The sequence below is a fragment of the Dendrobates tinctorius genome, unplaced genomic scaffold (assembly GCF_039654945.1).
Source record: "Dendrobates tinctorius isolate UK_male_01 unplaced genomic scaffold, ASM3965494v1 ptg000145l, whole genome shotgun sequence".
NCBI classification, from domain to species: Eukaryota; Metazoa; Chordata; class Amphibia; order Anura; family Dendrobatidae; genus Dendrobates; species Dendrobates tinctorius.
In genome coordinates this window covers 12,865,709-12,982,552 of record NW_027361812.1, presented here as the reverse complement: position 1 = coordinate 12,982,552, position 116,844 = coordinate 12,865,709, and the positions used below count along the sequence as shown (strand labels likewise).

The 116,844-nt window shown below is 45.9% G+C and overlaps 1 protein-coding gene across 1 annotated transcript; it reads right to left on the bottom strand.

Annotated features, from left to right (window-relative positions):
• Positions 1-5,988: 5,988 nt before the first annotated feature.
• Positions 5,989-100,766, bottom strand: AMHR2 (anti-Mullerian hormone receptor type 2). Its single transcript, XM_073546205.1, has 12 exons — positions 100,603-100,766; positions 100,352-100,528; positions 74,516-74,653; positions 62,952-63,038; positions 53,149-53,220; positions 52,912-53,033; positions 52,013-52,249; positions 51,284-51,398; positions 29,926-30,083; positions 16,819-16,966; positions 7,882-8,015; positions 5,989-6,502 (listed from the first exon to the last, which is right to left on the bottom strand). Exons 1-12 carry the CDS (start codon positions 100,661-100,663, stop codon positions 6,362-6,364), a joined length of 1,590 nt encoding a protein of 529 aa, XP_073402306.1. The 5' UTR covers positions 100,664-100,766; the 3' UTR covers positions 5,989-6,361.
• Between the last annotated feature and the right edge of the window lie 16,078 nt (positions 100,767-116,844).

Below are 116,844 nucleotides of genomic sequence, written 5' to 3'. Positions count from 1 at the left end.
GGAGCGGAGCGTGCAGCTCCATGTATTGCTGTGCGGCTGCACGCTCCACTCCGGAGTGCCGGCCCCAGAGCTTGGTTTTAACCTGCGAGACTCGGCCGTATCTCGCTGTGTGTGATCCCGGCCTTAGTCTTGCATTAGATGTGGAAAATGCATTGGTAAAAAATGCACATGCGTTTTTAATGTGTCTTTGCAGCGGAAATGCATTAAAAAACGCATGTAATCCACACATAACTGTATCAATAATGTTTTATTGAGGCCAAATACCAGGAAGTGTTAAAAATAAAACTACTTTATTTAACACATGATTCACCAACAGGAGACAAAAACTGCTGTGTCAAAAAAATAAGCGATTAAAACGCATGTAATAAAACACAATGAAAAAACACAAGTAACTTAATAGATGCAAAAATGCTGCAGAAAATTTTCAACATCCAAAACTCACCACATACTCATCGTGGGAAAGGCTAAGTTCCCACGATGGGCATTTGGTCTGTTTTTTATGTGTATTTTCACTGCCCCAAAAATGCAACATGTTACAATTGCAGCAAGTATACAGGGTTTTATAGAAATCTCATGCCATTGTGATTTTTTTTATGCAACATGAACTAGCCTGAAATCCAAAACATGTAAATTTCTCTTGCGGTAAATAATTATGTTTTTTTTGTGAATTTTCCCCATAGACACCTGAATGAGAAATTCTCATGTAAAAACATACAGTATATACAATTTTAGTGCTTTTCCACAGCGGAAGTGCAATAAAAACAGATGTAATCCACACATGACTGCATCAATAAAGATTTATCAAAGCTAAGTAACAGGAAGTTTCCAAAACAAAGTTGTTGTATTTAAAACATAATGTACCAAGAGAAGAAAATGCCAGCTGAAAAAAATTGCGATATAAATGCATGTAAAAAAAAAAAGCTAATTGGTACAGAAAATCTGCAGCATCAAAAGTGTGCTTATGGTGGTGAAAGTTTATAAGTGATTCGTGACGCCACCTGTGGTGTTCGGCAAGGAAGATGTTAAGCCGACGCTGCAGACAGATCCACTGGGACAGATGGTGTAGTGCAGCAATGATGTTATAGCCCTCCACAGGCAGGGCTGTAGTCCCAGGGCAGTGTAGGGGAAGTGACACTTAGATGGTGTAGTGTCGAGCGCAGGAGGGATGTAGCAGTGTCGGACAGGCTGGCGCAGGAATAAGTGGAGGACACCAGGGCATGTAGTTCCAAAACTTTACTCACAGTCTGTTGTGGTACAGGTGCCCGCATCCGTGCCGTGTCCTCTGGGTCAGGAGCTCAGCCAACCTCCAGGCAAGATGAAGTACTCCTTTCCAACACTCCGCCAACATATGTGCCTTTTCTGAACGTCTCCCTCTTAGCGCCTTTGAGTGAAGTACTCACAGTACTGAGTTACACTGGAGTTCCTCCTGTCAGATGTTCCTATGAACTCTACTTGTACGGCAGACAGCTGTAGCCTTCTTCGGGGACTCCTTGCTACTAAGTCCCGGCTCACTATCGTTGCTGTTGTGCCCCCAAGTCTGGTGTGGGAATAAAGTGGTCACTACTTCTATTCCTCCGGTGTCTGCTGCAGGACTATTAGTATCCATACAACCTCGGGGACCGGACTCCGGCCTTGCGCTTAGAACTTGGGAAGGGTTCTCCTCTAACCCTGGTCCTTGTTCTCTTATTCTCCTCACGTTCTGTACTAATCCTTTCCTTCTTATGGAGAGTCAGGCTTTCCTTCAATGCTCCTTTCTTGTGCCAGCGGACCCAGATCACTGAGGTCAGCTGCAGCACTTCCTTCCTCCATCCCACTCAGGGGATCTCCTTTCACAGACTGACCTCGTCAGACTCCTGTGACTGACTGAAAACCTATCCTCTTCCCGCTCTTTTATGTAAACTCAGCTCCACCCACCTCCCAGCACGTTTCGTATTCCAAGCAGGGAGCCACCAAGGGGTGCTATGCTACACTCCAAGCAAGGAGCCGCCGAAGGTGCTTTGCTACACTACTTTGTGGTGTGGGGTGCAGGTGTTGGAGCATGGTCAGGTGTCTCCACCTTACCTGGATGGTGGGGTACCACACCTCAGGAGGAGGTGCAGTACCTCTGTGGCGACTGAACCCTCAGGGGCGTCACATACCCCCCGTTAAACACAGCACGTCCGCGGGCTGCAAAGGAAGCAAAGATGGACAAACACAGGAACATACAAAATTTTGTATGCGATCTTGGCTCCGGTGCAGGCACGGTGCGGCTCCAGGTGGCGGTTGGAACTGCCCGGTTAAGTACTGGAGACGGCGGTGGAGCAGATGGTGGCTCTGGATCCGCGGGGATCTCCGGTGGGACCTGCGCAGCCGCCCTAGGTCCAGGCAGGGGCTCAGCTTTCTTCGCTTCAGGCCACAGGCCCTCAGATGACTCCTCTGGGCAGACAACGCTCAGCAGCGGTTGCAGCGCGGGGATGGTGTTGGGCGCTGCCGGTGGTATTGCAGCCTCCTCCGGCTCCAAGGGTGCTGTGTTATGGATGAGTCACCGAAGGAGGAAAAAACAAAAATAATAGCTAAGTCCAGAAAACCAGAGAAGTTGGAAGCTATCAGATTGCAGACCCCTGAACCTATCCACAACAACTAGCAGTAGCCGTGGGGGGTTCCTACGGTGCCCTAGACCCCTCGATCACAGCCGGAGAACTAAATTAGCCTAAAGACAGAAAGGGGAAATCTAAACTGCCCTAGAGCAGACCCCAAAGCAATAGGCAGCCCCCAACATATAATGACTGTGAAACAAGATGAAAAACACTAACACAGATAGAACGATAGGTTGAGCAAATGATGGGGCCCAAGCTAACTAAATAGGACAGGATAGAAAAGCTGCTGTCTGCAATCCGCAAAAACCCTATCCAAAAATGTACCAACAGACTGATAGGAGAAACAGGCCCTGAAGTCGCTAGGCTTCAAAAGACTATATCAGCACTCAGGTATATTCTGAAGACAGAGCGCCAGAGATCAACAGATCAGAGACAAAAATGGAATTCAGCTCACCCCCGGCAGGGGATGGCTGAACTCCAAAAAAACAAGGCAAACAAAACCAGAACTAAAGTGTACAAAAGGCAGAGCAAAACTTAGCTTTGAGAAGCAGAAATCAGACTGGTCTCCAAGAATCCAGCAGGAAAATCAACGGCAAGGCAGCAGGGCGTCGGCTGCCTTATATCCAGTCATCAGTTCCTGTGACCCAGTCATCATCTACCTGCTCAGCTGTTTGGTAATCAGCCTCACTACCTTCCTTCGCCAGAAGAGGGAGTTCATCAGACCTCACTGGTGAAGGTAAAAATGAACTCACAACAGTGCTGCCTGGGCTGGAGCTTGTGCAGCGGTGACGGGTACCGGTGGTGAAGGTACCGCAAGTGTAGGCCCTTCCTGGGTGCGCTGCAGGTTCAGAGTCCATAAGGCTTCTTGTCTCAGCTGCAGACGGCCGGTCAGCTGGGCTATCTCAACCTCCAGCTGCTGACGGTCCAGATGGGAAGCCAGATCGGAGCCTTCAGCCATTGCGCCGGGGAGGTTCAGCTTAACCTCCCTTCGCTCTTCTGGCCTCCTCTCTCCTTCCATCATGGCGTTCTCTCCCTTTTATTCCTGTCTGGCCTCTTTTCCCGCCACCGACTCCCGCTTCTCCTTCTGGGGGCGGCGTCTTCTTCCTACTCCTCCATACCAAGCCAGTATACGAACCCCTCGGGGGTGGGCCATGTTGCTGTCGCATAGATGTTCAGACAGGGGAGGCCCAGGACAGTTTGCGGTCTTTTCTTAGGACCACCCATGTTGTCACGCCCTTCTTCTCCGCGCTGGCGGCCATTTTTAGCATTCATTTTACAGTCTATCAAATTGGGTCTTTTGCACATTTCCACAAACTTCTAAGTCCAATAAATCGTAGGCACACAGAACCCGGTGGTACCGGGTCTCGTCATCCTGTTCGTGATGCCAAGTTGGAATGCCCTCACTCACCAGGGCTGTGGGGTACTCGGTACCGGGCCGGTTGATCTTCTCAACGGGGGCTGTCACGGCAGCAGTGACCCAGTCCGTGGCCCTGGGGCTCCATTACAAAAGGGGTTGTTTCAGTGTGCTTATGGTGGTGAAAGTTTAAAAGTGATTCGTGACGCCACCTGTGGTGTTCGGCAAGGAAGATGTTAACCCGACGCTGCAGACAGATCCTCTGGGACAGATGGTGTAGTGCAGCAATGGTGTTATAGCCCTCCACAGGCAGGGCTGTAGTTCCAGGGCAGTGTAGGGGAAGTGACACTTAGATGGTGTAGTGTCGAGCGCAGGAGGGATGTAGCAGTGTCGGACAGGCTGGCGCAGGAATAAGTGGAGGACACCAGGGCATGTAGTTCCAAAACTTTACTCACAGTCTGTTGTGGTACAGGTGCCCGCATCCGTGCCGTGTCCTCTGGGTCAGGAGCTCAGCCAACCTCCAGGCAAGATGAAGTACTCCTTTCCAACACTCCGCCAACATATGTGCCTTTTCTGAACGTCTCCCTCTTAGCGCCTTTGAGTGAAGTACTCACAGTACTGAGTTACACTGGAGTTCCTCCTGTCAGATGTTCCTATGAACTCTACTTGTACGGCAGACAGCTGTAGCCTTCTTCGGGGACTCCTTGCTACTAAGTCCCGGCTCACTATCGTTGCTGTTGTGCCCCCAAGTCTGGTGTGGGAATAAAGTGGTCACTACTTCTATTCCTCCGGTGTCTGCTGCAGGACTATTAGTATCCATACAACCTCGGGGACCGGACCCCGGCCTTGCGCTTAGAACTTGGGAAGGGTTCTCCTCTAACCCTGGTCCTTGTTCTCTTATTCTCCTCACGTTCCGTACTATTCCTTTCCTTCTTATGGAGAGTTAGGCTTTCCTTCAATGTTCCTTTCTTGTGCCAGCGGACCCAGATCACTGAGGTCGACTGCAGCACTTCCTTCCTCCATCCCACTCGGGATCTCCTTTCACAGACTGACCTCGTCAGACTCCTGTGACTGACTGAAAACCTATCCTCTTCCTCCTCTTTTATGTAAACTCAGCTCCACCCACTTCCCAGCACGTTTCGTGTTCCAAGCAGGGAGCCACCAAGGGGTGCTATGCTACACTACTTTGTGGTGTGGGGTGCAGGTGTTGGAGCGTGGTCAGGTGTCTCCACCTTACCTGGATGGTGGGGTACCACACCTCAGGAGGAGGTGCAGTACCTCTGTGGCGACTGAACCCTCAGGGGCGTCACAAACAATGGGGGTGACAACACAGCAGTCAACAGGAACAAACATATCTTTTTTGGGCTTCAATTACATATGCAAACCATATATAAGAATATTCTAAGTCACACAAGAAGGTGGATAAGTACTTATTCATTTACACATAGTAAAATAAGAGTGCAACATTTGAACAGGTAAACCAGGATTCAACAAAGGGAACAATTTACCGGTAGTTGTTTACTTTATCCTGAAATGCAAAGCTTAAGGCTATGCGCACACGTCCGGAATTCCTGTGGCAATTACGCAACTCCCTGCCGCGGGAAATACGCGAGAATTCCGCATGTGTAATTCCCGCAAAAAACTAGAGTTTTGCAAGCGTAATTAGCTTGCAGAATGCTAGCATTTTCCAAGCGATCTGTAGCATCGCTTACAAAAAAAGTGATTGACAGGTTGGTCACACTTGTCAAACATAGTGTTTGACAGGTGTGACCAACTTTTTACTATTGAGGCTGCCTATGCAGCATCAGTAGTAAACAGATATAATGTTAAAAATAATAAAAAAACATAAAAAATCATGATAATCTCAACTTTCGGCGTCCCAAGCAGCGTCCCCAGGCCTCAGCGATGCTCCCGGCAAGTCCCGTTCCCAGCGATGCCTTGCAACAATGACCTTTGATGAAGTAGCGGTCTCGCGAGACCGCTACGTCATCAAAGGTCATTGTCACAAGGTATCGCTGGAAATGGGACTTGCCGGGAGCATCGGTGAGGCCTGGGGACGCTGCGTGGGACGCCGAAAGGTGAGATTATCACGATTTTTTATTTTAATTCTTTTTTTAAGAGGGATATGGTACCCAGGGCCCGGAGGAGAATCTCCTCTCCTCCAGACCGTGGATACCATCCACACATTTTCTGCTTACTTTGCACATGGTGGGCACAGCCACATGTGGAAAGTAAGCGGAACGATGCATTCTTATTTGTGCGGAATTTCCACGATTCCGCACAAAGAATGAGCATGCTGCGTATTTTTCTGCGATGTGATTCTGCCGCGGAAAAATGCACAGCATGTGCGGAATGCCATTGAATTCAATGGGTTGCTTAAAATCTGCGGGAATTCCGGACGTGTGCACATAGCCTTAGACATTTCCTTGCTTTAAATGCCATTCCCTGGCAGCAAAGTGAAGGGTGCAAAGCGAAGATTACGTAGTCTCTGCTCTGCACATTGTGCGGTCAGACGAGCCTCGGAGTCGGGGTCCCAGCAATCTTCCAATGTTTCCCACAATGTCTTGAAGAGCTGTATAAAATGGACAATATGCTGTAATCAGATGTGGAGATCGATGTGACATGTATCTGTTACTGATTTTGCATAATTTACAATACATTATGATGACTATTATGTTATCTTCCTTACTGTTTCAAAAATATTTGACATGTTAGAGAACTATTAGAAATGTTGATGTTTGGGGTACTTGGTCTCTCTCCACTAAAACTAAGGAGCAAAAGCGCTGGAGCTCTCCTCAGAGACCCAAGTAAGACTCAATAGAAAGACTATGGACTTTTTCAGTCTCACTCTCAGCACATGGCTGAGTGATTTTGTCTTTTAGTTCTAGTGGTCTCTGGGGATCTCAGCACCTAGACTTTCATCAATGAAAACCTATACCTTATCTCTATGATATAAGGTTAAAAAAAGAAGGTCTCTTCTGTATTCCAATATCCATCAATACAATAAACAAGCAATGTTTCAACCCCATAATAGTTCTGTCAATCATATGCATAATCTTAAAGAGGTATTCCCATCTCCAAGATCCTCTCCCAATATGTAGAAGATGTAATAATGATAATATTAGCAAATACCTCAAATTAGAAATGTAGTACAGTTCTTTTGATTTGCTATGTCGATATCCCCATGGATAGGCATTGCAGGAGTTTAGATATCCATGGTTACGACCACTAATAACTAACTGTCACTATATCAGTGGTCGTAACCATGGATACCTAAGCTACTGCAATGCCCTGCACTGGGTTAATCAATATAGCGAATCAGAAGAACTATACATTTCTAATTAGAGGTATTTGTCAATATTATTACACCAACTACAAATTTGGAAAGGGTTTTGGAGATGGGAATACCTTTTTAATAAAGCCCGGTAATGGGGTAAAAATGTTACATGTTTATTGTATTAATGGAATCTGGAGCTAATTATTTTAGGGTGCCTTATATTGGATTGCTGTTACTTTGCTTTTTATATAGACTCATAGCTGGTGGATTCCTTGCCTTTTTGACATTGCAGTCCTCCTGAATGCTGTTATAGCAAGCAGAATATATAGTGACTAATTTGTGAGTGATGTGGTGCTTTTTTATTTATTTATTTCTTCTTTTCTTTACGACAGGTCAAAGGTCTTCTGAGAGTGCAGGTACACCTTACTTTTCACTACCTTATAATAACACATAGGATTGGCAAATACATAGTACATACTGTAGATAAAGCTGTAAAGTCACCTTATAAAAGGAACTTTTCAGTATAAACCGTATTTCTATTTTGCAGTTTTCTGGTCGCAGCAGTGTGCGATACAAGAGGTGTGTGTGTATATATATATACACACACACACATTTATTATATATATATAGAGCATGTGTGTATAGTAATTGTGTTTCTTCAGCAAAGATTTTACCTGTAGATTCTGTCTCCAGTTTCTCGGTATCGGCCGCTGCTTGTTCTCTACCACCAAAGACTGTAAATCATTTAGGTTAGGATTTGGACCCAATTCATCCGTATAGGCCACACGAAAGTCAGGACATTGGTGATCTGATGAAGGGAGTCAGTTAGCCACCATCGGATTAATGCAAAAAAAAAATCTATGTCCAGAACTCAAGATAGTTTGTAGAAAGTCCCTAGGAGCAGTCATATTTGTAGGTACTACCAAAAGGATTGTCCTGTACCTACCCCCACCCATCAGCTGTTTGCAGCTCCAGTGGTGGGATGTGAGCTGTGTACAGAAGCTAAACATCCCAGCTCAGAACAGGGTGTAGTGGCCGTTCTGGGATATTGCAGCTCCTATCACTTCAGTAGTATCTAATCTGCAGTGCCTTTAAATGGCTATTACACAGTGAATGGAACGGTCGGACACCCACCAATCTTAAACTGATGACCTATGTTAATCTCCCATGTTAGGATCTGCCACACATACAGTATGTATACAGTGAATGTTGTGTTATATACATATATCCCCTTGACGTTTATAGTACATTATAGAGAAACCTACACCACTAACCGTAAGTACAAGATACTAGTAACAAGCATTGTGGTCTATGGAAAAAAAATGACAACGTATAATACACAGGAGAAAGCCAAAAGAACTCTCTCTTGGTGTTAGTCGGGGATATGTGTGCATAGTTCCTTACGTATGTGTCATGCTTGCTCAGCACCTCACTTAAAATTTTGGAAAAATCCTGCTGAAATTATACTTGTTGGACACCTAGCAGGTTACCATACACCTGCACTACTGATTACAATACACTGTGTGCAGAATTATTAGGCAAATGAGTATTTTTGATCACATCATCCTTTTTACACATGTTGTTCTACTGCAAGCTGTATAGCCTTGAAAGCCAACTGCCAATTATGTAAATCAGGTGATTTGCATCTCTGTAATGAGGAGGAGTGTGGTCTAATGACATCAACACCGTATTTAAGGTGTGCTTAATTATTAGGCAACTTCCTTTCCTTTGGCAAAATGGGTCAGAAGAAAGATTTGACGGACTCTGTAAAGTCAAAAATTGTGAGATGTCTTGCAGAGGGATGCAGCAGTCTTGAAATTGCCAAGCTTTTGAAGCGTGATCACCGAACAATAAAACGTTTCATGGCAAATAGCCAACAGGGTCGCAAGAAGCATGTTGATAAAAAAAGGTGCAAAATAACTGCCCATGAATTGAGGAAAATCAAGCGTCAATCTGTCAAGATGCCATTTGCCACCAGTTTTGCCATATTTCAGAGCTGCAGTGTTACTGGAGTATCAAAAAGCACAAGGTGTGCCACACTCAGGGACATGGCCAAGGTAAGGAAGGCTGAAAAATGACCACCTTTGAACAAGAAACATAAGATAAAACGTCAAGACTGGGCCAAGAAATATCTTAAGACTGATTTTTCTAAGGTTTTATGGACTGATGAAATGAGATTGACTCTTGATGGTCCAATTGGATGGGCCCGAGGCTGGATCAGTAAAGGGCAGAGAGCTTCACTCCGACTCAGACACCAGCAAGGTGGAGGTGGGGTATTGGTATGGGCTGGTATCATCAAAGATGAACTTGTGGGACCTTTTTGGGTTGAGGATGGAGTGAAGCTCAACTTCCAGACCCACTGCCAGTTTCTGGAAGACACCTTCTTCAAGCAGTGGTACAGGAAGAAGTCGGTATCGTTCAAGAAAAACATGATTTTCATGCAGAACAATGCTTCATCACATGCATCCAAATACTCCACAGCGTGGCTGGCCAGTAAAGGTCTAAAAGAAGAAAAAATAATGACTTGGCCCCCTTGTTCCCCTGATCTGAACCCCATAGAGAACCTGTGGTCCCTCATAAAATGTGAGATCTACAGGGAGGGAAAACAGTACACCTCTCGGAACAGTGTCTGGGAGGCTGTGGTGGCTGCTGCACGCAATGTTGATCGTAAACAGATCAAGCAACTGATAGAATCTAAGGCTGGAAGGCTTTTGAGTGTCATCGTAAAGAAAGGTGGCTATATTGGTCACTGATTTTTTTTTTTTAATTTGAATGTCAGAAATGTTTATTTCTAAATTTTGTGTTATATTGGTTTACCTGGTGAAAATAAACAAGTGAGATGGGTATTTATTCGGTTTTTATTACGTTGCCTAATAATTCTGTACAGTAATAATTACCTAAAAAAAACAGATATCCTCCTAAGATAACCAAATCTAAAAAAAACCCACTCCAACTTCCAAAAATATTAAGCTTTGATATTTATGAATCTTTTGGGTTGATTGAGAACATAGTTGTTCAATAATAAAAAGAATCCTCTGTGAGAATCAAGTGGGAGTAGTGGATGAGGGCAGGTATATCTCGCCCAGATACCTTTCCAATGTGGCCTAGTCTGGTCAGTGTCTCACCTGGTTACTAATGAATAATGGGAGGCGGATATAAAAGGATGCCAGGTGGTTGTGTGAGTGTCTCAGCCTGGCGACACAGAGAGCCTGTGTGAGAGACACACGTGAGTGAAAGCAGTGCCCACTGTAACTGTGGTTTGGCTGGATGGGAGAAGCCCGCCAGTTGGTAGTTAGGTTGTACCTTGTTTAGTTAGTGCCAGACAGGCAAGGATTTGTTTTATGTTTTATTTCTTTTATGCATTGCTTTCACCTGACCCAGTGTCAGTTATACCCGGACCCCGGCTGTGCGCCTGAGTTTCATGCTAACCACACGTGACCTTTGACCCCAGCAAAGGCGATCCCGGAGTGTTTTATCACATTGTGGTGGAGAAAGCGGGCATCACGTTGGACGCATGGACATGGAGGATGTGGTGAAAGCGCTGGTACAGTCCACCGCCGTCCAGCAAGAAGTTAATCGGGTGATGATGGCCCAGCTGAAGGAGTTGGTGGACATGACAGCTACCGATCGTTCGCTTCTCCAGCAGGTGGCGCAGCGCCTGGCAAGCTTACCTGAGGTTAACCTGGAAGCCGAGTCGAGAGTGATTCACGTGAGTCGGTACTGGCAGAAGATGACGACCGAAGATGACGTCGAGGCATACCTGACCACGTTTGAACAGACGGCGGTGAGGGAAAAATGGCCGAAGGCACGATGGGCCGGCCTGATTGCCCCGTTTCTTTCCGGTGAGGCCCAAAAGGCTTATTATGACTTAGAACCTGAAGCCGTGCACGACTTTGACAAACTGAAAGCCGAGATCTTGGCCCGGCTGGGAGTGACGACAGCTGTCCGTGCACAGAGAGTGCATCAATGGACTTATCAGCCGGATAAACCACCGCGGTCACAGATGTTCGACCTGATCCACATGATGAAGAAGTGGCTACAACCCGAGGTGCTGTCAGCGCCAGAGATAGTCCAGAGAGTCGTCATGGACAAGTACCTGAGAGCTCTACCGCCAGCCCTGAGGAAGTGGGTAAGCCACGGAAATCCTACGATGGAAGATCAACTGGTGGATCTGGTTGAACTTTACTCCGTGGTGGAAGGACTCCGAGACGACGCTACCCCACCTCAGTCTTCATCATCTCCACGTGGAACCGGTAAGACTGTTCCAGGGAGTGGGGGAGAAGGAAAAATCCCTAAGACAGTGGGGGAGGAAAACGGGACTGCCCGCACTGTGAGGCCGAGAGTAACAAACTATGGTCTAAGCAAGAGGCCTGTTAAGTGTTTCCGCTGCCAAGAGATGGGCCACATTGCTGCGAACTGTCCGGTCACTACTGAACCCATGCAGTGCGACGTCACAGACTCTAAAAACCGCATGTCTATGGTTGCGCGGGTAGTGAGTGTGAATGCCGGTCAAAGGGATGTGGAAAAACACTTGTGTGATTTAACTGTTGATGGCAAAAATGTGGTGGCGTTGTTAGACTCGGGAAGTGTGGTGACTCTGGTGAAGGCCAGTCTGGTGTCAGCCCCGACTGGACCATCAGACAAATTTTCTGTAACGTGTGTGCATGGAGACACCTGTTCGTACCTCACCAAGTCATATGCATTACTACTTCCTATGGGTCTGTGCAGCATAAAGTGGGACTCGTCCCTGCGTTATTGCATGATGTTATCTTGGGCCGGGATTTTCCCCACTTCTGGCAGTTGTGGGAGAATCGGTTGATGCCCCAGGGTAGCAGGGTACGTGATTCTTCTCCCAGGGCGAGTGTGGGTCCCGAACCCCTGGAAGAGGTCCCCCAGGAAGACTTGGTAGAAGAGTCTGCTGGAAATGACCTGCAGTTCCCGTTTTCAGTCATGGCAGGTGATACGGAGGAGACCAGAGAAAAGGGGATGGCCGACAGCCATCCACCTCCCCGTTTGCCGGATTTGGAAGTCCGACCAGAAAGATGACTTCCAAAGCAAGCAAATAAAGGATCCTACCCTTTCTCAGGCTAGGACAAATGTAAAAGTGATAAATGGGGTACCCGTAGAATCTGGCTCTAGGCTGGCATATCCTTACATGGTCCTGGAGAATGATTTACTATATCAGATAGAGAAAAAGGGGGAAGACACCGTGCAACTATTAGTTGTGCCAAAACCCTACCGGCGGCAAGTGCTGGACCTGGCCCACGGACATATGATGGGAGGTCACCTGGAAGTCCAGAAAACCACCGAAAGGATATTACACTGTTTTGTTTGGCCCGGCATGCATCACGATATTCGTGTATATTGTGAGTCTTGTCCTGACTGCCAAGCCTCTGCACCTACCGTATTTTTCGCTTTATAAGACGCACTTTTGTTCCCCCAAATTTTGGGGGAAAGTAGGGGGTGCGTCTTATAAAGCGAATCTGTGTGCTGCTGTGCTATAGAGTGGGGGGGCGGCTCTGGCATGGAGTCAGGGGGCTGGGGTGGGCTGGATGGGGGCTGCAGAGACAGCGGGAGGTCCTGTGCTCCCACTCAATAGGCTCATGTAATATTCACTGCACCTGCTGTCCATCACCTTGGTGCTGCAACAGTGCCGAGTTGGTAGACAGAGGAGCGGTACATATTACATGTGCCTGCACTCACCCCCAGTCACTATAGACACTTACCTACTGATGATCACTCCTGCTCCCAGCTCCCCCATGGCTTTCCTGTGTCCAGTCTGCTGTCATCCTCCTCCTGCAGGGCGAGCGGCAGCAGCAGCTCATTCAGGCAGCTCATCGCTTCAGGACTTTGCATGATGTGACCATAGGACCTGCGGTCACATGACTCCCAGTGTGCACTGCGAGTCACATGACCGCAGCTAAGCAGCTCCTATTGGTCACATCATGGAAGGTCCTGTAGCTACAATGAGCTGCTTGAATGAGCAGCAGCTGCGTGCACCCTGCAGGAGGAGGATGACAGCAGACTCAGCACAGACACAGGTAAGCCAGGGGGAGCTGGGAGCAGGAGCAATCATCAGTAGGTGAGTTAACTGTTTATTATTTTAGCATGTGCTTGCCAGCAGGGGGGAAATATAGGGATGGGGGGGACAATGTGTGCCAGCAGGGGGAAATATATGAACGAGGGGCCATGTGTGCCAGCAGGGGGGAATATAGGGATGGGAGGGGGAAATATGTGCCAGCAAAGGGGAATATATGGAGGGGGGGACAATGTGTGCCAGCAAAGGGGAATATATGGAGAGGATTTCAATGTGTGCCACCAGGGGGGAATATATGGAGGGGGGGACAATGTGTGCCAGCAGGGGGGAATATATGGAGGGGGGGGACAATGTGTGCCAGCAGGGGGGAACATAGGGACTGGGGGCTGTGTGAATGCCAGCAGAGGGGGAATATAGCGACGGGGGGGACAATGTGTTCCAGCAGGGGGAATATAGGGACGGGGGGCCGTGTGCGTACCAGCAGGGGGGCATATAGTGACCGGGGGGCCATATCAAGGATAGGATGGGGGGCTATGTGCCAGCACAAGGGGGCCATGTGCCAGGATGGGGGTTATACAGATACCAGGATGAGGGACATATATATGATTTGTAAGACGGACACTGGCATAAGAAACACCTCCATTTAACATAAAAACATTTTTTTCTCTTTTTCTTCACCAAATTTGGGGGTGCGTCTTATAATGAGGTGCGTCTTATAAAGCGAAAAATACGGTAAGCCTCGGTTCTGTAGCCCTTTGGTCCCCCTGCCTATTATTGAAGTCCCGTTTGAGAGGATTGGGATGGATTTAGTTGGGCCCCTTCCACGGTCTGCACGTGGACACCAACATATCCTGGTCCTCTTGGATTATGCCACTCGTTACCCGGAGGCCATCCCTTTGCGTAACGCGGCCACCAAGACGATTGCCAAGGAACTGGTGCATGTGTTTAGTCGGGTCGGTATACCAAAACAGATGCTCACCGACCAGGGGACCCCCTTTATGTCAAGGGTAATGAAGGAGCTCTGCAGGTTGTTACAAATCGAACCGTTACGCACATCCGTATATCACCCTCAAACAGACGGGCTGGTCGAACGGTTCAATAAAACTCTGAAGCAAATGCTGAGAAAGGCGATAGACAAGGATGGGAAGAACTGGGACTATTTACTTCCGTATTTGCTTTTTGCTATCAGGGAAGTGCCCCAGTCTTCCACGGGATTCTAGCCTTTCGAGTTATTGTACGCCGGACGTCCTCGCGGATTGTTAGACGTCGCAAAAGAAACCTGGGTCAGGTCACTCCGTTTAAAACGGTGATAGATCACGTAACTCAAATTCAGGACCGTATTGCGGCTGGTATGCCTATCGTCAAAGAACACATGATGCAGGCTCAGGGAGCCCAGAAAAGGATCTATGACAGGGGCGCCAAGATCCGTACGTTTGCACCCGGAGATAGGGTGTTGATCCTGGTCCCCATGGTGGACAGTAAGTTCCTGGCAAAGTGGCAGGGCCCCTTTGAGATTAAGGAAAGAGTTGGGGAAGTAAACTACAAAGTATACCAGGCAGGCAAACGGAAACCTGAACAGATTTATCATGTAAATCTGATAAAACCCTGGAAAGATCGGTCTGCCTTGTCAGCTTAGCTGGCCCGTCCCGTCTGCTCGCATACCGTACCGGAGGTACGGGTTGCAGAGACTCTCTCGGAGCGGCAAAAGACTGAGGTCAGGCAATTTCTACTTCACAACCAAAAGTTTCTCTCAGAAAAACCCGGGCAGACTACGCTAAAGAAACATGACATCGTAACAGAACCTGGTGTCACAGTTCACGTGAAACCCTACAGAATTCCGGAAGCGCGCCGTGAAGCCGTTTCCCGAGAAGTGAAGGCAATGTTAGAGTTAGGAGACATTGAGGAATCGCAAGGTGCTTGGTCCAGCCCGATTGTGTTAATTGCTGAACGGGACGGCAGCATCCGGTTCTGCAATGACTTCAGGAAACTGAATGCAGTCTCAAAATTTGATGCCTACGCTATGCCCCGGGTGGACGAGTTGCCAGAGAAAAGACGGCATTTGCTACACCGGAAGGTTTATTTCAGTATGTGTATATGCCGTTTGGACTGCACGGAGCCCCGGCGACATTCCAGAGACTGATGGATCGAGTCCTGAGGCCACATAGGCAGTATGCTTCGGCCTATTTGGATGACATTGTCGTCTACAGCCTGGACTGGGAGACTCACCTCCGGAAAGTACAAGCTGTGATTGACAACCTGTGGGAGGCAGGTCTAACCGTGAACCCCAAGAAATGTCACATCGGGCTAGAAGAAGCCCAGTATTTGGGTTATGTAATTGGGAGGGGTATTGTTAAACCCCAGATCGATAAAATTCAAGCGGTTCAGGACTGGCCGCAACCAGTCAACAAGAAGCAGGTGCAAGCCTTTCTGGGGATCGCCGGCTATTATCGCCGGTTCATACCCAATTTTGCAGCCATTGCTACCCCCCTGACAGATCTTACCAAAGGGAAAGACTCCATCATGATTAAATGGAATTTAATTATTACCTGGTGGGCCGAAAGTTCAGGCTGATCACTGACCATGCCCCTCTCAAGTGGATGCACTTGCACAAGGAACGGAATAGCCGGGTGACCCGGTGGTTCCTTGCCCTGCAGACCTACACTTTTACGGTGGAGCACCGTCCAGGGGTACAGATGGGGAATGCAGATGCCCTGTCCCGAGTGCACTGTTATGCGGGTGTCATTGCTCGACCAGAGTGGTCTGAGCAGAGGGGGGGATATGTGAGAATCATGTGGGAGTAATGGATGAGGGCAGGTATATCTCGACCAGATACCTTTCCTATGTGGCCTAGTCTGGTCAGTGTCTCACCTGGTTACTAATGAATAATGGGAGGCGGATATAAAAGGATGCCAGGTGGTTGTGTGAGTGTCTCAGCCTGGGGACACAGAGAGCCTGTCTGTGTGAGAGACAGACGTGAGTGAAAGCAGTGCCCACTGTAACTGTGGTTTGGCTGGATGGGAGAAGCCCGCCAGTTGGTAGTTAGGTTGTACCTTGTTTAGTTAGTGCCAGACAGGCAAGGATTTATTTTATGTTTTATTTCTTTTATGCATTGCTTTCACCTTTAATAAACCTGACCCAGTGTCAGTTATACCCGGACCCCGGCTGTGCGCCTGAGTTTCATGCTAACTGCACGTGACCTTTGACCCCAGCAAAGGCGATCCCAGAGTGTTTTATCACACCTCTCAAATACAACTTGCCTAATAATTCTGCACGCAGTGTAGGGCAAATGCATGATTCCTACGAGTGTGCGCGCTCCCTGCCCAGTGTCCGACGGTCACTATGTGCAGATGTGAGAGGGACTGGACAATCCCTTTAATGTTGAAACACATTCAGCATTTGCTCCAGTTTTTCCAGCCAAATCCAGAAATGAATCCAATAGGAAAAGAAAGTATGTGTTCAATTTTTTTTATTTTTTATTTACAGAATGTTCAAAGATTAACCCTATGGCCACCGCAGAAAGAATACTTACCGTGTACAATTTTAGCTTTAGAGAGTTAAATAAAATTACTGTTACCTGCATACAAATCATGACAGCGGCTGAATATTTCCCACATCAGGAGGCCAAGCGAATATACATCAGCCTGAGTCAAAGCATTTTTCCAGGACTTAAGGTTCAGGGAGCCATCCAACATCTCTGGGGACATGTAGCGTAATGTTCCTGTCTGTCGATGAAAGAAAAACAGCAACACTGTACTGTTACCTAATTTACTAAAGATCACGATATTAACTGCATGTTACTGTTAATAAAATACTTTCACTAATATAGTGCTACTATGCTTAGATGAATGCTGACCAAACCTGCCGGTTTCAGTGGCACCGGACAACCATCAAAAGTGTTTGGGGGTGTCCAGACTTCCCACAATAGCAGATAATGGTGGGTCAAGTATGGGCTGTTGGAATTCTACATTTCCAATCTTTGTTCGGCCTGTGGAAGGGACTGGCAGTTGTTTATTTTCCTCCCTATTTAGAAGTATGTATGATCGGCCAGTCAAAAGGTGCTTATGTATAGAGGGAGGGAAATACCTGTTAGCTGAATTATGTCACCTCATATGTACAATGCACGGTACTCTTTGGTCACAGCAGTAGAGAGAGCTTTTGGAGGGTGCTCTCTTTATCAGCTGTGGTGACTCTCTTTGAAGTGTGTGTGAAGTCAGTGTTATGCCTAGAAACCTTGGATTGCTTACAGTGGACTTTGAGCCAGTAGACTTGAAGAATACCCATGTGTGGCACTGTCACTTTGTAAAGGAACTCTCAGCTCACTGATGTTACAATTAATTTCCTTTCATTGAATAAACAAATACAATAAATAAACATATACAATTAGGTTGAGTTCACACGTGGCGGGTTTTTTGCGTTTCCGTGGCGGTTTTAACCGCGCGATTTTGCCGCGAAAACGTGAAAAATAAGCATCCCATGCATTCCTATGGGATTCTGCAATGCTGTGCTAAGGCTGCGTTTTTTACCGTGGCGGAATCGCTTCGCGGTAAAAAACGCAGCATGCTCATTAATTTCGCGGAATCGCGGCGATCCCGCACCCATAGGAATGCATTGTTCTGCTTACTTTCCGCATGTGGATGTGCACACCATGCGAAAAGTAAGCAGAACATTTGCGGATGGTACCCACTGTCCGGAGGAGAGGAGACTGTCCTCCGGGCTTTGGGTACCATATCCCTGTAAAAAATAGAATTTAAAATAAAAATATTGTTATTCTCACCTTCCGACGTCTCGCGCAGCCTTCCCGCCTCTCTCCACACTCCCGGTCCCTGTAATCCTTTGCGACAATTACCGCGATGACGTCCGTTCTCGCGGGATCGCGAAGTCTCGCAGTCATTCGCGCGACGTCATCGCGAGTGACCGCGAGACGTCGCGATCCCGCGAGAACGGACGACAAGGGGGTAATTGTCGCAAAGGATTACTGGGACCGGGAGCGTGGAGAGAGGCGGGAAGGCTGAGCGGGACGTCGGAAGGTGAGAATAACAATATTTTTTTTTATTATTATTTTTTTTCCATTCTATCTTTTACTATTGATGCCGCATAGGTGGCCTCAATAGTAAAAAGTTGGTCACACTCGTCAAACACTATGTTTGATGAGTGTGACCAACCTGTCAATCAGTTCTCCAAGCGATGCTACAGATCGCTTGGAAAACGCTAGCAATTCTGCAAGCTAATTACGCTTGCAAAATGCTAGTTTTTCCGCGGGAGAATCGAGGGAATTTAAAATGCGATTTTCCCGTGGAATGGAATTCCGGAATTCTCGCGGTAATTTCCATGAGAGTTCCGCTACGTGTGAACCCAGCATTAAAAAATGGATATATAGTTACAAAGCTGGTCTCCAATAAAAAAAAAAGTTTTGATGTACGATACCGTTACTAGATCAGAAGACATTCTGATCTGATGACAGTAGTAAGTAGGAGGAAAGAACTGCACACCAAAGGGCACGTAGAGATGCTTTATTAGGATTAAATTATAATGTATCTCATATCCACTGACCACACCACCGTACGTACAGAAATAAGTGGTGAAATATTTCGGGTATGACACCCTTCGTCAGGCATGTAAGCAAGGGTCACTGCACATAAGTTAACGAGATTCAGGGTACAGAGTGGGCTTCCCCAAAATGCAAAACAAGGCACAATCTTATATCCTACTGGTGGTCTGTGTAACTTCTGTATCGAATATGGTGCAATTATTAAACAACAAGTATGTCAGTACCTGGATAAGAATGAAGTGATTAAACAGAGTCAGCATGGGTTTGTAACTAATAAGTCATGTCAGACTAACTTAATTTCCTTCTACGACAGAATCACTGACTGGGTGCATCAGGGAAATGCTGTAGATATAGTATATCTTGACTTCAGCAAAGCATTTGACAAAGTATCTCACACAATACTTATTGAAAAAATGACTAAGTATGGAATGGACAAGGCAACTGTTAGGTGGATTCATAACTGGCTTAGTGATCGGACCCAAAGAGTGGTCATAAATGGCCTCACATCCAGTTGGAAGAATGTTTCAAGTGGGGTATCACAGGGCTCTATCCTGGGCACTGTATTGTTCAACATTTTTATCAACGATTTAGATGAAGGAATTGAGGGTAAACTGATTAAATTTGCTGATGACACAAAGCTAGGAGGGATAGCTAATACTAGAGAAGAGAGAGAGAGGATTCAAAAAGATATAAATAAACTGGAGCAGTGGGCAGCGACTAACAGAATGGTTTTTAACAGGGAAAAATGCAAAGTACTACATCTGGACAATAAAAATGAAAAAAGCAAATGCAGAATGGGAGGAATAGGGCTAAGCAACAGCACATGTGAAAAAGACTTGGGTATACTAATAGATCACAGACTGAATATGGGTCAACAGTGTGATGCAGCAGCAAAAAAGGCAAATGCAATTCTAGGATGTATTAACAGAAGCATACAGTCTAGATCACGTGAAGCTATTATTGCCCTCTACTCCTCTTTGGTCAGACCTCATCTGGAATACCGTGTCCAGTTTTGGGCGCCACATTTTAAAAAAGACATTAACAAACTGGAGCAAGTTCAGGAAAGAACGACCAGAATGGTGACCGATCTGCAAACCCTGTCTTATGAGGAAAGGCTGCAGGATTTGGGAATGTTTAGCTTGCAAAAGAGAAGAATGAGAGGAGACTTAATAGCTGTCTACAAATATCTCAAGGGCTGTCACATTGTAGAAGGATCATCTTTATTCTCATTTGCACAAGGAAAGACTAGAAGCAATGGGATGAAACTGAATGGGAGGAGACAGATTAAATATTAGAAAAAACTTTTTGACAGAGTGATCAATGAGTGGAACAAGCTGCCACGAGAGGTGGTGAGTTCTCCTTCAATAGAAGTCTTCAGAGGCTGGACAGACATCTGTCTGGGATGATTTAGCGAATCCTGCTTTGAGCAGGAAGTTGGATCAGATGAACCAGGAGGTCCCTTCCAACTCTATGATTCAATTAGTAGATATGAGATACTCATACTAATTCCTATTCAAAGCATCTACACATGCCTTATGCTGTGCAGTTCCTTCTTCCTATCTGCTATAGTCATACAGGAGCTCTGTGGTTGGCTCCAAAGGAACTAGCACCCTTTAAAATGTACACAATTTCCTAATTGTGTGCCACCTACCCTACTGGTTATGTTCTGATCTGATGACTGTGTTCTGATCTGACAAATTAATTTTTACCTATCATCTTTCAATTGGAGACCAGCTTTGTAACTTTCATATCCATTTTATTTATTCATTAAAAGTAAATTAAAGGGGCGGTTTAAAGCCAAATTTGAATTTCATCCTACATGTTTATCAATTTAATCTAAATTCAATATTTTCTAATATCTTCAATAAAAAAAACTCATCAATTCCTCTATAATCTCTATTTCCGTTTTTTTTTTTTTTTAAAGTTCTGTTCAGGGGGATGTTTCATTTGAGAATCCTTGGTGCATACTGGGATACTCAATTGAGACATCATCAGGGGTGCAGGGCTGTGGTCACTGCCGCAACTGCTTTACCCACCCTGAAACTAAATGTCATCATTGACATCTGTTTCCAGCGGCGTATCTATGGGGGGACAGCCGGGGCACTTGCCCCGGGCGCAGCCAGCAGGGGGGCGCTGTCGGGCCGCCTAATGCAGCGGTCCGCAGTGTCTTCCCTGGCAGCTGCGTTCTGTCGCCCCCCCGGCCTGGGAGTCGGCGGTTCTCTGTGTCAGCTGTCAAGCTGACTGCCGGTGCAGAGAAGGAGCGCGTGCCGGCTCCCAGGGAGCAATTATACTGCCATCTATACAGACGCCAGTGCAATTGCAGCTCTGACCGCTGGGTCAGAGCGATGTTAGCAGCGTGATCAGGTCATGTGATCACGCTGCTGACGTCTCTCCCCGGCGCCCAGAGAGAACCCTGGTGGTAAGTGTGCTCCACTGTGGAGCTGAAGAACCACCGAAGATGGGAGATGGGGGGGATTTGTAGAGGGGATGGGGTTAATGTGTGGGGGGATTTGTAGAGGGCATGGGGGTTAATGTTTGGGGGCGTTAATGAGTGGGGATGGGAGTTAATGAGTGGGGATAAGGGTTAATGTGTGGGGGGATTAATGAATGGGGATGGGGGTTAATGTGTGGGGGCGTTAATGAGTGGGGATAAGGGTTAATGTGTGGGGGGGATTAATGAGTGGGGATGGGGGTTAATGTGTGGGGGCGTTAATGAGTGGGGATAAGGGTTAATGTGTGGGGGGATTAATGAGTGGGGATGGGGGTTAATGTGTGGGGGGGTTAATGAATGGGGATGGGGGTTAATGTGTGGGGGCGTTAATGAGTGGGGATAAGGGTTAATGTGTGGGGGGGTTAATGAATGGGGTTAATGTGTGGGGGGCTAATGAGTGGGGATGGGGGTTAATGTGTGTGGGGGTTAATGTGTGGGGATAAGGGTTAATGTGTGGGGGGTTAATGAATTGGGTTGGGGGTTAATGTGTGAAGGCGTTAATGTGTGGGGGGTTAATGAATGGAGATGGGGTTAATGTGTGGGCGTTAATGAGTGGCGATAAGGGTTAATGTGTTGGGGGTTAATGAATTGGGATGGGGTTAATGTGTGGAGGCGTTAATGAGTGGGGATAAGGGTTAATGTGTGGGGGGTTAATGTGTGGAGGCGTTAATGAGTGGGGATGGGGGTTAATGTGTGGGGGACGTTAATGAGTGGGGATAAGGGTTAATGTGTGTGGGGGGGTTAATGAATGGGGATGGGGGTTAATGTGTCGGGGGTTAATGAGTGGGGATGGGGGATTTAATGTGTGTGGGGGGATTTGGAGTGGGGATGGGGGGTTATTTAATGTGTGTGGGGGGATTTGGAGTGGGGATGGGGGGTTATTTAATGTGTGTGAGGGATTTGGTTTGTGGATGGGGGGTTATTTGCTGTGCGTGTAGGGGGATTTGGAGTGGGGATGGGGGGTTATTTAATGTGTGTGTGGGGATTTGAAGTGAGGATGGGGGATTTAATGTGTGTGTGGGGGATTTGGAGTGGGGATAGGGGATTTAATGTGTGTGTGAGGGATTTGGAGTGTGGATAGGGGATTTAATGTGTGTGGGGGGATTTTAATGTGTGTGGGGGATTGGGGATGGGGGGATTCGGAGTGGGGATTTAATGTGTGGGGAGATTTGAGGACACAAAGTGAAGAGTATGTATGAGGAAACAGTATGATGGGTGCAGACAGTATGGGGAGCGAACGGGTTAATGTAAGTGGACACAGTATGGGGAGTGAGGGTGATGGGATGTGTGCAGACACAGTATGGGGAGTCGGGGGTATGTGTGAGCAGACAGTATAGAGAGTGAGGGGGTAAATACACTGTGTTCCAAATTATTATGCAAATGATATTTTTCTATGATTTTCCTAAATAGTTGGTACAAATGACAGTCAGTCTAATAAAAGTCATCACCTGTTAGATTATACATTGAATTTTATTGAAGAAACCTCCCAATGATAACAGTATAATCTCCAAAATGAATGAAAACTCAAATTGCACTGTTCCAAATTATTAGGCACAGTAGAATTTCTAAACATTTGATATGTTTTAAAGAACTGAAAATGCTCATTTGTGGAATTTGCAGCATTAGGAGGTCACATTCACTGAACAAAAAAGCTATTTAACTCCAAAACATCCTAACAGGCCAAGTTATATGTTAACATAGGAACCCTGCTTTGATATCACCTTCACAATTCTTGCATCCATTGAACTTGGAAGTTTTTGGAGAGTTTCTGCTTGTATTTCTTTACATGGAGTCAGAATAGCCTCCCAGAGCTGCTGTTTTGATGTGAACTGCCTCCCACCCTCATAGATCTTTTGCTTGATGATACTCCAAAGGTTCTCTATAGGATTGAGGTCAGGGGAAGATGGTGGCCACACCATGAGTTTATCTCCTTTTATGCCCATAGCAGCCAATGACTCAGAGGTATTCTTTGCAGCATGAGATGGTGCACTGTCATGCATGAAAATGATTTTGCTCCTGAAGGCACATTTCTGCTTCTTATACCATGGAAGACAGCTGTCAGTCAGAAACTTGATATACTTTGCAGAGGTCATTTTCACACTTTCAGGAACCTTAAAGAGCCCTACCAGCTGTTTCCCCATGATTCCGGCCCAAAACATGATTCTTCCACCTCCTTGCTGATGTCGCAGCCTTGTTGGGACATGGTGGCCTTCCACCAACCATCCACTACTCCATCCATCTGGACCATCCAGGGTTGCTCAACACTCATCAGTAAACAAGACTGTATGAAAATTAGTCTTCATGTATGTCTGGGCCCACTGCAACCATTTCTGCTTGTGAACACTGTTTAGGGGTGGCTGAATAGTAGGTTTATGCACCACAGCAAGCCTTTGAAGGATCCTACACCTTGAGGTTCGAGGGACTCCAGAGGCACCAGCAGCTTTAAATATCTGTTTGCTGGTTTGTAATGGCTTTTTAGCAGCCGCTCTCTTAATCCGATCAACTTGCCTGGCAGAAACCTTCCTCATTCTGCCTTTATCAGCACAAACATGTCTGTGCTCAGAATCAACCACAAATCTCTTAACAGTACGATGATCACGTTTACATTTTTGGGAAATATCTAATGTTTTCATCTCTTGACCAAGGCATTGCACTATTTGATGCTTTTCAGCAGCAGAGAGATCCTTTTTCTTTCCTAAATTCCTTGAAACCTGTGCCTTGCTTAATAATGTGGAACATCATTCTTAAGTAGTTTTCCTTTAATTGGGCTCACCTGGTAGACTAATTATCACAGACGTTTGAGATTGATTTCAGTGATCCAAAGAGCCCTGATACACAATACCATCTATGCGTTTATTTGAAAAACTAAAAATTACATCTTTATGACACTTAAATCCAATTTGCATAATAATTTGGAACACAGTGTATATGAGGAGACAGTATGGTGAACAGGAGGGATGTTAGAGGAGACAGTATGAGGAGGGAGGGGAATAGTGTGAGGCGACAGTATATTGCAGATATTTGTATTTAGAGGCATTATAATGACACTTCTATCTTTAAGGGGATCGTGTGGAGATTTGCTGCAGAAGACCGGAGAAGATGGAAGTCTGCAGAGACGGCTGGTGATGAGAAAACTCATCATGGGGTCTGGACAAGAAGAAGAAAAGAAGAACGACTCCAGAGACGACATCATCTATAAGGTACCTGGATGTAAATGTTATTTGTGACACTGACTAATTCTCATGTTTTTATCTATGTTAGGAGCATTAAAGGGGGTGTCCAGGTCTGTGGTGCGTCTGCAGTCATTCTATGTGAATGCAGACTTCTGAATTCTCACAGTGCTCACTGAACGCTGTTAGGATTCTCTTGTGCCGGTAATTTACATACATACGGTCACATGCCGACTAGACATGTGTGGCGTCACTCAATGAAAATGAACAGAATGAAGCCGAGCACGTCTAGTCGGAGTGTGGCCAGAAGTATACAAATCACATACTTGTGCTGACATGATTGTACATCGGCAAGGGAGAATCCTAAAAGTGTGCAGTGCATCAGTTGTGAGAATTCAGAAGCTGCAATGTCAGGATTCAGCTCTGCAGGTTCCAGTACTCATCACATGGACACTTCACTCATATGCGATTTTCATAGTTATGGTCCTGTAACAACGAGCTTCTCTTCCTGCTTCTCTCAGTTTTTTACTGAACATTGAGAGCATTAGGGAGAGCAGCTCGTGGGTACATGGCTAAGTGTGCAAGTCGCATATGTACTTGGGGGGGGGGGGGGCCGAACCAAATTCTTGCTCCGGGTGCCAGAAAGCCTAGATACGCCTCTGTTTCATAGACTGAGCTCCTCCCTGCTCTACTGAGCATGTGTTGGTTGATAATTCTGATGCATACTCAGTACGAGCTCACTGCTCACTGTACTATATTCATTTGAATGCACAGTGACAGTGAATTACCTTGTTAAGTCTCATGAAAAGGGACAAACCAATAAGAGAGCGCATTGTCGGTGTGCATTGAAAAGGAAAGAATGGTCAAACAGGGAGAACAGAGAACAGACCAGCCCATGGAACACATGTCACCGCCCTGAAATAGAACATCATCAGTAATTTATCTTTTGAGGGATGGTCTCTGCCCTCCCTGTTTGCCACATTCTCTCCTATTCAATGTGCACTGACAGTGTGTTTTCTTGCCAACTTGTCACTTCTCATTAGAGCTGGAGAGGGAGCGCACTGTCACTGTATTGTGCGTTTCGAGCACGCGTCAGAATTATTCATGCTGAGTAGAGCAGGGACTAGCCCAGTCACGTCACTGATGACGCTTCTTTCAAGGTGGGTAAAGAAGATGCAGCAGTGACTGCAGCCCTGGCTCCCTGATAGCGTCCTGTTTGAGTAGCTAGCTACACTTTTAGGATGAAATTGAGGAAGGATAGGAAGTTATAGGAGCGTAGGGCACATACAGTTGTGTGAATATGTGTTTGCCCTCTTCCAGATCTCCTATTCTTTTGCATGTTTGTCACACTTAAATATTTCAGATCACCAAACAAATGTAAATATTACACAAAGATAACAAAAGTAAACACAAAATGCAGTTTTTAACACATTGACCGCACATCTTATTGCCCCCAATCCGCGACTATCTGATGAAGACATACTGAGACGCTAAGGGAAAGTCCCTAGGATGCTAATATTGTTCATATAATACCATATAATTTTGATTCATTGGAGTACGTATATATCAGTATGCAGCGCCGAATAATAAACTCAGCTACTGATATATAAGTGGGCAGCAGCCAGTATGTTAAATGAAGGTCTTCATTATTAAGGGAAAAAGAAATCCAAACCTTCAGGGCCCTGTGTGAAAATGTGGTTGCCCCCCTAAACCTAATAACAGGTTGGGCTACCCTTAGCAGCAACAACTGCAATCAAGCGTTTGAGATAACTGGCAATGAGTCATTTACAATGCTCTGGAGGAATTTTCATCTGCATACAAATGTTACACTACCCTAGCTCACAAAATTACCTATATCTCTATATAATAACCTGGATAGTTTGGTTACTGAATGATGAGATGCTGCTTTTTTATGTACAAGTGAATTATGCCAAGTACTGCCCATACAGTGGGGTTGGGGGCCCAGATCTGCACAAGGGTCCACCAGGGGGATTCCCTTCTTCCCCTATGGGCCAGTCCAAGCCTGGTCACAGACCATCACAATACCATGACCATATTTTACTGTTGGTATTAAAATTCCTTTTCTGAAATGCTGTGTTACTTCTACACCAGATATAAAAGGACATACACCTTCCAAAAAGTTCAACTTTTGTCTCATCAGTCAACAAGAGTATTCTCCCAAAAGTCTTGGGGATCATCAAGATGTTTTTTAGCAAAACTGATACGAGCCTTTATGTTCTTATTGCCCAGCAGTGGTTTTCGTTTTGGAACTCTGCCACGCAGGCAATTTTGCCCAGTCTCTTTCTTGTGGTGGAGTCTCCAGACTGATAGATCTCCATTACTTTGTTTCTCATTTGTTCCAGAATTTTTTTGGATCGCGGCATGATATCTAGCTTTTGAGTATCTTTTGGTCTCCTTTACTTAGTCAGGCAGATCTCATTTAAGTGATTTCTTGATTGAGAACAGGTGTGGCAGTAACCAGGCCTGGATGTGGCTAAGGAATTTGAACTCGTATTCCCAAAGACACAGTTAATTTATGTTTTAAGTTGGGAGGGGTGCAATCACTTTTTCACACAGGGTCCAGTAGGTTTGGATTTCTTTTTCTCTTAATAAAAACCTTAATTTAAAAAATGTATTTTGTGTATACTTGTGTTATTTTTATCTAATATTTAGATTTGTTTGGTGATCTGAAACATTTATGTGTTACAAACATGCAAAAGCATACGAAATCAGGAAGGGGCAAACACTTTTTCACACAACTGTATATAGGCTATAAAGTAATGTATGCAAATTTTCATGCAATTTAAAAGGGAAAATATTTTCGCACAACACATTCTATGTGTTCTTCACACAGATCAGTAACACATTTTCATTTACACAGACTTAATATTACTTTGTTACTCAGGTGCAAACAGAAAATTAATGAATAATTTGAGAGAAATGGTGGGAGAGATACAAAAGTATATTAGAATTATCTGTGGTTGTAGAAAAAGGGGAGGAGATGTTAAGATAAAAGAAAAAATATCTGCTACTCATTAACCATCACATGCACTTACAAAGCGTTCTTTATCAATCAGATCAAAAATACTTATTTTTAGAAATGTGCTTTCTGCTACAAATCCATGTCTACCCTTTCAATGCTGTTAATAACCTTTTAGTGACAACCAGTCCTTTAACCCCTTCATGACCAAGCCTATTTTGACCTTAATGCCCAGGCCATTTTTTGCAATTCTGACCAGTGTCCCTTTATGAGGTAATAACTCAGGAACGCTTCAACGGATCCTAGCGATTCTGAGATTGTTTTTTCGTGACATATTGGGATTTATGTTAGTGGTAAGTTTAGGTCGGTAATTTTTGCGTTTGTGAAAAAAAATGGAAGTTTGGCAAAAATTTTGAAAATGTCGCAATTTTCAAATTTTGAATTTTTATTCTGTTAAACTAGAGAGGTATGTGACACAAAATAGTTACTAAATAACATTTCCCACACGTCTACTTTACATCAGCACAATTTTGGAAACTTTTTTTTTTGTTAGGGAGCTATAATTTTTCATTGATGAAATATTACTATCGCTCTGATTGGCTGTTTCACTTTTAACAGCCAATCAGAGCGATCGTAGCCACGTGGGGGTGAAGCCACGCCCCCTGTGGTGAAGAACAAAGCCCCCTGTTTCTGTGGGTCAGGTGACCTTTCAGTGACCCCGGTCACCCGACCCGCAGGGGGGATTTAAAGTCATGACGCCACATAGGCGTCACTGGTCAGATTGGCACCAGTTTTCATGACGCCTATGTGGCGTCATTGGTTGGGAAGGGGTTAAGGCACACAAACAAATTTTAGAATTTTAAATTTTCCAGGTAGCCATATATGCCATTATTGGTTCATTGTCAAAACTACCGATAGAAATTCTGACAATTAGTAGTGTTAGGCGTCAGGTTCCGGTCACTGCACAGCAGGAATCCCGAGCCTTGCATTCGGCGGTCTCGCATTCCTCTCCGGCCGCACAGGAGGCTGCTCAGTAGACTCATCAATCCAGGCGCTCTGCTCAGACCAGCTCTGTAGGTTTAGTTGCTGCTGCCACCTCTGGTCCAACTATAGCAACGCAGGCTGGTCAGCAGCAAGCTACTCCAGGGACTAAGTCCTCCTTTCGGTCCACTGAGCATGGTGGGACGATCTCTCATTGGAGATCGGAGGTCACATGCTCAGGTCCTTCTCCAGCTCGGATTGGACCATCAGGAAGGTCCCGGAAGTACGCTGCTATAAAAGGGTCGCATGGCCGCTCGGATAGACACAAATAGTTTGGAGTGTATGATGATGGATGCATGTATCTGGTGACTGACTCATTATGAAACCCCTTCCCTTTTGATACGTATGTTGGTAGGGTTTAGAATCTGAGTCAGCGCCTGTCAGTGGCTAGTCTATAGGCCACAGTGCATACCAGCCATCTGCACACTAGCATTCGATGGTGTCGCCCACTGCAGGGCACTATCGAACCGCGGCAAGTGACAGCCACGCTGATGCAATGCCTTGCGCAACCTGTGCGCTTATCTGGCCAAACCCAGGGCGATTAGTGGCGTCTACCTGAGCAGCAATGTGCACACTTGCACACGTAGTTTATTTAACCCTTGCTGGCATCGCAGTCGCGGAGCCGAGCGCTAGCGGTCTAGAGGGACTTCAGTCCTGCTGTCTAAGGGCTGAGTTCTGTGACTATACGCTAGCGCTCACACTGCCGAGCTCTGTGAGAAATAACAGGCTACGGCATTTATTATTTGGCGGTTGTGCGGCTCTCGTCCGCCTCTGTACACATTGGGTGAGGTTAACCTCGTGTGTTCCGTTATTATACCGCCATATCGTGTCCGCCATTACCAAGCAGAAGTTAACACCTCTGCAAGGTGGACCCTGGACTGTGAACGCACCTAAATACCATCTTTATTATTTGGTGCGTTCCGCCAGCCCGTAACAAGTAGTTTACCAGGTTTTTAATAGATTGCAGTGAATGCATAGCTGGTATTTTATTTTTGGGGCAATATGAGAAAATGGAAATTCTGCATAATGTGCTACGCCATTAGAGGCATAAAGAGATATATTAAATGCAAAAATGAAAGCCACTTTGCCCTGAAATCCATGTACTTGTGGCCCTCAAGCCCTCTCCAATTTTTCCGAAATGGCTACATATCTACAAATCCCATTTATCTTTTAACATAGTCCATTCATATCCGAGATCGCCAATAATGCTTTACAGATTTTCAAAGCTGTGGGCAGGGGCGTAACTACAATAGATGCACGGATTGCTATTGAACCTGGGCCCTGGAGCCCAAAGGGCCCAAAAAGTCCCTTTGGCCTATATGAAAAGACCAATACCATTAAAAACTTGCAATAATTGGGGGTCCTGTCAGAACTTTTCGATTTGGGCCCATGAGCTTCAAGTTACACCCCTGGCTCTCTGCTACTACAGCTTGGTGTAACCCAACACATACCATGTTTAATATCGCAGGATCCCGTGGATTCTTTTTTGTTTGGCAATTCTCCAGAACCACAGATAAACCAAAGTCTGTTATCACACAAGAAGAATCTTCAGCCACCAAGATGTTGTCACTGCTCAAGTCTCGATGAGCGATTGCAGGTTTGCATATGTCTGTTAGTGGAAAGGAAAAAATGTGTAGACATATTCATCACCTCATTACAAAATGCAAACAGCATACAGTATATAACATCTAGCAAAGTAGATTAGATACCAGATATAACATTTGTAAGGGGCTATTGTCAAAAATTGAGTGTAACTTGTTTTTCAACTATATTTTTCAAGTTCTGAAAAGAAGACAATGAATAAGACATTTGTAAAAACAGTCATCAAAACACTTAAAGTCCATTTTTGTTGGTATGGCATCTCAAATACTGTATTAACTTGTGTAAGGTAGCGCTCACTGAGTGCATTGGGGAACACTCATTTGGCAGCGCTATAACATACAGGAAGACTCAATTTCCTTAAAAGTTCTCCTAGGTGTATTGCTCCATATCCCTAGCAACACAAACACAGAGTAGTCAGCCTTTAGGTCCGGCAACATAAAATAATAATGTCCATAAACAGAGCTTTGCTCCCCTCAGACCCCGATCACACACAGGGCCAGGGCAATGTCCGTTAAACATTCAGTTCCATAGGACAGTACAGTCTCTTACTGACCGGGGTCAGTGCCACTCACAGTTGTCCGACCGTCCACTCAGGAGGTATCTCACAGACCTCGTTCCTCTGGTTCAGGAAAGCCAGCACTGCTTCCCCAGTTCCCCAGGCTGTGCGATATCCAGCAAGCCGGGTTTGCCTGGAGCCACACACACACACACAGGAGGACTTGTACCTCTTTGGTCACAAACAACTCTGTAGTGTCCCACCTGGACACTTGGAGATCTTTGCACAATCAAGACTTCCAACACTCTCATGTGCTAAACACACCTTCATTATGTAGCTGTAACCCCACCCCCAGGTGAGGTATGGATCACATGGCTGGTCACCTGGTCATGACCTCACGGCAGGTCCTGAATATACCTGCAGCTTCTGAAGGAAAACAGGGGTACAGCCAGCACCCTCACCCAAAGGTGAGGTCATATGGGTAGCCTGACCCTCCCATCTCTCATAGCTACCCGCAACCCGGACCCAGGTGCACTAACCGTTATCTTAGTGCTCACGTGCACTAATAATAAAACACTCCGGGTTACATCTCAGAGAACATCCATCCCTGTGACATATATCGGCCATTCACAACCCTGCCAGTCACTGTTTCTGCATCACAACAGAGGGAACGCCTGTATGCATGACCTGGGGAGCCCATACAGCGCACCCTAGCTGTCACAGGGGTCACTGCATCACACTTGATAATTCGTATTTTACTTCTAAGGCTGGTTTCAAGTTAGCGTTTTTTAGCACATCGTGCGCGGCCATGCGTCCCATATTTAACATGGCGGGCGCATGATCTAGCGTTTGCATGTGCACGTATGCGTTTTCGTGTGCATACTTTTTTTGTAGTGTGCGACTAGGCGTGCCCAATGCAACCTGTTGCATTTTTGGGTCCATCCAACGGCGTAAAAAAACCGCATGCGCACGCTAGCGCACAGAATGCGCAAAAATAACACATTGCAGTCTATGGGAGTGCAGGCATTAAAAGTTCCTTTCATAGGAGAAGGTGTAGCAGGAGTAGACCCTCCAAGGAACAGAGCGACTGGAAGGATAAGAAACCGAGAAGCAAGGGCTTCATGTTCGGGGGTTCCTTGACGAGGAGCTGAAAATCCTCCAAGTGGTGGGCTGTTCCAGGTAGGAGGAAGGCTGTCCCACTTCCAACCTGCCTGGGAGGAAATCTTGGCCAATGCCTGGGTGCTCAGTATAATAAGATCAAGGCTGGGACTAGAGTTCATATTCACCCCTAGGCACAACTTCAGGATCTCGTCCCCCAGATCCTGGAAGGAACAAAAGTCCATGGACGCAGAGGTGTTACTCTTACTTCAAAAGAGGGTATTGGTGGAGGTGCCTGTTCAGCAGCAGGGGAGGGGGTTTTATTCTCCCCGTTTCTGATAAAGAAGCCTGACCAGTCATCAGGACAATTCAATCTAAAAGGTGTCAACAAGTTTCTGGTCTACAGACCATTCAAGGTGGAGTCAGTAAAGACAACAATAAAGATCTTGTTCCCGGGCTGTTACATGAGTGTCTTAGATTTGAAGGACGCATGTTACCATGTCCTCATTCTTCAGGAAGACCAGCAATACCTGAGGGTAGCGGTATATATAAACAGACAACTCAGGCATTTCCAGTACAGGGCTCTACCCCTTTGGTCTGTCCATGGCCCCGAGAATCGTCACCAAGATGGTTCGGGAGGTGAAGGCACATTTGCGGGAAAAGAACATGTTAGTAGTGCCATATTTGGACAATTTTTAGTGATCGGCAGAACAGAACACAAATGCAGTTCTCAACTAAATCATATCCGAGCCACTATGACCAAGCTCGGTTGGATGATAAATATTGAAAAGTCGAGGCTGCAGCCCCTGAAGGTTCAATCCTTCTTAGGGCTTATTTTCGACTCCAAGAAGCAGGTCTGTCTCCTACCAGAGGAAAAGAAATACAGGATTCTAACCCTAGTGTCAGCATTATTGACCAACCCGATCATGTTTCTGAGGAAAGCCATGTCCCTTCTAGGATCAATGACATCATGCATCCCAGCAGTACAGTGGGCCAAGTGTCATTCCAGGACCTTATAGCAGGATGTCCTAAAGGGAGAAAGGAGGCTTGCTGGATGTCTAGAGAGAAAGATTATGCTCTCCCAGGAAGCAGTAGACTCCATGCCCTGGTGGCGGGATCAAGGGAATCTATCACAGGGTATTCCATGGTCCCACCAAATATCAGATGTGATTGTGATAGGAGCAAGCGCGGAAGGATGGGACGCGCATCTCAGGGACCCCATAATCCAGGGAATCTGGTAAGAGGCTGAAGTAGGTGGTTCCTCAAACTACAAGGAACTGCTGGCAATAAGGAATGCAGTAAGAGTTCCTTCCCCATTTAGAAGAAAACCATATTCGAATAATGTCGGACAATCAAACATCAGTGGCCTATATCAATCACCAGGGGGGCACAAGATCCTGGCCCCTAATGCGGCTAGCTCGGAAAAGTCTTAGTTACTCACCGGTTATCGGTACTTTTTGGAGTCCATGACAGCACCACCTGAGAGAGGGGATCCGCCCTTCAGGAACAGGAAACCTACAGATACAAAAGGACGGCACCTCTCCCACGCATCAGTTGGATTACAGAGCACAAGAGGACCTCCGAGGTTAATGGCATGATTTATGTACAATACTATTACTACTTAACTATTTATCACCAGTGGATATATACAAGAGGAAAAAGTGCACACCCAAACTTAAAGGCCAGGGCGGGAATCTACAGGTGCTGTCATGGACTCCGAAAAATACCGTTAACCGGTGAGTAACTAAGACTTTATTTGGTCGTCCATGACAGCACCACCTGAGAGAATTACAGAGAGTAATAACTACTTTAGGGAGGGACTACAGCCTGCAGAACCCTGACACCAAAGGAGAGGTCTGAGGAAGCACCCAGGTCTAGCCTATAATGACTATAGAAGGTGCTCGGAGAGGACCAAGTAGCCGCCTTACATATCTCGTCAATGGAGACTTCTGATCTTTCGGCCCACGAGGTCGCCATGGCTCTGGTGGAATGCGCCCTCAGCTTCCCAGGTGCCGATCTGCCTTTTGAGGTGTATGCTAGTGAAATAGCCTCTCTAATCCACCTGGCTAGTTTGTTTTTTGATGCTCTAAGACCTTTCCTAGCGCCATGATGGGAGACAAATAGGGCATTATCCTTTTTCCAGGGATCGGTAACTGTCAGATATTCTATGAGACATCTCCTAACATCTAGGGTGTGTAGTTTCTTTTCCTTCTCCTTAGCTGGATTAGGGAGGAAGGATGGGAGGACTATTTCCTGTGTCCTAGTGAGGGAGGAACGGCCCCCGTCCAGTGTCCGGGCCGGAACCAAAGGAGCCGTCATCTGGATTCCGGGGGGAAACTGTCCCCAGGGGACAGAATTCGGGGACGGACCATTCTGACAGACAGATGGGCTGGGGGAGGGACCAGTATAAAGGAGGCGGGGAATTCCTCGGACGATGAGTCAGCAGACCGGGACAGAGACTGCAGGAGAGCGTGGGAGCGACTGGAGGCTAGAGCGACCGACCAGTTCCAGAGAGGACGCTCAACGAGGACTCCAGAGGGACGGTGCCAAGGCGACCGACCGAGACTTGCTGCCCCGCTCCAACCCGCGGCCACTGCGGCCTCAGTTCAACCCGCGGCCGCGGCCGCCTCTTCTCGGTCCATGGCTGTAGCCTAACCGCGGTCGGCCGCCGCCGCCTCCCCTCAGCCTGCGGCTGTGGCCTGTTTCCCTGCCACCCGCAGCAGGGGCCGGGCCTCTGCTGACCGCGGACTCCCCGTCGCAGCCGCTAGCTGCGCAGGTGGCCTGTCATTCGCCACCACCCATCGCTATCGCTTTCCCCAGCATTTCACCAAGTTCGCCGTGCTCACCCCCACCCGAGACCAAACAGTGGAGTCGGCCGCTTACGCGATTTGTAAGAACTTTATTCAAGTGTATGGCTGTCCACAATGAATACATTCGGACCAAGGAGCGTGCTTCCTAGGAAAAGTCATGGAAGAGCTACACCATCTTTACGGTATCGATAAATCGCGGACTACACCATACCACCCGCAGGGAAACGGAGCCTGCGAGCGATTCAATCGTACACTAATCCAAATGCTGCGCACCCTGGAGAGCGACCGCAAGGCCCGCTGGCCTGAATATGTCCCCGAGCTAGTGTGGGTATATAACAATCGGGTGCATCGAGTGACTGGTTACACCCCCTACCCATTGCTGTTCGGACGACAAGGCAAAGGAAGTACTGAGGTGGAATTAAACCCGGAGGAACCACAACCCTGGACCGGGGTATCCTCTTGGGTCTGAAACCACTGACATTGGCTGCAGACCCTCCACCGTATCGTCCACACGAAGCTCCAAGATCTAGAACACCAAGGGGGAGCACTGCCCCCACCCATTGACTTTCAAGCTGGGGATCGGGTACTCGTACTTGATCAACGCCCCCAAAACAAGTTAGAACTCCGGTAGGAGGTGAACCCGTACCGTGTGTTGCGCTGAATAAGCCCCGACGGGCCTGTGTACAAAATACAATCTGAAGGAAACGACGCGCCTCTCACTCGGGTTGTGCACCGTAACATGTTACGACCATGTACGTCTACCGATCCCCCACGGCCCGAACCGACCCCCCAGGTCCCTGACCCCCTGCCTACGGTCTGGGACCTGGATGACGAAGAAGACTTCCCCGTCACGTCTGCGGGGAGCCCCAGTAGTGGCACTACAGTAGACCCGGAAATCCCACCAGAACCAACTAGTCGACCACCCTCCACCACCCCAGAAGACTCCACTACACCCGAGCTTCGACGCTCCGAGCGGTCAGCAGCTGGCAAACCCCCTGAACGTTACGAACAGAACCAGTTCGTATGGCGACAAGGATTGTCGTCCCAAAAGACTAACCCAAGCCTACAAAAACCCTCGCCCCAGGACTGGCGAGCATACAGGGTGGGGGAGTGTGGGAGGAACGGCCCCCGTCGAGTGTCCAGGCCGGAACCAAAGGAGCCGTCATCTGGGTTCCGGGGGGAAACTGTCCCCGGGGGACAGAATTCGGGGACGGACCGTTCTGACAGACAGATGGGCTGGGGGAGGGACCAGTATAAAGGAGGCGAGGAATTCCCCGGACGATGAGTCAGCAGACCGGGACAGAGACTGCAGGAGAGCGTGGGAGCGACTGGAAGCTAGAGCGACCGACCAGTGCCAGAGAGGACGCTCACCAAGGACTCCAGAGGGACGGTGCCAAGGCGACCGACTGAGACTTGCTGCCCCGCTCCATCCCGCGGCCACTGCGGCCTCAGTTCAACCCGCGGCCGCTGCCGCCTCTTCTCGGTCCGTGGCTGTAGCCTACCCGCGGTCACCCGCGGTGGCCGCCGCCGCTTCCCCTCAGCCTGCGGCTGTGGCCTGTTCCCTGCCACCCGCCGCCGCCCCACTCACGCCCGTGGCCGCGGCAAGTACCGTGCCGGCGGCGGCCACCACTGTCCCGCTCCGGTCCGCAGCAGGGGCCGGGCCTCTGCTGACCGTGGACTCCCCGTCGCAGCCGCTAGCTGCGCAGCTGGCCTGTCATTCGCCACCACCCATCGCTATCGCTTGCCCCAGGCCGGGGCCTGCGGCCCACCCATCCAAGGACTCCGCCGGGGCCTGTGGGGCTCCAGGGTCACCAGCGCGCCGGAGGACGCGAAGACTCCGTCAACGCCTCAGCAACTGGGCCCAGCAACTACTACACCGAAAGACCACCAACCCGAACGGCGAGGGATGTCTGGACAACTAAGTTGACTTTACGATTAAGGACCCGTAGTCGGCCATACCGCGGCCCTATAGTGACCGGCTATTGCCGGAAGTAGTCGTGTTCTATCTACTGTGTTTGCTTGTCTATAGCCCCATGCGAGGGCAACCCGTGCTACCCCTGTTGGCGATCAGGCCGAGACTGAGGAAAGTTCCCTCTAGTCTTATAAACGTTATTTTAGAAAGCACCAAACTGTCTCGCGACTCGTCACTGCATCCTGCGTACCTGCAAATACCACACTATGAGTACTAGAAACTACCTTAGGTAAGTATGCTGGATCAGGCCTAAGTATTACCCTATCGTATCTGAACTGTATATAAGGAGGAAGCCTAGATAATGCCTGGATGTCGCTTACTCTACGAGCTGACGTCAGAGCTACCAGGAAGACTACTTTGAGGGACAGATTTTTTATGGAAGCTGATGAGATAGGTTCCAATGGAGCTTCCGTCATAGCCGTGAGAACTAGGTTCAAGTCCCACGGCATGAACCTATCCTTCACTACTGGTCTGGATCTACCTGCCGCCTTAATGAACCTACTGACCCAGTAATTACCTGTGATGTCGCAGCTAAAAAGGGCCCAAAAGGCTGATACTTGTACTTTAAGGGTACTGGTGGAAAGCCCCATGTCCAGACCTTTCTTTAGGAGTTCTAAGATTTGAACTATAGGTGCTGATTCCCCAGCGACTACTCCTGAGTTCTGAAGGAATCTTTTCCAGATTCAAATGTAAATTTTGGTTGTAATGATTTTCCTACTTTTAAGCAGGGTGTTAATCAGGTCTGGGGAGAAACCTTTATCTTTTAGCAGTGACCTTTCAAAATCCACGCCGTCAGATGTAGGCCAGCCACCTGAGGATGGTAAACTGGGACCTGGGATAGGAGATCTGGGATGTCTGGAAGCACCCATGGGTCGGACATAGACATGGTCCTGAGGCATGCGAACCATGCCCTCCTGGGCCAAAACGGAGCGATCACTATAATCCTCGCCCTGACCTTTCTGATTTTCCTCATCACCAGGGGTAGTAGAGATAGGGGAGGGAAGGCGTAGGCTAGCCTGAAGTCCCACTTTATCAGAAAAGCGTCTACCGCCAGAGGGTCCTCTCTGGGATATAGAGAGCAGAATTGTCTCACTTTCCTGTTTTCCTTGGTGGCGAAGAGATCTACCTCTGGTTGCCCCCACCTTTGTACAATCAGGTCGAAGATGGAGGTTTTTAGGGACCATTCCCCTTGTTTTAGCAGATTGCGACTTAAGAAATCCGCCGTGGTGTTTTATTTTCCTTTTATATGTAGAGCTGTTAAAGATAGAAAATGCTGCTTTGCTAGTTGGAACAAACGCTCTGCTACATTCATCAGGGGTCTGGAATGAGTCCCGCCTTGGTGATTGATTTAAGCCACGGTGACCTGATTGTCGGAGAACACTCGCACGTGATGACCCTGTAGATACACAAAGAGCTTTTTAGCTGCCTGCTCCACTGCTGTCAATTCTTTCAGATTAGACGACATTTCTACCTGATGATGCTCCCATAGGCCCTGGACCAAAATCTCACCCATATGAGCCCCCCAATCGGAAGGGCTTGCGTCTGTGGCGACTATGCGGGTTATGTTCTTCTCCCAGGGCACCCCCCTGGATAAGTTATTATTCTCTAACCACCACTCTAGGGATTCTCTCGTGTTCCGAGATAAAGTTAGCTGGCCCTCCAGGTAACCCCCAAGGACTCTTTGATGTAATAAAACCTCGCCCTGTAGTTTCCTTGTATGAAACTGGGCCCACCGGACCACAGGGATACAGGATGAGAGATAGCCCAGAAGGGACATGACTTTCCTTAGGGACATGGTGGGGTTATTGGAAGTGTTCAGGACCTGATATTGTAGGCGAACTAACTTCTCAGGAGGCAGACGGCATTCCTGCTTCTCAGAATCTAAGATTAGGCCTAAGAATTGCTGGACTCTTATTGGCTGCAATCGAGATTTTTTGATGTTAAGTAGCCATCCTAACCGCTCCAGGGCAGACATTGCCCTTTGTAACTGCTCCAAACAATGTTCCGCCGGTTTGCCTATAATAAGGAAGTCATCCTGGTAGGGGACCACTAGAATGTCTGATTCACGCAGATGGACCATAACCTCCTATAGAACTTTAGTAAATACCCGTGGAGCGACTGCAACCCCAAAGGGGAGGGCCACATATTGGAAATGTTGAACTGACCCATCTAACTGAACCGCCACTCTGAGGAAACGCTGATGGGCTGCATGAATGGGTATATGGTAGTAGGCGTCTTTTAAATCTAACACCACCATAAAGCAATTTTCAAACAGCAATTTTATTGTGGAATTGATTGTTTCCATTTTGAACGGACGTATGACCAGAAACTCATTAAGGGCTTAAAGATTTATTATAGTTCTGAAGGAGCCGTCTGGCTTACGGACTAGGAACAGAGGGGAGTAGAAACCTCTTCCTCTTTCTGCCTCCGGCACCTCCGTCAGGACCTTCTTGCAGCATAGATCATGAACCTCGGCCTCCTGGGCAGCTTGTTCTGATGGGGAAGATCTAAGTGGGGTAACCTTAAATCTGTTTTGGGGGACACAGGAAAATTCTAGCCGTAGTCCCGATGCTATCAACCCCAGGATCCAGTTGCTACTAGAAAATTAGCAACCAGGCCAGATAGAAGGCAGCTAGTCTCCCTCCTACCGGAGCAACTAGTCATTGGGGTGGCTTTTTAGTCTCACGCGCTGGCCCTTCCTGGCGCCCCCCTCCTCCAAACATAAATCCTGTACCTTTCCTTTTTTCATCCCATCTTCCTTGATCCCTGGACAACCTTCTATGGAAATATCCCTTCCTGGAAAAGGGACGTCTATAAGAAGGATTCGGCAGACTGGGGAATTTCTTTTTATCATCCCCGGCCTTTTCTAAAAGTTGGTCCAGCACGAGACCGAATAGATATTCCCCCTCACACGGATATCTCCCGGCCAACATTTCAACCAGAGAGCCCTTCGAGCTGCATTCGATAATCCTGTGGTCCTGGCCGCCATCCTTGCCGAATCCGCCGAAGCATCAGCTAAAAAGGCAGCGGCGTTTTGAATGATCGGCAGGGTCTTCTGGATGGATGCTCTCGAGGCTCCGTCTTTCAGCTGAGAATCCAGTTGATCCAGCCAGACCATCATGGATCTGGCAGTGCACGTGGTGGCTACTGCTGGTCTTAGAGCGCCAGCTGACATCTCCCATGTTCCTTTTAGAAGTGAATCCGCTTTTTTATCCAATAGATCTTTCAAGGAGGCCATGTCGTCAAACGGTATGGAGGATTTTTTGGAGGCTTTGGCTACAGCTGCGTCAAGCTTAGGGGCCTTGTCCCATCTGCTTACCACTGGGTCATCAAAGGGGTACCGCCGTCTATCAGGCTCTGGACCTTGTTCTTTAGAGGGAAGGCCCTGCGATTCCTTGGATCTAGACCACCGAACATCATATCCTGTGCAGAGAGTTCTGGTTTTGTGTCCGCTACCCCCATGGTGGATCTTACTGCATTGACTAGCCTATCAATTTGGTCTAAGGGGAAGCAGAAATGGCTAGAGTCTTCCTCCGAAGAAGATGAAGAGGAGGCAGGGGACTCTGAGGAGTCATCGTCCTTCCTAGGGGCGACCGAGGACTCTGAACCCGAAAGACTAGCTTCTCTTCTCCTAGAAGACTCCCCTTGTGATAGGGCTTTCATTTCTGTGCTGATTATTTCTCTCAGGCTTGTGGTGAAGTCAGGCGTCTCTTCCGCTACCTGTATAAACGGGGGAGAGTGTAAGGGCCTGTCACTCTAGCCATGGACTATCGTTCCCTTTCACTTTAAACCCTACCGTCTGTTGCACGCACGGCTGACAACTTTTTAGGGTGGGCATCTGTGAAGGGGCAACTACAGAGGGCACACTCCCTGTGCTTCTGTTTACCCGAACTTTTCTTCCCCTGCAAGAAAAAAAAAAAACCAGAAGGGAATACTGCATCAGGGTACTTTCATGGAGATCTCTTACCCATGCAGTCGAAGCAGGTACCGGATCACGGAGGGAGGCAGCGGGATCCTTCAGTCTGGAGGAACTTCTGCGGCTCTGCCCCCTCGTTCGTCCTTGCTTCTTCTGCTGACCACTTGTATGAGGCTTTACTGAGGTCTGCCTCTGCGGGTGCTCCTGCACCTCATCCTGTTGGTCTACGGCGGCTTCCGTCATATTCATTGCTGAAATGGGCCTTCAGAAGCACCCCAGCAGCGTCCCAGTCTGCCTTATATTGCCTCCGGATATCCGGCCAGCAGGGTTCTGGCCAAGAGCACCTCCCACTTGGGACCCTCCCGTGACATGCCCGCCCCGTGCTCCGGCTCCCCCTCCCCCCCTGGCTGCTGCACGTGACCCAGGACAGCCGCGCTCCTGCGGCGTATACAAAACAGCCGGCCGGCCGGCACCTGACTTCCGGTTTTGGCGTTCTCGGCCCCGCCCCCTCCGCCGTTCAAATTGAGACCGTGGGATGCGCGATAGGGAGCTGGCACGGCGCCCCCGGCCCGGTATGCCTCCAGCCCCCCATGCGCCGACATGTACCACTGACTGGCCGCTAATGCAGGATCAGGCCGAAGATGAAGACGGGACCCCGGGGGGCGCACCAGGAAGGGCCCGGGGAATACATACCTCTGGTGCCGGCACTCTGGAGATGGCTGTCCTCCGGACCCCTTGCTCCACCTGCTCCGCACACTGCGGAGCCGACCTGCCCGGCCCCTCCGTGGCGCTTCCAGGGACCCTGCACTGACCGAGGTAGGAGACCCCCCCGCTACCTGGGTCGGTTAGCCGGCCTGGGAATTTCCTTGACGATCCATGACGGACGATCTGTAGGAAGTCCTGTCCTCTAGGAACAGGAAACCAACTGATGCGTGGGAGAGGTGCCGCCATTTTGTATCTGTAGGTTTCCTGTTCCTGAAGGGCGGTTCCCCTCTCTCAGGTGGTGCTGTCATGGACGACTGAATAAGTTCTCCAGGTTATGGAGGAACATCAGCTACAACTATCGGCCCTACACATAAAGGAGAAAGAAAACGAGTAAGCAGATTTCCTCAGCAGGACAACCTTAAAATAGGGGGAATAGGGGCTGGATCCATCAATTTTCCAGCAGATTGTGGATCTTTGGGGGCAGCCAGAGATAGACTTGTTTGTCAACAGAAAGAACAGGAAGACAGAGACATTCTGCTCTCTAAACCCAATAGAAATACCATATGCAGTGGATGAACTACAGATTCCTTGGGGTTTCCAACTGGCGTATGCATTTCCCCAGTTAAAGGTCATCCCGGCAGTTCTGAGGAAAATGCAGGAGGCAGGAGCAGACGTCATCCTCATTGCTCCGTTTTGGCCCAAGAGACCATGGATCTCATAGATGAGGAGGATGTCCTTGGTGGATCCCTAGATTCTCCTGGACATTCCAGGTCTCCTCAGGCAGGGCCCAGTGTCACATCCTCAGAACTCAGGTCTACATTTGACGGCCTGGATTTTCAGAGGGCGCTGCTAGCACAGAAAGAGTTCTCTCCGGCCTTGGTTGCTACCCTGATGCAGAGTAAGAACTCTGCATCAGGGTAGCAACCAAGGCCGGAGAGAACCCTTTCTGTGCTAGCAGTGCCCTCTGAAAATCCAGGCTATAACAACTAGGATATACGGCAGAATATGGACTAAGTTTTTTACTTTTTCAGGGCAGTCTGTTGGGGTTACGATCCCAATCAGCGCTATTTTAGAGTTCCTTCAGAGGGGTATGGAGATGGACCTAGCCACCAGCACCCTTAAGGTGCAGGTATCCGCCTTAGCGGCCCTATACAACTATAACCTGGTGGCGGATAGATGGGTGGCTAGATTCATTAAAGCATGTCAGAGGTCTAAGCCTATACCAGCTCCAAAAATGCCTCCATGGGACTTAAATCTAGTCTTGGAAGCCTTAACAAAATAGCCCTTTGAGCCCCTTCATGAAGTGTCAGATAAGATATTAACACTAAAAACAGTGATTCTAGTGACCCTGATGTCGGCCCGCAGGGTTAGTGATTTACAGGCCCTATGTATTAATCATCCTTTTATGCAGGTATCAGATGATAGAGTGGTTTTGAGGCCAGATCCAGCATCTCCCCCAAAAGTGGCCTTGAAGTTTCTTAGGAGTCAGGAGGTAGTTCTTCCCTCCTTCAGTAGAAAACCAAAGACTGCAGAGGAACACAGACTTCACTCACTAGACGTCAGGAGGGCCTTGATGCAGTACTTAGACAGAACTAGGCAATGGAGGAAGGATAAGGCCTTATTTGTGTCATTCCAGGGAATCAGGAAGGGGTGTGGTGTTACAGGGGGACCATAGCTAGATGGATAAGGGATGCCATTAGCTTAGCTTACACCTCTAGTAGTAGGCCGGTTCCTGGAAATTTGAAAGCCCATTCCACCAGGGCCATGGCGACCTCCTGGGCTGAAAGAGCGGAGGTGTCGATCGACAAGATATGTAACACAGCCTTAAGGTCTTCCCCTTCCACTTTCTATAGACACTATCGCCTCAAACTATCCTCCTCTGTTGACCTGTCCTTTGGGAGGAAGGTATTGCAAGCGGTGATCCCTCCCTAGGGTGCTTTTGATCTATTTAAATCTCTCAGGTGGTACTGTCATGGGAGAAGGGCAAAAATCTTACTTACCAGTAACGGGATTTTACAGAGCCCATGACAGCACCCTTACAGTTGTGGCCAAAAGTATTGACACCCCTGCAATTTTGTCAGATAATACTCAGTTTCTTCCTGAAAATGATTGCAAACACAAATTCTTTATTATTATCTTCATTTAATTTGTCTTAAATGAAAAAGCACAAAAAGAATTGTCCTAAAGCAAAATTGGATATAATTCCACACCAAACATAAAAAAGCGGGTAGACAAAAGTATTGGCACTGTTCGAAAAATCATGTGATGCTTCTCTAATTTGTGTAATTAACAGCACCTGTAACTTACCTGTGGCACCTAACAGGTGTTGGCAATAACTAAATCACACTTGCATCCAGTTGACATGGATTAAAGTTGACTCAACCTCTGTCCTGTGTCCTTGTGTGTACCACATTGACCATGGAGAAAAGAAAGAAGACCAAAGAACTGTCTGAGGACTTGAGAAACCAAATTGTGAGGAAGCATGAGCAATCTCAAGGCTACAAGTCCATCTCCAAAGACCTGAATGTTCCTGTGTCTAACGTGCGCAGTGTCATCAAGAAGTTTAAATCCCATGGCACTGTGGCTAACCTCCCTAGATGTGGACGGAAAAGAAAAATTGACAAGAGATTTCAACGCAAGATTGTGCAGATGTTGGATAAAGAACCTCGACTGACATCCAAACAAGTTCAAGCTGCCCTGCAGTCCGAGGGTACAACAGTGTCAACCCGTACTATCCGTCGGCGTCTGAATGAAAAGGGACTGTATGGTAGGAGACCCAGGAAGACCCCACTTCTTACCCCGAGACATAAAAAAGCCAGGCTGGAGTTTGGCAAAACTTACCTGAAAAAGCCTAAAACGTTTTGTGAGAATGTTCTCTGGTCAGATGAGACAAAAGTAGAGCTTTTTGGGCAAAGGCATCAACATAGAGTTTACAGGAGAAAAAAAAAGAGGCATTCAAAGAAAAAAATACGGTCCCTACAGTCAAACATGGCAGAGGTTCCCTGATGTTTTGGGGTTGCTTTGCTGCCTCTGGCACTGGACTGCTTGACCGTGTGCATGGCATTATGAAGTCTGAAGACTACCAACAAATTTTGCAGCATAATGTAGGGCCCAGTGTGAGAAAGCTGGGTCTCCCTCAGAGGTCATGGGTCTTCCAGCAGGACAAGGACCCAAAACACACTTCAAAAAGCACTAGAAAATGGTTTGAGAGAAAGCACTGGAGACTTCTAAGGTGGCCAGCAATGAGTCCAGACCTGAATCCCATAGAACACCTGTGGAGAGATCTAAAAATGGCAGTTTGGAGAAGGCACCCTTCTAATATCAGGGACCTGGAGCAGTTTGCCAAAGAAGAATGGTCTAAAATTCCAGCAGAGCATTGTAAGAAACTCATTGATGGTTACCGGAAGCGGTTGGTCGCAGTTATTTTGGCTAAAGGTTGTGAAACCAAGTATTAGGCTGAGTGTGCCAATACTTTTGTCTGGCCCATTTTTGGAGTTTTGTGTGAAATGATCAATGTTTTGCTTTTTGCTTCATTCTCTTTTGTGTTTTTTTTCCATTTAAGACAAATTAAATGAAGATAATAATACCAAAGAATTTGTGTTTGCAATCATTTTCAGGAAGAAACTGAGTATTATCTGACAAAATTGCAGGTGTGTCAATACTTTTGGCCACAACTGTATATTCCCTCCCCCGTTTTGTCATTTGTGGTGTGAACTTTTAAGAGCGTTAAGAAAAATGTATTTGGTGACGGTTATGTTACTAACTGTCTGGAGGTCTTTTCATGCTCTGAAACTCAAACTGATGTGGAGGAGAGGTACCACCTTTTTATTCAGTAGTTTTCCTGTCTTGGTGGGCAGATACCCTCTCTCTCAGGTGGTGCTGTCATGGGTTCTGTAAAATCCCGTTACCGGTAAGTAACTAAGATTTTTTTTTTTTACTTACCCTTCCCAGTATCAGCACTGAGTGTTTGCACTACTCCTAGTGTCTGTCATTGTCTGCATCGCTGAGGTCCCGTTGACAGCGCTGTAAACAATCAACAGCTCAGAGTGGCTTCCGCTGGAAACTCAGGCAGAGCTGCCGAGATCACTTATTGACTGCAGTATTGCTGACATGACGTCAGTGCTGCAGACAATAACAGGCACCAGAAGCATCAGCACAGACTCAGTGCTGGACCAAGAGAGAATGAGTATAGACAAGGTTTTTTTTTTAAAGATTGATTAGCAGGCAAGTTTCTACCACAAGCACAGGCAGTAAGTTTTTTTTATCCCCAAGAAAACCTAAAACTGTGTTGGCAACCCTGGATAACTGAGACATTTTATTTTTTAGCTATGGTTCAAACTCTTTATTTTGCAAGACAATGGCAACAGTATTTCAAGTCACCTCCTAACCTTTCCCATATTAAAGTGAATAAAGAGTGCAGCTTGACTGTGTATGAAGCTGATAAACCTCAAGCAGCATTCAAATATTAACTCTTGATTACAATTTTAGGTTTATACATTTAAGGCCTCATTCATACGTCCATGAGTCACGTTCTATTAGTGTTTTCATTATATTCTATTGGGCTGTTCACATGACCTTTTTTGCAGACCGGGAGGTCCAAAAAAAAAAAAAAAATCATGGAGACGTGTTCGTTTTGATTTGAAGTCACTATTCAAAATTTATCATTGCAAGTTTATTGTGTTGTGGTAATGCAACTCACTCAGCCACTCAGACAAGTACACATAAGAACGTTTCTTCTGTTGGATTATTCAAATGCGGCATAAATCAGTGCAGGGATCAATAACACAAATGTGGCCTTTTCTGGCAAGACGGGAAAACAAAAGATAAAGTAAACTACAGTCCATATGCCTGCAGTGATCCACCATCTCAGGGTCAATCAATAAAGTTCAGCGCAGTTGCACATAAACACTTTTCTGGAGCTTTCTGCCTTCAGACCCACAGACAGACAAAAGAATCTCAGTGGTCAGACATTTAACTTGGAGAACCACACCCTTGGGGAGGACATATGGTGAGTGGCTGTCACAACCCCCCCCCCCCCAATCTCTTACAGCCACTCACAAAAAAGTTCAACCCTGTCATGACTGACCCATCTGAGCACATAACATGCTGGAGGAAACCTCTGGGTTTTCACATCATGGAGGATGGCAATATTCATGATACATATCTCCCCTCACCCCCTCACTTACATTGCAGAGACTGTCACATATCCCCCCCCGCCCAAAGCCGGGGGTTTTGGCACCTTCAGACACCAAACAGGGAATTTGGGAGAAGGCATAGGCATTACCATGTAACTTCTCAGGTCTATGCTCTACGTGGAAACTAAAGTCCAGTAGGCCTAAGAACCACCTAGCCACACAGGCATTCTAACCCTCCTTTTCACTTAACCATCTCAGAGTTTCATGGTCTGACACTAGTTTGAACCTACGGTCTATTAGGTAATACTTTCGTGTATCCACGGCCCATTTTATGGCTAAACACTCTCTTTAGAATGTCAGGATGAGAGCTTCCGACTCAGATACCGGATGGGATATTCTTCACCATTTATCTCTTGAGCCAACACTGCTCCCAACCAGATTTCTGAAGCATCCTTCTGGAAAATAAATTCTTTGCTGAAGTCTAGTGCGACCAGGACCTGCTGTTTACATAGGGCCAGCTTAAGCTCTTGGAATACCATCTCTGTCTCAGCAGTCTATTTGGATATTGTCGGCTTGGTGTCTTTCAGAAGATCTGTCAGTGGTGTGGCAATCATGGCGTAATTTGGGATAAACCGCATGTAATATCCCACAATTCCAAGAAACGCCATCACCTGTTTCTTGGAAAACGGTTGCAGCCACTTCTGGATTGCCTCGACTTTGTTTACTTGTGGTTTGATTTCACCCCTCCCGATGATGTAGCCCAGGTACTTAGCTTCTTCCTTTCCCATGGCCCTTTTTTTATTTATGGAAAGCCCTGCCTTTTCAGAGCCTCCAGAATCACCTGCACCTTTGGAAAATGACTACCCCAATCTGGGCTGAGGACCACAATGTCATCAAGGTAGGCTGCGGCATGCTTCTTTTCGGGAGCTAGGATCTGATCCATGGCCCTCTAAAAGGTGACCAGGGTACGCTGCAGTCCAAAAGGCATTCTGGTATATTGTCAAGAAGGCCATCTTCTCCTTGGCACTCTGGGACATGGGGATCTGTCAGTACCCCATCGCCAAGTCGAGGGTAGTAATGTACCTCACAGGTCCAATCCTCTCAATGAGTTCATTGACGCGGAGCATCGGGTACAAGTCAAATTTGGATACCTAATTGAGCCTGCGTAGTCGTTGCAAAACCGCCACTCCCCATCGGGCTTTGGCATGAGGACGATGGGACTTGACCATCCGCTTTTTAACTCCTCTATCACGCCAAGGTCTAGCATCCTCTTCACCTCATTTGAGATTACCTCACGGCGTGCTGCAGGAATCCTATACAGCGTAAGGTTCACCCTTATATGTGGCTCTGTCAGAAGTGTCATGCTCCACCACCTGCGTACACCCTGGCAACTCCGAGGACTGTCACGGTTCCGCTGCAGCAGTTCTTGATACAGTTGCTTCTGGCCCTGCATAAGAGTCTCCGCAATCGTGACATCCTCCATTTTGGCATTGGGACGAGCTCCTAGGCAAGGGGCTTCAAGTGATTCCCAATATCGCCACGGCTTTAGCAAGTTCACGTGGTATAGTTGGTGAGGCTTCCTTCACCTTGGCTTGTGGACCTTGTAATTAGCCTCGCTCAGTTTTTCCACCACCTCATATGGGCATTGCCACTTGGCCAAGAACTTGCTCTCGACTGTAGGCATAAGCACCAGTACACCCTTTCCTGTGCCTGGAGGAGATGCACCTTCACAATAAGCATCATTTTCGCCATTCTCACCTGCATCTGCATGGCATAAACCAGTGAATGGTTCAACACAAACGTGACCTTTTCTGGCAAAACAAAAGATAATGTATAGTACAGTCCATATGCCTGCTGGGATCTGCCCACTTAGGGTACAATCAACAGATTCCAGCACAGTTGCACATAAACTGTGGTCATACATTTAACTGGTCGAACCACATCCTTGGGGAGGAGATATGATGAGTGTCTGTTACACCCATCTCTTACAGCCACTCACAAAAAAGCCCAACCCTGTCATGGCTGATTGACCCCTCTCAGCACATAACATGCTGAAGTAAAATTTCTGGGTTTCACATCACGGAAGATAGCAATCTTCGTGATAAATATCTTCCCTCACTTACATTACCAGTGACCCTGTCACAATGTCCATGAAAATCACAGACAGCACATCGTTGGCCTCCGTGTACAGTCTGTGTGCTGCCATGGATTAACACTACAGTACATGGGAGAAGCTTTGTAAATATTTTTTCATCAGTGAAAATCACTGATAAAATGCTGATGGCAAAAACTGACACTGATCAAACACTGATGAAATTCGGATACAACACACTGTGTCCATGGGGTTGCATATAAGAAATATCACTGATGTCTGAATGACATCAGGTCACACATCAGGTTTTTTTGTGCTTGTGCTGTCCCTTGGCGGATGGTAGCAATTGCTTTTATTGTATGAACTGGTCACCAACCAGTATGTGTATGGACACAGAAGGCTAATAAGTGCATGTAGGGTGTGTGAACAGATGATACGAGGGTCTCGGTTTTGAAAAAAATGTTGTATAGGCAAAAAAGGGATAGTTAGATAAGTATGTTGAGGTGATAGGCCAGTCTTTATGTCTAATACAGGGTGTTTCTGAGTCCCTCTGAGTCTCTAATTTTTGGCACTTCTTGCTTCCTTCATAAAATTATACTGACATTTTTCATTTTTTTAAATAAAAAATTCAATTTTGATTTACTTAAATTATTTTTTAAATCCTTTTTAAATTTTTCCTCATATTCAAGTCATTATAAAGGAAAAATGTTTCTTAACATTTTTTCCCTGTAAACTCCAAGTTCTCTTCGATTTTGAGTGTATTATTGTCACTCATTAAAGTAGAGTAAAAGTGCGACACCATTGTTCTCAGCAGCGATCTGGGAGTCAGATGCTTTCGGGGTCTTCCCCATGCAGTTCTCCTTACATACAGCACTTTTCCCATTCATTTCAATATTTTCAGTGCCACCCAGACCTCTTTGTAGCTTCTGCTGGAAAAATGCTTGAATTTACCATTGAGTCCAATTCTACTCGTTACTCAAAACGAGCATCCGAGCATTAGGAATTTCCCAGTTTGAGTAACGAGCATCCGAGCATGTTAGTGCTTACTCATCCCTAGTGTTTATCCTTGGAGCTTATTTGACCCAAGGTATACTGCCCCGCTCACATTGACTAGTGGCCTTCTCTGAAATAGCCTGACTATGCTACCTCCAGAAAATGCTAAGTAAAGGCCCCGTCTCACATAGCGAGATCGCTGTTGCGTTACCGATTTTGTGACATAGTGGCGATCGGGCCCCTGCTGCGATGTCGCTGATCGTGCTTGAATGTCCTGGGCCATTTTTTGATCGCTGGTGTCCCGCTGGCCAGCATGTATCGCTGTGTTTGACAGGGACAACGACGAACGACCTCAATACTACAGGTCTGAGAGACAGGGTCCCATCGACCGTCGTATCGTTGCTGCGTCGCTGTTGAGATCTGACTGTTTGACATCTCACCAGCGACCTCGTAGCGACGAACCAGCTATCCCTACCAGGTCGCATCGGTGTTGGGATCACTGGTGCGTCGCCAAGTGTGACGGTACCCTTAAGAAAACAGAAGGCAAAATGACGCAGGACTTTCCTTTCTCCACTGCATCTGATTGAACCCCCACTGATCATGCACTGATGGCATAGCCTAGCGATATGTAACCAATATCTCTTCTGAGATAACCCCTTAGGCCGGGGTCACACTGGCGAGGAATACGGCCGAGTGAGAGGCGCTAAAAGCACGCATTAGACACGGACCAATGATTCTCTATGGGGTCCCTCGCACCAGCCGTATATTTCTCATCTGTATTCTACGGTCCGTGCCAATCGCAGCATGCTGCGATTGTCAGCATACTACGGCCGTAGTACGCCAATGCAAGTCTATGGGTGCGCAAAAAATACGGATTACACATGGACCACACGTGACTTGCGATAAATACGCACCCGGTGTCTTTTAGAAAAGCCGGCAATTCTGTGCGCTATACAGTAAACTCACACTGACAGGTTTAATAAAGAAACGAAAGGATATATACACATAGAATGTATATATATATATATATATATATATATATATATATACACACACACACACACACACACAGTATATATACTGTACATGCATTCTATGTGTCTATATCTATTCTTTGGTTTCTGTTATAAACCCTGTCATAGGGCTCCATTATATGTCCTTTTTGCAAGCCTGCGAGAAAATCTCACCATACGGATGCCATACGGATTACATATGGATGCTGACATGTGCAAAATACGCGACCACACCTTGATTACGGATGACATGCAGAGCACTATTTAGGGGTCTGTCATCCGTATTACGCATGTAAAATACTGACCGTATTTTGCGTCGGTTAGTGTGACCCCGGCCTTAGAAAAGACATCTCTCCATTTATGTTAGGGTATGGGCACACCACATCTTTTACATGCCGGAGTTCCCACCTAGTTTTTTTAAGCAGAAGACACTTTAGGAAAACGGCGGAAAGCAGTGATTTTCCTGAAACATCTTCTTTGGAGTTTGCAGCGACTTTGCTGCTGATCATTTTTTTGGCTGTATGTATAAAATAGTGAGCTGCCTGAAAAATGGTCAGGTCATCTCTTTAAGCTGCTTCACTGCTTTGGAAGCCTGAAGCATTTAAAAAATGCTCAAAAAGTCTGAACATATGCACAGCAAGTCGTTTTGACATTACAATGCATATGTTCATTCTTTTTAGCATATCTTAAGCGCTATTTCAGATGGAATTTGCTTGAAAAAGACACCATTACCAAATTACCTTTATCGTGATTATGCAGTGTCATAAATCATTATTTTGAACCTTTGGCATTGCGACATATACAGTAGTTCTGGAAATTTGGTAAAGCCCTTTAAAAATTTTTGTAACATTTCTTTGTCCTTTAAAGCAGAATTGTGTCCCAGGCATAAAGGTTCATTAATGAAACTTAGTAATGCAAATAGTAATGTTTCTTCTACTACATATTCCAATATGAATCAATAAAACACCTCTACTAACCCCCATTCCACAAGTCAGTATGTAGGAAAGCCAATCCTCTGGCTATGGAAATGGCCATGCAGCAAGCTGTGTCCCAGTCCATTGTTCGATTAGTCAAGTAGTTCCTCAAAGAGCCCTGAAGGTAAAATAGTGAGGTTGCAAATGTTAAAACTGTAAATACATTAGCACTCTACAGGCAGGTCTGGAAAAAAAAAGTTAGAAAGTAAGAATTCTATAAAAATGGAAGCATTTATTTTTATTAATTAACAACATGCAAAGTGAAAGAACAAAAAGAGAAACCCAAATCAAATCAATAATTCTGATATCAGCAACACATTAATTTTTCCCCATGGCAAGCTTCCATTTTGAAACCCTAGCCACATGTATTGTACTGCAACTGTAAGGCCTCATTTTGACATCAGTTTTTACCATATGAGTTTGCTCTGTGTTTTTCCTGGATAGAAGTCATGCATATGTATAGGACTGTTCATATTTTCTCTTTTTTTTTTTCAGACCTAGTTATCCACACCAAAATTTAGACACATTTTGATATGAGTCATGGATAAAAATCATAAAATAAAGTCTGTTGGTCTGTGAAAAAAAAATCCAACAGCACTCAGATGCCGTTCATGTGCCACCTGAGGACTATCGGATTATCACCGATGGGAGAAGCTTCAGAAACCTCCATCCAGGTGGCCTTACAGTGCAGGTCATGTGTATGTGACTCTAATATAAGACAAGAACACTTACTTGGGGATAATGTTGAAAGACTAAAAGTTGATGATCCTCTAGTAACCCCTCATTACCAGATCCAGCTGCTAGGAGGCAAACAATGTGCTCATGCTGTAGAGGGGTCAGAAGGTTCAGTATCTTCCATTCTTGGTTATAAAGGTTCTTCTTTGGTGGTGGGAAGCATTTTATGATAACATCTTTACCATACAGATTACCAAACCACAGATTTACTGCCAAACTATCTTCTCGGAGCACCTGGAATACATACAGGAGTTGTTAAAACTGGTAGCAGCATAAATAAAATCTATTAATCTGCTCTGAGGACCTTTTGTTACTATTGCCTAATAAATACTGTATATAGAGATATGAGGTCAGATTGTTCAACAAAATAAAGAGGCTTTAAAGGTTTTTTTTTCAGAACTAGCACTAAAGACATATCAAGAGGGTATTGATATGATTACCCGGTAATCAATATCAAATTGGTGGGGTCCAATACCACCAGCAAGCTGATCTGCATTTACCCCGGAGTGGAAACAGTGAACAGAGCAATGATGCTCCCACTCTAACAAATCGTTTGTTCTTCAGGTGATTGAACTGCAAAACATTGCGCTGTATAAGCAAGGGACGAGCAGCCGATAAATGATACTGTGCAGGTAAAACACAATTGTATTAAGAATTGTTCTTTCCAGCCATTTGTAAGCAGGCTGATATATGGGGGGGGGGGGTCGAATGACTTGTATATGTCTCAGCACTCATTAATGGTTCATCAATGGACAGAAATACGCACGCACCATTACTGTGCTCTATGGGGTTTCCATTTTCCAGAACGAATGCCAGAGTACAGCGCAGAAGAGTGGACATATTAATTCTAGTTAATACTGGACTGAACCGTCAGCGCATGTTGACAAGCTGCAAACCTGCAGTAGCGCGAGTCCTTCCACTGGCCGCATTGGAGGGCAGCTTCTCTCTTCTAGAAGAATCTCCTCGTCTTCCAGCAAGCCCTCCTCTCTGTCCAGGAGACAGGGATTTGCTTTCCTCACTAGTGAGAATAGGTTAATTACCACAAATGAGGAACAAATTAATTTCTCAATATACTGACATTGCATCTGTTGATACTTTTCACAACACAAGATTACAGTACTCATTCTTCTTACCCGAGATGAAACCCAAAATGCTCAATAGTAGAAAGGAGGTGATGATAGCCACCAGCACAGCCACATGGTTCCCTGAAATTCACAGAGTTCATTAGTATACTTTTATACTCTTACAATAGAAACAAGTAAAAAAAATCATCACCACTCTGGCAGTTTTCTTTTTTTCCTATATATTGGTAAGTAACCAACAATATTCTAGCTATTGTGTGTTATGTGAGACTAATATATTTTGCTAAATGTGATGTTGTATAATAGATTGGATAATTACTTATTCTTCTATTCAGTAGTTCCTCAAGTTACTTTATTAATTTAAGAGGACCTGTCACCCGGTTAAAAGTGGACAATAGGACCTGTCACCCGGTTAAAAGTGGACAGTTTTTGCTCTTATTTGTTTCCTACAGCTCCCCTAAGCATTCTGGTTTTTTTTTGTTTGTTTTTTTTTCTAATATGGTTTCAGAGCTATGAACCTTGTTATTTATTTCTAATTTTTATAGTCATTACTACCAAAGGACCATTACTTACAGATAGGGCATGTCTTAACCCCTTAACGACCAGGGGTATTTTTGGCTTTGCATTTTCATTTTTCCCTCTCCTTTTTTCCAGAGCCATAACTTTTTTTTATTTTTCCGTCAATATGGCCATGTGAGGGCTTGTTTTTTGCGGGACAAGTTGTACTTTTGAATGACACCATTGGTTTTATCATGTCGTGTACAACAAAACGGGAAAAAAAATTCCAAGTGCGGTGAAATTGCAAAAAAAGTGCTATCCTACACTTGTTTTTTGCTTGGCTTTTTTACTGGGTTCACTAAATGCTAAAAGTTACCTGCCATTATGATTCTCCAGGTCATTACGAGTTCATAGACACCTATGTGTATGTTCTTTTTTATCTAAGTGGTGAAAAAAAATTCCAAAGTTTGTTAAAAAAAAAAAATAAGCGCCATTTTCCGATATCCATAGCGTCTCCATTTTTCATGATCTCGGGTTCAGTGAGGGCTTATTTTTGGCAGGCCGAGCTATCGTTTTTAATGATACCACTTTTGTGCAGATACGTTCTTTTGATTCCCTGTTATTGCATTTTAATACAATGTCACAGCGACCAAAAAAAAGTAATTCTGGCGTTTTGATTTTTTTTCCCGCTATGCCGTTTTGCGATTGGGTTAATCCTTTCTTTTATTGATAGATCGGACGATTCTGAACGTGGCGATACCTAATATGTGTATGTGTGATTTTTTTTCAATTGTTTTATTTTGATAGGGGCGAAAGGGGGGTGATTTAACCTTTTATTTTTTTTCATATTTTTTAAAACATTTTTTTTTAATTTTGGCATGCTTCAGAAGCATCCCATACTTGATTGGCTCTGCTACATATACAGTTGTGGCCAAAAGTATTGACACCCCTGCAATTCTGTCAGATAATACTCAGTTTCTTCCTGAAAATGATTGCAAACGCAAATTCTTTGGTATTATTATCTTCATTTAATTTGTCTTAAATGAAAAAAAACACAAAAGAGAATGAAGCAAAAAGCAAAACATTGATCATTTCACACAAAACTCCAAAAATGGGCCAGACAAAAGTATTGGCACCCTCAGCCTAATACTTGGTTGCACAACCTTTAGCCATAATAACTGCGACCAACCGCTTCCGGTAACAATCAATGAGTTTCTTACAATGCTCTGCTGGAATTTTAGACCATTCCTCTTTGGCAAACTGCTCCAGGTCTGATATTTGAAGGGTGCCTTCTCCAAACTGCCATTTTTAGATCTCTCCACAGGTGTTCTATGGGATTCAGGTCTGGACTCATTGCTGGCCACCTTAGAAGTCTCCAGTTCTTTCTCTCAAACCATTTTCTAGTGCTTTTTGAAGTGTGTTTTGGGTCATTGTCCTGCTGGAAGACCCATGACCTCTGAGGGAGACCCAGCTTTCTCACACTGGGCCCTACATTATGCTGCAAAATTTGTTGGTAGTCTTCACACTTCATAATGCCATGCACACGGTCAAGCAGTCCAGTGCCAGAGGCAGCAAAGCAGCCCCAAAACATCAGGTAACCTCCGCCATGTTTGACTGTAGGGACCGTGTTTTTTTCTTTGAATGCCTCTTTTTTTCTCCTGTAAACTCTATGTTGATGCCTTTGCTGAAAAAGCTCTACTTTTGTCTCATCTGACCAGAGAACAATCTTTCAAAACGTTTTAGGCTTTTTCAGGTAAGTTTTGGCAAACTCCAGCCTGGCTTTTTTATGTCTCGGGGTAAGAAGTGGGGTCTTCCTGGGTCTCCTACCATACAGTCCCTTTTCATTCAGACGCCGACGGATAGTACGGGTTGACACTGTTGTACCCTCGGACTGCAGGGCAGCTTGAACTTGTTTGGATGTCAGTCGAGGTTCTTTATCCAACATCTGCACAATCTTGCGTTGAAATCTCTTGTCAATTTTTCTTTTCCGTCCACATCTAGGGAGGTTAGCCACAGTGCCATGGGCTTTAAACTTCTTGATGACACTGCGCACGGTAGACACAGGAACATTCAGGTCTTTGGAGATGGACTTGTAGCCTTGAGATTGCTCATGCTTCCTCACAATTTGGTTTCTCAAGTCCTCAGACAGTTCTTTGGTCTTCTTTCTTTTCTCCATGCTCAATGTGGTACACACAAGGACACATGACAGAGGTTGAGTCAACTTTAATCCATGTCAACTGGCTGCAAGTGTGATTTAGTTATTGCCAACACCTGTTAGGTGCCACAGGTAAGTTACAGGTGCGGTTAATTACACAGATTAGAGAAGCATCACATGATTTTTCGAACAGTGCCAATACTTTTGTCCACCCTCTTTTTTTATGTTTGGTGTGGAATTTTATCCAATTTGGCTTTAGGACAATTCTCTTTGTGTTTTTTCATTTAAGACAAATTAAATGAAGATAATAATACCAAAGAATTTGTGTTTGCAATCATTTTCGGGAAGAAACTGAGTATTATCTGACAGAATTGCAGGGGTGTCAATACTTTTGGCCACAACTGTATACTCTATGCATTGTGTTTTTGACTCTTTTTGCAACTTTTCTTTTTGTAACCTTACACTAACATTTTATTTCTTAATCAGCCACTGGGAGTAGCATGTCTCAGCAGAGGGGAAAGCAGTCATCAAAATCTGAAGAGAAGAAAAACAGGCCATTGTGGACCACGGGGGAAAAAAAGAAAAAAAGGCGGATTCAAGTAAGTACCTGTATCGCTACTCCTCAGGGTCTACATGTTATGAAATTAGAGAAGATGGATGAACCATGGCTATCAACAATGGCTGGTGAGTTGAACATAGGGCAACAAGGATTCTACCTAGTGTTGGAAGAGGGCTGCATCAACAGGCAGCTCAGGAACCCAACCAAGTTAAAGCGGTTTTGCAGGCTAGGACACATTATTGGAAGCAATATACAGAATCTTAAAGGGGTTGTCCAGGCTTTTCACATAATCTCTCAGTGCATATCTGGGCTGCAAAATGTTGACAAAAAGTAATTTACCTTCTGTGGCCAGTCTGCACGGTTTCCAAGATATGATCTCTTGCTTGTAAGAAAAACGTCTAGGGGGGGGGTGTATTCTGGCACTGAAATGAGAACTGGTCGTTTCCTCCTCAATAGTTTCACTTTCCATAGATCACTGTTCAGCGTGTGTCTGGGGGAGGAGCAGCTGGGTGGTCTGCTCTCTGCACTGAAGCTGCTAGAGGGGGAGGATTGGTTACTGTGTGAGGAGGACTAGGCTTGTTCATGTGGTCGGGGAGGGCCTGTTGCTATGGAGGGTGGGGTTGTTCCTATAGAGGTCATGTTTTTAGTACAGTAGGAGGAAACGACCAGTTCTCATTTCAATGCCAGAATACACCCCCCCTGGACGTTTTTCTTACAAGCTAGAGATCATATCTTGGAAACCGTGCAGACTGGCCACAGAAGGTAAACTACTTATTGTCAGCATTCTGCAGCCCAGATATGCACTGAGATTATGTGAAAAGCCCGGACAACCCCTTTAACAGTGTTTAAAATATACAATGTTAAGATTCGGCGTTGTTAACTGGTTTGTGTGGTTGACGTGGTGACAAATGTGCAAAACAGATAATTAACAGGAAATAATAAATTGTATTAGCAGTTTTAGGGTCAAGGAGAATGCTGCTAACCACATGGTTGGCAATGTACGAATGTCTCTTAGAAGGTAATGTGAGCAACTATAGCGTGGGCATTTTAACTTGGAGCAATGACTTCAGGAACAGGTCGGCAGACAGGTGAGAAGATTTAGAAGCAGCTGTGATGTAGGAGTTTAGGTTATCTGGATGCAAGCCAGTGGAATCACTGCCAAGGGCAGACGTGCCACAGTTCGAGGGTTGTTGTTTTGGAATAGTCAGGATTCTACATTGTCCTTGACATTTTTTTTAAAATGCACAATGCTCTAGGTGTGGCATTTTTTCATGCTATTTCACATAGATTTCAGTATAAGAAAAAAATGCATAAAAAACACGTGTGAAATAAGACCACCAATAAGTTTGTAAAAGATGGATGAAATTCATATATGACATTTTTCACAAGAACAACAATTGAAAAAAATACAATAAAACCTAATAAAGATTGATGTATGCTACAAATTAAATACACTCTTCAACATTAAAATTACAACACGAAAAAGGAGAAGTCATGGAGATATGGAAATCACAGGATGAACAGACATGTTACTTAAATGCAAATGATGAAAAAATGGAAACAAAATGTTCAAAACATGTTGATTTATTTAATACCGACTAAGAGCACCATGTGCAGAAATCCCCGCATTTAGGGTCACATTAGCGTTTGAGTCCACAGCGTATCATCCGCATGCACAAACGCATGCAAAAACACATGTAAAACGCATGTTTACGCAGCGGTTTTTATCCGCATCATCTTACGCATGACGGAAAAAAAAGATGCGTATGCATGCGTTTGTATATGTTTTTGCATGCGTTTGCGTTGTTTATGTGCATGCGGTCGATATGACACCAGACACCCATTGGCCGTGTCTCATGGGATTTCTATATATAGACACACTGCACAGATGAAATCCTTGTCTTTTGCAGCTGTATTCAAGATGAATCTTAGCGTGGAGAGCTTCCTTCTTCATCTTGATTTGAAATTGGCTCTTGCCTTTGCTTGTGAAGAAGAAAGAAGAAGAGAAAGACGGAGAAGACGTTGTCGTCGCTATTGTCAACACCTCATCTTAGAAGTCCGAGAGAGCTGCGGAGCCTACCACTCCTTGTACACTGAGCTGCGCGAAAACCCGGAGAAGTTTTTCGAGTACACGAGAATGTTGAAACAGAGCTTCAATGACTTGCTGCTACGTGTCTGAGGATCTATCACCAGGCAGGACACACAACTATGTCGAGCAATTCCTACTGAGGAACATCTGTTGGTCACCCTGAGGTACGTAATTTTGAAAAACAAACACATGTCGTTATTATTATTGTTGTTATAAAAGCCATGAACTTATTTTTTTTCCATTCTCTGTTCAGCAGATTCCTGGCTACCGGAGAGATCTTATCTCTACATTTTCAATTCCGGATTGGAGTGTCCATGCTTTCTGGGATTGTTGGAGACACTTGCTGTGCTTTATGTGACGTTCTGCATGAAGAATTCCTCCCCAACCCACAACTGAATTCTGGCTGGAAAATGCTGAAAAATTCCAGGACATTTGTAATTTTCCTAACTGTTTGGGGGCTGTGAAAGGCAAACAAATTTGGATTAGGAAACCTGCTGGAAGTGAATCCAAGTATTTCAATTACAAAAATACTTTTCCATTGTTTTCATGGTGATTGCAGAATCTGACTGTCGATTTGTCGCCGTGGACGTTGTGTCATTTGGACGAGGAAATGATTCACAGACTTTCAAAAACTCTGATATGGGCCAGCGTTTGTATGGGAATAATTTCAATTTTCCACAGCCACGACCTCTTCCGAACACTGAAGGACCGCCAGTGCTGTTTGTTGCGGTTGGGGATGAGGCATTTCAAATGTCTGCCAACCTCATAAAACCGTACTCAAGTCGTGACTTGAATCACACCAAAAGGATTTACAACTACCGACTGACAAGGGCACAAAGAACTTAGTAGTGTGCCTTTGGATTGCTGGTATCTAAATGGTGCATTTTGGGAACAGCCATCAATCTAAAAATTGAGACAATTGTTGAGGTTGTGAAAGCGTGTGTTGTTCTGCACAATTACATCTGGTGAAAAAGCGACAATTAGAACTTGACGAACCTGTTCATACCACATTACAGGATTACCAAAATCACCTGCTGAGGACTAGTGGAAGTTGCCCAAATGAGAGATAAATTTGCTACCTACTTTGTTTCGAATATTAGACGTGTGGTATGGCAAGACAAAATGGTTTAAGATGCTTAGTTAAATTGACCTGTAATGTTATGTACTGGTAATGTTTGCTGACTTTAATACTAACACCTTGACTGTAACTGTAATAAACACCTTTACTGTAACACCCGTTAATACTCCACTCAACAATACACACATGTGTCACAATGACCCGTCCTGTGTGACGCGACCAGCAGGTCGGTAATTAAAACAACAAGACGTGGGGGAAGGGGAAACAGTTACAACGGTGGGCCCTGCGATAGGGAAAGGGGACGTGGAGACCTCCTGCACTCGCCTGAGTCAGTGTCCCTAACGCTCCTAACGTTCCCTATGCCGGTTCCGCACCGGGCGCCGCTCAGTAACCTATCGCCCTGGCACACCCTACACCTATCCCTTGCTAGGGAGCTGGGTGGTGCAGGCACTGGCCCCACCGCTGTACTAATACACACCAAGGAAAAACACAAACAGGGGAACACCACTTCGCTTTACTCTGTTGCACTTGCTCCTGGCAACAGAGTCCACCACCAGAATGCAGCTCTCCTCCCGAATAGCTGCCACCAAGTTCTGTCAGAGCGACAAGGAAATCCCCTCTGACTCCTTCCACACCAGGGCTAAGACAGTGCTACAAGGAACGCTCTCCAGCTCCCTCCTCCACCAAGGATGGTTGAAATGAACACTATCACCAACACTGATTGCAACACTTGTGACTCTTTTATAGGTAAGAGCCAGCAATCACACCTGCATTAAATCATGTGCACTTAACTAAAGAAACCAGAGTGCAATGACGCTCACCACCACCGGGGGCAAACTTAGAACAAACGACACCACAGTGCAATAATCCTAATGGCCTCTGGGGACAAAAACCAACCTAAGCACAGAAAAAAAAGGTTACCTGTGCTTTATATCAGTCCTGATCCAGCATGGATCATGACAACATGTTTAAAGAAAGAGATAAAAAAAACAGGTATTGTGAACCAAAATAATTTTTATTAACAAACATAACAAGAGGAAATTTGACAAATAAATAACAAAAGAAAAAAAGGGCTTTACTTTTGGGATCTGCGGGAGGGAGCTACATTATGGACCTGGGGGGTGTCGGGCTGTGAAGATAGGCTAGGAGTGGTTGGGGAAGTTGTTACAGGGGAAGTTGCAGTCAATTGGAGGATTGGGTCAGAAACATTGGCAGAGAAGACATTGGCGGACGAGGACACATTAGGAGTGGAAGTCAAAACAACTTCATGGACATGTTCAGTCTGAAGTACGCATGCATTTCGAATGCATGCGTATGCATGTTCTTGCGTACCAATGCGTTCTTATAGAAAGTAATGCGCTTTTTTGACGCACTCATCCGCATGCCTGCGCATATTTGACAGATTTTTGACGCTTCAAAAAGTGCAACATGTTGCGTTCGCCCCGCCACGCAGCGACGCATACGTACGCATCCGTATGCAATGGCATGTCCCTGCATACACCATGTTAAAGATATGAACTCATGATGCATGCGGATCTTTGCGAATCAAACGCTGTGCACAGATACGCAAATGTGAAACTAGCCTTACATACCTAGGTTGATACCAATGAGGTTATTAATGGTGGTCTAAGGAATATTCTGCCATGCTGAATGCATTTGGGAAACTAATCAAATCCCTTTGCAGTTGCCGACCAATGGCATTCGAAATGTGCTTGATGGAAGACAAGTCGGGAGATACTGCAGCCCATGGTAGCACTTTTTGGCAACGCAGGCTCCCCACATTAGCTTGAGCAACATGCAGTCTGGCCTTGTTTGGTAAAAAAAGCAGCTTCTGGGACTCTTTGTAGAAATGGCTGTATCTCTGATCCCACAACTAAATCAGTTTAGCACTGAGCTTTTACTTTACCTGGAATGAAGGCTAGAGGAGTCTGGCTACTGTACATTATACTAATCCCAAGCGTAGGACCGGAGTGACATCTCCTTGTGAAGGCCTATTCATGGTATTAACCATGCGGTCTCTAGATCAGTCTTCAAATATCAAGGCAAAAGCAACACTCCTCGCTGAAGAGGATGGACTTCCATTCTAGCCTCCATTGCTCCATTTCAGGCTCAGGTCTCTATCTGGAGACCACATGGACAACTTCATGAAGAGGCATTCATCATGGCAGAACATTCCTCAGACAACCATTAATAACCTTGTCAATGGCATGCCAAGATGTGTAAGTGCGTGGCTTTCATACTTGAAATTGAATAAATTAAAATATTTTGAAAAAATATCTTCAATTTTTTTTCAGAATTTGCATATGTTTACCATGCAGATGCTAGGATTTCATCAGCTCACTCAACCAGACGTGTGCAAATCCAATTCTCACTAGACATGTGCAGAGCACAGATCACCACCAAGTTTCTGCCGGTAGACTCCCAGGTGAAAATGCAAATCACTCACTTGTCTAGCTCATGCAAATATTGAATGGAGGAGATGGAAATAGAATAACAATCTTGTCCATTATTAGTGCATCATAAAAACAAGCTGACGCGTGTCAGGCAATACTGCACTTAGTCATAAGCAACCGGGATAACCGCAGTCTTGAAAAGGTCATTCAAAAATTTGGGGGAGATTAACAAGGAGTGGTCTGTTGCTGGAGTCATTGCTTCAAGAGCCACCACACACAGACATATCCAGGACATGGGCTACTAGTGTCACATTCCTTGTGTCGAGCCACTCATGACCAATAGACAACACCATAAGCGTCTTACCTGGGCCAAGGAGATTTTTGGAGATGGAAATTTCATTCTCCAGCAGGACTTGGCCCCTGTCCACACTGCCAAAAGTACCAATACTTGGTTTACAAGCAACAGTATCATTGTGCTTGATTGGCCAGGAAACTCGCCTGACCTTAACCCCATAGAGAATCTATGGGGTATTGTAAAGAGGAAAATGAGAGACACCACACCCAACAATGCAGACGAGCTGAAGCCAGCTATCAAAGCAACCTGGGCTTCCATAACACCTCAGCAGTGCCACAGGCTGATTGCCCCCATACCACGCCGCTTAGATGCGGTAATTGATGCAAAAGGAGCCCCGACCAAGTATTGAGTGCATTTACTGTATAGAAATTTCAGTAGGCCAACATTTTGGATTTTAAAGTAATGTTTTCAAGCTGGTTTTATAAAGTATTCTAATTTACTGAGATAATGACATTTGAGCCATAATCATCTACATTAACAGAAATGAACACTTGAAATAGAGCACTCTGTTTGTAATGACTCTATATAATATGAGTTTCACTTTTTGTATTGAAGAACTGAAATAAATGAACTTTTTGATGATATTCTAATTTTGTGAGAAGCACCTGTATGTGATATCCCACATGTCAGCTTTACAGGTCACCCCCTGCACCACCCATTGTTAGTGAACATTCCCCTTGTCACATTTTCCTATGAAACATATCAAAATCTGTGGTCATTTTCTTACTGGAACTGTTTGCATTCCAAGGTTGCTCCCTCGTAGAGTTCATCCAGTCACCAGAGGCGTTCCAGTGTGCAGATCGCTCTAGTAAAGCTGATAAAAAAAATACAGTCAGAAACAGATGTCCTCCCACAACAGCACCTGTGTTTCCCCTCTGATAAGCATCCCAGTTTGTGTGATCATACTTCTAGCAAAAGAAAACACCATTCATTCTCCAACTGTGTGGACAGCAAGAAATTATTTATATATATATTGTACACTGGCACCTTCATGGTGCAATAAAATAGTAAAGACTGAAAATCTGTGAGAATCTAACTTACCATTCCCCTATCAAACCCTTACCTGCAGCATAAGACTCATATCTGTCTATGAAACCCAGCATACAGTCATTGTATTTATGATTATATTTTTTAGAAATTAATTTGTTATTATTTTTAGACTTCTGTTGCCTTCCTCTCATTTTCCTCATCGGAGAACTATACTTCTTTTCTACAATACAGTAGCAGGGCGGTCACACCAAGGGGCATAACTACAGAAGTGCAGAGGTTAGGATCCAGTCACACTAAATGATGAACCAGCGATCCCGACAACGATATGACCTTGTCATGATCGCTGGTGCCTCACTACATGATCGCTGGTGAGCTGTCAAACAGGAAGATCTCACCAGCGATGAGGACCAGCGAGGACGCGGGTATCCAAGGTAAATATCGGGTAACTAAGCGAGCGCGTCACTTAGTTATCCGCTGTGTACCTTGGATACCAGCTCCCAGCACAAGCACGCAGGTATCCAAGGTACACAGCGGGTAACTAAACGACGTGCGCACTTAGTTACCCGATACTTACCTTGGATACAGCTCCCAGTATCTGCTTACAGCGCTGGGAGTTCGCAGATCGTTTGTCTCCCGCTGCCACACGCAGCGATGCACGCTGGCCAGCGTGAGACCAACAATCAAAAAATAGCCCAGGAAACTCCTGCACAATCAGCGATACCCGGCGGGGGGGGGGGGGGGGGGGGCGGTCGCTGATGCATGTCACACACAGCGATATCGCTGGCGAGATCGCTGATGAGTCACAAAATCAGCGATCTCGCTGTGCGTGACAGGACCTTAACTCTCACACTTGAGCCTAGAGCTGACCTTACACATTAAATAACAGTTGTATGAACAATCCTTCAATTGATTGTTTGTCCGGCACTCCTGTGTAAAGGAGCGCTCATTCAGCAGAGTGCTTCACTGTTTTCTAGGAGAAAATTGTCGCTAGATGGTTATCTCCAATAGAACAAAGCAATCAGCAATACAAAATCATACATGCCTGATTGACATCTCCCATGTCAATTGGTTATCCGGGGCCCCATGCACATTAGACAGCTGTCCAAACCCATCAATATTGGCAAATTCGGCCTTAAGGGTGCAATCAGAAGAGTATATTTTCAGTCTGTATCTTTGTGCCATATGAACAGCGTGCGAACTGATAGAAGTGAATGGGGTAGTCCAGATGAACGTTTTGCATCTAAAAAGTTCCCAGCATGCACTAGTCTCATCCATTTTTAGATCAGTGTTGCTGATCAAACTGAATGAGTGCTTTAAAAATGGATGCCATTTTTAACCAAATTCTAATAATTTTCAATGTTAATAATTGCATTTACTATTTTTTAATTGTTGTAATAAAATGGACATACATACTGGATGAAAAGTATTCTTTTTTTAATGGATTAAAAACAGACGATTTTATTTGGGATCCCAAAAGGCCCCTCTGCCGTATATAAGGAGACTAGTGCGCAGATTACACATCGGTATTGGGATTCCGTCACCAATTTTTGGCTCAACAAGATTTACATTTTTATCCTCCATTCAGAACACTGCCTATTTCCTTCCCGAAAAAAGACCAGATCTATAAAACCATCCATCTCTTTTTTAATATGGGGGGACTGGGATCTAAGAACCCCAAAATTGTTGTTTCCATAGAGACCTATACACACTGTTCTACCATAGGTACACTTATTAAATTGTGACATTATGGATTGAATAGCATTGCAATCAATAATTTGTAATGTGTTTTTATAAGTAATAATTCTAAAAGGGCTATTCTCCTGTCAAACATCTGTCTTTTATGCAGTGGATACAGGAGGCCGAGACTCCAGAAGTAGCTGAGCAGGCTGCGCTGCTTCCATAACTCCCTTACAAGTGAATAGGAGCTGCACACAACAGCTAAATGGTGTCAATAACTCCCAATTAAGTATATGGGATTAAAGATACAGCATATCCCAGTTAATTCCTGAGCACAACCTAATATCACTGTGGTATAGAGACAGACATCTCATTTCAGTTGCAAATAAGCCTTTACTGAATATAGATCATTTTGTAGAGATAGCTACTAAACTTCACATTAAAGATGTTGCCTCATGAAGTCAGACCCTTTTCTACAGATCATTGCCCTCAGGAACTGGCTAATTCCCATGGATCTGGCTTCTGGGACCTTCCTGGCAAACAAATGGAACCACTTCAGAGGAAATAAAGTATTATAAGCAGATGATCCAAATGAATGGCCTACCATGCAATACATGAAAAGTCTGGGCCATCCAGAACTGCAGATGCTCTCACTTAGTGGCCCAAACTCTGGATCAGGCAATTGTGGTATCCATTTGCCTGGCAGGGCATATGGACAGTGGATTTTTTTTTACAACTTTTTTTAAAACCCAGTAAAAATGTTTCTACTTGCAAGGAGGAAGACCGGGCTGCAAGGAAGATCAGACCAGACTGAGCCAAGTCCGGAACTGTCGAGGCTGCGTCCCATGTTGCCCGGGAAAAGGACTAGGGGAACGGACAGGTCCCATGACCCAGAAGGAGGGGACCCGAGTGAACCGAAAACCAAGGGAAAAGCGCGCGAAGTGAGGCAGTTTCCAGTCATCAGGCAGAGTACAGCAGGGTGAGCAGCTCACTCCGCACCCCGAGCGCCAACGCTGCGATGGGCTGCAATTAATTGCTCCCAGTACCACTAACGGGACAGTGAGAGTAAAGCGCGCTGTGCGCCCAGTGACTGAGTGCTGCCCACGTACGGAGAAGCGAGTGCCGGGTAAAGGACAGTAGATTGTGGCCCTCTCTGCCATCTGTTACACATCAGCCCACGTTTAACCCCGGGATTGCTGCAGCCCTGTTTGCTTTGGCTGCACAGGCTCATGGACTAGGGGCTCAACGGGTAAAACTGGAAACCGCCCGTTGCCGCCAGAAGACGAATCATTGTTTGAGGGACCTCATCTGTGGACATCCTCCCGGCCGTTGCTACAACCCCAGCAGAATTTTTGCTTTCTTGGCCTTTTTTTCAGAGAATGTGAATGCTAACACCAAAACTTTTTCTCTACTCATGGTTAGTGGTAGGGTGAAGCCATTTATTGTCAAACTACTGTGTTTTTCTCTTTTTAAATCATAATGATAACCCAAAACATCCAAATAACCCTGATCAAAAGTTTACATACCCTGGTGATTTTGGCCTGATAACATGCAAAGAAGTTGGCACAAATGGGTTTGAATGGCTACTAAAGGTAACATCTTCAATTGTGACCCGTTTGCTTGTAATCAGTGTGTGCACATAAAAGCTGAGTGAGTTTATGGGATCCAGACAGACTCTTGCATCCTTCATCCAGCCACTGACACTAGGTTGTAAGTCATGGAGAAAGCAAAAGAATTGTAAATGGATCTACGGGAAAACGTAGTTGAACTGTATAAAACAGGAAAGGGATATAAAAAGATATCCAAGGAATTGATAATGCCAGTCAGTAGCGTTCAAACTGATTAACAAATGAAAAATCAGGGGTTCTATAAAAACGAAACCACGGTCAGGTAGACCAACAAAAATTTCAGCCACAACTGCCAGGAAAATTGTTTGAGATGCAAAGAAAAAGCCACATATAACTTCAGCTGAAATACTGTAGTCTCTGAAAACTAGCGGTGTGGCTGTTTCAAGATGCACAATAAGAAGGCACTTGAAGAAAAATGAGTTGCATGGTCAAGTCGCCAGAAGAAAGACATTACTGCGCAACTGCCACAAAGTATCTCCCCTACAATATGCAAAACAGCATGGAAATAAGTCTCAAAACTTTTGGAACAAGGTAATTTGGAGTGATGAGACCAAAATAGAATTTTTTGGCCACAAACAAATTATATTATATTTGGAGAGAGGTCAATAAGTTCTATGATGAAAGGAACACCATTCCTACTGTAAAGCACGGTGTAACAACCCTGCTGGCATCACTGCATGGCTTCCCATCTCCCGCACACCAACTTACTCACTGCTCCAGGTCATGCTGTGATTTCTCTCTGCCGCCAGCTCCTTGCCTTGTCTCCTGTTTGCTATGTTCATGTTTCCTGACTGTGTGTATAGGGGGGGGCGGCGCCAGAACTCTGTTTCTTATGGAGTCAGGGTGCACCTGGCTAATGTGTCCTAGAGCCCTCTACTATTTAGGGCTGCCCCACCCATTGAAACATTGCCTGTGCAATGTCTAAACTCAGGTATTGTTTTGCTGCTGAGTAAGCCACTCCCTGTTCTGTGTTTCTCCTTCTCTGGAGGCTACACTCCTAGCTTTGTCTTGTGCTTGTCTGTCTGCCCTCCAGGATGCTGAATATCCTGGTCTCTGTGCTATAGTTCCTGACCTTGTCTTGCCTAGTAGCTCTGTCCACCTTCCAGGAGGCAGTATATCCTGGTCCTTGTGTCTTTGTCCCTGTACCTTGTCTGAACTCTGTCCTACCCCTGCCTCCTTGTCTTTGGCTTCTTTCCCTGCTGTGTCTTTCTCTGTGTCCCCCCGTCCGCCTGCTCGGCACCCTTGCAGCTCCCCCTGCTCGGCACCCTTGCAGCTCCCCCTGCTCGGCACCCTTGCAGCTCCCCCTGCTCGGCACCCTTGCAGCTCCCCCTGCTCGGCACCCTTGCAGCTCCCCCTGCTCTGTACCCCTGCGGCTCCGCCTACTCTGCACTCGAGGCTCCGCCTACTCCGCACTCCTGCCTGTATCCATACCTGCTCCTCCCATGTGAACAGGTCCAAACCTGCCCCGTCATATTCCACTCCCTCCTATCAGTACCTGTACCTGCACCGCCTGTGTGAACAGGACCCTACCAGTTCCTCCATATTTCATTCCTTGCTGCCAGTACCCGCTCCTGCTGTGTGAACAGGTCCCTACCTGTTCCTTCGTACACCACACCTGCCTGACCTGTGTCACAAGCCGTGCCTGCTTGCCCTGGGTACCAGCCGTGCTTACCGTGCCTACCTTCCTGCCTGTCTGTAGCACCTGTCCAAGTGACTTGTCCCCGAGTGGGATCAGCAGCCACAGCCAGACCCACCCTGGAGTGGCACCCGGCAGCTACCTGCCGCACAAGCCTGACCTCACCATCAGAGGCTCCAGCGAAGACCGAGGTAGCTGTTGTTGTCACGCCCCTTCCAGGGTAGTCTGGTTTGTGGCACAGTGGGGCCACAACCCCCCGGCTCGAGCCAATCAGCCAAGGCGCGAGCGTGACACATGGAGGTGGATCGCTGATGTTTTGGGGATGTGTGAGCTACAAAGGCACAGGAAACTTGGTCAGAGTTGATGGAAAGATGAATGCAGCATGTTATCAACAAATACTGTATGCAAATTTGCAATCATCAGCCCAGAAGCTGCGCATGGGACGTACTTGGACGTTCCAACATGACAATTCTGCCACTGATGGCACCCACACTGCCATGCGTTTTGGTAAATCACTTCGTCAGGGGGTTCGAGACACCTAGTCCTGTAGTGATAATCTCCTGCTCGTAAAACACTGATTCTATTAAAGCATCAATACAGACTAATAAGTGATATATTGCTGTAATCAGAGTCTCTGTCCCTATGTTGTGATGCTCAAGGATTACATAGCAAATCATCCTGCTGGATTCACTTTAAGGACATGAAGTGAAGTCATTTAGAGACCATTAAAAATACATTATTGGTTTAAGTCATCACATCACAAAAACAATATCAGAAGGCAAGTAAATGTTCTTCCACTGGTCCACATCAGAATTAAATTTATTATTTTTTTTTTTTAAGAGTTAAACAATTGTTAAAGAAAATGTGTTATAAGAAAAATACCTACTGCTTAAAGGGGTTGTCCACTACTTGACAACCCCTTTTCATTCCGTATGTTTTCCCTCTGTAAAATAATAGCACTTACTCACCTCCGGTGCTGGCACCGTTCCGCTCCTAGACGTGCTGAAGCGTAGACACGCGAAACGGCCGTCATCCTCTTAACTCTCTCCGTGCTCTTCTTTCGTTCCTGTCGTGGCTGCGGCGCAGGCGCACCTCTCTGCCCTGTTGAGGATAGCGCATAGCGTTGATGGACTGCATTAGCTAGCATTCTGCAAGCTAATTACGGTTGCAAATCGCTAGCTTTTCCGAGGGAAATAGGCGGGAATTAAAATGCGTCTTTCTCGCATATTTCCCGCGGAATGGAATTCTGGAATTTCAGCGGAAATTTCCGCTACAATTCCGCAACGTGTACACATAGCCTAAGGGTATTCAATCTGTTTCTTCCATATACTGAGATCTACTTTATCTGCTGTTTGAGTAAAGACTCTTTTGGGAGTTCTGCCTCAGTCTCGGTTTGTGACCCACTGGATCTTATTCGGACCTCCGGTCATTACAGTATAACAGCTGTGATCGGGCTATCTCATATACTAGTAACACCAGAAGCACCAAAAATAACCCCTAAAATTTAGCTTTTAATTCAATAACTAAAAACATTAGTGAAAATGACTAAAAGAAGGAATAGTAGAGGACAAAAATGAAGGGTAAAAAATATTTAGTTCTCTTCAGTTATCACATAATGGGCCACCAACTAAATTGCCCTAGTCAGCCCTAGTTTAACCCTTCCTAGCCGCGGAGGTTGGCACCCTAGTTGTAGACGATATGGCGCCCCCGCTCAACGTCGGTATCCCTAATGGCCCCTACGTCTCCCACATATACAAAAAGGGACACAAAAAAAGGAACACACACACACTTATAATACCGAAAAAAATATATAAAGAGACAAATGGTTTCATAGATAATACTAAATTGCTATGAACTTATCTCGTAGTATTTCTGATGGTATGAAAACCCCAAAAGGAACTTACAGTGGGGCAAAAAAGTATTTAGTCAGTCAGCAATAGTGCAAGTTCCACCACTTAAAAAGATGAGAGGCGTCTGTAATTTACATCATAGGCAGACCTCAACTATGGGAGACAAACTGAGAAAAAAAAAATCCAGAAAATCACATTGTCTGTTTTTTTTCATTTTATTTGCATATTATGGTGGAAAATAAGTATTTGGTCAGAAACAAGCAATCAAGATTTCTGGCTCTCACAGACCTGTAACTTCTTCTTTAAGAGTCTCCTCTTTCCTCCACTCATTACCTGTAGTAATGGCACCTACTTAAACTTGTTATCAGTATAAAAAGACACCTGTGCACACCCTCAAACAGTCTGACTCCAAGCTCCACTATGGTGAAGACCAAAGAGCTGTCAAAGGACACCAGAAACAAAATTGTAGCCCTGCACCAGGCTGGGAAGACTGAATCTGCAATAGCCAACCAGCTTGGAGTGAAGAAATCAACTGTGGGAGCAATAATTAGAAAATGGAAGACATACAAGACCACTGATAATCTCCCTCGATCTGGTGCTCCACGCAAAATCCCACCCCGTGGGGTCAGAATGATCACAAGAACGGTGAGCAAAAATCCCAGAACCACGCGGGGGGACCTAGTGAATGAACTGCAGAGAGCTGGGACCAATGTAACAAGGCCTACCATAAGTAACACACTACGCCACCATGGACTCAGATCCTGCAGTGCCAGACGTGTCCCACTGCTTAAGCCTGTACATGTCCGGGCCCGTCTGAAGTTTGCTAGAGAGCATTTGGATGATCCAGAGGAATTTTGGGAGAATGTCCTATGGTCTGATGAAACCAAACTGGAACTGTTTGGTAGAAACACAACTTGTCGTGTTTGGAGGAAAAAGAATACTGAGTTGCATCCATCAAACACCATACCTACTGTAAAGCATGGTGGTGGAAACATCATGCTTTGGGGCTGTTTCTCTGCAAAGGGGCCAGGACGACTGATCCGGGTACATGAAAGAATGAATGGGGCCATGTATCGTGAGATTTTGAGTGCAAACCTCCTTCCATCAGCAAGGGCATTGAAGATGAAACGTGGCTGGGTCTTTCAACATGACAATGATCCAAAGCACACCGCCAGGGCAATGAAGGAGTGGCTTCGTAAGAAGCATTTCAAGGTCCTGGAGTGGCCTAGCCAGTCTCCAGATCTCAACTCTATAGAAAACCTTTGGAGGGAGTTGAAAGTCCGTGTTGCCAAGCGAAAAGCCAAAACATCACTGCTCTAGAGGAGATCTGCATGGAGGAATGGGCCAACATACCAACAACAGTGTGTGGCAACCTTGTGAAGACTTACAGAAAACGTTTGACCTCTGTCATTGCCAACAAAGGATATATCACAAAGTATTGAGATGAAATTTTGTTTCTGACCAAATACTTATTTTCCACCATAATATGCAAATAAAATGAAAAAAAAACAGACAATGTGATTTTCTGGATTTTTTTTTCTCAGTTTGTCTCCCATAGTTGAGGTCTACCTATGATGTAAATTACAGACGCCTCTCATCTTTTTAAGTGGTGGAACTTGCACTATTGCTGACTGACTAAATACTTTTTTGCCCCACTGTATCTCGGAGTCAAAAAAATGATAGATGGGGTTAATATCAGGCAGCTTAGAGAAGGACTTATCTCGTAGTCACAAAAATGCTAATAAGCTGCAAATGGCAGACCCAATTACCAAATAGCAAAATTATTAAAAAACGGCTACAAGAAAATTCAATGAAAAGCACATATACTGATTTATTTGTCCAGAACCCCGGACAAACGTTGGAAAGTAGTACAAAAATTGTACATTAAAGGCAGTAAAAAAAGAAAAAAAGCAGCCTATGTAGCACATACGGCGGCCGTTACCTTGCAAGTGAGGGTAAAAATCACCCTATTTCACAGGAATACAATATTCAACTCGAATCCAATATCAGTGCGTAGAACAAAACACACCAAAATGTGCTACCTAACAAAAATCATATGTAAAAATAAATGAAAAAATGAGGCTACCATATTCATCTCAGATTATGCAGCGTGGTACACCGATATTCAAGTAGCAATGCATACAAAGTCACATAGCATAAGTGGGGTCTCATTACTCCTGGCCGAAAGAGCACTACAGTGTGCTCTTTCGGCCAGAGGTAATGAGACCCCACTTTTTGACCCCTGATGAACCCTCAGCGGACTAAGAGGGGGAAACGCGTCGGGTTTCCATATGCATCAAGTGGCTGATAAGTATAATGTTGTACATTATTTTTGGCAGATCCCTCTGTGGTACTATCCAGATTTAATCTACTGAGCAATTATGCGGCCGCCGTATGTGCTACATAGGCTGCTTTTTTTCTTTTTTACTGCCTTTAATGTACAATTTTTGTACTACTTTCCAACGTTTGTCCGGGGTTCCGGACAAATAAATCAGTATATGTGCTTTTCATTGAATTTTCTTGTAGCCGTTTTTTAATAATTTTGCTATTTGGTAATTGGGTCTGCCATTTGCAGCTTATTAGCATTTTTGTGACTACGAGATAAGTCCTTCTCTAAGCTGCCTGATATTAACCCCATCTATCATTTTTTTGACTCCGATATAAGTTCCTTTTGGGGTTTTCATACCATCAGAAATACTACGAGATAAGTTCATAGCAATTTAGTATTATCTATGAGACCATTTATGTCTCTTTATATATTTTTTTCGGTATTATAAGTGTGTGTGTGTTCCTTTTTTTGTGTCCCTTTTTGTATATGTAGGGAGACGTAGGGGCCATTAGGGATACCGACGTTGAGCGGGGGCGCCATATCGTCTACAACTAGGGTGCCAACCTCCGCAGCTAGGAAGGGTTAAACTAGGGCTGACTAGGGCAATTTAGTTGGTGGCCCATTATGTGATAACTGAAGAGAACTAAATATTTTTTACCCTTCATTTTCGTCCTCTACTATTCCTTCTTTTAGTCATTTTCACTAATGTTTTTAGTTATTGAATTAAAAGCTAAATTTTAGGGGTTATTTTTGGTGCTTCTGGTGTTACTACTGATTATATAATCCCATTGATTAATTCTGAGGTCTGTTTTATCTCATATACTAGCCTGTTTGGACAGGCCTACTACACTTTTGTGCACACAGAAGGATCACTAACAGAATCGTTCGGTGCACAAAGACTGACATCATTCTTGGCAGCACGTCCTGTTAACACAAGACGATGTGCTACCAAGCGCAATGATTCTTAGGTGAGCTAAGGCTACTTTCACACTTGCTTTTTTTTGCAGCGCGTTTTTCCCGCAAAAAAAGCATGGAAAAAACGCAGCGTTTTTATGCGTTTGTATGTGTTTTTAGTGCGTTTTTACCGAGTTTGCATTTTTTTTCCAGCATTAGTTGGCCTCACCAAAAAAATCAAGATAGGGTTAGGATTAACACTAACCCAAACCATGACTTTACTAACCCTAACCCTTAACCAAACCATACTAACCCTTAACCAAACCATACTAACCCTAACCCTTAACCAAACCCTACTAACCCTAACCCTTAACCAAACCATATTAACCCAAACCCTAACCCCCCTTAACTAACCCTAACTCTAACCCAAACCCCTAATTTCCTTTGTCTAACCAATGGTCAACAAAAAAACGCATGCGCAAAAAAACGCATACATGAGCATGCCAATGCGCACGTATGCGCACCCATAGACTTACAATGAGTCTCTTGCTGTAAAAAAACGCATTGCGCGCATGCATTTTTTTGAGGCAAGTCGGACGCCCAAAAAATGCAACAGGATGCATTTTGTGCGCCCGAGCGCACAAAATGCAACAGGATGCATTTTGTGCGCCCGAGCGCACACCACAAAAAACGCATGCTCGTAAAAACGCATACAAACGCATGTGTATGCACACATAAGCGCATCCCATGCAAAATATAGGAAAAAAAGAGCATGCGTTTTTTAGCACTAAAATACAGCTCAAAAAACGCAAGTGTGAAACCAGCCTTAAGAATAATTTCAATCGATGAACAAGTGATTTATTCTTTCATCGAGTGATTGGCAACCTGTTTACACTTGCGGATTCGGAAATGAGTGTTCCTGATAGTTGTCCAGTCTAAATGTGCCTTAACATATAGGCATGTGTCTGATTTTAAGTTTATCGATCTCTAGATTTTGTTTTTTTTTCTAAACCTTGCAGTGCAATTATTTTTGCTAGAAAGTAAGTTGTTACCCACAAAGCTTGCTGCTGGTGCAAAGGCCAGGCAAACAACGCCATATGTCTCTGCTTGTTGGAACCCAGAGAGTGTAACAATGGGGAAGAGCTTATAAGGTGAAACAGAGGGGTGAAATATTGTCAAAATATATTTTTGTGGTGTTTGGGATGGTAACGGATAAAAGCAAAATACAGAGCAGGAAGATATAATCCCAACAGGCCTTGCACTCGCACAATATATAAATGTACTCACAAGGAATGTGCTGGTGAGAAAAGCTGATGTTGGCATTACACATGTCTGAAGAACAATAACATTGGTATTTGCCTTGCCGGTAGTTGGGTAGACAAATTTCAGATCTGCATATTTTTTGTTTTCTTTCAGGGAAACAGCCTGCAAAATAAGAAGAAAGTAATTTGGAGTCAATACCTCAATATACACGACAACTGAGAAGAGCAGCACACTATATAGTAGTAATGATTGTTGGGCTTCTAATCATTATGCTTCTTGTCAACAGGACATTCTCTGTTTACATGGGGCGATGTGCTTCAAAAAACAATGATTTTAGGGCCTGCCTGCCAATAAGCACAAATGGGCCTTCTAATGAATACCTGTGCAAATGTACCTTAGAGTGGTGTACTCATCTTCTGTGTGTCAATGACTGCCTTCTGGACATCTGTCAAGTCAGCAGTCTTCCCCATGTTTGTGTAGCCTACTGAAACAGACTTAGGGTGTGTGCACACGCTGCGGAATCCGCTGCGGATTAATCCGCACGGATTTTGCAAAAACCGCAGATAATCCGCAGGTCAAAAGACCTGCGGATTATCTGCGGTTTTGCCTGCGGTTTGGTCCTGCGGATTCACTATCTCCACAATGGTGGAGATAGGAACCCGCAGCGGTTTCCTCAGAAAGAATTGACATGCAGTTCTTTCTGCGGATTCAAAACCGCAGCAAATCCGCGCGGATTTTTCCGCAGCGTCGGCACAGCGTTTTTTTTTTCCCATTCATTTGAATGGTACTGTACACCGCAGCTAAAACTGCTGCGGGTCCGCAGCGGCCAAAACCGCTGCGGAAACGCAGCGGAATCCGCAGCGTGTGCACGTACCCTAAGGGAACTTTTTAAATGCTCAGGAAGCCTTTGCAGGTGTTTTTTGTTAATTATTCTAATGTACTGCAATAATGACTTTTGGGTTTTCATTGGCTCTAAGCCATAATCATCAACATTAACAGAAATAAATACTTGAAATAGATAACTGTTTGTAATGACTCTAATATATGAGTTTCACTTTTTGTAGTGAAGAATTGAAATAAATTACCGTAACTTTTTGATGATCTAATTTTGTGAGAAGCACCTGTAACTCCAAGCCAATCACACTTCTGTGAAATCATCCTGTTATGAAGCAAAACTGATTGTGAATCAATTTCTCCTGCTGTTGTGCAAATGGAACAGACAACAGGTAGAAATGATAAGCAATGAGCAAGATATCCCCTATAAATAAAGTGATCCTGCAGGGGGTGACCACAGACCAATTCTCTGTTCTCATCCTTTTTGGCTGTTGTTTTGGTCACTTTTGTATTTTGCCATTGCTCTCACCCATGAGGTGGTGTCTACAACCCACAGAAGTTGCTCAGGTAGAGCAGCTCATCCATGACGGCACATAATAATAATCTTTATTTTTATATAGCGCTAACATATTCTGCAGCGCTTTACAGTTTGCACACATTATCATCACTGTCCCCGATGGGGCTCACAATCTAGATTCCCTATCAGTATGTTTTTGGAGTGTGGGAGGAAACCGGAGAACCTGGAGGAAACCCACGCAAACATGGGGAGAACATACAAACTCATTGCAGATGTTGTCCTTGGTGGGATTTGAACCCAGGACTCCAGCGTTGCAAGGTTGCAGTGCTAACCACTGAGCCACCGTGCCGCCCTTTCAATGCGAGCTGTGGCAAAAAGGGTAGCTCCACAGAAAGGTAGCTGTGTCTGTCAGCATAGTGTCCACAGCATGGAGCAGAAACTCGGAGACAGGCCAGTATACCTTGAGACATGGAGGGGGCTGTCGCAGGGCAAGAACCCAGCAGTACATCTGCTACCTCCTCCTTTGTGCAAGGAGTAACAATGCCAGAACCCTAAAAAAGGACCTCCAGCAGTCCACTAACATCCATGTGTCTGTTCAAAGTGTCAGAAACAGACTCCATGAGGGTGGTATGAGGGCCTGACGTTCAGAAGTGCAGGGCGATTGGCATTTGCCAGAGAACACCCAGATTGGCAGATTCGACATTGGCGCCCTGTGCTCTTCACGGTTGAGAGCAGCTTCACACTGAGCACATGTGACAGAGTCTGGAGATGCCATAGAGAAAGTTCTGGTGCCTGCCACATCTTCCAGCATGACCGGTTTGGCAGTGGGTTAGTAATGGTGTGGTGAGGCATTTGTCTGGAGGGCCGTACAGTCCTCCATGTTCTAGCCAGGGCTATCCTGACTGCCATTAGGTACCGGGATGAGATAACACAAGTAAACACAAAATGCAGTTTTTAAATTAAGATTTTTTATTATTAAGGAAAAAAGAAATCCAAACCTATAGGTCCCTGTGTGAAAAAGGGAATTATACCTACCGGTAATTCTGTTTCCAGGTAGTCCCTCAGGACAGCACCATGGAGGTAGTCCTTCCTTGACCTATAGCGGGATAGGATCAAGGAGAGGTTAAAAGACCCCTCCCTCCTCCACCCTCCAGTGTTTTTTCAATGTATCACAGAAGGATGGAAGGAAACATGGATTTTTGTGATAACTCACCGTAAAATCCTTTTCTCCGAGACGCTCATTGGGGGACACAGATGCTGTGGGTGTCTGCTTCTGTCGCTAGGAGGCTGACACTAAGTGAAAAAAAAGAGGTTAGCTCCTTGTCCGCCGTATACACCCTCGCCCCTATTGCGGGTGGAAATAAGTTTTGTGCCAAAGCAGAAGGAGGACTACAAAATCATCCTTAATACAGGTACAACATGTCCAAAACACCACCCTTATATCAAATTAGTAAATGCATATTAATTTAAACAAAACAAGAGCCAACTGGCTAATAGGGTGGGTGCTGTGTCCCCCAATGAGCGTCTCGGAGAAAAGGATTTTACTGTGAGTTATCACAAAAATCCATGTTTCTCCTTCGCCTTATTGGGGGACACAGATACTGTGGGACGTCCTAAAGCAGTCCCTGGGTGGGAGATTGGCTCAACGATCCAAGCTACATGCACCTCTTGTTTAAAGGTGCGCCACCGCTGCTTGGAGAATCCTTCTACCCAGGCTCGCATCCGCCGAGGCCTGAGCATGGATATTATAATGTTTGGCAAATGTGTGCTGGCTGGACCAGGTTGCTGCCTTGCAAACCTGTTCTGTCGAAACCTGGTGCCGAAGCGCCCAAGAGGCGCCCACTGCCCGAGTAGAGTGCGCTCTGATCCCTGCTGGAATCGGCGTGCCTCTAATGCGGTAGGACTCCTGAATAGCCAAACGAATCCATCTGGCTATGGTCGATTTTGAGGCAGCGAGTCCCTTCCTGCGCCCTTCGGGGAGCACGAACAGCATGTCCGTCTGACGAAAGGGTGCCGTCCTCGACATGTACCTCCGGAGGGCTCTTACCAGGTCTAACGTGTGAAGAGCCTTTTCCACACGGTGCACGACAAAATGAAGGCAAGACAACATCTTCATTAATGTGAAAAGAGGACATGACTTTTGGCAGAAAAGGAGGGGCTGGTCTGAGCACCACCTTATCCTTATGGAAAGTGAGGAACGGGGCTTGGCAGGATAGGGTTGCCAGTTCTGAAACCCGCCTGATAGAAGTGATGATAAACATGTACAGTATATAGGTGGGCACCACGGAAAATATGACATGAATATGATAACTGGGTGCAACATTGTGCCAAGTAGATTAAATGAAAAAGAGGGAGAAAAGAGACACAGGATAACATGTGCACAACAGCAGGATGTCCATGTGAAAAAAGGCTTTTATTGACATACAATAGCTAGAGAGATCCATGTGTACAATAAAAACAATTAAAAACCACAAATGAAACAAAATTGGGCAGGTGGAGAACATATGCAGTATACAAAAGAAGAAATGTTTATATAAATAAGTGTTTCAAAATATGCATTCAGAACAATGCCCCCTATCACCGTATAATATGCATAAAATGTTTAGTATAAACATATGGACAATTTGCAGCAGTAAAGTCTGATCAGTCTAATAGTCACTTGTAGGTATGTAAACAATCCAAAAGATAATAATAATAATAAATTTTATTTTTATAGCGCCGACATATTCCGCAGCACTTTACATTTCAGAGGGGATTTGTACAGACAATAGACATTACAGCATAACAATAATCACATACAGTAGATTATAACAAATACCAAGAGGAGTGAGGGCCCTGCTCGCAAGCTTACAGTCTATGAGGAAAGAGGTAGACACGAAAGGTGGGTGGTAACAGTTGCCCTGATTGTATGGACCAGCCATAATGTTAAGTGTGTAACAGTACAGACACAGAGGGCTAATGGATGCATAAAGCATGTGGGAACATGATGCTGGGAACCTGGTTATGGTAAAACTTTTGGCTCTGCCACACAGGGATAGGTTAGGTTAATGTGTTGAGGCGATAGTCCAGTCTGAATAAATGCGTTTTCAGGACACGCTTAAAATTGTGGGGATTGGGGACTAATCGTATTGACCTGGGAAGTGCATTCCAAAGAATTGGCGCGGCACGTGTAAAGTCTTGGAGACGGGAGTGGGAGGTTCTGACTATTGAGGATACTAACCTCAGGTCATCAGCAGAACGGAGGGCGCGGGTAGGGTGGTATACTGAAACAAGGGAGGAGATGTAGGGTGGTGCTGAGCCATGGAGGGCTTTGTGGGTGAGGGTAATAAGTTTATACTGAATTCTGGAGTGGATGGGTAGCCAGTGTAATGACTGGCACAAGGTAGAGGCATCGGTGTAACGATTGGTGAGGAATATGATCCTGGCTGCAGCATTCAAGACAGATTGGAGAGGGGAGAGTTTTGTAAGAGGGAGACCGATTAGAAGAGAGTTACAATAGTCGAGACGAGAATGAATAAGAGAAACAGTAAGAGTTTTTGCAGAGTCAAAAGTAAGAAAAGGTCGAATTCTAGAAATGTTTTTGAGGTGCAGATGACAAGAGCGAGCCAGTGATCGAATGTGGGGGGCAAAGGAAAGCTCGGAATCAAGTATGACCCCAAGACAGCGGGCATGTTGCTGGGGAGTAATAGTGGAACCACAGACGGAAATGGCAATGTCGGGTGTAGGTACATTAGTAGCGGGAGGAAACACAAGGAGTTCAGTCTTTGACAGGTTCAGTTTCAGATATAGTGAGGACATGATATTAGACACCGCGTTTAGACAATCGCCAGTGTTTTCTAGAAAGGCTGGCGTGATGTCAGGAGAAGAAGCGTATAATTGGGTGTCATCAGCATAGAGATGGTACTGGAAACCAAATCTACTGATTGTTTGACCAATAGGGGCAGTGTACAAGGAGAAGAGGAGGGGGCCTAGAACCGAACCGAAAAGATTACCATGCAAGTCCATAGATGAGGGAAGGCAATTGCTGGATCACATAAAAATTACCTAAGCATACTCACACTGCCCACAGAGCCCAACGCGTGTCGCTGCTAACCTGCAGCTTCGTCAGGGGAAGTAGCCAGGAATAATATCAAGTCCCCTTTACAGTACAATTGCAATTGTAATCACTACAGTGCACGTCGACACCTGAGTGCCGCGTCAGCTGTGTGATGAAGATAACCTGAGTCCAGAATGAGTCATGACGCCTGCGCAGTAGATGGCATAGTATTCCTGACAGATTGTGAACAAGACGCTAGCTGTTCAGAAGCCAGAGACCAGGAGCCAGGAAGTGCCCCACATGTAACAATGCTGCTGCTCTGTAAGGCCATGTGCACACGATGCAGATTTGCAGCGTTTTCGCAGCGGATTTTACCGCGCAGAAACGTTGCATATCCGCATTGTGATGTACAGTACCTTTAAAATGAATGAAAAAAAAAAAACGCTGTGCAGACGCTGCGGATTTTTCCGCGCGGTTTTCCTGCGGTACAAAATCCGCAGCATGTTACTTCTTTTGTGCGGTTTTCTATCTCCCCTGTTACCAAATCCGCAGGGGGAAGACCGCAATGGAAAACCGCACAAAAACCGCATGAAAACCGCGTGAAAAATGGAAGAAATCCGCAGGAAAAATGCAGGTCATTTGACCTGCGGTTTTCTTCCATTCTGCACGGAAAAATCCGCAGGGCTCAAAACTCCGTCTGCACTCAGCCTAAGCCAGGCAGGGAGGGGGAGGGCGGTTTTTAACTCTTTCTCCTCACATAGCCTAGCACCCAAGAATGACATCAGTGCTCCATAACATAAACTTATACTATCAACCTGGAAAAATAAAGTGATAATAGAGCGCCAGTACCTTGCAGCAGTGTCCATGCACAGAATCACATATAATACAAAGATCAATGCAAATACTAAAAATAAAGAAGAAAAAATAATAATGCGCTAATGACATGGAAACTGCACTTCAAAAACTGCAGCATGTGAACAATGTATCCTAAAAATGGTGGAAACGCAGACAATCAGCAAGAAATATATATACACCTTTAAATATATCAAAAGGGTAATGCAATTTCATGGATTACATCAATCAGGTAACCAATATAAACAGTAGGGAAAATATCAAAGATGAAAAAATATTCCATAAAAATCGATGATGCCATAATTCATAGTACCAAACTGAATGGTCAATTCTTGTTTCCAGTGCCTTTTGACCCGAGAAATGCCTATCTGGACGTTCTCTGTGCCGCTGCACTATGTCCTCAAACCCCGGGTGAGAGGCAAAAATTCTGTGTGGGCGCTTCACTTGCTTAAATGCCACTTTATGCCCTGTAGCCGCTGCGGGATCATCCTCAATCCCCAGGGTCTGATTGACGGCTTCAATGAGGCTGTCCACTGTTTCACGTGACCCTGGAGTGTCCAGGTCAAGGGGCTCCTCTGAGTCGCAATCTGAGGTCTGCTCGCTATCAACCACTGGTGACGGGGAGCAAGAAGCAGAGCTTACGGAGGCCAAGGCACCGGATGGACTGGGCGACACCGTGTGGATTCGTTTCCTCCGGGTCTGCCTGGAGTGAGAGCGGCCCCTGCAGGCCGGAGGCTTTTGTAAGGTGGAGGTTCCCTCTAAGGCCGGCGAGCCATTGTCCCTGCCCCTATCTGGGGCTTGAAGGGACTTTATTGCTCTCGTAAGCGACGCCATGGACTGTGAGAGTGATAGGGCCCACTCCGGGGGATTTGACACATTGGTCACGGTCGCAGGGGAGGGCTCCTGGGCGCGTTCGGATTCACAGGCTTTGCATAATCGCTTGCTCTGCGCCCGTGGAAACGCAGCCCGACAAGAGATGCATGCAGCGAAAAAGAACGTGTGAGTCTTTGCCTTTTCGGACATGCTGTATATGTCCACTGCTTGGGATGTGGGGAGGAGGTAGCACCTCGTTTTCCCTGTAGCGTGGCCTCTCTGACAGCACTTTCCCCAGTCCTGCGCCCCCCCCGTCCTGTCTGCTTCCTTCAAATCGCGCGCCACCAGCTGTGGGAGTGAGCCAGCATGTAAAATCGCTCTAGGGGCCGTGCTTCCGTTCTGCGGCCTAGCCGAGCTCCGAAGCCGGGGCCTAAATTTCTTTGCCGCCGCCCAGTGCGGTGCAGGCTGCCGGAAGTGACGCGCGGCCCCAGGGGCAGGACTTCCGGCCGCGGCCTAGCTCCGGCCTCAATTTTTCCCCTACCCGACCGGGGGGGGGGGGGCGCAGTACACAAAAAAATGGCGCCACTAACTGCACAGCGCCGCCTGACGGATCCAGCCACCCTCAGCCTTGCATGGCCGGTGGCTTCCGCCGGCTGGGGGCTCCAGCCCTGAGATCTTTGCAGGAGCCCTCCCAGACCCTCTCCTCACCGATGATCTTTTTCAGCCTGAGTGCAGGTATGTGAGGGGGCCTTGATAAAATAGGACGGTGCAGGCACCCTAGCTCCATCTAACCCCTTCAGGGGGTGAGGAGAGGGACCGTCCGCCACCTTGCAGCACCGCAGTCTAAGCAATGGTGGAGCAGTGGGGGCCGCACGGACTAGTCTTGTGCCTCTGTACAGCCCATGGTTTCAATACCTAGGGGTGGTGAGGGCTAAGTCCGGCATTGTGTCCCACGACGCGGGAGAGGATACATGGAGAGACACTCGCACGTGCTCGCCCGTTGTTGGTTTGGGGAAATCGGACCCTTTCAATAGGATCCGTTGCCCCTGTCACATCTTCATGGAAAAAGATTAAAAAAGTCTGGAGAAAAAAAACAGACGTGTGCCTCCATGGACACTAAGCAAAAAACTGATTTCCGCCCACAATAGGGGCAAGGGTGTATACGGCGGAGGAGGAGCTTAACCTCTTTTTTTCACTTAGTGTCAGTCTCCTAGCGGCAGAAGCATACACCCACAGTATCTGTGTCCCCCAAAGAGGCGAAGGAGAAATGGTCTAAACGCACCCTTACAAACGCGTATTTAAGACCTTTTAACTGCTTCATCTCAATCTCGTGCCATGGCGACCTGATGGATGAACTATCTGCCGGAAGATCGATCTTGAGTAAGCCTAAAGACAAACATAAGGGAGGGAAGTAAGGGTGCTGTCCTGAGGGACTACCTGGAAAGAATTACCAGTGGGTCTAATTCCCTTTTTTCTATTACGTCCTTCCGGACAGCACCATGGAGAATACCAAAGCAAAGGTCCCAGGGTGGGTACAGAAACCCAAGGACCAAAGTCACAGGCAAGAACCAAGCTAGCTATAGAAATGATCTGAAAGATCAAAAGAAATATAGATATCAAAAGAAATCCGCAAAGATAAACACCGTAGTGAGTGTCTGATGGCCAAACTCAGTATGAATGTGGTAAACAAGGTATGCAGCAGAAACAGAAAATGAAACACACCTGTTGCACCCCAATGCCAATAATGAACCGCAGTGAATTACAGTTATTGTGATATATACTTATAAACACTGCAGCCATAGAATAGGTTCAAAAAACCTTATTGCCCAGTAAAAGTATGGTGATAACCGCAGCCACAATACAATGAGGACTTAAATGTACTTAACACAGGACTGTTCCTTCATCGGTCCTCCTGGGCTCAGATTAAACTTTGGTTACAGACCCGCTTACCATACTACAAGGAGACCTGCAGTACAGAGACCCTGGACTGCTGGAAGACCAAACCAATAACAGTTAGTACATGGATAATGGGAAGAGCATTGGGACGCACATACTTTACCCATCTGTGACGGCCGTCTGCGAATCTGGGCTGCAGTGGGGACAGCACCCCGAGTAACCCCGAGACCCTTAACCCCTATACAGGGATCTGGAATTGTAGCAAGGCCCAGGAGGTAGCTGTCTAGATTAGCAGTGGACCAGAGCAGGACGGCCACCAAGGGGTCAAAACTAAAACCCGTAATCAAGGTCAGGATGCAGGAGTCTGAGACCAGGGCGCCGCAGAGGCACAAAATCAGCAGACAGAGGGAGAGTCAAAAGTCCAGGCCAGGGTCAGTAAAACCAGGAGGGCAGCGAGGTACAGAATCAGCAGGCAGAAGGAGAGTCAGGAATCCAAGCAAAGGTCAGCATCAAAAAGTCGGAAGAGAGGCGGAGGTACAAAAACGGCAGGCAATAGAATGGTCAAGAATCCAGGCTGAGGTCAGAGTATACACTATAGAAATTCACACAGTAACACGCAGGGGAACCAAGAATATATCCGGCGGCTTGCAAGACCAGTCCCCAGGTATTTGAGGGATCAGGTCCTCCCTCACAGGTTCTCGGCCCGATGATGTAACCAGGACCGCCCCCGGACCAGGCCAGATGGACATGCAGTAAGCCCTACATGACTGACAGAGGGGCGGAGCCTGCGCCCACCAGATGCCTGTGCAGGAGCCCCCTCTCTGCCACCACCCTCACCCTGGAGCGAACCACGGCGCCTCCCAGTGGCTGAGGCAGGAATAGCCGTCCCCGAGTCCGACGGCGATGTGACGGTCCGGCGCCCCCGAGTGGCCGAGACCGGAACTGCAGGCCCTGAGTCTGGCAGTGACGTCCGGCGCCTCCTAGTGGCAGACGCTGGAACAGCAGGCCCCGAGTCCGACGGCGACGTGACGGTCCGGCGCCCCCGAGTGGCCGAGACCAGAACTGCAGGCCCTGAGTCTGGCAGTGACGTCCGGCGCCTCCTAGTGGCCGACGCCGGAACAGCAGGCCCTGAGTCTGGCTGCGACGTGACAGTACCCCCCCTTCTAAGAGGGGCCTCCGGACCCTCAAAACCCGGTTTGTCCGGGTGAAGGAGGTGAAATCTTCTAATTAACCCCTTGGCATGGATGTCACCAGCGGGGACCCAGGACCTCTCCTCTGGGCCGTAGCCCTTCCAATGCACTAAGTATTGCACGGACCCTCTCACTAATCGGGAATCAAGGATACCTTGGACTTCGTACTCCAAGGTACCCTTGACCAAAACTGGAGGAGGAGGGGACTGGACAGGTTGAATTGGGGAGCGGTACGTTTTTAGGAGGGATTTGTGGAAAACGTTGGGTATTTTGAAGGACTGAGGGAGCTTTAAGCGAAAGGCTACCGGGTTAATTACCTCCAAAATCTCATAGGGACCAATAAATCTGGGGCCTAGTTTGGCAGATGGTACCTTAAGTTTAATGTTCTTGGTAGACAGCCAAACTTTGTCCCCAACTCCCAGGTGCGGCCCCTTGGACCGCCGTTTATTTGCCGCCGAAGCCTGTCTGACTTGGGAGCCTTTCAAGTTTGAGTTCAACTCTGACCAGATGGTCCTTAAGTGATGTATGGATTTCTCTACCCCCGGGAGGTCCGACATCTTAGCCGAAAATGAACCAAAACGTGGGTGTAAACCAAGATTACAGAAGAACGGGGTGGTTTTGATGGATTCTTGGTATTGGTTATTTAGGGCGAATTCGGCTAACGGGAGATGTTCCACCCAATCAGATTGATGTTCCGAAACATAACAGCGGAGATACTGCTCTAGGCCCTGGTTAGTGCGCTCAGTTTGACCATTGGTCTCAGGGTGGTAAGCGGAGGAGAAGGATAATTCAACGCCAATCCGTTTGCAGAACGCCCTCCAGAATTTAGAAACGAACTGGGTTCCTCGGTCGGACACGATATTCACCGGGGCGCCATGCAGTCGTATTACATGAATAACGAACAATTTACTCAGCGTTTCTGCATTAGGTAGTCCAGACAGGGGAACAAAATGGCACTGCTTACTGAACCTGTCTACCACCACCCAGATGCATGTCTTCCCTTCTGAGGGTGGCAGGTCAGTAATGAAGTCCATGGAGATGTGGGTCCATGGACTCTCTGGGGCAGGCAAGGACTGGAGCCAGCCGGCAGGCCGATTATGGGGGGACTTAGCACGAGCACAAGTTTCGCAAGCCAGTACGTAATCCTTGCAGTCCTTAACCACCGTCGGCCACCAAAAATTCCTGGTCACTAGTCTGGCTGTATTATTAACACCAGGATGGCCTGCCAGGACAGAGTCATGCGACTCTTTCATAACTTGTAGACGCAACGGGGCCGGAACGAACAATTTCTGGGGGGGCGTCGTGTCCGGGACTTGTTCTGAGGATCTACGGATCTCCTCCAGAAGGTCCAGAGACATGGCCGACACGACGATCCCATTGGCCAGTATTGGGACTGGTTCCGAGTCCTCAGCCTGTGAGGGGCAGAAACTTCGAGAGAGGGCGTCAGCCCTTACATTTTTCGTCCCTGGACGAAACGTGATCACAAAGTTAAACCTTGAGAAAAATAAGGCCCACCTGGCCTGCCTAGGATTCAGTCTTTTAGCAGACTCCAAGTAGGTCAGGTTCTTGTGATCTGTGATCACGGTAACCTTGTGTTTAGCACCTTCGAGAAAGTGGCGCCATTCTTCGAAGGCCCACTTTATGGCCAACAATTCCCGATTCCCTATATCATAATTTTTCTCAGTAGGGGAGAATTTTCGGGAAAAGAAGGCACATGGGCGGAGTTGAGTGAGAGAGGCAGTGCCTTGGGAAAGCACTGCACCTACCCCAACCTCAGAGGCATCAACCTCTACCACAAAGGGGCGATCTAGATCAGGCTGAATTAATATTGGGTTGGCAGAAAAACACTCCTTTAAAACAGAAAATGCCTGAAGTGCCTCTGGCTTCCAATTAACCACGTCAGCCCCCTTCCGGGTCAGATCCGTGAGCGGTTTGGCGATCTCAGAGAAGCCTTTGATGAATTTACGGTAGTAATTAGTAAATCCCAAGAATCGCTGCAGCGCTTTTAGAGTTTTAGGTTGTACCCATTCTCTAATGGGTCGGATCTTGGCAGGATCCATGCGAAACCCCTTAGCAGAAATCATGTACCCCAAAAATTGTACCTCCTCAGCCATAAAAACACATTTCTCCAACTTGGCGTATAGAGAATGTTCTCTAAGTCTCTGGAGTACAGCACGGACATGTTGCACGTGTGTAAGAACATCAGCGGAGTAAATCAGGATGTCATCCAAATAAACGGGCGCGTTACTCAATCCAAACGGCATCACAAGGTACTCAAAATGACCAAGAGGTGTGTTAAAGGCTGTTTTCCACTCATCCCCATTTCTTATGCGAACCAGATTGTAAGCCCCCCGCAGATCAAGCTTAGTGAACCAACGGGCTCCTAGTAGCTGATTAAACAGATCAGGGATGAGTGGAAGCGGATACTGATTTTTCACAGTAATCGCGTTCAGCTCACGATAATCAATACACGGTCTGAGTCCACCATCTTTTTTTTCTACAAAGAAAAACCCAGCCCCTACAGGTGAAGTGGAGGGTCTAATAAAACCTTTTTGCAAGCTGTCCGCTATGTAGTCCTTCATGGCTACACGCTCAGGACCAGAGAGGTTAAATATTCTCCCCTTAGGGAGACGAGCACTTGGAACCAAGTCTATAGGACAGTCATACTCTCTATGAGGCGGTAATTTCTCAGACTCCACTATGGAAAAGACGTCCTCATAGTCCCTTAATGCGTAAGGTATAAAGGGTGTTTTAATTTTAATTTGGTTCACTGACAGCGACATACAGTGATTCTGACACTGTGGACTCCAGCGCACGATATCCCCTTGGTGCCAGTCAATAATAGGATTATGCTGGCGCAACCATGGCATACCTAACACAACTGCATGTGATAAATTGGAAATAACAAAAAATGACATATGTTCTGTGTGTAATGCCCCCACTGACATAACAATCTCTGTAGTAACAAATTCCACTCCACCCTGGATAATGGATGTACCATTAATCGCCGTGGTTTGAATAGGAGCATTAAGCCTTAAAAGAGGTACACCAAGTTTCCTTGCAAGCAAAAAATCTATGAAGTTGCCTGCGGAACCACAATCCACATAGGCCTTCACACACAAAGATTTCTTTGAAAATAAGAGAGAAACGGGTAACAAAAGTTTAGCCACATTTGCGGGCAATACCTGAGCCTCTGGGACAGCACGACCAGAGCTGCCCAGAGGCAGACGTCCCAGGAATGTGGATTTCTGACGCTCAGCATTTCCCTTGAAGCCTCCAGGCTGCAGCATGATGGTATAGGAAGATGGGAGTATTCCTTCAGACTGTGCACTGGAGCAGGTGTAGGCCAGGTAATCAGCTCAGGGGAAAAAAAAAAAATCAGGAGACTGCTTTTATATATGATGGAAATATACACAAAAAGCAGTTCTTTTTTGGGCCGGATATAATGTGGAGGCCGTCTGCGAATCTGGGCTGCAGTGGGGACAGCACCCCGAGTAACCCCGAGACCCTTAACCCCTATACAGGGATCTGGAATTGTAGCAAGGCCCAGGAGGTAGCTGTCTAGATTAGCAGTGGACCAGAGCAGGACGGCCACCAAGGGGTCAAAACTAAAACCCGTAATCAAGGTCAGGATGCAGGAGTCTGAGACCAGGGCGCCGCAGAGGCACAAAATCAGCAGACAGAGGGAGAGTCAAAAGTCCAGGCCAGGGTCAGTAAAACCAGGAGGGCAGCGAGGTACAAAATCAGCAGGCAGAAGGAGAGTCAGGAATCCAAGCAAAGGTCAGCATCAAAAAGTCGGAAGAGAGGCGGAGGTACAAAAACGGCAGGCAATAGAATGGTCAAGAATCCAGGCTGAGGTCAGAGTATACACTATAGAAATTCACACAGTAACACACAGGGGAACCAAGAATATATCCGGCGGCTTGCAAGACCAGTCCCCAGGTATTTGAGGGATCAGGTCCTCCCTCACAGGTTCCCGGCCCGATGATGTAACCAGGACCACCCCCGGACCAGGCCAGATGGACATGCAGTAAGCCCTACATGACTGACAGAGGGGCGGAGCCTGCGCCCACCAGATGCCTGTGCAGGAGCCCCCTCTCTCCCACCACCCTCACCCTGGAGCGAACCACGGCGCCTCCCAGTGGCTGAGGCAGGAATAGCCGTCCCCGAGTCCGACGGCGATGTGACGGTCCGGCGCCCCCGAGTGGCCGAGACCGGAACTGCAGGCCCTGAGTCTGGCAGTGACGTCCGGCGCCTCCTAGTGGCAGACGCTGGAACAGCAGGCCCCGAGTCCGACGGCGACGTGACGGTCCGGCGCCCCCGAGTGGCCGAGACCGGAACTGCAGGCCCTGAGTCTGGCAGTGATGTCCGGCGCCTCCTAGTGGCCGACGCTGGAACAGCAGGCCCTGAGTCTGGCTGCGACGTGACACCATCCAGGAGATCATGTCTATTCCAAATCCTTAGATTTCTAAACCCCAAGTAAGGGTTGGATATTATTGAAACTAAGGAAATACTCCATCTGGCAGGTAATATCCCCTGCCATTTCCAATGTTGGGCTTCTCATTAGAAGCGCTGCAAGGGAAATGTGGATCACCACTCCTGTTTTACTGATGTTAGGCACAGGGAGTCTGGACTCTGGAATCGATTAAAGTAAGTGGTGGTGGTGGTGGTGGGGTTGCTGGTAAAAATCCTCTGACACGAGAGATTATGGGAAACTGCCTCTGTACGAGTCATTAGTCCAGCCATTACATATACGTCAACTTATTATATTTATCCTAAAAAGTCAATCTTCTCAGTGATATTTATACACCAAGACTGCAATGGTGGGAGGAACCATACTCTATAGCCAGAGGAAAGTAGGCTCCTTCCCATCACAGAGGGTGATTATCTACTGTGAGGCAGTGAGACTATGGGTTCTCAATTGTAAGAGTCCTGGATACAGCTTATTTTATCTTAGGAGCCCTGACTCCTGTAAGAGCAGCGAGTATGGAATCCTCTGCCACATGATGCAGTCTACCGGATGTTGATCAAGGAAACCAGTCCGTTTGCCGTATGTGGAGTCAGGAAGTATTCTTTCCTTCCACCTCTTGGGATTTCCTGCTCCCAGGACAGTAGAATGTCCCTTTATAGAATGAACCCAAAAGCTGTATGTCTCCCTTTAAAGTCAACTATGAAAGAGACCTGCCTTTAGCACTCAAGGCAGTAGCTCACTTGAGAGTTCTGTTCCATACAGAAGAAATGCTAAATTACTAGGCCAATTCAAGCATAGCTGTTCATCTGGCTAAGCCCGGTTGCAAAGAATGAAGCAACAGAAGCTGGATCTGGATCCAGAAACACGAGAACTCTATAACCAGAGTTGGGACCAGAGACAAAAGTGCTAGGCCGACGATAAAAGGAGCGTCCACGCAACAAGGCACAACTCAGAAGGTCTAAGCAAGAGGTCCACAGCCAGTGCCAAAAAGGCACAAAGCCACAATGATCGAGGTACTATTAAGCAAAGAGGCACCATGATGTAGTATGAAGCACAGATGCACTATGACACACTAATGATACACCATGAGGCAAAGAGGCACTGAAGCACTATGATGCAATATGATGCATAGAGGTACTATAAAGCACTATGATGCAATATGAAGCACAGAAGCACTATGATGCAATATGATGTGTGGTGCCCCTGAGGGTTCAGTCACCACAGAGGTACTGCACCTCCTCCTGAGGTGTAGTATCCCACTACCTAGGTAAGATGGAGACACCTGACCAGACTCCAGCACCTGCAACCAGCACGGAAACCTTAGAACAGCAGGGCACCCTCTATGACCCCTGCTTGGTTCATGAAGGGTGCTGGGAGGTGGGTGGAGTTTAGTTTGCTCTAGAGAGGGGGAAAACTGTCAGAATCAGTTCCCCAGAGGGGGAAGCAGAGAGAGGACGTTTATGCAGCAGCCTCCTGTGAGCTGGAGCTGCTGGGAAGGAAAGGAAGAGAAAGATCAGTTCTTCAGAAGAAACATAGAAAAGGACAGAACGTGTGGAGGAAAGCTGGGGACTAGGGCTAGAGCAGAGCCCTTCCCTAAGTTTATGCGCCAAAGGCCAGGCATCGGTATCCGAGGCTGTGTGAATGCTAATGGTTCTACAGCAGAAACCGCAGGAATAGAAGTTGTGACCACTTTATTCCCATCTAAGACTTGTCGACACAGTAGCAACGTGTGTGAGCCGGGACATGATTGTAAGGATTCCCTGAAGAAGGCTACAGCTACCTGTCATGCAAGTGGAGTTCTAAGTAACAGCAAGAAAGAGGAACTTGAGTGTAATTCATAACTGCAAGTACTTCAGATTAGCGCTAGTAAGGAGACGTTCAGAAAAGGCACATTTGGAAGGGAGTGCTGGAAGGGTGTGCTCCATCTGCCTGGGAGTTGGCTAAGCCCCTCATCTGGAGGACATGGCACTGAAGCGGGCACCTGTGTATGCCAGAAGCGTGAGTAAAGCTTTGGAACTGCATTCAGCTGTGTCCCTGCCTTCTTCCTGTGTCACCTAATCAGCACTGCTACATCTCTGTGCCTAAACACTTCATCATCTACCTCAACATCCATTACTACTGCCCTGGGACTACAGCTCTGCCTGTGAGGAGCTATTACACCTCTGCGGCACCACACCATCTGTCCCAGGGGATCTGCACTGCAGCGCTGGTCGCCTCTGACCAGATACCACAGGTGGCATCATGAACTTATCTACACATAAACCTTATTCCACTTATTTTACATGGACACCCAGGGCCATGGACCGGTCACTGCCACCATGACAAATCCCTTTGAGACACCAGCCCGATACCGAGTAAACCCCACTGCCCTGGGAGTGATCCAGATGCACAAAAGCACTATGATGCAATATGATGCACAGAGGTACTAAGATGCAATATGATGCATAGAGGCACTATGAAGCACTATGATGCAATATGAAGCAAAAAGGCACTATGATGCAATATGATACACAAAGGCACTATGAAGCACTATAATGTAATATGATGCATAGAGGCACTATGAAGCAGTGTGATGCAATATGATGCATAGAGGTACTATGAAGCACTATGATGCACAGAGGCACTATGAAGCACTATGATGTAATGTGATGCATAGAGGCACTATGAAGCACTATGATGTAATATGATGCATAGAGGCATTATGAAGCAGTGTGATGCAATATGATGCATAGAGGTGCTATGATGCACAAAGGCACTATGAAGCACTATGATGTAATATGATGCATAGAGGCACTATGAAGCAGTGTGATGCAATATGATGCTTAGAGGCACTATGAAGCACTATGATGCACAGAGGCCTATGAAGCACTATGATGTAATATGATGCATAGAGGCACTATGAAGCACTATTGTTGTGAATTCTCTGGCTCAGACTTCTGAGACGAAGCTCCCCCTGCTCCCTCCGGTGGTTACTGGAGGTAGTGGAGCTGGCCAGATTGACAGAGGTCTGCCACCTGATGATGATGATGACGATTGGAGGTCTGGGGTTACTGATTGGAGTATTTAAGTCTGCAGCCTTCCTTCAATCCCTGCTGGTGATTGCTTTCCTGTGCATTCTGAGGTCTGATGTCTCCTGCCCTGATCCAGTATTGTTCAGCTAAGTGCTCATTTGCTAATCCTTTGCATCTGATCTGTTTTTGTCTCTCTCTGCTTGTTTTGCGGGTTCAGCTTGCTCCTCTGGGGGCTGTGCTGGACCACCGCTCCATATGTTACAGCCTGTGTCAGTTTGTTCAGTCCCCTGTTATATTGGTCTCTTTTGCTTTGCTTCTGATCAGTAAGGTGTTCCAAGAGTCAGATTCACATTCATCTAATATTGGTTGTCCGTATTCCAAGGATATATGCACAAGTTGCATTTTTTGACAAGTTTGAGTTTGTTTTTCTGCGCAGCTTTATCACAAAATCTTAAGGATTTCCTAAACCCAGCAAAGTGAATGATATTCCTGATGTGTCATGTCCATGTTGCTTATTTTTTCATTGCAGATTTATATCTGCAGCATGTAAATTCTGTCAGTGTTTTTGCTGCCGATTTCACCCATAGTAATGAATGGAACAAAAGCATAAAACAACACGTTTTTCCAACCAACACATCAGTATTTACAGCAAATTTTTCTGCAACAAATACTCAACGTGTGCACATACCCTCGAGTCAGGCCATATTCTGATACTAGAGAATAAGTTAAATAGGAATCCTCAGTCAATCCATTGTGACAGACATTTTATGTATGCAAATTGTCTCTTCATAGAGGTAGAGGATTTGAACTCAACCCTTTAACGAGCCTTGGAATATTACCTAGGATAAAAGCCAAACTAGAATCCCAATTTGCAGACAGTGTTTCGGGGTACTGCATTGGACAGTGCAAAATATGAAATCTGAATTGGCTAGGTGAGAGGCTAAGACTGGGATCTAAGGGGTAAGGGGTAAGGTTTCTCCTTGTGAAGAGTGACAAGTCAGGTCTGCCATGCCAGTATGAGGAGACTAAAATCCTTGCACGCGCCTCTGGAAAATTAAATATGCAAATTGCCTCTACACAGAGGAAGAGGACTTGAACTCTAGTGCCACCTATTGGAAGTAGCAACCCTACAAGTCAATATCTACCCTTTAGTGTGACCTGTACAGAGTTTGTAAATCTTTTATCTAACTTTGTCAGCTATGATCCATGATTACATGACAGTTCAGCTCTCCGTTGATGTGGTCTGTGAGGTAAAAGGGTACGTACAGGAAAACTTATTGAGTTCATGTACTGTCCAGTGTAGAAAACAGAGAATGCATGGACTCAATGTTACTCCATGTGAGCTATTCTTCAAACAGACCTCAGGTTCATGTGGAGAAAAAAAAAATTACAGCATGCACTAGTCTGTCCTGATTTATGGGCCAGACTAGTGCATATAGATACCAGGCAGCCCCTGCGCTTGTCCTTTATGTGGAAGGGCACACAGAACTGTACATAAAGTAAGTCAGGTTCAACATTTGAATTTCGGACATAGCTCTGCAAATTTTAAAACTGACCAATAAACATAGCCAAAGGCTACATTCAGACAGCCTTTATAAAACATGGATCAGCCATAGCAACAATAGCGACATGTGCAGGGCTGACATTAGGAATTACAGCGCCCCATACTGGCAAAATTTTTGGTGCCCTTGAGACTCCGCCTAGACTCACCCCTGCACTGCCTGCACCCCTCGAACCTTCCACAGTCCCACCGCCCACTCTTGCAAAAACTCGACTTCTACAACAAGCCCTCACCAATCATATATTAACAGTTCCCATCGATCAGCAGATCACATAGATAGCCAGCAGCTTTTGTTTTGGTCAAAATATTTTTTTAAGCCACCACCACGATCAGGTAGACTCTTTTGGCCGGACCCTACTCTACTCTAACCTATTAAATATTTCTTAAAATATCCAATACTCTTTTTAGGTATATTTTTATTTATTTTTATTTAAAGGATTGTGTCAGATATATTTTTTACAATTACCAATAATACCATATTACAACACCTGCCCACACTGGCAAAAGTACCAATTTCTGGTTTAAATACAACAGTATCACTGTGCTTGATTGGCCAGCAAACTCGCCTGACCTTAACCCCATAGAAAATCTATGGGGTATTGTCAAAAGGAAGATGAGTGACCAGACCCAACAAGGCAGACAAGCTGAAGGCTGCTATCAAAGTAACCTGGGCTTCCATAACACCTCAGCAGTGCCCAGTGGCGTAGCGTGGGGGGGGCGGTCCGCCCCAGGCGGCACGTGTGAGGGGGCGGCGCGGCAGCAGCAGCAATTCCATCCTGTGGGAGAAGCGCGGAGGCACAGTGCAGTGCAGCGGCGGGCAGGGAGTGATCACAGCAGCTCCGCTATCTGCAAGAGGGAATAGCAGGAGCGGAGCTGTAAGGACCCGTCCTGCTTCCTGCCCGGAGGCCGCGCTTCCTGTTTGACACAGAGGAGCGCCGCTGAATGACATCATCATTCAGCGGCCGCTGCTGTGTGAGCGAGGAAGCGCAGGCGATGCTGCGGACAGGTGAGAGGAGAGAGGTGGTGTCTGTGTGTATGTATGTCTGTGTGTGTATGTATATGTATGTGTGTATGTCAGTCTGTGTGTGTGTATGTCTGTGTGTGTGTGTGTATGTCTGTGTGTGTATGTAGTATGTCTGTCTGTGTGTATGTCTGTCTGTGTGTGTGTATGTATGTCTGTGTGTGTGTGTATGTGTGTCTGTCTGTGTGTGTATGTATATCTGTCTGTGTGTGTATGTATGTCTGTGTGTGTATGTATGTATGTGTGTGTGTATGTCTGTGTGTATGTCTGTGTATGTGTCTGTAGGTTAGCCTGGCCCTGGAGGAGATGGGGACATGAGAAGATCGTGATGGGGAAAGAAGGCCATGATGCCTGGGGTGACGGGAGAAGGCCATGAGGGGGTAATGGGAGAAGGCCATGATGGGGGTAATGGGAGAAGGCCATGATGGGGGTAATGGGAGAAGGCCATGATGGAGGTAATGGGAGAAAGCCTTGAGGGAGTAATGGGAGAAGGCCTTGAGGGAGTAATGGGAGAAGGCCTTGAGGGGGTAATGGGAGAAGGCCATGTGAGGGTAATGGGATAAGGCCATGTGTTATGATTGAGTCACCGTAGGAGGCAAAAACAGAACTGCTAGCTAAGTCCAGAAAACCAGAGAAGTTGGCAGCTATCGGATTGCAGACCCCTGAACCTATCAACACAACTAGCAGTAGCCGTGGGGGGTTCCTACGATGCCCTAGACCCCTCGATCACAGCCGGAGAAATAACTAGGCCTAAAGAAAGAAAGGGGAAAACTAAACTGCCCCAGAGCAGACCCCAAAGCAATAGGCAGCCCCCAACATATAATGACGGTGAAGCAAGATGAAAACACTAACACAGACAAAAAGATAGACTGAGCAAAGACGGGGCCCAAACTACCTACATAGGAAAGGACAGGAAGGCTGCTGTCTGGAATCCGTGAAAAACCCTATGAAAATAAGAGCCAACAGACTGACAGTGAAAAAGGCCCTGAAGACGCTAGGCTTCAAAAAAGCTATGTCAGTACTCAGGAATATTCTGAAGACAGAGCTACAGGCAAAAGGAGATTCAGCTCACCCCAGCAGGGAATGGCAGAATCCAGAAAAGCAAGGAAAACAAAAACTAAACACTAATGCAAACAGGCAAAACAGAAAAACTTAGCTTAGAGGAGCAGGAATCAGACTGGTGTCCTAGAAGTCCACAGAGAAATCACCCGCAGGGCAGAAGGGCATTGGCAGCCTTATATCCAGTCCGTGACTCCACTCAGCCAGTCATCCTCATCAGGCTCAGGTGCTTGATAATCAGGCTCATTACCTTCCTTCACCAGAATAGGGAGTTCACCAGACCTCAGTGACGAAGGGGAAAATGAACTCACAACAGCCATGTGAGGGTAATGGGAGAAGGCCATGTGGGGGTAATGGTAGAAGGCCATGATGGGGGTGATGCAGAGAAGGCAATGATGGGAGTGATGGGGTGATGGAGCAGGCAATGATGGGGGTGATGGAGCAGACAATGATGGGAGTGATGGGGTGATGGAGCAGGCAATGATGGGAGTGATGGGGAGAAGGCAGTGATGGGGTGATGGAGAAGGCAATGATGGGAGTGATGGGGAGAAGACAATGATGGGGTGATGATGGAGCAGGCAATGATGGGAGTGATGGTCTAGAAGGCAGTGATGGGGTGAAGGAGAAGGCAATGATGGGGGTGATGGAGAGGGCAATGATGGGGGGTGATGGAGAAGGCAATGATGGTGGAAAGGGCAATAAATGGGGGTGGTGGAGGAGGAGGAAATGATGGAGGTGGTGGAATGGGCAATGATGGGAGTGGTGGGGGAGAAAGCAAAGATAGTGGTGGAGGAGAAGAAAATGATGGAGGTGGTGAAGAGGGCAATGATGGGGTGGGGGAGAGGACAATAATGGGATGCGAGGGGAGGAGGACAATGAGGGGTGTGGGGGATTGGGATGGGAGGAAGGGGGACTTATAATGGCCTTAGGAACAGGGGGAGGTGGAGGAAGACATTATCGCTTATTATGTCTAACACAGTCCCTTAGTATATAGTGTACTCACTATGTCTAACACAGTCCCTTAGTATATAGTGTACTCACTAATTCTGTATAACACCATCCTTAGTTACATAGTTTACTCTTTTATTATGTATAACACCATCCCTTATTACGTATCATCCTCTCTAGTTATATATGATGCCGTTCCTTATTATATAGCTTCCTCTGCTGTTATGTATAGTGCTGTCTCTTACATAGTGTATTCTTGTTAATTTTGTTATTTACAGTGCCCTCTTTTATTACATAGTCCCTTCTCTTTTTAGATATAAAATGACTGCTGATCGAGGAGCCGGTGACCAAACTACCAGTCCATCAGCTCCTCCATTAGAAAGGAAGCTTTCCCATGCTCCATCAGCCATCATTGCATTATACAGCCAACAAGACAGGACGGTATGTAATAAATATCAGGGCTCTATATAATCCAATATGTAAGGGACGGTACTGTACATAACAAGAGAGGGCACTGTGTAAGGGACAGCAATATACATAATAAAGGAGACTATGTAATATATCTACCTGTATGTGTGTGTGTGTGTGGCTATATAATATCTATCTATGTACACTCACTGGCCACTTTATTAGGTACACCTGTCCAACTGTGTGTTAAGACTTAATTTCTAATCTGCCAATCACATGGCGGCAACTCAGTGCATTTAGGCATGTAGACATGGTCAAGACAATCTCCTGCAGTTCAAACCGAGCATCAGTATGGGGAAGAAAGGTGATTTGAGTGCCTTTGAACGTGGCATGATTGTTGGTGCCAGAAGGGCTGGTCTGAGTATTTCAGAAACTGCTGATCTACTGGGATTTTCACGCACAACCATCTCTAGGGTTTACAGAGAATGGTCCGAAAAAGAAAAAAAATCCAGTGAGCGGCAGTTCTGTGGCCGGAAATGCCTTGTTGATGCCAGAGGTCAGAGGAGAATGGGCAGACTGGTTCGAGCTGATAGAAAGGCAACAGTGACTCAAATTGCCACCCGTTACAACCAAGGTAGGCAGAAGAGCATCTCTGAACTTGTCGAACTTTGAGGCAGATGGGCTACAGCAGCAGAAGACCACACTGGGTACCACTCCTCTCAGCTAAGAACAGGAAACTGAGGCTACAATTTGCACAAGCTCATCGAAATTGGACAGTAGAAGATTGGAAAAACGTTGCCTGGTCTGATGAGTCTCGATTTCTGCTGCGACATTCGGATGGTAGGGTCAGAATTTGGCGTAAACAACATGAAAGCATGGATCCATCCTGCCTTGTATCAACGGTTCAGGCTGGTGGTGGTGGTGTCATGGTGTGGGGAATTTTTTCTTGGCACTCTTTGGGCCCCTTGATACCAATTGAGCATCGTTGCAACGCCACAGCCTACCTGAGTATTGTTGCTGACCATGTCCATCCCTTTATGACCACAATGTACCCAACATCTGATGGCTACTTTCAGCAGGATAATGCGCCATGTCATAAAGCTCGAATCATCTCAGATTGGTTTCTTGAACATGACAATGAGTTCACTGTACTCAAATGGCCTCCTCAGTCACCAGATCTCAATCCAATAGAGCATCTTTGGGATGTGGTGGAACGGGAGATTCGCATCAGGGATGTGCAGCCGACAAATCTGCGCCAACTGTGTGATGCCATCATGTCAATATGGTCCAAAATCTCTGAGGAATGCTTCCAGCACCTTGTTGAATCTCTGCCACGAAGAATTGAGGCAGTTCTGAAGGCAAAAGGGGGTCCAACCCCTTACTAGCATGGTGTACCTAATAAAGTGGCCAGTGAGTGTATATATACACACACACACACACACACACACACACACGTAGCTTTGACGCCATAAAAGGAGGGGGGCCCGGACACATTTCTTGCACAGGGGCCCCAAGCTGTCAGTGTCCGCCCCCTGTCCGCCAAAATAATTTGTACTTTCTGTTTTTTTTTCTGTCACATTATTAAAAATTATTATTAAAAGGCCATTAGGTCTTCATCCAGCATCATCAAGCTAATACATACATATATATAGAGAACTGCAAGAAGATGAAAGTCTAGAAATTTAGAAATAATAGCAGAGTTAGTAGCAGACTAAAAATTAGATCTTTGAGTGTAGTGTGGGCTCTTCGGATGCTTCCGAATTATCAACGACCAAAGGGGCGGCAAATTTTTCGACCGCCCCGGGCGCCACAAACAGTTGCTACGCCACTGGCAGTGCCACAGGCTGATCGCCTCCATGCCAAACCGTATTGATGCAGTAATTGATGGAAAAGGAGCCCCGACCAAGTATTGAGAGCATAAACTGAACATACATTCCCGTAGGCCAACATTTCGGATTTTAAAATAATTTTTCATGCTGGTGTTATGAAGTATTCTAATTTACTGAGATAATGACTTTTGGGTTTTCATTGGCTGTAAGCCATAATCATCAACATTAACAGAAATAAACACTTGAAAGAGATCACTCTGCTTGTAATGACTCTATATAATATATGAGGTTCACTTTTTGTATTGAAGAACTGAAATACATTTTTGATGATATTCTAATTTTGTGAGATGCACCTGTAGCTTACTGTACATTGAATGCATGTTATGTTGTATATATTGAACATGGACTGCACAAGGATGATAAATGCTTCTGTCTGATTGCACCCAAAGATAGAGGTACAAACTCCCTCTCAGAACAAGCTGACTGACAGAATTTTACCACGTTCACACTATCAGTATTTGGTCAGTATTTTACCTCAGTATCTGTAAGCCAAAACCAGGAGCGGGTGATAAATACAGAAGTGGTGATGAGTTTCTATTCTACTTTTCCTCTGATTGTTCCTCACCTGGCTTTGGCTTACAAATACTGATGTAAAATACTGACCAAATAGTGAACATTTGAACGTAACCTTATCATCAAGGTTTCATTAGTTTTCGGTTTGACTGAAAACAAATGCTGTCGGGGAGAATAAAGACAGCATCATAACGCTGTTAACCTGCAGATTAACCGCGTTATTTCTGGTGCCAGGTTCCCTTTAACAAACAAGCATGAAAAGCAGACAGCACTAACAGTAATGGCATCCGAGTGCCGTCCAAGTGTTTCACAGACCCATAGCCCTAAATATATGTTTGATTTGTGACTATAATTAAAATTAGCAGACATATATGCTATTTGCATTCTGCTGTCCAATTTTCCTGTTTCTTTGCTGGGAGAACCCTTCATCAGTTTTTGTTGCATATGAGAAAAACTAATGAAACACTCACTGATAAAAAAAAAAAAAAATAATGAAACACTTAAAAGCCAAAGTGCACAATTTTAATGTAGCCCAATGTCAGAAATAATTTTTGTCCCAAAATCTATGCATTTAATTAAAAAAAAATATCTGAATTGACCTTAAGATGTCCACGCCATTTAATATATGGGTAAGTATATTTTTGTACAGTATATACCTTGATGTGTCTTTCAGTTTTTGATCACCTTGATACATATATCGTCAACTTGTAGTGTGTTGACATTAGAAGTATTAAATCTATCACATATCTTGAAGAAATCACATTGCAAATAAATGAATAATAGTCCCAGCAATGCCCTCTGGAACAATGATATTCCAATATCTTTTGCATTATAAACTCACCGAACACAATGGGTTGAATCTCGCCATTGCGGACAACCCATATCCCCATACAGCATTTGATTTCATTGCAATGTATCTTTCCTGGTTCTGTTATATTACCAAATTTAGTCAAGTCTACTCCAACAGAATAAGACTTATCTTGATGTAAGGCACATGATATCCCTCCAAGATGGACATCTAGAGAAATGAAAGAGTCACAAGATTAAAGGGTTGGCAAATATTGTCACTCTATGCCCAATAGTAATCCTTACCTGGCATAAGAGCTAAAAGGAGGATCAAGTAAATGGTAGCGTTTAATGCGGTGTGTGGCATTCCTATCACCAGCAGAGGTAGTGTAGGTTCTGATGGAAAAATAGACCCCGTTTTTCTTCCGAGATCCCTATTCTTTCTTTCCTTGTTCCATTAATTCACATATAACCCTCATGCATCTTATTTCTAAACCTGAGCCAGCAGGTCGGGGATGGAAGGACAGAGATACCAAACAAGGGGCGTATCTTGGCTATTGCGATATGCTCTGGGGGAGTTGTTGTTCTGGGAACACTGTGAAAGGAGGAAAGGACGCTATGTCAGTGGGCACAAGAATACAGACACATGATGATTAGTAGAGAAAAACTTTGTTAAAACTCATTGTGTTAATATCGTCTGCATGTACTCAAGGGCACGAAAGAGACATAAATGCCAAAATAAATACTGTCTTGTCAACACAATATAGAAACAAATAGTATAAAGCACATGTAATGTCAATCATCTGTACAGATCAGGGTGCTTTCATATTGCGTTTAGGCACGCATTCGGTGGCTTACCCCTTGCAAAACAGGATTCGGACATATGCACTAATGGGATCATAGACTATGATGGTGACGGCAGAGCGAACATGCGCTCTGCTGTGCATCATTTTTGGGCGTGTACGTCTACTGGATGCGGGCACTCAGATGCAGTCTACTACGTCTGAGTGAACGTGCGCTCTGCCAGCACCATTATAGTCTATGACCACATCGGAACATATGTCCGAATCCCGTTTTGTGGGGGGTTTCGGACATAAGTTCCAATGTGAAAGCACCCTAATGGTTCTAGAAAATACCATCTGGAGATTTCACACAATTTTCCCTGTAATGGTATGTGCACAACGTCTACGTCTTTTTTTCTCCAGGAAACCACCTGAAAAAGCACGCCATAACATTAAAGCGAACCTATCAGCAGTTTTGGCCAATATAAAATACGCCACTGCCTTTCAGGGCTTATCTACAGCATTCTATAATGCTGTAGATAAGCCCTGGTCTGACCTGAAAGACAGGAAAAATAACTTTTATTATACTCACCTGGGGGGCGGTCCGGTCCGATGGGCATCGCAGGTCCGGTTCCAGCTACTCCCATCTTCTTGGGACGCCATCGTCCTGCTTGCTTCATCGCTCCATGGCATCGCGCTTCTGCGCAGGCGTACTTATCTGCCCTGTTGAGGGCAGAGCAAATTCCTGCAGTGCCAGGCACCTTGCCTCTCTAACCTTTCTTGGAGTCTTCGCACTGCAGTACTTTGCTCTGCCCAGGGGTGAACCTAGCCTCTCTGCTGCCTGAGGCAAACAGCAAAATGACGCCCCCCCCACGCACACAAAGTAGATTTTTACATCTATCCTGTAAAACTGAGTACAATAGTGGACATTTTGATTTAGATAAATAGAAAAAAAAGGTGTCCAAACACAAGCATGTCAGCACCATCACACGCACATACAAGAACAACACAGAAGTATCCAGAACAAGGGTCATTAATGGCAATGGTAGGCCTGGCACAGGGCCGGACTGGGACAAAATGCAGCCCTGCCACACAAATCCCACCAGCCCACAAACTATAACACTCATCACCCCGATCAGTGAATTTTTGCTTTACTTTGTCGTCCCCATATCACTCTCTTTAAGGAGTTATTTGAAGAGCCACATGTGAATGGCACCACAGTGCGTATGACTGACCACAGCTCCATTTACATGGTGCTCTTCAAAGCTACGTTTCCCAGGATCATGGGGGTCCCAGCGGTCAGATCCACAACAAACAGAAAGTCATCCCCTATCCCCACATAATGCTCCATACAGTATTATGTGCCCCATATATTACTGCACACAGTATAATGGGCCCCATATAATGCTACATACAGTATATTGGGCCCCATATATTACTTCATACAGTATAATGGGCACCATATATTATTTCATACAGTATAATGGGCACCATATATTACTTCATACAGTATAATGGGCATCATATATTATTTCATACAGTATAATGGGCACCATATAATGCTACATACAGTATATTGGGCCCCATATATTACTTCATACAGCATAATGGGCCCCATATATTACTTCATACAGTATAATGGGCACCATATATTACTTCATACAGTATAATGGGCCCCATATATTACTGCATACAGTATAATGGGCACCATATATTACTGCATACAGTATAATGGGCACTATATAATACTTCATACAGTATAATGGGCACGATATATTACTTCACACAGTATAATGGGCCCCATATATTACTTCATACAGTATAATGGGCAACATATATTACTTCATACAGCAAAATGGGCCCCATATATTACATCATACAGTATAATGGACACCATATATTTCTTCATACAGTATATTAGGCCCCATATATTACTTCATACAGTATAATGGGCCCCATATATTACTTCATACAGCATAATGGGCACCATATATTACTTCATACAGTATTATGGGCGCCATATATTACTTCATACAGTATAATGGGCACCATATATTACTTCATACAGTATAATGGGCACCATATATTACTTCATACAGTATAATGGGCACCATATATTACTTCATACAGTATAATGGGCCCAATATATTACTTCATACAGTAGAATGGGCCCAATATATATTCCTTCATACAGCATAATGGACACCATATATTACTTCATACAGTATAATGGGCCCAATATATTACTTCATATAGTAGAATGGGCCCCATATATTTCTTCATACAGTATAATGGGCCCCATATATTTCTTCATACAGTATAATGGGCACCATATATTACTTAATACAGTATAATGTGCACCATATATTTCTTCATACAGTATAATGGGCCCCATATATTACTTCATACAGTATAATGGACACCATATATTACTTCATACAGCATAATGGGCCCCCATATAATTCTCCCCATACCCGGCTGCTCTGGTCTCCTCAGTGTATTCTGATCCTCCACACTGCTTGGCACAGGGACATCATTAACTTTACGTATATAATTGTCCACTTGGAGTGATAGTAATAGTGATTTGTTTGTACCCTGTTGTCTGGGGCTGGCCCACTTTATGGGGGTGCTCAGGGCATATGATTATACACCAGTAAAAAGTATGAGAGGCTCAATGTGACCAGTGCCACATAGTTTCCTACCCCTCTTATTCTACTGGTACTGTGGGCACACTGAATGGCACTGAGGAAAAGAAAGAAAGAACAGAGAGAAAAAAGAAAACAGAGAGAAAGAAAGAAAGAAAGAACAGAGAGAGAGAGAGAAAGAAAGAGGGGAAAGAAAGAAGAAAGGGAAAGAAAGAAAGTACAGAGAGAAAGAAAGAAAGAAAGAAAGAAAGAAAGGAGAGAGAAAGAGAGGAAAGAAAGAACAGAGAGAGAGAAAGAAAAAAAGAAAGATTAGAGAGAGAGAAAGAAAGAACAGAGAGAAAGAAAGAAAGATTCTATAAAGATACTATAGCAGCCCAGCTCCCATTGTAATGCCCACTTGAGCCTCCCGATGCAGGACATATCATGATCCGCTCACGTGGCTGGCATCCCCGAGTCCAAGGCGATCCCGCTGTCTGCGCTGTTGGAGGAGGACACGGTGATGGATCTGAAGCATTCCCTGAAGTGCCTCCATGGGTCCATCACAATCTCCTCCCGAAATTACCTAATTTCCGGTCAGCTTCTAGCACGTCACTCCCGGTGGAATGTCACGTGCAAATTTTAAAGTGCTCCTCTGGGCTCTGCCGTGTAGTCCTGTGTCCGACGGAAAAGTAAGCTCCCGGCTGGGGCAGACTCTCTCTCAAAATCGGGACTGTCCCACTGGGAGGTATGAATGCTCCCCACCATACACCTTGTACGCGTATGGCTCCGCACACCTCATACACACACGGTTCCACTTTTTATGCCTCGTACACACATGGCTCCGCACTGTACACCTCGCACACACACGGCTCCACTCAGTACACACATGGCTCCACTCCGTAAACCTCGTACACAAGCGGCTGTGCTCCGTACACCTTTTACACACATGGCCACGCTCTGTACACCTTGTACACACATGGCTCCACTCCGTAAACCTTGTACACATGCGGCTTTGCTCAATAGACCTCGTACACACGCGGCTCCGCTCTGTACACACACGGCTCTGCTCCACTCCATACACACAAGCTTCCATTTTGTACGCCCCATACACGCGATGCTCCGCTCCGTCCACGCACGGCTCCGCTCCATCCACCTCGTACACGCGCGGCTCCACTCCGCTCCGTACACCTCGTATACATGCGGCTCTGCTCCGTACACCTCGTACACGTGCAGCTCCGCTCTGTACACCTCGTACACGTGCGGCTATGCTCTGTACATCTCGTACACGTGCGGCTATGCTCCGTACACCTCACACACAAGCGGCTATGCTCTATACACCTCACACACGTGCGGCACAGCTCCGCACACATCGCATACGCACCGCTCCGCTCCATACACACATGGCTCTGCTCCGTACACCTCACACACAAGCGGCTCTGCTCCGTACACCTCGCACGCACAGCTCTGCTACATCCACCCTGTAAACCCCCCCTGACCCCATACAAACTTACTGATCCAGCACCATGACAACCAGCACAGCAGAGTCCTGCACACACTGAGGGCTGTGCCACAGGACCTGTGATGAGGTCACAGGAGGGGAGGAGTCAGGGGGTCACATGATCAGGGTGCCCTGTCTCCTTCCCTCCTGTCACCTCATCAATTACAAGGCTCTGCACGCTACAGCAGCACCAGCATGCAGAGGCTATATTGTAGGCGCTGCAGGTAGCAGAGCGCATAATGCCGCCCTCTGCTGCCTGCTGCTTCAGCAGCTGGCTCAAATCGCCTCATTATAGGTGCGGCCCTGGCTCTGCCCTCAACAGAGCAGAGAAGTACACTTGCGCAGGAGTGCGATGACGGGGAGCAATGAAGTAATAGAAGGGCGGCGATCATAAGAAGATGGGAGGCAACGGACCAGGACCTGCGACACCCATCGGACCAGACCGCCCCCGGGTGAGTATAATAAAACTTATTTTTCTTATCTTTCAGGTTGGACAGGGGGCTTATCTACATCATTATACAGGGTGGCCATTTATATGGATACACCTAAATAAAATGTGAATGGTTGGTGATATCAACTTTCTGTTTGTGGCACATTAGTATATGGTAGGGGGGAAACTTTTCAAGATGGGTGATGTCCATGGCGGCCATTTTGAAGTCGGCCAGTTTGGATCCAACTTTTTTTTTCAAAGGGAAGAGGGTCGTGTGACACATTAAACTCATTGAGGATTTCACAAGAAAAACAATGGTGTGCTTGGTTTTAACATAACTTTATTCTTTCATGACTTATTTACAAGTTTATGAACACTTTTAAAATGTGTTAAAAGTGCTGCCATTATGTTGAATTGTCAATGCAACCCTCTTCTCCCACTCTTGACACACTGATAGCAACACCGCAGAAGAAATGCTAGCAAAGGCTTCCAGTATCCGTTGTTTCAGAAGCTGCACATCTCGTATCTTCACAGCATAGACAATTGCCTTCAGATGACCCCAAAGATAAAAGTGTAAGGGGGTCAGATCGGGAAACCTTGGTGGCCATTCAACTGGCCCACGACGACCAATCGACTTTCCAGGAAAATGTTCATGTAGGGATGCTCGGACCTGACACCCATAATTGATGGTACGGTGTGGTATATGGGGTACAAAGATAGTGGGGCCATTCTTCATCAATGGAAACCTCAATGCCACTGGATATCTGAAATTGCTAAATGATGATGTGTCGCCCTCTTTATGCACTGAAGATGGCACGTTCCCTCAGTTTTTCCAGCAAGATGGTGCACCACCACATTATGGGTGTCAGGTCCGAGCATTCCTACAAGGAATCTGACCCCTTTAGACTAGTATTCTGCGATGTTGCTATCAGTGTGTCAAGAGTGGAAGAAGAGGGTTGCATTGACAATCCAACACAATGGGCAGCAGTTTGAACACATTTTATAAGTGGTCATAAACTTGTAAATAACTCATGAAAGAATAAAAATATGTTAAAGCCAAGCACACCATTGTTTTTCTTGTGAAATTTTCAATAAGTTTGATGTGTCACATGACTCTCTTCCCTTTGGAAAAAAAATTTAGTTGGATCCAAAATGGCCAACTTCAAAATGGCCGCCATGGTCACCACCCATCTTGAAAAGTTTCCCCCCTCCCATATACTAATGTGCCACAAACAGGAAGTTGATATCACCAACCATTCCCATTTTATTTAGGTGTATCCATATAAATGGCTCAACCTGTAGAATGCTGTAGATAAGCCCTGAAAGGCAGTGGCCGCATCTTATAGCGGCCAAAACAGGTGACAGGTTCCCTTTAAAAATAATGAACATAATGCACAGCAATGTCAAAACAATGTGCTGTGAACAAAATCCATCTTTTCTAACTTCTTTTAACTACTTTAGGGTTCGAAAGCTGTGAAAAGGCTAAAATGAAAAAAAAAAACACAGCAAAAACTTAAAACAAAGATGACAAGAAAGGCACTTCAGGAAAACCACTGTTAGTCCAGTCAAAATGCGAAAAAAAAATCCTTTACCCTGAACAAATTCCAAGAAAGCGTTTTATTGTTTTTTTTGGTAGTACAGTATTACATGTAGGGAAAAGCATACTAAAAGTTTACCAAGATAGGGTTACCACAAAGGGTCCAAATGTGACATCAAAGAATATGGCCGCCAAAGCTGTAAATGTTAAATGCGACTCGCCATTCAGTGTCTATCATATTTCTTTTACAATTACTACTGTTATTATATTTATTATTTAACGATTTATTTATCTTCTTTTACAGAGCTGAGAATGATGGAAAGTCAAGAAACTTGCCCCTTATGCAGCCATGAAGTAGAAGATGACGGAGAAAGAGTGGTGATTGGTGCGAAATGAGCTGAAGGGATCAATAAAGCCAGTATTGAGAGGGGCGTTAGCACTGTGGTAGCTGCTGGAGCAGTGGTGCACAAGAGATGTCGTATGAACTACATAAACAAGAAGCAAATAGACTTGCATAAGAAAGCTACTTCCGTTCATCGTTCACCTGCCAAGAGAGGTACACGGGTGTCTACTGGATCCTTTGATAGCACGACGCAGTGTTTGTTCTGTGGACATGACGTGGTGAAGACAAGATCTAGTAGTGATTTAGATGACTATAGCTTTGTTAAAACGGATGGATTTGTAAGGTCCATCTTGTCACATTGCAAACAGCGCAATGATGACTGGGCAATCACCATTCAAGGGAGAATCGCGTACTTTGGGAAGGACTTACATGCTGCAGACTGTCTGTATCATCGTTCATGTGACATTAACTTTCGGACAAATTACGGAATTCCTATGCGTCATGGTGTTGGATGTACTACAAAGAAACCGCGGAAGGTAGGGAGGCCGATGAACATGGACCAAGAGCAAGCGTTCTTGAGAATGTGTGCATTTCTCGAGGACAACGATGAAGAGCAGCTGACTGTCACAGATCTTGCAAAGAAAATGACGGAGTATCTTGTAGAAGGAGACAGTGCTGCCTATAGTTATAAATGGCTGAGGTATAGACTGGAGGAGAGGTATGGCGATTCGCTATTCATAGCAGAGTGTGAAGGGTTGCCTAACATTGTAACGTTCCGTGAAAAGACCAGAATAATCCTGAGGGACTATTTCCGTAGTCAGGAAATGGATGAAGAAGCCCAGAAGAGAGCCATCATAGAGACTGCGGCCAAACTAATCAAGAGCGATATCAAGTCTAAGATCCCATCTTCAACCGATGAATATCCGAAGACTTCTTCACTTGAATGTCAGTCTGCCTTAGATTATCTCCCCCTGAGTTTGCTTTGCTTGCTTGAAACCCTCTTCGTTGGAAAGGACATTCACAGGAAGGTCGCAAGCATTGGACAATCAGTTGTTCAGGCTGTACGTCCCAGGGCTGTAGTAGCTCCATTGCAGCTTGGGTTAGCAGTCCAGCTCCATCATCATTTCAGGTCTCGATTTCTTGTAGACAGTCTCTCAGCCATGGGATATTGTTCATCATATTCGGAAGTTCAGCGATTCGAGGAAAACGCTGCCGCTTCTGTTGGCCAGTATGTACTCGGTGGTACCATAGACAGAATGGATACGGCACTGCTGTTCGCTGCGGACAACGTCGATCATAATATCATCACGTTAGATGGGAAGGGGACTTTCCACGGCATGGGGATGGTAGCTACCGTGACTCCAGGAAGGAAGGTCAGTCGCACTGTTCTCAGACGGAAGACTGCGGACTTGGAGATAGTTGAACAAAGCAGAGTTGATATAAGGGAATACCGTTTCGCAAAACACACTCGCCGAAACATAAAATTCAAGCCCTTGCCATTTCTCGACGCCATTGACCATCGTGTTGATGTATTGTGGGAGATGTCTTTATGCTTCAAACAGCCTGCACCGAGCTGGAATGGAATGATGCACATGCTACATAAAGACTGTGATCATCCGGGGTCGTCTTCGGTAATCTTCCTGCCCATCATTGACATGTTTTCCGTAGACAAGTCTTGCATCTTCTCTACTCTTGAGTATTTGTGCAACCTTGCTGATAAACACCGATCCGCTGCAGTTGTTACATTCGATCAGCCACTCTACTGGAAAGCGTCAGAAATCAAACACGAGGTGCCTGAAGACAGCCCGGTGCGAGATGTTGTCCTGATGCTCGGGAGCTTCCACACATTGATGAATCTTATGGGTGCCATAGGAACGTTGATGGATGGGAGTGGAATCAAAGAGATCTTGGGAACAATTTACGGTGACAATGCTGTGCAACACATCATTACTGGAAAGGCAGTTCAGCGTGCAGTTCGTGGCCAACTCCTCCTTGATCAGTGTCTTACTCAGCAAGTTGCAGACAAAGTACTTTGCGACCATCCCGGTTTTGCAGACCTGTTGCAAGAACTTGAGCAGTTGTGTGCTCGGATACTGACAGGGGAGAGTGACTTGAATTCAGTCATCACTTCTACCTGCCTTAGTGAAATTGTCCACCTCTTGTCCACCAAAAGAAATGGATTATCCGCTCACTCTCGCACCAGTAAACTATGGCTGAATTACCAACAGATGGTTGGAATTACAAGGGAGCTTATCGAGGCCGATCGTATAGGATCCTGGCTGATGCACCTTCATGCTGTAGCCGAATGTTTGCCCATTCTTGCAGCTGCTGGGCATGGGAACTAAGTGAAGGCCGCCTACCTTTTCCTCCAGTCTATGACCACTCTGGAAGATGATATGCCATCAGTCTTCCATAGATTTATGAATGGCTTGCATGTTGTAAGGCGGACTGATCAGTACTGGGCAGGCCTGGGTTGCGACCTAGTCATCGAGCAAGCTCTGATGCGCTCCCTAAAAACTGCAGGAGGACTCACCAGAGGAAGTGGAATGTCCGAACATCAGAGGGCCTTGTGGACTCTGTCTGGGCCAGTGTCCTCTTCCTACAGTGATGCAATGCAGGGTTTCACTCGCCAGAGCTTTGTCACCAGTGAACAACACAAGGAGGCAAGAACGTCAAGGACGAGAAGAGATTGTGAAGACCTGGAGAAAATTGCAGATAAACTCGAGACCTTTTCACCTTTCTCTGATGAAGTGTCTCTTCATAACATTATCACCGGTGTCAATGCAAATAAGGATGTGAATGTCCATAACCTGTTCACCATTGGCAGAGAAATAGTGGCAACAATGGAGGGTCAATCACTGTTTTCAGTTAAGTACAAGCGGTCAATGAAAGCCAAGACCCTGGCATCCAGTGAGGCTATTAACGTTGCTAAGGGCAAAACAATAGACCCCGCTCTTTTGTTCCAAAGGTTTTTTGTGGTGTCACAAACTACTGATCTTTCCCTTGATGAGGTGATGGCCTATGAACTTTCACCATACCCACCATCCCTCTTTGAGGCGAAACATCTCTTACGCAAACCAAACAAAGCACAACTAATGGCTGCTATAAGAGAACAGAGTTCAGATGACACAGTACTCAAGGATGTACCAGAAGTGGAACATTATGTTCTTGACGGAGGTTCTCTTCTCCATCGACTGAAGTGAAGTGAAGGAAAGACATATTGTTGAATCGCTGAAGACTATGCATCTTTCACACTAAAGCACTATGGTAAGGCTACGATAGTATTTGATGGTTACATTGGAGGACCAAACACTAAGGACATTACCCATCAGCGACGGCGCAAAAAATGAACAAGTAACAAAGTGAACATTGCTGAAGGAACAAAATTTGTCGGGAAAAAGGAGGACTTCCTTTCGAATGTGGAGAACAAACAGTCTCTTATCAATCTCGTTTCACAGCGCATGAATGACATTGGTTGCCACGTAATACAATCAGAGGGGGATTCAGATGTGGAGATTGTTAAGGCAGCAGTGTCAATGTCATCCAACAAAAGTACTAGTCTCATTGGCGAAGATACAGATCTTTTGGTGTTGTTACTTCATCACGCGTCAACCAGCGATGGCAACAAGCTTTATTTCTACTCGGATAAAGGGAGTCCTGCAACAGAATATGACATTAAGGTTATGAAGAAGTTCCTGGGAAACCATGTCTGCAGCAGTCTTCTGTTCCTTCATGCATTCACGGGTTGCGATACCACTTCTGCGGTTTTTGGAATCGGAAAAAACTCGGTCTACACAAGGTTTTGAAGGGAAACTCGGTCTTAAATAGCTGTGCTAAAATCTTTTCTACACCTAACAAAAACAGACCTGAGATTGAAGACGCTGGGTGTAAAGCGATGGTGGAATTGTTCGGGGGCAAACCTGGAGACAATCTGTCTGCAATGAGGTATTCTACTCTTTGCAAAAAAGTTGGTTCAGCCAAAATCTTTGTTACACCTGAACGACTTCCACCGACCTCCTCTGCAACGAAGTATCATGCCCTTCGGAGTTACCTCCAAGTGATGCTTTGGATGGACAATGGTGAGGCCATGGACACTACTGAATGGGGATGGGAATTGCAGAACAACAGTCTAGTTCCAGTGATGATGGATACTTCACAAGCGCCAGAAACACTTCTGAAAATAATTCACTGCAATTGTTCTCGTGGTTGTAGCACACTTCGGTGCACTTGCAAAAGACACAGACTTACCTGTTCACGGGTATGCAGACCATGTCAAGAAGGGCATTGTGACAATATGAGTGAGGAAGCAGTGTCTGATGATGAAAATAGTGACTATTGACCTGACACGCTTATCCAGTGATGAAGTAGGTCTTAAAATGCACTGTGTATTAATTCTATAATTTCTAGAAATGTACATATATTTCATGACGTCATTGATGACGTCATGACCTCGCCTGTCCATGTAGTTAGTATAAAACTTAGTATAAAAATTGTTATATAAAATTATAGTATACAAAATGCAAACTCTTCTGTAACCTAAAGCTACAGCTTTGAAATAGGGAAATATTCATTATTTTTAGTGCCATGGCTGTCATCGTCTTATGACGTCATAGTTAGGATCTTTGTGGTGATCAATTTTTGGAAAACTTTTAATATGTTGTTCCCCACATATAATAGTAATAAAAAAAATCATAAAACGCATTCTTGGAATTTGTTCCGGGTCAAACCGTATTTTGACTGGACTATGTTGTCATTTCCCAGAAGCGCCTTCTGCTTTAAAAACTCTGAGGGAATGTCGTCTACAAGATGTGTGCATATACACCAAGGTAGAATAATTTCAAGTAAACTTAGACTTTTTTTGGAATGAGGGAGGATATCCAGGAGAAAAAAAAATAAAGCACTGAGTGCTGTAAGGATTCTCTGGTGCTGGCGCCAGGAGCAGGCAGTCACGTGAACACAAGTATACGATCTGCATACTTTTGGCCACATTCCGACTAGATGTATCCAGTCTCACTCAATACACTTGGATTGAGTGAAGCCACGTACATCTAGTTGGCATGTGACCACTTGTATGCAAATCACATACGGTCACATGCCTGCCGCCGGCATTGATGAATCCTCATGGCGCGCAGTTCATGTGCTGTGAGGATTCGCAAGTCTGCAGTCTTGTACAGTGACTGCAAACTTTTAGTCCAAAGCCGGACAACCCCTTTAAGCATGTGTGAGCTTTGCAGTCTCACAGGATAAATCACCTAGTAGTACTGAAGTGGATGCCAATGACCTTGATAGCTTACGCACCTTAAGCCGATGCTGTATTCAAAACTGTTGATGCTCTAGCACTGAGAGAACTTTACCCCTTTACACCATGTATTTGTTGAAAATTTCAAGTGTAAATTGTGCTTTGAAAGACTACAACAAATTTAAAGTATGATGTTAGTGAGTTGGGTTTCACAAAAAAACCATTAATGCAGTGCCGAAATGTGTGAGTATTTGGACATGGTAAGTGGTCAGATGAGCGTGTTTGGGTCGCCCTCCCAGGGCTATAGGGTACTCGGTACCGGTCCCGATGAACCTCAATGGGAAATGTCACGGCAGCTGGGACCCGGCCCGTGGCCCTGGGCGCCCATTGTAACAAAGGGGAAATGTTCAGTTTGAATGAATAAGTCGTGACGCCACCTGTGGTGTTCGGCAATGAAGATGTTAAGCCGACGGCGGCACCGGTTTGAAGGTGGAGGTGGGCGCTGTAGATGGTATCGCAACGGTCGTATGTCCCGCTGGGGCCGTCTGGGAGCAAGTGGTTTCTCTCCATTGCATTCTCTGGCCTCCATCCTTCCATCATGGCATTCTCCCTTTCTTCTTCCTGTCTAGACTCTTTTCCCGTCACCGGCTCTCGCTCCTCCTTCTGGGGGCGGCGTCTTCTTCCTACTCCTCCATACCAGGCCAGCATGCGAACCACTCGGGGGGTGGGCCATGTTGCAGTTGCATAGAAGTTCAGGCAGGGGAGGCCCAGGACAGTTCGTGGTCTTTTCTTAGGACCACCAATATTGTCACGCCCTTCTTCTCCGCGCCGGCGGCCATTTTTAGAGTCCATTTTACAGTCTATTAATTTCGTTATTCTGCACATTCTCAGCAATGTTTAAGTCCAATAAATCTTAGGCACACAGAACCCGGTGGCACCGGGCTTCGTCATCCTGTTCGTGATGCCAATGTTTGGGTCGCCCTCCCAGGGCTATGGGGTACTCGGTACCGATGAACCTCAATGGGAAATGTCACGGCAGCTGGGACCCAGCCCGTGGCCCTGGGCGCCCATAGTAACAAAGGGGAAATGTTCAGTTTGAATGAATAAGTTATGACACCACCTGTGGTGTTCGACAATGAAGATGTTAAGCCGACGCTGCAGACAGATCCTCTGGGACAGATGGTGTGGTGCAGCAATGATGTTATAGCCCTCCACAGGCAGGGCTGTAGTCCCAGGGCAGAGTAGGTGAAGTGACACTTAGATGGTGTAGTGTCGGGCGCAGGGGATGTAGCAGTGCTGGACAGGTTGACGCAGGAATAAGTGGAGGACACCAGGGCATGTAGCTCCAAAGCTTTACTCACAGTCAGTTGTGGCACAAGAGCCCGCATCCGTGCCGTGCCCTTCAGGTCAGGAGCTCAGTCAACTTCCAGGCAAGATGAAGTACTCCTTTCCAACACTCCGCCAACATATGTGCCTTTTCTGAACGTCTCCCTTTTGCGCCTATATTGAAGTACTCTCAGTACTGAGTTACACTGGAGTTCCTCCTGTCAGATGTTCCTATGAACTCTACTTGTACGGCAGACAGCTGTAGCCTGCTTCGGGGACTCCTTGCTACCAAGTCCTGGCTCACTATCGTTGCTGTTGTGCCCCCAAGTCTGGTGTGGGAATAAAGCGGTGACAACTTCTATTCCACCAGTGTCTGCTGCAGGACCATTAGTATCCATACATCCTCGGGGATCGGACCCCGGCCTTGCGCTGTGAACTTGAGAAGGGTTCTGCTCCAATCCTAATCCTTAGTCCTCCTCTCCTTACGTTCCGTGCTAATCCTTCTTTCTTAAGGAGAGAGTTAGGTTTTCCTTCAATGTTCCTTTCCTGTGCCAGCGAACCCAGGTCACTGATGTCGGCTGCATCACTTCCTTCATCCATCCCACTCAGGGGATCTTCACTCTTCCCCTCCCTCTGTCAGACTAACTGAATCCTAAACTCTTCCCGCTCTTTTGATGCAACCTAAACTCCTCCCGCCTCCCAGCACGCTTCGTGTTCCAAGCAGGGAGCCACCAAAGGGTGCTTTGCTACACTACTATGTTGTGTGGGATGCAGGTGTTGGAGCATGGTCAGGTGTCTCCACCTTACCTGGATGGTGGGGTACCACACCTCAGGTGGAGGTGCAGTACCTCTGTGGTGACTGAAGCCTCAGGGGTGCCACAAGCGCATGAGTTGTTTCCCATGCATGAGTGCTGAATGAGACCATTAAGTCACGTATAGTGTTGAGCGATACCATCCGATATCGTGAAATATCGGATCGGATTGGATCGGACCGATACCCAAAAAGTATCGGATATCGCCGATTCCGATACCGGAAACCAATGCAAGTCAATGGGACAGAAATATCGGAATTTTTAGAGACGTTCGGAGTTACAAAGATATTGACTATGTTAACCTTTTTTATATTTTGTCAGATATGTATGTTTCACTACTTCCATGCTCTTCACCTTCTTTTTTACTTCTCCCACACTTTCTCCTTCATGATCCTCAGCAGCAGCATCTTTTTCATCAACTTCTTCTTCACCTTATTCATCTTCTTCTTCTTCTTCTTCTTCTTCACCTTCTTCCTATTATTGTTTTTTTTTACATTCTTCATATTCTTCTTATTCAACTATTATTCTTCTTCATATTCTACTTCTTCATCTTCTTCCTATTCTTCTTCTTCATCATATTCTTATTTGTGACATGCATTCTTGTAGTTGTTATCTATAAAAGTTTGAAGATTACACCTTCTGTTCTGCCTGTCACAAAAGATTTACAACAGGATTTGTCTGCGTTCAGTTTGGCCTGCAGCAGCAGGCGTTTTCCAGGGGCACTACGAGGAGGAACGGACTCACCCCCATACACTGCTTAGTCTTCTTCTGCTTATAATTTAGATAATATCTTTTGCTCTGATTTTTAGTCTTATGCTTAATGTTCTTCTGCTTTTTGTTCTTCTGCTTTATGTTCGTCTGCTTCTTGGTCTTCTGTCTCTTGTTGTTCTGTATCTTAGTGGTTGTCTTCATATTCTTTGTCTTCTTGGTCATCTTCTTCAGGGTCATCTTTTTGGTCTTCTTCGGGGTGGTCTTCCGGGTCGTCGTCTTAAGGGTCATCGTTTTCGTGGTCGTCGTCTTCTTCGGGGTGGTCTTCAGGGTCGTTGTCTTCAGGGTCGTCGTCAGGGAGATCCAGAGTGGTAACCAAAAACCATTTCCAAAAGCTTGAACTTGGAAGTGTAGCAGAAGGTACAAGAAGTCTGAGGAACTGCCGAGAACCAGCTGACGGTACTGGAACCCGCATGGGCAGCAGAAGGAACAAGAGCCAATGGCACTACCGAGGACCAGCTGATGGTACTGGAACTCGGTTACTAAGCAGGAGGTACCTGTGCTAGAAAGCACTACCAAGGACCAGCAGACGTTGCTGGAACTCGGATACCGAGAAGGAGTCACCTAAGCCAAAGGCACTGCCGAGAACCAGCTGACGGTACTGGAACCCGGATGGGTAGCAGAAGCTGCAAGAGCCAATGGAACTACCGAGGACCAGCTGACGGTGCTGGAACCCGGATGGATAGCAGAAGCTGCAAGAGCCAATGGAACTAGTGAGGACCAGCTGACGGTGCTTCAACCCGGAGGGGCAGCAGAAGGAAAAGAGCCAATGGCACTACCGAGGACCAGCTGACGGTGCTGGAACCTGGTAACTAAGCAGGAGGTACCTGTGCTAGAAAGCACTACCAAGGACCAGCAGACGTTGCTGGAACTCGGATACCGAGAAGGAGTCACCTAAGCTAAAGGCACTGCCGAGAACCAGCTGACGGTACTGGAACCCGGATGGGTAGCAGAAGCTGCAAGAGCCAATGGAACTAGCGAGGACCAGCTGACGGTGCTGGAACCCGGAGTGGCAGCAGAAGGAACAAGAGCCAATGGCACTACCGAGGACAAGCTGACGGTGCTGGAACCTGGTTACTAAGCAGGAGATACCTGTGCTAGAAAGCACTACCAAGGACCAGCAGACGTTGCTGGAACTCGGATACCGAGAAGGAGGCACCTAAGCCAAAGGCACTGCCGAGAACCAGCT

Excerpts from the sequence above, each read along its gene's own strand:
- AMHR2 (XM_073546205.1), bottom strand. The coding sequence starts at position 100,663 with ATGCCACACACCGCATTAAACGCTACCATTTACTTGATCCTCCTTTTA. Across the intron at positions 53,221-62,951 it reads TTGGAATGCAAACAGTTCCA|GGAACCATGTGGCTGTGCTG; the intron begins GTAAGAAAATGA and ends TGTGAATTTCAG. Across the intron at positions 53,034-53,148 it reads CATTTTGGGTTTCATCTCGG|TGAGGAAAGCAAATCCCTGT; the intron begins GTAAGAAGAATG and ends TATTCTCACTAG.